The 121,701-nt window shown below is 41.4% G+C and overlaps 4 protein-coding genes across 10 annotated transcripts; 3 read left to right on the top strand and 1 right to left on the bottom strand.

The window, feature by feature from the left end:
• The first annotated feature begins 5,795 nt into the window (after positions 1 to 5,795).
• On the top strand, positions 5,796 to 27,182 carry LOC139452515 (transmembrane prolyl 4-hydroxylase-like). Its single transcript, XM_071234026.1, has 8 exons — positions 5,796 to 5,972; positions 8,853 to 8,934; positions 11,193 to 11,376; positions 18,002 to 18,059; positions 20,895 to 21,022; positions 23,157 to 23,250; positions 25,611 to 25,715; positions 26,855 to 27,182. The coding sequence occupies exons 1-8, from the start codon at positions 5,796 to 5,798 to the stop codon at positions 27,002 to 27,004; spliced, it is 978 nt and encodes a 325-aa protein (XP_071090127.1). The 3' UTR covers positions 27,005 to 27,182.
• An 8,556-nt stretch (positions 27,183 to 35,738) lies between these two features.
• Positions 35,739 to 61,789, top strand: LOC139454523 (transmembrane prolyl 4-hydroxylase-like). 2 transcript variants are annotated; one of them, XM_071236291.1, is made up of 9 exons: positions 35,739 to 35,890; positions 40,085 to 40,353; positions 42,135 to 42,216; positions 43,348 to 43,561; positions 45,693 to 45,750; positions 46,715 to 46,848; positions 50,286 to 50,376; positions 52,037 to 52,156; positions 57,540 to 61,789. In XM_071236291.1, the coding sequence occupies exons 2-9, from the start codon at positions 40,132 to 40,134 to the stop codon at positions 57,687 to 57,689; spliced, it is 1,071 nt and encodes a 356-aa protein (XP_071092392.1). In that variant the 5' UTR covers positions 35,739 to 35,890; positions 40,085 to 40,131; the 3' UTR covers positions 57,690 to 61,789. The 2 variants fall into 2 exon arrangements, with proteins under 2 accessions (XP_071092392.1, XP_071092393.1); XM_071236292.1 differs by lacking the exon at positions 35,739 to 35,890 and adding an exon at positions 35,914 to 36,004.
• Positions 61,790 to 69,158: 7,369 nt separating this feature from the next.
• Positions 69,159 to 92,700, bottom strand: LOC139454522 (plasmanylethanolamine desaturase 1-like). The gene is made up of 5 exons (XM_071236290.1): positions 92,510 to 92,700; positions 85,316 to 85,435; positions 84,329 to 84,420; positions 76,574 to 76,792; positions 69,159 to 75,408 (listed from the first exon to the last, which is right to left on the bottom strand). Exons 1-5 carry the CDS (start codon positions 92,658 to 92,660, stop codon positions 75,151 to 75,153), a joined length of 840 nt encoding a protein of 279 aa, XP_071092391.1. The 5' UTR covers positions 92,661 to 92,700; the 3' UTR covers positions 69,159 to 75,150.
• A 214-nt stretch (positions 92,701 to 92,914) lies between these two features.
• Positions 92,915 to 111,145, top strand: LOC139452480 (mitochondrial ribosome-associated GTPase 2-like). Of its 6 annotated transcripts, none has more exons than XM_071233999.1 (8): positions 92,915 to 93,022; positions 95,037 to 95,108; positions 96,380 to 96,511; positions 98,291 to 98,438; positions 101,309 to 101,424; positions 103,881 to 104,102; positions 105,856 to 105,994; positions 109,296 to 111,145. In XM_071233999.1, the coding sequence occupies exons 3-8, from the start codon at positions 96,380 to 96,382 to the stop codon at positions 109,670 to 109,672; spliced, it is 1,134 nt and encodes a 377-aa protein (XP_071090100.1). In that variant the 5' UTR covers positions 92,915 to 93,022; positions 95,037 to 95,108; the 3' UTR covers positions 109,673 to 111,145. The 6 variants fall into 6 exon arrangements, with proteins under 6 accessions (XP_071090100.1, XP_071090108.1, XP_071090076.1 ...); XM_071233990.1 differs by lacking the exon at positions 92,915 to 93,022 and adding an exon at positions 93,073 to 93,474; XM_071234015.1 differs by lacking the exon at positions 92,915 to 93,022 and adding an exon at positions 93,075 to 93,163 and having other exon boundaries at positions 96,392 to 96,511.
• Positions 111,146 to 121,701: the final 10,556 nt, after the last annotated feature.

The raw sequence follows: 121,701 nt of genomic DNA, 5'->3' as shown, positions 1-121,701 counted from the left end.
GCACGAGTCGCTATTTAGCTTGTCCCGGAATAACACGAGTTGGTCACGAATGGACAAGCATAGTCGAATCTAATGACAAGCATGGGTTGCTGAAGACCTATTCTCTGCCCGGATCTTCACGGGCCTCCACATTTGAATAGCAGAGAGTCGCGGGAAAGCCGAATACATAATTCTGCTGTTTGTGCCGTGAACGCCGTATCGATGGATTAACCGTGAATGCTTGCAATTGTGTGATATACTGAAAGGCATTAAAAACGCAAATCCATTATCATGCTAAAAGTCGGCGTTATCTGTGTCTGTGTGTCTAACAACTGACACGAAGTAAAGGGGTATACATAACAATGTCGAACATCAAATGTTTGAGTTGGAATCCCCACTGCCATGTCCGCAGTGGCTTGACGACTAAAACACAACCATGAAGGTGAAATGTGGGAAATCAGGAAGATCAGAAAAAAATCCCGATGCACGTGCAAAATGGGGACTTGGGCCCTTTTAAAAATACACAGTGCGGGCAGGGTATCATGCATAATCATGATGTCACGGTTAAGCAACGCACGGAGGAGCCAAGCCATAGGGATGTTGGGAACTGATCAGACGCCGAGAGAAGTTGCTGCGCACTTCAATACCCATCGGTCAACTGTTGTCCGACTGCAGCATCGACACAGGACATCTGGGAGTGTTGCCGACCGTCCTCGACCAGGAACACCGCCTGTGACGTCACGGAGGCAGGACCAACTCATCATTGTGAGTCACCTTAGGGATCCCTTCAGAACAGCACGACAGTCTGCCATTGGCATGATGGGAACAAGGCGACGACCAATCAGTGATCGCACAGTCCGACGTCGCCTTGTTGCACGAAACATCCGGTGTCGTCGACCCTATCGTGGCCAGATCTTGACTCACGCACACCGTCTTGCGCGTCAACGTTGTGCAGCTGCAGGTGGTCGTCTCGCTCCCAGGCAATGGAGAGATGTCATCTTTTCAGATGAATCACATTTCCACGTCAGTTTCACCAGATGGCCACATCCGTGTATACAGACGGAACCATGAACGTTTTGCTCGAAACTGCGTTATTGAACATGGTCGTTTTGGAGGTGGAGGTGTCATGGTGTGGAGTGCTATTAATGCCAACTGTCGCTCTGACTTGGTTGTGATTCGTGGAAGTCTCAACGCCCTGCGTTACATTGACACAGTGTTGCAATCAGCGCCCTTACCGTTGCTGAGAGGACGTCGACGTGGCGTTAACCAACCAGTAGTGCCCGACCTCATACAGCTTTCGTGACCCGGAATTTCTTGCAACAAAACAATGTCCAGGTTAAAAATGGCCCTCTCGATCGCCGGATTTGAATCCAATTGAACATTTGTGGGACGAGCTTGGCCATATAGGGTTCGACGTCAGTTGCTCTGCCGGTGCAATGGAGGGCCATATCAATACCTAACAGACTTCAGACATGCATTGTCACCCAAGGTGGGCATACACGTTATTGAACTCTCTATTTGAGATGCTCTCCAGTCATTGGTTTGCATTAAAATCTGAGAAAAACAACGTCATTTTGTCAACATTGATCTCCATTTCACGTTTTATGATCTTTTTATGCTATATCATGTGATATTATCACTGTCGCATGATTTTGCCTCTCAGTATACATAGAAAATACATTAGTTTAAAGACGTGCTATGATATACTAGTAAACGAGTTATTCAGAAATATTACAAATAATATAAATAAAATAAAAATATAACTTGCTGAATTGTAATGACACAGTAAAGATACATGCTAGAAATATAGACCTTCCAAATAGTGCAGTCCAACACCGAAATCCTCATCCTGAGATTAGACGGCGTTCCTTCTGCACCTCCGGCGCAAAAACGGTAGAACAACAAGGTCGATGATCTCGTCGCGGTAGCGCTGTTCAATGAGATTTCCCTCTACCACTATCAAACGGGTCCTCTGTCTTGCTGTTAATCCCACCCCATACCATAACGCTGCCGCCTCCGAACTGACCTTCTTCAACGACACAATGATTGACGTAACGTTCACCTCGACGTCGGTGCACTCGAGACTGTCCATCGCTGTGGCTGAGGTGAAAACGAGACTCGTCAGTGAATAGAACTTGTCCCCACTGCATGGCCGTCCAGCATAGACGCTGTCTGCACCACTGTGGACGTGCTTGACGGTGGTTTCCTGTCAAAATGGGACGTCTGGCTGGTCTTCTGGCGACAATCCCTGCACATCTGAGGCGACGACGTCCGGTTTGTGAAGATATTCGTCGAAGGCCAGGGATGCTTTTTGCAGCCACTATTGCTGGCTGGAATCGATTTCGTAGGTGTGTTGTTCGAATCCAGTTGTCTTGTCGATTATTGGTTACGCGTGGCCTGCCACCCCGAGGGTGGTCTCTGACTGCATTCGTCTGTTGCCAACGTTGCCATAAACACCAAATGGTGTTTCTGTGGACATTAAATTATCTTGCAACATCACGTTGACTCGATCCTGCTTCAAGCATACCAATGGCTCGCAGACGCTCATTTTCGGACAGGCATGGCATTTCGTAATGTTGAACAATTGCGAAATTTTGTTGTTTTTCTGAGTGGTTGTTGTCAGCACGATGCTAAACAATGCATATGGAATCCCGTTAACGCACAAGTTTTTATACCTATTCTTAGGTAGTGAAATGCATGGGGCTTGTATAAAAGTCAACTTTTACCTGGAATACATGCTTTTCTGTAGGAATTGCGTTTATGTGACTTGATTCCATACACGTACTACAATACTGAAAACCAAACTTTACTTGTTTGAAAAATACACTAAAATATTGGTGTCACAGGAACTTTTGTTGTTGAGTATATTTCACCTGGACTAAGCCCTAATATGTACATTTAACCTCAACATGCATGTCAGTTTCTATACATGAACTACGGTAATAAAATTAATGAGCGGTACTTCTTTGCTCTTGTTTTATTTGCCTGGTACCGGGAACGCCACATCTCGTGCCAATGACCCGTGTCTGACCTGAGACCTTACTGGTCCCTTAACATCAAATGTGGCGCTCCCAGACCCATATAACTCAAAGGAGGATAGCAGCAGATTCTTTAGCTTTTTTAAAGTAGTATACTTGGACTTAATCAAGTTGAAAGACGGGAGAGACTTAAAAACGTTTTACTTTCATGTAAGACCCGCTTTGTGGTTTCACTTTTGAACTATTTCAATTATTTCTCATCCAATGTTGATTTGGACCTGGTTAAAAGTCAAGATATTTTTAACATGACAATTCCATTACGTGAATCGAACCTGCAATCATAATATCATGTTTGGTATTGTCGCCTTGTGTTTTCCGAAGATTTGAGTTAAGTAGTTCCTTTAGAAGTACGCTCACGTAGATTACAGGCGGTAGTTTGATGCTCCGTGGGTGTGTTAGTACGCAATACGTCAAATGTCTCAAACGTCAGTAAGCAACTTTGAACATTCCTTTGTTGGAAAGTTCGGTGTAGAATGATAGTTAATAATTAACATTATGTCTGAGTGTTGATGTTAGCCGTCGTTTTACTAAGTGGTATACCCATCTCCACCTATTAATTATTGATAGTGTTTCAATGTAATACGACGACAGCCTGACTTAAACTTCATGTCAAATGTATATACATCGTCTTTCCTGTTGTTTTAAAGTTGACATCGTATATGTTTAAATGCCACCGTGTGAATGATTAAGCCCCCATGTTGAAACAGACAAAATCAACTATGAGTAAGGAATAATTTATTTCTTTTGTCTCGGAAGAAATATTTTTGGCGACATTTCAAAGATTGCTAACAATAAATTTCTAGATAAAAAGCAAAACCTTTTCACTTTGATTTTGTTGTCCACATATGGTTTTGTTAAGAAAACTAGAGTCATTTATCGATATTAAGGTGCTTGATATTTGCAGTGAGGATCCGGGTAGAGAATAGGTGTTCAGGAACCCATGCTTGTCGTAAGAGGCGACTAACGGGATCGGGTGGCCAGGCTCGCTGATTTGGTTGATGCATGTCATCGTATCCCAATTGCGTAGATCCATGCATGCTTATGATGTCAAGGTTATGATTTTACCACTAAGATTGTCCACCTGCCCACTATTACCTGGGGAAGATCACCCTTCCCCGGCGTAAGACGTATCAGTAAGTTCTGTCACCATGCTAAGACAGAAATCAAATATGCAGGTCTGAATGATTCGTTTACTCGCACCAGGAATTCAGAAGAATCGATGCTGATTGGCCGATAAGAATGGTCACCTGACACAACCATCCAAAACCGACAACAGAGGGGACCGGCCCAGGATTGGCGAGGGGGCACGGGTGGCCCAGTCGTCTAAGGCCCCGCGATTAGCTGTGCAGAGTTGCGTCCCTTGGGCGCGCCAGAAACCTATGATTGTGGTTTCGAATCCCGATTTGGCCCGATTATGTTTCCAGGTTTGTCAGCACCATACCCGTGCTCGTGGGTTTCGCGGAAGTGGTAAACGTCTGAGACCTGAATCACTTTGGGCTTTCCTCCCACATTAAGCTGACACGCCGCGATATAACTGGAATACTGGAATACTGCGGCGTTAAACACAACTCACACACACACACACACAGAGAAAAATTGCTGAGATTGCGACCTCCAACGGAGACGGTGCACACGTATCGCATCGGGGTAAAAGGTCTGGTTTGAATGAGAATGCACTTTTCGGTGTAGCGCCAGTGTGTGCAGTGGTTCGGTCATGTCATAGCTTGCACGACGTGGCACAGGTAATACAATTTCCCCTTCCCTTAAACCAGTGGGAATAATACTTAAAGTCCAACGATGGTGGCCAATCTCGGATCCTTTCGCTAAGGGACACAACTCTGTCACTCTCTTTAATTTCTTTGATACGCATAGGACACATACCTTTCACAGGATATTTCAATCTTATTCAATGCCTTAGAGACAAGCGCCAGTGCATACAATATTTAATTGAAAAGACTCATCAATCGGACAAGCTTATGATCTGTTCCTTTTGATATCTTGGTTGTCAATAATACATCTCTAATCAAAGAGATCAAAGGCCTCGGCAAAGATAAACAATAATCGAAAGTGACGTCATTAACCAAAACACTTGCATTTATTTTACATAAACAATAATACAAAAAACCCAAACCAAAACAACCTAACAGATATTGTAACTGAGAAAAATGTTTGTTGAACAAATAGCATATTTCACAAACACCACAACCTCAAGTGTTTTCCATTCTCAAACTCGTTTCCTTGCGGACATATTTTCACGCTTAATAATGTTTTATTGAATTTCTCATCGAGGCTCGGTAACAACAATCACAGTCACTTTACAGCTCATGTTTTTATAATGTCCCGCAGATAGGATGCGTGTAAACACGATTTACGAATATATAGCCTAGCAACAGATAGTACAAAGCATCTATTAAAGCACATTGATGAGGAATCTCACTCACACAGGTCAATATAAGTATATGCACATTGGCGGAAGTTTTCGTAAACGACTATTATAACAAATTCAATCGAAAATCTAATGAGAAATATTTGTTCTTTGTGGACCCCTGGTGAGAACATCGATATACCGGAATTAAATATAAACTTAAACCGGTTTTAGTTTCTATCAATATATGCATGGAAGAAAAACAGCCCTTTATGCTCCCGTTTGATGTGAAGCCAAGAGAGAAAGAGGTGATAGTGTTAAACGCGTGGAAGTAGGGAGTATTGATATAACCTTTATGATCACAAGAGGGCTGTCGGTAGGCTGGTTAGTTGTGGAGCTGCACGACGTCGGGGATGATGTCGAGTACGTTGCCGCTTACATGGGTGATGTTGTACATGTCGTCAGCGCACGTGCAAGGGAACGCTACCGTAAATACATGTGAGAAACATGTGCAATATTCCTTCCTATTCCGGCAGTGCAAATTACCGACAACCAGGGATTATGCTTTGCCTTGGATCGTGCCGGGAAAGGTTTGTACCGAACTGAATTCATAGTTAACTCTCATCATTATCAACAGTCGTTGTCTGGACTATTATCATTATTATACCCACCGATATTATTATTGTCCTATTTGCTACTAATAGCATACGGAGTTTGTTAGCGTATATTCCTTGTTACGTATGAACTGATTTAATTATTTATTAATAAAAATAATACAATATACAGTAAACTACGGTTATAACGAAATCAAAGGGACTACTTGTTTTAGTTCGTTACAACCGTAATTCGTTATAAGTATATATACAGTATAAATACAGCAAATAGTGTGGGCTAAAAAGTTAGTTCGTTATATCCGTTAGTTCGTTATAAGCGTGTTCGTTATAACCGTAGTTTACTGTAATTATAAGTTTTATAATAAATTTGAAAACTGTAGTATTCTAGAAGAAACGTTATGATCTCGATACCCAATGTGGAAACATCTGGTTCGTTCAGGGTGTGTGCAGCCGAGGCCACCATATATACAAGTATAAATCATTCTCTCTTTTATTTCGTCACCTAGAGGCCACACACCTTTGCATTGTTATTACAGTGCAGGGCGGTGGGATAGCCTAGTGGTTAAAGCGTTCGCTAACTCACGCCGAAGGCCTGGGTTCGATTCTCCACATGGGTGCTATGTGTGAAGTTTATATCTCGTGTCCCCCGTCTTGATATTGCTGGAATATTGCTAAAGGCGGCGTACAGCTATACTCACTCACTAATACAGTGCAAGATATTGATCAAATATATTTACATTTTTGGATACATGGTTTACAATATTTGATAGGGCCAAACAATTTTCGTCATCCTCATGGAAAATAAACTTGACAATGTTATTTTGGGGCTTCTTGACATCAATATTAAACGAAATGTTTGAATGTTGGGATTAATATAGACGTTGGTTTATAGTGCGACAACTCCTCTTTTTCACGCTGTATGTTTATCTTTAAATTAGGTTGGTTGGTTTGTTTGTTGTTTAATCCCGCACTAAGCAATATTCCAGGTATATGACGGCGGTTTGTAAATAATCGAGTCTGGACCAGACAATCCAGTCATTAATATCATGAGCAACGATTCACGCAATTGAGATCGATGATATGTATCTACCAAGTCAGCAAGCCTGACCACCCGATCCCGTTAGTCGCCTCTTACGACAAGCGTAGTCACCTTTCACGGCAAGCTAGTGTTGCTGAAGACCTTTTCTACCCCGGATGTTCACTAGAACTTGGGAGGAAATAGTGGTAAATCCAAAATATGCCTAACATTTAAAAATATATCTGAGAATTGCATTTTGAACTTGTGACAATCTTGTGGGGAATTTTCTTTAAACGTTGTGACAGAATGTGGAAAAAACATCGTTATAACATGTCTAAAACACCCATGCTCCATCAAATCCTAATCTAAACATAATATTTTTGAGCATACATGTGAATTTGATTGATGTTGATGATGCATACGGCGTATCACCACACGGAAAAGTGACGTCATTTCGCCAATGAAAAAACACATTAATATATGAATGTCAGAGATTGTAACACTAGTGTTGCTATAGTTACCGCAAGTTCATTCTTCACATTCAGGAGTGATTATATCGTGGAAAGTCAGGGTTATATATTTTTCATTGAGTCTGTATGTGTACAGTTTATGTTGCTGTGGAGAAGCACCAATACATACGGCAAAACAAAACATACATGTTCGAAACATTTATCTTTACTTGTAAGGCAACGCATTTTCGACTTGTGTAAATAACATATGTTATGTATCTTATACATTATCTTCCCGAGGCAAGGGAGTTAACTGACTATGAAAGTCAAATATCCATCCTTCCCGAACAGGGCTGGTATTATGGAGTTCTACTTTGGCTGGACTAACGAGTTTATGCATAGTCCAATCAAAATCGCGTATCAAAATCGAAATACGGTTCGTAAACTGTCGTGGAGATTTCGTTTGATTGCAGGATTTGCAAAACATGTGTACCGCCAACTCAGCGTCAACAGATAATTTCCAAATCTTTTCATTTTTTTTAATCAAGGTGCTCATGTCATTTGACGCATTTTGCAAGGTAAGACCTGTTTAATCACAATAAAGATCTTCATTATTGATCGTCTTGACTGGACGCCGCCATTTTGTTTGAAGCAAATGCAAGTGATATGAGAGGTGGAATCTGATTGGTCAATAGGGTGGGACATAGAATGGACCTAACTCTAATAGCCACTGGTGGGGCTACGATCGAGCCCAGAAATTCCAGCCTAGTTCGGCAAGGGTGGAAACTGGACTTTTATAGTCAGTTAACTCCTTTGCCTCGGGAAGATGATTGTGCATTAAATTCTCTGATCCTCTGTGAAAAAGAATGGACCTACGACCTACTCTACTTGATGAATAAAAAGACTGGTATGATACTCGTTCATTGTGTTGCGACACAACATCAATGTTTCACGTTAATGCTTTTCGTTTCCTACAAAAGGGTTTCTTAAAGATTTTTCACATGTGTTTTTTGAAAACACAAGGACACAAAAAATAACAACAGCATTTACACAATGAATATGAGCCCTCAGACATGCTGAACTTATTCCATCAGCCGGTTGTGATGGCGAGATGTCGACAGCAAACAGAAGATGGACAACGCTCCGTGCCACGGGCTCACTTGTACCTACAGTTCTGACATTAGCTACAGTAACTTTGATTATTTTAAATTACACACAATCTGGAATTTATAATATGAATGTGTTGACCCGATTGCTCGTTTGAATCGCTGTTTTAGAAGGTAAAATACTTTATTTAGTTATTCCGCGCTCTTAGCAAACATAGTTTGTATATTGTGCATTATTACGCTCTGTAAAAGCCGTTAGCCTTGTTTTCTATGTGTTTAATAGACCGGAAGTGAGGTGCGGATACAGTTACATCCGGGCATCACGCACTGGCGGAGAACCCTGGCACAGGATCCACCTGTCTTTGGTAAACTGACTTACATTTTAACACGTCCGTGAGGATTCCAGGTTATAAAATTGGCCCTAATGGAGTAACCAAAGTTTGTCACAAAAGTAAACAAGGCAAAATGTCCATGAAATGGATTTGCAAAGATCTGGCACATACACAAATGATAAGATGGTTTGTGTTTCGATTTTTCGAATCGACTATCGGAATGTGTTTCTCTCCCCAGCGAGTGCTCTGGAAGTCACATAAATGTTGATAAGAGTCAGAAATATTAGTAGTTATTGCCATATTGCACATGTAAACCAAAATCGAGTAGCTATCAGTGTGGACATGACGTCAACTAGGCTGCAATGTCATCGTCACTTACGTCATTATATACATCACGGCAACAATTATGTATTTTGAGGCAATTTATATGTCGAATAGAGGGAATGAGAATGGTGAGGTGAGGTGAAATGGGGTTTAACTTCGCGTCCAAGATTATCTGCAAACTCCTCGATTGTAAATGATCAATTAGAAGTTTACCATTCAAATAACAATAACCACCTCTGATCGGACCCGTGACGTTGCGGGTTAGAATAGGTCTTCAGCAACACATGCTTGCCGTAAAGGGTGGCTACGTTTGTCGTAAGAGGCGACTAACGGGATTGGTAGGTCAGGCTCGCTGACTTGGTTGATGCATGTCATCGTATCTCAGTTGTATGGATCGATGCTCATGATGTCAATCACTGGATTGTCTGGTCCAGACTCGATTATTTACAAACCGCCGTCATATAGCTGGAATATTGCTGAGTGCGGCGTTAAACAACAAACAAACAAAAAACCCTTTGATCGGTTGATTTGTCGGCCGCTTGAACGCTACGCGTTCGGTTCCAAATTCAATTTAACGCGTTTAAAAAATACAGGTAACCTAGCTTTGGTTTAAAAAAACCCACAGTATATTTATATCCTTAGTACGTCGTAGGGTCTTATATAATCGCTATATTGAACCATGTGAATAATACATTGCATTACAACGCTCTATACGGAGGCCTTTCGGTTTTAAGATACAAGAACATGAGCGAGTGATTGTGACCACAATCCAGTTTTTATGTTACCATGGCGACGGTTATTGTGAGAACCTCGTTATTTAAAAAAAAAATAATATAATTCTAGTTACCATAAATATTTTCAAGTTTATTCAATTGATTAACAGCAAAATGTAATTGTGCAGAATGGAGCTAAAAAGGCAATGGGGATATTAAGACTGTGATTAAATACGACCATTGTGCCAACGCTATTGACTTGACATCCAAATCGACGGTAATGGCTCATATTTCAAGCGATAACATCGATTCTTAATTAGCGTCTATTTTCACAAGATTACCTTTCAGGTATTATGCTCAGGTTTGATGCAGATAACAGGTCCAGAAATGGGCTGAAAGCAATTTGGTAAAAAACTTGTTGGTATGGAAATCAACTCCAGCTAAAGTATTGATAAACAGCTAAAAAATGTGTGAGAATAGAACGCACAGAGCCACGAAACACTGAGTTTGACATACAGCCCTTGAGTTGCTAGAAACCATGTGACTTGTCACGGAATAGAACACACAGGCCAATCGGCGAAACACTGAGTGAGTGAGTGAGTGAGTGTGTGGTCTTGACATATTGTGCCCATGCGGACAATCGAACCCGGGTCTCCGCCCTAACGAGCGAACGCTTTAACCACTGGGCTACCCCACCGCGCACCGCTGTGTGATTCGTACCTTAAAAGTTTCAGGATCCTATGATCGAAAACAAGATTACATTTAGTTTATCAGCACCATAACCGTATTCGTGGTTTCACCGAAAAGAACTGCATCACTTCAAGATTTCTAGGGGCGTTAGGGTAGCTTAGTGGTTAAAGTGTTCGCTCGTCATGCCGAAAACACGGGTTCGATTCCCGACATGGGTACAAAGTGTGAAGCCCATTTCTGGTCTCCCCCGCCGTGATATTGCTGGAATATTGCTAAAAGCGGCGTAAAACCATACTCACTCACATCTGGATTTCTGACCTCGGAGACGGTGTTTATCCTTTACAAGCTGGGGCGGTGGGGTAGCCTAGTGGTTTAAGCGTTCGCTCGTCACGCTGAAGACCCGGGTTCGATTCCCCACATGTGTACAATGTGTGAAGCCCATTTCTGGTGTCTCCCGCCGTGATATTGCTGGAATATTGCTAAAAACGGCGTTAAACCATACTCACTCACTCATTTCAAAACTCTCTCATTCAGGTGTTCGTTTACACAACTCTATTTTGTCAGAAATTCCTGGATTTCTGACGGCAAAAGAGTGTTCCCTGATCATCAGCCAGGCTAGATCACGGGGTCTGCGGGGGGCACGGCAGATGGGGGCCCAGGAGGCTAGGACCAGCAATGAAGCTTCGGGACGGGTAGCACAGACAGCCTTTGTCAGCGGAGGACGCCATCTTCTGTCCATACGGCACAGGTGGGAGTATAGACCGGGAATCTCTGTTATAAAAATGCACGACAGTACTTTGTAAAATAAATGCTACAAACTCTAAACATTTCCAGATGCTTTTAATGTATTTATTTTCGAAAATATTAAGTTTAATTATTACTCGAATGTGTAATTCATTATCTCGGAAATTGAGAGTGAGTGAGGTCAAGGTCACATGCAACAAATGTTATACATGTATTTGGAATAAATCTTTCTTAGTAAAGTACAGAGTCCCAGCTGGTATTCGAACCCACACTCCCAGAGTGAAGCACCTAATCGCCAGAACACAAAGTCAGCGATCTAACTCACTCAGCCACCGAGGCTTCCAGTGTGTATTCACAGGTCACGATCGTTATTACTTCGGCTAAGGCTATTTCCGCTGAAGTAACGATTACGTTGCATGATGGGAAGTAGTAGTTGCTGCTGTTCACAGTCCACTTGTCCCCCATGTACCAAGACATTCCGGAAGTTGGCCTTTGGGCAGGCGCAGTGTTCTGCTGTGTTGATGCACTTCCGGTTCTTCGTCCCTTGAGACGCGTGCCACAGAAGACAGTGCTGATGTGACTGTCATCGTAACACTTCAAATCCTTACAAGATTATAAAATAGAAAAGACGCCATGACCACCGAACAACCATCCACTTGCCTCGAACATTGACCTGTCAGATACCAACAGTGTTACCTTCTGTTGTTATCTTGTGGTTAACAGTTTTATGGAGTGAGTGAGTGAGTGAGTGAGTTGGGTTTAACGCCACTTTTAACAGTATTCCAGTTATGTCATGGTATGTCAGCTTAATGCGGGAGGAAAGCCCGAAGTAATTCAGTCTCAGACGTAATTGAGTGGAAGTGTGTGTGTGTATGGGTGAGTGAGTGTTTGTTTTGGTTATGTTTGTTATTTAACGCCGCTCTCAGCAATATTCCAGCTATATGACGGCGGCGAGTGAGTTGGGTTTAACGCCACTTTTAACAGTATTCCAGTTATATCACGGCGTGTCAGCTTAATACCGGAGGAAAGCCCGAAGTCATTCAGTCTCAGACGTGAGTGTGCGGGTGTATAGGTGTGTGGGTGTGTGGGTGTGTGGGTGTAAAGGTGTATGGGTGTGTGAGTGTGTGGGTGTGTGGGTGTATAGGTGTATAGGTGTATGGGTGTATGGGTGTAAAGGTGTATGGGTGTGTGAGTGTGTGGGTGTGTGGGTGTATAGGTGTATAGGTGTATGGGTGTATGGGTGTATGGGTGTATGGGTGTGTGGGTGTAAAGGTGTATGGGTGTGTGAGTGTGTGGATGTCTGGGTGTCTGGGTGTGTGGGTGTATAGGTGTATGGGTGTGTGGGTGTATAGGTGTATGGGTGTGTGGGTGTGTGGGTGTAAAGGTGTATGGGTGTGTGGGTGTGTGGGTGTGTGGGTGTATAGGTGTATGGGTGACTGGTCCATTGGTTACCACAAGTTTTATGGAAAGGAAATCATTAGTGGGCGCCACTGTACTCGAGGACAAGTAGGTCTTGATTCTCTACATAATGATTGAATGTAAATTCGGTGAAGCGTGTAGAATTGTCTCTACACATCATTAGACGAAGCAAACCAGTGACTGAAATGATGAACACCGATCACCGCCATCGGGTGCGATGACACACAAACAGCCTCAGGGCAAGCAGTGGATGCTGGAGCCCTCTCGGGTGTCCCTGTGTCCAAGTCCTATGTCAAGTACCCTGTCTGCCACCTGTATACGTCAAACCTCAACACATTCAGGAAAGAATATATCCACCTTGGCCCAACGATAAAAGCAACCTTTTTCCCAATTCCGTCCTGCCATCTTCCATCCAGCATTATCTCCCTTGTTTTCACTTAAACCAGGAATCAGTAACGAGCAAGGACAGTCCCTGACATGTATATATGTTTTACATGTTTGTTTATTTGTTGTTTAACGCTGCGCTCAGCAATATCTCAGCTATATGACGGCGAGTAATAATCGAGTATGGACCAAGACAATCCAGTGATTGAAATCATGAACATCGATCCACGCATTTGGAATACGATGACATGCATCAACCAAGTCAGCGAGCCTGACCACCCGATCCCGTTTGCCGCCTCTTACGACAAGCATACTCGCCTTTTACAGCAAGCAAGACCTTTTCTACCCCGGGTCTTCTCGGGTCCTGATATGTATGTAGAAATCATTTAAACATTGATGCTGACAACCACTTGTTTTCCCAGTTGATGATGTGATTGGGACAGTTGATGATATGGTCCGAGATGGCTGATTTGCTGTCGGATTTGGTGGTGGAGGTTTTATGCTCTTTGATTCTGGTGTTGATTGGGCGGGATGTTTCACCTACGTAAGATTGCCCACAGTTGCAGTCAATTTTGTAGACTACACCTTTAGCCTCTTGGGGTTTAGATGTGTTCCTGCCGTTGGCTCTTAGCAGGGTGTTGAGGGAGTTGGAGCTGGTGAAGTGAAGCTATTTCATCCCATCCGCCTACTATGAACTCATCAACCAATAATCACCTGTTTATTGGCTTCATGCCCCTATTGGCTTCTAGCTATGTGTTTTCTGCCCATCGTGTTGTGATAGCATAATCCCTTTGTTGTCACACCTACCTATGTTATCCCACTCATGTATGCCCTTGTTGTTACTGTTAATCCTCTATTGTTATCATCCACTTGCTATATATATTCTACACTATGTCCCTCATTCAATGGGGCTTCTCCCTAAACTCAGAAAAAACCACAGGAATAGTATTTAAACACAAAAATATGCAACCCGCCACCCTAAACCTCCAACTAAACAACAAACCAATCAAATTCCAAAAACAAACCAAATTCTTAGGATTAATCTTCGATGAACATCTCACCTGGGATGCTCACATTAAAAACCTTGTAACCAGATGCAGCAAAGACCTAAACACGTTAAGATGCCTAACCGGCTCCAACTGGGGGGCCTCTAAAAACACCCTCCTCTCACTCTATATATCACTAATTAGGTCCAAACTAGACTATGGCAGTGCCATTTACGACACCTTAAACAACTCTCTCATTAAAAAACTAGACTCAATCCAGTATCAGGCCCTAAAACTAATCACACGAACTCAACATGGCACCTCTTCCACCTCACTCCAGGCCTTAACAGGAGAAATGCCACTTAAACTACGTAGGGAACAACTTACCCTAAACTTCTGGGCCGCGTCCCAATCAAACCCACTAATCGAAAACTTAATAAAACAAAATAATAGCCCTAGAAACCAAGCCCTAGCCCGGAAACATCCACTACTTACTCCAATTTCCCAAAGAATAACCAATTACCTAAACGAACACAAAATAAATAATCTTAAACAAAACAATAAATCATCCAATATCTTCACTCCAAAACTTAAAATACCAAAAATAGACACAACACTAGCCGATACACTAAATAAACAGACCGATCCTAACATCGCTAAAACCACCACACTAGCATACATACATGAACATTGGCCAAATTGGTGTCACATATACACAGACGGATCCTCAGATCCGATCTCAAAACACACAGGTTTCGGAGTCCACATCGCACAACCAACCAAAGACACACAATCTTACCGACTCCCAAACAACCAATCCATATTCACGGCCGAACTAATGGGCATGGCCTCAGCACTACACAATCAGCAATCTAAAAAACACCAAAAAATCCTCATCCTAACCGACTCTCTCAGTGGACTACAAGCCCTCAAAAATAAAAACACTAAAAACCGCCCCAAACTAATAAATCAAATACTCAATAGCTCAAACAACTTAACTAAGGTAGGTAAACAAATAGAGTTCATTTGGATCCCCGCCCACGTAGGAATCTTTGGAAATGAAAAGGCAGATAAAGCAGCAAAATTATCCCTTAAACTCCCAGAAATAAGCTTAAACTTACCCAGCTCAAAATCAGAAATCAAAAGTGTCACTAAACAAAAAATTAACAAAAAATGGCAAAATATATACCAAAACTCAAATAGCCAAATCAGGAAAGTACTCAAAAAACCCCTAAATAAACCCAAAATACTACACCCATCCAAAAAAATCGACAGAATAATTACCAAACTACAAACAGGCCACACCAAACTAAATAATCACCGTAAAATAGCTAAACTACACACAACAGGAAACTGCCCACATTGCAAACAACAAGAAACACCAGAACACGTACTCATTCACTGCACACACTACCAAACACACCGAACAACACTACAGACCACCCTAAATCTTAAAACCGGACTTACACTAGAATCAATCCTAAATCCACAAAATAAATTAGAAAAATTCAAAGCCTTAGGCATATACCTAATAAAAACAGGACTAATTAGTCGCATTTAAACCCCAAATAAAATATTAAAACCAAAACTACCTTATTTGATAACCACCCAACACACACAGCTCCCTTAGTTCGTCCCCCACCCACTCTTGGCATTCTTTCCAAATCTCAAAATTTCAAAATTACTATATAAGTAACCCCTAAAGCCCCCTCCTGGGTTGCACAAACTCACTTTTCCCCTTTTTGGAAACACATTAAATGGCCTGGCCGGGCCCGTGTGCGACATACGCTTGCAGTCGGAAAGCGCACGTTAAATCTCCAATATAAGTAAGTAAGTAACCCTCATTCAGTCTTGCTTGACAACGGTATAAGGATCTATACCGAAACGTCGCCTTTTACAGTATTAAAGAAGTTGTTATCCATAAAAAATTGTGTCTATCTTGTCATCCGTCAACTTCTAAGTAATGCCTATCAAACAATTTACTATAGTGTATGTTTTCAAGTCAAAGCATTGTAGTGTAAAGTTGCATGGTACTGTTGTATTTGTTATAAATCGTGCTAAACGAACACGCTTATAACGAACTGACGGATATAACGAACTGATTGTTTTGTCCCGACTTATTGCTATAGTTATGCTGTATATATGCTTATAACGAACTACGGTTATAACAAACTAAAGTTAGTGGTCCCATCGAGTTCGTTATAACCGTAGTTTACTGTATTGCAGTTCGTGTGCACAGCTCGCAAAATAAATTATTCCTTGTCACGTGAGTAGTCGCTCGCTTTTACGTCAATAAAGGCAGATACAACAGTCGCGCTTGTGTTTCACACTTCTATCTATTTCAGCTAATGTTCCATGAACAAAGAAGGTAGTTCCTAGTAATTAAATAGTAACACGAATGCCATGTTTTGTTCTGACAATAGGCCACCAGTATCCTTGTGAACACCGCCACGCGATCGATGATGGAGCGTACCGAAGGCTCTTGATGACGGAACCAATAGCGCGATATACATAAGTGTTTTGAAACTAGACCGGGCTGTTTGCATAATATGTCTTTTCACCGTATAGTTATTGATATCTTTCAATAACTATCTTCCGGAAATGCTATTGATAACGATGACTATAGATGGATTCAGATAGTATGAAATACGGCGCAGTTGTATTTGATACAGATGACACAATATTCAGCGGCATGCCAGTAGACAGGTAACTACATTCTGTCCCTCTCGGCTCACCCTAGTCCCATGGATTATCTCGGTCAGCAAAGGTATGAATCCATATTGGAACGGGGTTTTACACGGTCACGTGACTACCGCATCACACGAGTGGGCAACAGTTATGCCACTTGTATCAACACTGCTCGATAATAAATTATAAACCTAAATTCTTTAAAAGTCAGATACATTTTTTTCTCAAACCCGCCGTCATGTTGTACAAACAATAGTGTTAAAAAGAAGTTAAAGAACACTATACACGGAGGTGGGTCTCGGCAGTAACATAATCTCCATCCGTCACCACTCGCCCCTTTCCGTAACCTGCAAGAAGACTCGTCCCCCTATCGATGAATGTTGTGTGCGGGTAGGTCGCGAATAACTCCTATGGGATCCGATGAGGGTGGTAACAAAGCATTGTAGGTCATTGTGCCCCAACGGCGTTGATCGTTGCTCATGATGTCAACCAAGGTTCTGCCCGTCCAGACTCGATCGTTTCCACGCAGCCGCCCTATAACTTAAAAATTAGTCTCAAACAACAGTAACTCACACATGCACTCACTGAAAATGTATCTGTCACCAACATATGCCACAGATATGCGCCCCCCCACCCCCCCCCCCCCCCCCCCCCCCCCCCGCGCGCAAAGTTTGGATCTTCCTCTCTTTAAGCTGTTACGCTTAATTAACTCACTCAATATGTTAAGGTCAAATCCAGCACACGGCGTTAAGCTACAGCGTTAAGCTACAACAGCGAAAGGTTTGACAACAACTCTTTTAGGTGTCTGTATGTTATTGAATATTGTTTTTCTGATGCTTGTGTTTGGACCAGGGATAGTTCAGCTATCTGCAAGAGCAGCAAAGTAAATTTAGGCGAAAATCTGTTTAGTTATAATGCATATTAATGTTCTGCTTGCGTTGTCCACCACTAAATGACGCTAAAGTGCTTCATTTTACAAATCTCTTTTCGGGATCAATAAAATTCAAATATGGGATAGTTATTATTCAATATTCAAAACCGTGTAGGTAATATTACTATGACAATTTCTACATTATCGTTCATGATATATAGTAAGTATATTTCACGTGTGTATCACTTCCTAGCACAAAGATGTGTTGTTTGATGTTTCAGGATTTCAGCTCTGACGGGAATTCCCCTCGACCTAGTTCTGGAGAGTGAACCTGTGCAGGTGAGGGATGAGGTAGTGAACCTGTGCAGGTGAGGGATGGGGTAGTGAACCTGTGCAGGTGACGGGGGTGGGGTAGTGAACCTATGCAGGTGAGGGATGAGGTAGTGAACCTGTGCAGGTGAGGGATGAGGTAGTGAACCTGTGCAGGTGAGGGATGGGGTAGTGAACCTGTGCAGGTGAGGGATGAGGTAGTGAACCTGTGCAGGTGACGGGGTGGGGTAGTGAACCTGTGCAGGTGACGGGGTAGGATAGTGAACCTGTGCAGGTGAGGGATGAGGTAGTGAACCTGTGCAGGTGAGGGGTGAGGTAGTGAACCTGTGCAGGTGAGGGATGAGGTAGTGAACCTGTGCAGGTGAGGGATGAGGTAGTGAACCTGTGCAGGTGAGGGATGAGGTAGTGAACCTGTGCAGGTGACGGGGTAGGGTAGTGAACCTGTGCAGGTGAGGGATGGGGTAGTGAACCTGTGCAGGTGAGGGATGAGGTAGTGAACCTGTGCAGGTGACGGGGTGGGGTATTGAACCTGTGCAGGTGACGGGGTGGGGTAGTGAACCTGTGCAGGTGAGGGATGAGGTAGTGAACCTGTGCAGGTGAGGGATGAGGTAGTGAACCTGTGCAGGTGACGGGGTGGGGTAGTGAACCTGTGCAGGTGACGGGTGACGTAGTGAACCTGTGCAGGTGACGGGGTAGGGTAGTGAACCTGTGCAGGTGAGGGATGAGGTAGTGAACCTGTGCAGGTGAGGGATGAGGTAGTGAACCTGTGCAGGTGAGGGATGAGGTAGTGAACCTGTGCAGGTGACGGGGTAGGGTAGTGAACCTGTGCAGGTGAGGGATGGGGTAGTGAACCTGTGCAGGTGAGGGATGAGGTAGTGAACCTGTGCAGGTGACGGGGTGGGGTATTGAACCTGTGCAGGTGACGGGGTGGGGTAGTGAACCTGTGCAGGTGAGGGATGAGGTAGTGAACCTGTGCAGGTGAGGGATGAGGTAGTGAACCTGTGCAGGTGACGGGGTGGGGTAGTGAACCTGTGCAGGTGACGGGTGACGTAGTGAACCTGTGCAGGTGACGGGGGTAGGGTAGTGAACCTGTGCAGGTGAGGGATGAGGTAGTGAACCTGTGCAGGTGAGGGATGAGGTAGTGAACCTGTGCAGGTGACGGGTGATGTAGTGAACCTGTGCAGGTGATGGGTGACGTAGTGAACCTGTGCAGGTGACGGGGGTAGGGTAGTGAACCTGTGCAGGTGACGGGTGACGTAGTGAACCTGTGCAGGTGACGTGTGACATAGTGAACCTGTGCAGGTGACGGGGTGGGGTAGTGAACCTGTGCAGGTGACGGGTGACGTATGGAACCTGTGCAGGTGACGGGTGACGTAGTGAACCTGTGCAGGTGACGGGGGTAGCGTATTGAACCTGTGCAGGTGACGGGATGAGGTAGTGAACCTGTGCAGGTGACGGGTGACGTAGTGAACCTGTGCAGGTGACGGGTGACGTAGTGAACCTGTGCAGGTGACGGCTGACATAGTGAACCTGTGCAGGTGAGGGATGAGGTAGTGAACCTGTGCAGGTGACGGGTGACGTAGTGAACCTGTGCAGGTGATGGGTGACGTAGTGAACCTGTGCAGGTGACGGGGTAGGGTAGTGAACCTGTGCAGGTGACGGGTGACGTAGTGAACCTGTGCAGGTGACGGGTGACGTAGTGAACCTGTGCAGGTGACGTGTGACATAGTGAACCTGTGCAGGTGACGGGGTGGGGTAGTGAACCTGTGCAGGTGACTGGTGACGTATGGAACCTGTGCAGGTGACGGGTGACGTAGTGAACCTGTGCAGGTGACGGGGTAGCGTATTGAACCTGTGCAGGTGACGGGATGAGGTAGTGAACCTGTGCAGGTGACGGGTGACGTAGTGAACCTGTGCAGGTGACGGGTGACGTAGTGAACCTGTGCAGGTGACGGGTGACATAGTGAACCTGTGCAGGTGAGGGATGAGGTAGTGAACCTGTGCAGGTGACGGGGTAGCGTAGTGAACCTGTGCAGCTGACGGGTGACGTATGGAACCTGTGCAGGTGATTGGTGACGTAGTGAACCTGTGCAGGTGACGGGATGAGGTAGTGAACCTGTGCAGGTGACGGGGTAGCGTAGTGAACCTGTGCAGGTGACGGGGTGGGGTGGTGAACCTGTGCAGGTGACGGGTGACGTATGGAACCTGTGCAGGTGACGGGTGACGTAGTGAACCTGTGCAGGTGACGGGGTAGGGTAGTGAACCTGTGCAGGTGGCGGGTGACTTAGTGAACCTGTGCAGGTGACGGGGTGGGGTAGTGAACCTGTGCAGGTGACGGGGTAGGGTAGTGAACCTGTGCAGGTGGCGGGTGACGTAGTGAACCTGTGCAGGTGACGGGGTAGGGTAGTGAACCTGTGCAGGTGACGAGTGACGTAGTGAACCTGTGCAAGTGACGGGGTATGGTAGTGAATCTGTGCAGGTGACGGGGTGGGATAGTGAACCTGTTTAGATGAGTTGTGGGATACTGATAGATGAGGGGTGGGGTACTGAATCTGTGGAACACAACCATTCCTAAAATATTTAATCATATTTTAGTAATGCAGATCCTGTTGGCCCTTATCATAGCATGTAGTCACAAAATACCTCCTTTTAGGAGTGGTTGCCCCGGGGGGATTCCGGTGCAGAATATATCCCCAGTACCCTAATCTTGTCGTGAGTCAGGTGAACACAATGTGCGACTTGTTTGATTGGGTGTCGTCATACCCTGACGCTTTGGATCTTGGCGCCTTTCTGCCTGGTAAGGAGTTGTAATAAACATGTAATATTGCTGTCTCCGACTTCCAGGTGGTGATGTACACGGATGGGGGATACTATCACAGCCACTACGACAGTTCCGGGGACGGAGGGGCGGGGAAACCATGCTGCCACCAGACATGGTTCCCCCACACCAAACACCGCTGCGTCTTGTGTAGGTAGGCAGACCCCATACCAAATGTGTTACATGCGCCTTGTGAAGGCAGACAGGGTGAGTGAATATGGTTTTACGCCGCTTTTAGCAATATTCCAGCAATATCACGGCGGAAGACACCAGAAATGGGTTTCGCACATTGTACCAATGTGAGGTATCGAACCCGGGCCTTCGGCGTGAAGTGCCAACGCTCAGATGTGTTACCGGTGGCTTGTGCAGATAGGCAGACGCTATACTAAACTGCCTGGCTATGGGGGGAAGATCCAAAATATCAAAATTCCCTCTCAAATGTGTGTGTTTGTGTGTATGAGGGGGATTGTCTACAACATGCTACTTTTGGTTTTCAAAAAAGGGGGTCGGGGGGTGGTCCGTTCCCCTTGGGCCACCTCTGGATCCGCCCATGTTTCATGTGTACATGGGAAGACATTGATTAACCCTTGTTCTATATGGTATCTTTAGCGTTAATAACTCACACATTTCCACATATAAACCTACAATGTCTATACGTACAACTCTATATTGTTGCTGTATTCAAATTATGACGTTGTTTCGTTTCTTTGTACATATAATATAATAATCTACTGACGAGTATATTTAGTACTTATATTCGTACATATCCTTCACTCCTGAAGTGCTCGCACGTGCGGAGCACCATGACGTGTGTTGATGGACACAACAGCTGTAGAGACTCCTGTCCCTTACGTCCCCAACATTTAATAGTCTTGGGGTAGGTTTGGATGGTTGGTTGGTTTGTTGTTGAACGCCGCACTCAGCAATATTTCAGCTGTATGACGGCGGTCTGTAAATAATCGAGTCGGGACCAGACAATCCATCATGAGCATCGATCCACGCTACTGGGATCGATGACATGCATCAACCAACTCAGCGAGTCTGACCACCCGATCCCGTTAGTCGCCTCTTACATCAAGCACAGTTGCTTTTTTGGGGAAGCATGGGTTTCTGAAGACCTACTCTACCCCGGATCTTCACGGGCCCTTGGGTCAGGCGGTGGGATGGGGATGTTGTATGTAGATTAGATATTTTTTCAGCTATAGCTGCAAAACCAGATGTTTGTTCAATTAACACTCTGAGTCTGAATATTATCTTTGAAAAAAACCACACACAATCGGTCAAAGGTAGGATTCGAGCCTGCAGCCTTTTCATTTGTAGTCGACCGCCTCTGTGGTCTAGTGGTAGAGCGTCCGCCCGGAGAGCGGAAGGTCCGGACCCCAGCCGCGTCATACCAAAAGACGTTAAAAGATGGTATTTGTTGTTACCCCTGTCTGGCGCTCGGCATTAAGGGGCTAAAACAAGGACTGGTCGGCTCGGAGTCAGTATACTGTGTCTGAGTGGGGTATTCATGTTAAACTGCGGCATGGTATCTCAGTGAGCTAGCACCATAAATCGGCATCAGTCCGGACTAGTACAAACAGCCACACACACACACACGTGCATGCACGTCGCTATATAAATCCAATAATCTTGGACGTGACGTTAAATCCAATTTCACCTCACCTCACCTTGTTTGTAGCCCGTCACGTTACCACCTGTGCTACAAGGACTGTTCTCGTAACTAGTGTCAATTTTGTATATATACCCTGAAGCCAAAGCTTCGTTCTTGAGAGGAGAAATTCTGCGGTGACCATTGGGATGGTGACCGCTACCAAACGAAAGTATGATAGCGAAAGGGTCTAGGACATTTATCACAATAAAACTGAGATAACAGACAGTGAGTGAGTGACTGAGTATGAATTTACGCCGCTTTTAGAAATATTTCCGCAATATCACGGCGGGGGGCACCAGAAAAAGGCTTCACACATTTTACCCCTGTCGGGAATCGAACCCGGGTCTTCGGCTTGACGAGCGAACGCTTTAACCACTAGGCTACCCCACCAGATAATATACAGTATAATGGAACTATTAATTCAATCATCCACAATGTATATGTTAGAGTCAATGTCTATAATGTGATTCACTTCGGCAGTTTATAAAATGCCTAAATATTTCAGTCATCTTAGAAATTGACTGAAACAAGTCTTCATTTATTTGCTTAATAACATCAAAATAGATTTATTGTGCAAACATTTTTACACATTTTACATATTGACTGATATTACAAGTCGCCGTCGTCGTTGTAGATACCTGACGGTGCTGGTGTACCTGAATGACGTCGAGGAGGGAGGAGAAACTGCATTCCCTGTCGCAGACCAGGATCACGATTTTAAAATATCGGTAACAGAAGTTTCTATATTATTACGCCAGACCACTGTTATGTTATGTTTACTCACAGAGAGTCAGAGTCGATTATGTGTATATATACACAAAGGAAGCCATGGAACCGCAGAAGAGACTTCGTCGCGTTATCGCATTGTCGCCCTTTCAAAAACACGCTAAAAGTGTTCAAAAAAATCAAAGAACGACAATGCGACATTTTGGCCATTTGTCACATTTTCCCGTTGAAAAGCTTCAAAAATATTATGATGGACACGTGGAGGACATTTCCATGTGTTCCCCTGATACACGTCGTAGACGTTCAGCACGTTGCTGCAAGAAACATGCTCAGGGCGAATCTGGGATTCGAACACACTGTGATGTTTCTGCCACGCCTAAAGGACGCCACTGTATGCCCCGAGACGTCTAGGCCACTCGTGCTACTTCTTCATTAGACCGTGAAGATCCGGGGTAGAATAGGTCTTCAGCAACCCATGCATGCCGTCAAAGGTGACTATGCTTGTCGTAAGAGGCGACTAACGGGATAGGGTGGTCAGGCTCGCTGACTTGGTTGATGCATATCATCGCGTCCTAATTGCCTGGATCGATGCTCATGATGTCAATCACTGGATTGTCTGGTCCAGACTCGACTATTTACAGACCGCCGTCATATAGCTGGAATATTGCCGAATGCGGCGTTAAACAAGAAACAACAACAACAACTTACCCTTCTTGATTACAGTCTACCATGGTTATAACGCCAACATTTGTCCAGGACGATTTCGGCGTTGTAACCAAGGAAGCCATTCTAAATCGTCAAAACCAAGTCATTCATGAATACACGTACATTTAATAACAATCAGTGTAGTGTAGAGAGATCTTTATTCGTTCAACAAGTCCATACATATGTAATAGAAAAAATCTAACATTCATATTATTTGTGCACTGAATGAATTAAACAACTCACTAACCTTTGCAAACTTACTGAATAGTCACCTAATCATAGCATCTGATGTCAGGAAGTTGACCACCTGGCTAAAGAGTACTGACGCTATAACCAGGGAATTGGAACAATTTGTTCTTTAGAGGTTGGCGGTGGCGTTATAACCAGTTTAGCATTATAGCCAGTGAATTTTAATGGTGGAAAACCCGTTCTGGCAACCACGGACATGATAACCAGGGGCATTATAACCAGGGGCATTATAACCAGGGGCATTATAACCAGGGACATTATAACCAGGGACGTTATAACCAGGGACATTATAACAAGGGGTGCATTATAACCAGGGGGTGTTATAACCAGGGACATTATAACAAGGGGTGCATTATAACCATGGGGTGTTATAATCAGGGACATTATAACACGGGGTGCATTATAACCAGGGACGTTATAACCAGGGACAATATACCCAGGGGCGCATTATGACCAGGGACATTATAACCAGGGACGTTATAACCAGGACGTTATAACCAGGGACAATATACCCAGGGGCGCATTATTGACCAGGGACATTATAACCAGGGGCATTATAACCAGGGACATTATAACCATGGGGTGTTATAACCAGGGGCGTATTATGACCAGGGACATTATAACCAGGGACATTATAACAAGGGGTGCATTATAACCAGGGGCATTATAACCAGGGACATTATAACCAGGGACATTATAACAAGGGGTGTATTATAACCAGGGGCATTATAACCAGGGACAGTATACCCAGGGGCGCATTATGACCAGGGACATTATAACCAGGGACATTATAACCATTGGGTGTTATAACCAGGGGCGTATTATGACCAGGGACATTATAACCAGGGACATTATAACAAGGGGTGCATTATAACCAGGGACATTATAACCAGGGACGTATTATGACCAGGGACATTATAACCAGGGACATTATAACAAGGGGTGCATTATAACCAGGGACATTATAACCAGGAACGTTATAACCAGGGACATTATAACCAGGGACATTATAACAAGGGGCGCATTATGATCAGAGACATTATAACCAGGAACATTATACCCAGGGGCATTACAGCGACGGGTATTATAATCAGGGGCCATATAACCAGGGGCGTTATAATAAGGGGCATTATAACGTGGGTAGACAGTACTTAGATTCGGTAACAACTGAACATTTTACGCGTAACATGATCATTTGAATAATTCAAGGCAAACCATTAATACCTCTCATATAACTTCTTTGAGAGGCACATTAGAAGTTGGAACTTGTATGAGATGAATACAGTATATTACTAACATAGAAAAGGGCAACATACACAGATATGGTATTCGCCAGAACATCAATCTTGAGATCTAACGTTCACTGACATGTCTGAACATTATACCTGGTTGTAAATCATCTTTACAGAAAGAACACACGAACCTGACTGAACACTGTCACCGGGCTCCTGTTGCCGTGACACCGGAGATGGGGAAGGCAGTCATGTGGTACAACCATCACATGGACGAGAAGGTCAGGGAACGAGGCACCTTACTTAATAATTGACACAGTAACACTACAGACAGGTTGGGACTAACTTCACTTTCCACGTACAAAGTCCGGATTTTAGCGCTGTGACTATTGTAGGTACTTCTCTAATGTAATGACGAATTAAATGAGTTCGTTATAGAACCAACATCCGACCGAAATCAAGTCCTGCTTGAGCAAAGCGATCCTAAGTACCGTATTTCCTCTATTAGGCGCCCGGGCTTCTATTTATTTCAGACAAGCCTTTGACCCGGCGTCAATTAGAGGCCCGGCGTCTATTTGGGCCCGGCTTCTATTAATACCCCCATTTCACTATGATCGGGAGAGAAAGGGAGTCCTCATTATGTCATTTAGGTCCATAAAAGGAACATTATCAACTGATCGACCCGGCGTCTATTAGAGGCCCGGCTTCTATTTATTACACTAAACAATTGACCCGGCTTCTATGAGAGGCCGGCGTCTATTAGAGGAAATACGGTATGCGCATTTGGAGTAATGGCACGCAATGCTTTTGCTACACATAGTCTTTTATGAAATAAAAATACTTTATTTCTTTGGTGGGTCGAACGTATCCGTTGAGGTATGAGAGGAGTTACGATGAAGGTGGCACGAATATTGCTTTGGGGAACTAAGCAAAAGACAACGATCGTATGTACCGTAAGTCTGTGTCGATTGTTGGTGTTCGGACGTGAGTTTAATTTGTTTATTTAAAACGTTGCTAGGCTCGAACGTATTTTCCCGACATGTTTTGTTTCATCATATTGTGTTCAAGTAATTTAGAACCGTCCTTCTGCCTGTCTGCTTATTCACATTGCATTTATTTAATGAGAAGCAAAATCTCTGTTTCGATCGTAACTCCCATCCGTTGGTATACTTACGACAGCCGTAGCGTTACAATCGCTTTGGATTCTAAATGGACGTTAGTCCTATTTTTAATCTACAAACACTGTCGGACAGGAATCGCATGTTGGGTGTAGAACAAACGTTTACACAGCGTAAAGACTCTGTATTTGACATTAGGGGAGATCAATGAAACCAAGTGGGGTTTTAATACACTTCCTGGTATGGACAATGCGTATTGACGCTGCGCCGTGTTCATGCGTGTCACGTGTTTGTGCTTGCAGACTGGTTGGATGGGGTCCTTGCACCGGCGGTCCCTTCATGGTGGATGCAATGTCAAACATGGGGAGAAGTGGATCGCCAATTTTTGGATCAATGCAGCTCGCTATGTGGATAAAGATAAACATAGTATATATACGGAACGCTGGGAGTAGCGCTGAATCAGAAATATTTACCCCCCATCAATATATCCCATGAATGGAATAGAAAAAAATTGTCTTTAAGGACAAACTGAACACTGGTTTGTCAAACTATTAATGTGTCTGCGATTCTATTTGTGCGGGTACGTGCGCATGGATACTTGGGTGTGTATGTTTTATGTTAAAAAAGATATTTGAGGGTCAATTTATTGGAGAAATTCATAACATCATATTGACCATCTAACGGAACATGTTCAAAGATCGTAATCTAGTTTCTTAGCTGTTTCGGTGCATTCGTCACCACTCGCCCCTTTCCGTAACCTGCGAGAAGATCCGTCTTGTCCCGGAATAACACGAGTTGGTCACGAATGTTTTCGGTGGTCGTTGGTGTAAGGCGAAGCGACTCGTTGTGAACAGTTGTGTCTGGGATTTCGTTTCGAGATTAGATATTTTGTCACCCACAGCTACAAATATACCACAGATATTAAAAAAAAATTAAAACTGAATTTAAAAAAAAAGAAAAACGCCCTGCAACAATGTAATTTTTGTGGGCATCGATTTCTTTCTTCTTTTTCAACAGTCTGAAGCATAATTATTTTTTCCAAGAATTCACGGGGACAATATATTTTTTTCGATAATATTGTAGTCCATTTTCATGCAGTTTAACTGAATGTTTGGTTCAAGTGTTAAAGTGTTCAGGTTCGATTCCCCACATGCGTACAATGTGCTGTCCCCCGTGCTGGAATATTGCTAAAAGCGGCGTCTAACCATACACACTCACTCACTCATGAATGTGCTGCATGCGCAAATGTTTTTGTCTGAACGAATAAGGTGGCATTCGGTTGAAAAATTTATTTTTTTCACTTTTCACATTTTTAGGATCGGTGGGATATGTAAACCAATTAGAAAAGTCTGACCTAAATGGAATCTAGACTCATTGCCATAACATAATTGACAATACATTTTCGATCAGGCTTTTTGTAATGAATATACCACAGGAAAGTACAAACGTTTGTAATGATTTCGTCCCATCATTGATCGCTTTCATTATAAAGCCATCATTGTAAAAGAATACATAGCACACATTAAAAGTTTAAGGGCTTTTGTTCAGTCAAGTATGGTTAATTAATTTCAGATGTAAGTAATTAATTCTAAAAGCCACGATTACTCATTGAATATGATACTGTTAATAATTATCTATCAAGACCTATAACATAGTCCTTGAGAAATCACTCAGTTCATGGGATTTAGATTTGTTTGTGGCATTAAAACAAAAAAAGTATGTACTCTTTAGGAAAATGCGAAAACAACTTAAATTGAGCAGAATCTTTAAAATGCTTTGCATACACCACAAGGTCTAGGTAGCTGAAAGTCAATATTCAGATTTGGTCATACAAATTGATTTGGTCATAATGAAATTCAGATATAATGATTGCATTTAAATTAAAATAAAAAAACCCTGCTGTACCAAAATACGTAGATAGTTTCCATTAATGATAACAATACGATGTTAATGATTTTTATTTTACTTTATAGTGAATGAGTATGATTTTACGCCGCTTTTAGCAATATTCCAGCAATATCACACGGAAAAGGGCTTCACACATTGTATCCGCGGCGTGACGGGAGAACGCTTTAACCACTAGGCTACCCGACCGCCCCATTTTTACATTGATATCATCTCATATAAAAAGACATTACAAATATACAGCCACAAAACCACTTCCGTAATTATAAAGAAAGTCCATTGTTCGAGACCGACGATATCATAAGCATGTGTTTATGAATCACTATCAAAATAGTGTTTGTTTGTTTGTTGTTAAACGCCGCACTAAGCAATATTCCAACTATATGACGGCGGTCTGTGGAAATAATCGAGTCTGGGCCAGACAATCCAGTGATTGACATCATGAGCATCGATCCACGCAGTTGGGATACGATGACATGCATCAACCAAGTCAGCAGCCTGACCACCCGATCCCGTTAGTCACCTCTTACACAGCATAGTCGGCTTTTACAGCAAGCATGGCTTGCTGAAGACCTATTCTAACCCGGATGTTCACGGCGATCTCCTTACTTGATGGCTCACACATTATAATATTCAGTACACTTTGAATGTACATGGTGAGCTACAGTGCCTTGGTGCTATATTCAAATACCGTCGTATATCAGGTTACTCCTGTGTGGCTTTAGGCAACAATCACTTACTTTTTTTAGTCAAATTGTGAGTGGCGGGTGCTACCGGTAGAGCGGGACACCAGGTGATTTTCAGTGATTCATTTATACAGTTTTCACAAATATTTTGCTTTTTACACCAAATGGAATATTTTCGGCAGTTAACCTAGATAGATTATTCTCTAGCGTTGTCGTTCTATTCTAACATTATTTTCAACTGCCTCTTCTCAATGTTTCCCAAGTTTTCATGGAACAAAACCTTTCACAGAACGTTTATTCGGGGGTTTACGGTTTTCACTTTCATCGGCAAAAAGGACATTGTGATGATAGGGAGAAACTTTAAACGATGTCTGTTTCTTTATCGCTAATTACAGCTGTTTGCCTTTGTTTGTTTACTGTTTAACGCCGCACTCCAATATTCGATCCAAGCAATTAGGAAACGATGACATTCATCAACCAAGTCAGAGAGCCTGACCACCCGATTCCGTTAGTCGACTCTTACGACAAGCATAGTCGCGCTTTATGGCAAGCATGGGTTGCTGAAGACCTATTCTACCCCGGATCTTGTTTGTCTTTGGTAAATGACTTTCTTTAGTCAGAGCTGATTTGACTGATTAAGCTTAATCTCCCAAGTGTGTCGGACCCGCGTAAGATATCAAATTATGAACATTATTACCTACATGCATATCCTCCTTTGACATTTATGCAAATCATTTTATAGTTGAAAAAATATAGAGAGAGACTCGTGACAAGTAATGTTGGTATAAGGTTTGCTATAGCTGCCTTTTCAAATATTGCCGAACATCGGCATTTAATTCGTAATACATCTAGTGATAACGTTAAACCATGTTGCCATATCTACGGAAAAGGTCTGTTGAACAGAGCCACGGGTTATATCAGTGCGATGACCACCGCTATCTTACTATTGACAAGGTCTCGGAGTATGATCTACAGAGAGTGAATACATTGCGGTCGCCATTGTTATTTTCTATATATAGCGAGTCACTGAAACTCCGGCTCTGTTGTATTTATCCCTCCCTCCGGGTGTTATGAAGAAATAATGACCCTATTTCTATAGTAACACTGTTTACTAGTCCATTATGATGACCCGTGAAGCCTTTTCCACACAACAAACATTGCCCATGCATGGAATTCAAAGTTGGTACAATCGAATTCAAAACGTCAGCGCCGGAGTGTATTCAGTGTCAATTTTCTACCGACGTAGATTCCATTGGGCTTTATTGTGACGGAATGAATATTAATGGATCACTGAAAATCAGTATTGATTGTGATAGAGTGTGGTTTTACGCCGCTTTTAGCAATATTCCAGCAATATCACGGCGGGGGACACCAGAAATGGGCTTCACACAATGTACCCATGTCGGGAGTCGAACCCGGGTCTTCGGCGTGACGAGCGAACGCTTTAACCACTAGGCTACCCGACCGCTCCTTGAAAATCAGTAATGACACCATGTGTTCGCGAATATAGTGACATCCAATGAGTGAGTGAGTGAGTGAGTGAGTGTGTGTGTGTGTGTGAGAGAGTGAGTGAGTGAGTGAGTGAGTGCAGAAGGTCGAACCCCGGATGAATGACCTCCACCACGCACATGCATGCAGTTTTGGACATTAAATGTGGTTTTCTATTAAATATGTGGGGGTCGTGATGACGTGCAGTTGTACATTTCTTGATTAACAATATTTGTAGTTGTGATGATATCAAGTGGATCTGATTAATATTTCATTTGAATTATGGAATAAGACCCGCATATTGAAGAAAACGTGTTGATCTTTTCTCTATGCAGATGTTAATGTCTCAGCGGCGGTCGAAGGCCAATGATGACCTATAATGATGTGAGTGATATATTGACCGTATATCGAATGCTCACTTCTTTGATTCTCTTGATTTGGAAGGCGAAGTGGACTGGTTTATCAATAGAAGTGGTTGTTATGTCCACTGAAGACAATGAACTCAAGATGTATAACGATTATATAGATCGGCGTGATCGTGTATATTGACTGTTGTATATAGATGTGAATATTGACTGTTTGAAATATTAAGCCCCATTGCCCTGTTGCTGGCCGGTTCATGGTAATATCAGACTATTGGTCAAACCTCGATCATATTACGGGGCATCGTGATGTAGCTTTAATACATACTGTGTTTGAAATCATCATACACTCACTCTCTCCACGACGAGGCCATTTCATTGTGCTTAACTTGTTACTATCAGTATATATACACGTGTTGACAAATCACAATGAATTGCAGTCGCGAGCAACTCGCACCAACAAACCAAACGTCTTACAGGTTACGGAAAGAGCCGAGTGGTGCGGAATGAATGAGTTGATGTGATGTCTCCGGAAGTTCCCGTGTGTGCCCACCTTGCCCCGACGATTTGGCAGCGGAGTTAGCTCCCTTCTCGAACAACTTGTAAATGGGGTTTCGCCAACGATTGATCCATGACTGCTCCATCATATTTTGATGCGATGTATACATTGTTGCGGCATAATAAATATTATTTTTTTATAATATATGTTTGTCGTATCGTTCTTTCAAAAGATATACGTGTATTTTGTATCATCTAGTGATCTTTCTAGTGACGTGGAATATGACTTTGTGTCCAAAAGAGTCTCGGGCGCATTCGTGACCAACTCGTGTTATTCCGGGACAAGCCGAATAACGACTCGTGCCCCTCTCGTGGCCATTTTTGCGACCGGATTCCGTCTTAGCGCAAACGGGCATACCTAAAACAATTGTCAACTCGTTGCGTAATGTTTCACATACATGTCCCCATATATTATATATATTTCAGATACAATTAAAAGCACATCGGGACATAAATTGTTTCTGAGGGATTCTTTGACGAAGAACTTGAAATCATACGCGCATTCTGATTGGTTTGTCGTATTTTCGCACATCACATTCATCAATAGGGGGACGAGTCTTCTTGCAGGTTACGGAAAGGGGCGAGTGGTGACGAATGTCTCGGGCGAACAGGATGAACCATTCGTCACCACTCGCCCCTTTCCGTAACCTGCAAGAAGACTCGTCCCCCTATCGATGAATGTGATGTGCGAAAATACGACAAACCAATCAGAATGCGCGTATGATTTCAAGTTCTTCGTCAAAGAATCCCTCAGAAACAATTTATGATTTTACATATGTCTTGCATCTAAAAATATACCCAAGACACAGTTAAATGTGGTCAATCATATTGTATAAATCCGTATGTCCCGATGTGCTTTTAATTGTATCTGAAATATATATAATATATGGGGACATGTATGTGAAACATTACGCAACGAGTTGACAATTGTTTTAGGTATGCCCGTTTGCGCTAAGACGGAATCCGGTCGCTAAAATGGCCACGAGTGGGACACGAGTCGTTATTCGGCTTGTCCCGGAATAACACGAGTTGGTCACGAATGAGGATGAACCAGCGAATTTGATTCAAGTTCCTCAACCACTGCTTGGGCTCACTTACACAAATCGGTCTTAGTGCTACGACTATTGTAAGCCAATGTTAAAGAATGTGAGTTTCGATCATCTTAGCGCTAAGATCGCTTTGTGCAAGTGGGCCCTGGAGTACCTGCTTAATTGTAAGATGAATATCAAGCTAACAGTGCCAGTGACACTGGTTATGTGATAGCTTCACGTGCAGCTTTGATGTATACTCCCCAGGGAGCCGAGAATGAAAATCGAGTGCACACTGATCCGTTGACAAAGGGTAATAATAATGTTGTGCAATGAGCATTTACTAGGAGTGGAACTTGGTGCGTCATAAATGGGCTTATTATAATATGTATTTATATATTTTTAATTTTCACAGTCAGGTTGGTTAGGCTCATCATCAGCTCAGGGCTCATGCCCCCTCTGCACGCAGCCCAGACAGCGAATGGGACTTCTCCCTGGAAGCACTGCCTTGTCAAATCCACCAAGAACTTTTCGTGGAATGTGAAGACTCCCCAACACTGTAGCTTTCTGCATTACCAATATTGTCAGAAGGGCTGTATTCCTGACAGCAAACCCGGGAGGTACCAAATCTTAGGCACCAAGAACGAAGGGGAGTCGGACCACTTGGTACTTGGGATGCAAGCATGACATTCGAAATATGATGATGATGATGATGATGATGAAGACGACGACGATGATGATGATGATGTCTAGAACGTTACAGAAAAGTCCCCCTTTAAAGACCTGTCTTCTCTAGATGCGTAAATAGCGGTTGCTATATACACCAAAGAAAAACACCCTCCCGAATCGGTAATAAAAACACTCAGCACCCTGTTTTCATCTACCCTTGGTCACATAGAGGAGCTATTGGGATTTCAAATCCAGGAATATCACGTATATCAAACATCCATGGGTAGAATAAACAAATACAGAGATGTACTGTCAAATACGCCACGCCTTGACGCAGCCAATCATTACTCCTGCATCGGATGTGCATTTAGCTTCAGAGGACTGTACAGATTATGATCTTCTTATACCCTGGGTATTTATTTATTCGAATCAATGAAATGTAGCTATATTGCATGCAAACACACGTATCTCTCCTCTGGTCCTAGGCTTGGGCTCCAGTTTGTCGTGAGAGTGAGTGAGTGAGTGAGTAAGCGAGCGAGCGAGCGAGTTTAGCTTTAGCGCCGCTTTGTACAGTATTTCAGTCATATTACTAGCTATCAGTATGATGTGGAAGAAAATCCCGAAGTGGAGCAGGTTTCAGACGTTCACCACTTTGATGAAAGCGACGGGCACGGGTATGGTGCTGACGATCCTAGAAACAGCGTATCATAGTACCCACAAGGGGTTGTACGGTGCTCATTATATCAACCGCATGTTTTACTGGCCAAGATTCAATTTGTGTCATACTGGGATATTGCTGACGGCAATCTTACGTCTTAATGCGTTGTCTTGGGGGCAAAGCACATAAGTTAAAACTTGACTCTTTTATAGGCTGTTTTGTTGGCATTTCATTTATAATATACAATCTCGGGACAGCTTTATGTTCTGACCCTGCTGGTTCTCCGGGGTTTCGTTGGATCGTTGTTCACGCTATCAATCTTTGATTTTGTTGGTCCGGACTTGACTTACAGCCGTGATAAACCTGCAACTTTCTATCTCCGACTTCAAACATCATTCATCACCTCATCCCAAATATACCATTCCACAGAGCAACCTTAATGATATACGGCCGGCATAAGTAACTCCAGAAACATGGGTAGATCCAGTTAGCAGTAAATACCTCCCTTACCTGTTAACTACGCGTCTAGCCTAACAATGTATAACCCAGAAGACTCCAGTAGAAATAAATGAAGCTCAAGGCCATTTTTCCCTCTTGTCAACTGTAAGCTTGCCTAAACAACGTAAACCTTTCTTGCACAGGATTTCAGGATAAATAGCTTTGAAATGGTCCTACGTTGGACATGCTGCAGAATATACAGGGAAAATTGAATGGTCGTACAATTGAAATTTTGGAGAATATGAAGACGAAATATAAATGAGAAATTGTACAATCGAAAACTGGATAATGTGAAGAAAGAAGAAATGTATGGAATATGGTTGTAAAATCGAAAACTGGAGAATAAGAAGACGAAATATATGGGAAATGGTCGTTAATTTAAAAACTTGGTACTATGAAGACGAAATAGGTGTGAAAGGTTTGTGCAATCGAAAACTGGATACCATGAAGACGACATATATGTTAAATGGTCGTACATTCGAAAACTGGATAATATGAAGAAGATAAACAGTAAAGTACGGTTATAACGAACTCAAAGGGACTACCGATATTAGTTCGTTATAACCGTAGTTCGTTATAAGCATTTATACAGCATAACTACAGCAAATAGTCGGGACCCAAAAAATGAGTTCGTTATATCCGTCAGTTCGTTATAAGCGTGTTCGTTATAACCGTAGTTTACTGTATATGTAAAATGGTCGTACATTCGAAAACTCAATAATATGAAGTCGAAACGGTCGTACAGAAATTACATGCCATCCAAAATATTTTCGACGTGAGAGATGAGCGAGCGCTTTAACCATATATTCCCCCGCCGCCCGGAGACACACTAAACTAGCCTGCTGATGTCTCACATCTTATTTAGTCGGGCTGTCACCAATCCAACATCTTTAATGAACCAGATAAGCAGAAAGAAAGCGCCCATACCGATAATGAATGAGAGATCATAGGCAGGGTTAGGATTTATCCTTCGTCTTCATAAATAGACCCATCAAACATCAATCATCTCAAATATAAATAAATATTAAACTTATTAAAATAGTTTTTACTGTGTATTTTTAATTTGAAATGGATTTCCTGCACTATTTACCAGATTTTACCGCCGCTTACTTTCTCAGTGACATTGTCAACAGCTGGACTGTCACAAACGAGAGTTATCTCCCTTTGTAAACAACGACACGTGTTGTCTTAAGCCCGCCGGTGACAGTTCAAGGTGGCTGCAGCATCACGGCTGTTACCCATCGCTCGACTCTAGACAGCCAGGGAAGGTTCAGCGGTATTCGGTAGAGTAATGTCACACTGACCCGCCTGTGCCGTGAGGCTATAATCGATAACATTCCCATTGCAGGGATCTGTAAACTTGGGCCAAATGCTTCCCGACATTGAAGTCGAGTGAAAGATCGAATCTCTGGTACACGTCGCACGTACACGTATGATGACGTCCCTGCTGTCACACTGACTCAGACACTTTCACGCGGTCGTTAAGGTTAGTGTTCAAGGTTTCATCGGCACTCGTCCTTACACCAGCAATATCAGCTGATATATATATATATATATATATATATATACAGAGACCTCTGATCTATAAGTGCGATTATTGGTGAGATTTTGATTCGATACTGGTGGTGAATCTTTTGCTATAATGAATTTATAATGAATTTTTAATGACCCGGTTGTATCAAACTTTAATGATGCATTAACATGTCATTAACCTTCATTAACTAATGTATCATTAGGGTTTAATGTAGCCATTAGTTAATGAGGCTTTGATACAACCGGGTCCTGATAATTGTCTGTGCGTCAAAGTTATTATTCTTGTTAAAAGGTAATGTGTCACAGACATGAGTCATAACATATAAACTATTCATGATGTATATGCATAGCTGTCATTTCTATTATTACGACGTACGATATATGTTCATGTTTGTTTGTTTGTTGTTTAACGCCAAGCTTGTCATTAAGATTTATTGCGAGAGGGTCTGTTCTCTTCTTGTTTCACTGACAGGATGTGTTCTGTTTAGTATCAGCGTCTGTATTCTTATTCTTAACTAAATGCAGGGGAGGTCTGGTAGCCTAGTGGTTAAAGCGTTGGCTTGTCACGCCGAGGGCCCAGGTTCGATTCCCGACATAGGTACAATGTGTGAAGCCCGTTTCTGGTGTCCCCCACCGTGATATTGCTTGAATATTGCTAAAAGCGGCATAAAACCATACCTACTCACTCTTTACTAAATGAGACTAAGTTGGTTACAGTTTGTGGCTTGGTTGTCATTGTTAGTCAAGGATTGGTGCTCATGCTGTCAACCATTAGTCCAGACTCAATTATTTACAAGTCGTTGTGATACATCTTGAATAATATAGACATGACGTTAAGCAACACTCTCTCATGATCAGTCACTATACCCAGGCAGCATTACACAATCGGGCCAATGCTGGCTGAGCGTTGCCAGTATCGCCAGTGCTGGCATCGCTCTCGCAGCACTGACCCATCAGCGGGCCAACGTGTGCCAGCCAGTACCAGATAACACCTCGGCTGGGTTCCACTCACACCCTCGCCAGGCGACAGTAGCCCCATACAGTGCCACGCTCTTATCAGTAATCTGCCCTGAACACTGAAAGTTGATATTAAATATCATCTTTTATAGGATGAAAAAAATATATATATATGTAAATCGTTTGGGCATGAGTACTGAAATAAGGAATTTATACCTCTGGTAATTATTTAGAGAACTCACATTATTATAATAAGGAACTGTTTGTGTATCACTTTACCGCGGATCACGCTAAAGGTCACATTCCATTCCACAAGTGGGTCATTCTTCCTGTTGACATCTTTGTCTCCGAATTTGCCCATTTCAGCAACAGTAAGTATGATTTTCATCAATCTACAGATTCCCCCAAACAGATAACCACTTTGGTGTAAAATAAGTATGATCTCCGTAATGATCTGAACGAAGAAAGAGCTATTAATGAGATAATTAATTTCATGAAATCTGATATACTGGCGCCACAGTAAAAACGTGTGGTCTGTACATTGGTCTACTTTTGTTCATGTAAAGATCTGTGAATGTAGTTTAAATGTAATAGTTTCTCATGTAATAGTTTCATATTTCTATACCTCAAGATATGCTTTGAACTCGAAATAGCTAGGCTATACTGCGAAATAATGTTATTTTCATGAAAACAAATATATTACTGATAACCAATATTAAACTTCATTCATAATCCGCAACAACACTTCATTGAAACCTAGATGTTCATTCGTTCGTGTTCTGTTATTATATCTATAAATTTTATGAAAGCTGTCTACATAATCCGAATATGTAATTGTAACTACGCAAAGCATGGTGTACATATACCATATTAAACATAATAAGCGCCCAGGGCAATCGCAAAATTAGAAATATGGGGGCTCTTATTATAATATAACTTTGGTGAAAAAAAACAGAGTTGAAAGATTGTAAATTTTGTGGTTTATGCTGACAGCCCAAAATGATACAAAAGAAAAGTCTGTGCGTATTTTACACGACAGATATATTTTTCCAGAATTTAATTGCCCATAAATAAGGGTGCATATAACACATGAGTATGTATAATACACAAATAAAAAAGTCTTGTGTACATTGATCGGAAGGGGTACTAATTGGGATTGTTCACTAGCCAATATATTAGCAAATTTTGCGGGTGGCGCTTATTAGAGAGGGGCTCTTATTACGTCAAAAACGGTAGGTCTCACAACTTATTGTCATCGGGGGTATGACCGCTGCAGTCACGGTGAGACGTTCTTAATTCGCCTCAATATGTTTCTTGATAATTGCTGAGACAAGAAACTGTCTTGAAACCAACATTTTTAGCCTTTCATTGTAAAACGTCTCAATTCTTGTACATTAACCAGCATTAATATGCATGGAACTGTTTGTGTGTAGGAATTAACACGATTTTAGTAGCTTCTATCTTGTCAAGTATGTTGCAGAAGCCACCCGAAAGAACCCACTGGCCCAAAAACCAACAATGAAATAGAAGACAATTTTAGAAGATGAAATTGTGGTTTCGCTGTGCCCCTGACAGGGATGGAGGCAGAAAAGAGGGGATCCTAAAGTCCTTACAAAAGAAGGCACCAGCTATTCCTGGTGGAGAGTAGCTTGCAGAACCAGACTAGGAATAATTTAAACTAGAGACATTTATTTTATAACTGTGTCAAATTCACATCATTAATGATCTATGAGGCATATTTATTCAAATATTAGCTATTTACATGTAAATAAACAAGGACATGGATAACCCGGTTGTTTGTTACATTTTTCTGACTATGCAGGACTTCCTGAATTGGATTTGCATTATACAGTTTTGTGGTAGACTGACCAATAATTTCTTTAGTTCATAGCTTTTGTTTTGATTGACCCGCTGCTCTTACATGTCTTAGACCTTTGATTCAGATTTCTTTTTTTTTAAACAAAATAGAAAAAACTGACAATCTACATTTAAAGTCACTGAAAAATAATTATTGATAATTCATATATAGCAAAATATGTAATAAATTCAGTTGTCATCTTAAATCTTAAATCTTAAATATCCATTCATTCACACCAGCATGATCAAATTTGTAGTTCAATTTGAAACACTGAGGTGACACTGCTAATGAGTTTCTTTGAAATCATTGTAAATTCTTCATGGATGCATGCATGACTGTGAACTACTGACCATAGTTTGAAATGACAGCAAGGTAATTTTAAACTTGCCAACATTGGACCAGCATTGGTCCAGCATTGGGCCAACATTGGGCCAACATTGGGCCAATGGTGGCTGACAAATGGCAACCAGTGATGGGCCAATGCTGCCCCATCGTTGATAAACAGCATTGGCCCATTGCCGGCAAACGACATTGGCGCATTGTTTAGTGCGGCATTGGCCCACTGTCGGCCCAATTGTGTAATGCTGCCTGGGTATATGATTTCATCCAATGAACTTCGAGAATGTGAAGATCCAGGTTAGAATAGGTCTCCAGCAACCCATGCTTACTGTAAAAGGCAACTATGCTTGTCATAAGAGGCGACTGACTTGGTTGATGCATGTCATCACATCCCAATTGCGTGGATCAATGCTCATGATGTTAAACACTGGATCGTCAGGTCCAGACTCGATTATTTACAAACTGCCGTCATACAACTGGAATATTGCTCAGTGCAGCGTTAAACAACAAACAAACAAATTTGTATCTCGGCCTCAGCCTGCTCACTGTCTAGACTGTGTAGTTACATAATTACAATGCAGTGCTTATTGGGAGCACCTGTCTCTGATTTCATGAAATTAAGCATTCAGCTTTTGCTGAGTTGAACTATATGATGTATATCATTCCTTATAATTTAGGAAAATATTGTTTTAATAACCAAGATAAGTTTATTAATCTGAATTCTGCCCAAGCCAATCTTCCAAGTGTTACAGGTATGCCAAGGGCTAGTACATTTAGTATATTTAATACATGTTTTTCTTATGTATTGTGTAATCTGGCTTGTAAGCTTTCTCAGTTAAGTTTCCCCATTATCTTCTACCCCACTTTTACCAAGTTTTTGAATGAAGCAGTAATATGTCATCGATAGTATATTTTCAATTCTCATTTCTGAAATATTGCTGTATTCTTAAATAAGTATTCAAGATATCTGTCTTACTGAAAGTATATATTTAGACGGGACAGAGAGGAGAGATTCAATGAAGCCGGAGACGTGAGCAGCGATGACTGTGAGGCAGTCTCTTGGCGTCCTCCTGCTGTGGACGACCTTCTGTTTCTGGTCTGCAGGAACCCACGCAGGAACCCCCATACAGGACAGCTCCTGTGGGGCTGAGAAGGACAATCCACAGGATTGGGGCAACTCCAAGATCAAAGATCATCAAAGCGATCAATGTTTGCACCGAGAATCTAGAACTGAGCAGCTTACAAGACTTGATCCAGTGAAGGTACTATATTCTTCTGCTTCTGTTGTTTGAGTAGGGTATCAACAAGCCAGGCTAAGAATGTGATATGTGCAACTTGTGTCATGGAACTGTCTGTCGTCTGTTATTCATCATCTTCCTGGGGCAAGGGAGTTAACTGACTATAAAAGTCCAGTTACCACCCTTGCCGAACTAGGCTGGCATTTTGTGGCTTCATAATAGCTCCAGCAGTGGATGTTACAAGTTATGTCCCTTCTATGTCCTTCCTATGTGGCAGTTCCAGCTAGTTTTTTTCCTCACATTCTATGTCTGCTAGTGCAAATTCAATCTCATTAAAATCAGATCTTAGTTCTTGCTATCGCTAAACAAAGATCTGAGGACATCCCATTACGGGTCACATCAGAACGACCTTTAATCCGACCAATCAAAGCTTCGCTTACCAGATCAGGAAAGTGACAGTCAGAATGTGTTTTCTAATCATGCAACCTCGAAAACGTTAACACGGGGTATTTCGAACGACAGTTACAAACGGAAAGGAGTGCTGTGAAGTTCGAGAAAGCTGCTTTCTAATTGGCTGATGTTGACTTCTTGTTAGTCGTTTCAGTGGTCGGTCAAAGTTTGCGAAAGGTCGTTCTGACGTGACCTGTAATGGGATGTCCTCAGATCTTTGTTTAGTGGCAGCGAGAACATAGATCTGATTTAAATGAGATTGATATAACAGATAAAATTTCAACCAATCTAAAAGTAAATGACTACCCTAACGACACCGAAACAGTGTCTCAGTTTTACACACTATACTGATTCCCATGTGTACAGTTAGGGAAAAACTAGGCCATGGAGCAGTGTACTTGATGGACTAGAGATATAGCATGCCCCATGCTTTTATCATCCAAAACTGGCTCCCACAGGAGATATCGCTTGGGTGAGATCAAGCGATATCTATACTGTAGATATCGCTGCAATGAAATTACATCACAATGCTTTGCAGACCATTGTGACGTCACTGGTTACCATGACGTCACAATCAAATGACATCACTAATGGCTCTGCTACTGAAGTTGTTTTCAGTACTTTTTACACTGAAGACACTGCTAATTACTGTCTACAAATTGAAAAAGTTGAAAGAATGATGTTGGTTGCAGTGTAGATATCGCTTGATCTCATACAATCGATATCTCCTGTGGGAGCCAGTTTTGGATGATAAAAGGTGGTTACAGTTTGTGGCTTGGTTGTCAGGGTGTCAAGGATGGCTGCTCATGCTGTCAACCTCTAGTCAAGACTCAATCATTCACAGGTCATTGTGATAGATCTTGAATAATATTGCTGGGACTTTAAACAACACTCTCTCAGTCATTTTCTGATTTCATGAAATGAATGAGTGCCATTGTCTCAACATGCTTCCTGTCCAGGCTACCTAATCAGAAAATTTCAGGGATGAAAATGTTTTTCTTTAAAAAAACCCCTGGATGTTGGTCAGGTCTGGGGGACTATATGATTCCCAAAAGTGACCCTTGACGTAATGAATTCAGCGGAAAAGTCTCATCCCTGATAATTACACTGTTGTACCAAATGCTATGAAGCATAGTACCCTCTGATATATTGTATTGTTATTGTCATCGAATCACTGATCAGTGCAGCACTCTCCATGTTATATACTACTCAAAAGAAGTTAAGGACCCCCCCACCCCGATTGTTTCATATTTATTACTGTAGTTAATCTGTCATGGCATGTGAAAGAATCAGCTGATCCCTAACTTCTACTGAGTTGTATATATGCTCATGTAGGTACTGGGTGTAATCTGCAGGTCGGCCATGTTGAATCGCTGAATCTGGTGGAGGGCAAGGTTCATGAAAGGATCACTCTGGCTTTGAATCCTCCAGTGTTTGGTATGTAACCATGGTAACATAAGTCCTGACAAAAATAATGTTGTTAAAGCTTGAATGAGCCAAAAGTTTGAAGTGAGATAAAAAACATAATTTTTCATCTTTGGAACGTCCTCACAAAACAAAATAACTGTGCAATTCCATGATCTGCAATCACAATTATCCAAATCTTCATGGTTACAATGTCAGAGATTTCATTTTAGTGAGTGAGTGAGTGAGTGAGTGAGTTGGGTTTAAGGTTGCTTTTAACAGTATTCCAGTCATATCACGGAGTGTCAGCTTAATGTGGGAGGAAAGCCCGAAGTGATGCAGGTCTCAGACGTTTATCACTTCGGTGAAACCCACGAGCACAGGTATGGTGCTGACAATCCTAGAAACATAATCGGGGTGAACCGGGATTCGAACCCACAATCATAGGTTTCTGGCGTGCCTAAGAGACGCAACTCTGCACAGTGAATTGCGGCGCCTTAGACGACTGGGCCATTGTGCCCCCTAGATTTCATTTTAAACAAGATCAGGTGATATATAGGCAGGAATGAAAAGAGAATTACTCATTATCATTTGGTCAGTTCACAGCATGGAATACAAACTTGCATAATTTCAATGAAACACTGCATTTTGTCTTTTACATTTGGAAAAATGTAGGGAGTTCTATAACAGATCCGGGGTAGAATAGGTCCTCAGCAACCCACGCTTGCCGTAATAGGCGACTATGCTTGTCATATTAAAGCGGCGACTAATGGGATCGGGTAGTCAGACTCGCTGACTTGGTTGATTCATGTCATCGATCCCAATTGCGTGGATCAATGCTCATGATATCCATCACTGGATTGTCTGGTCCAAACTTGATTATTTACAGACTGCCGTCATATAGCTGTAATATTGCTGAGTGCGGTGTTAAACAACAAAGAAACAAACAAAATATTCTAAAACAAGAAAATGTTTTTAACAGAACATGCAGAAGGAAAATAGGCCAAAGAAAAAAATATACCTGCTATTGCAAATTTGATCATTTGACTTTAAAATACAAAATATATAAACTTATGAGGCAACTGTGGTTTTAATTTTTATATAGGTAGAAGAGCTGTGATTTTGATCCTGCATCATATTTCAGAGTTATATCTACTTAAACAGAAATCCGAGACTTCCTGACCTCCTCGGAGTGCAGCTATATCCGACAAATAGCCATGAAGAATGGCCTCAAGACAAGCGGCCTCTTCACCTCTGCTGGACAAAATGCACCCGAGTCACACACCTCTGCCCGAGATCTGCGTGATTTTGCTCGAGTTAGTATGCAGACATACGTACATCTTGATCACGATCCAATCTTGAAGGGAATCAGAGAGAGGTAAAACTCACTAATTTATCGTTTAGGCCACACAAAAAATATGTGTGTTTCCCATTTCCTGGAGCCCCTGACCCTAACCCTTCTTTGGACACACAATGCCATTTAGAAAGTGGTCAAATGTAACAAATGTTACATTTAGGATAACACTTTCTCAATCACTCTGGCAGTGTGGGTTTGAATCGCGGATGGGACTCAAACCCCAAAAGTACTAGAATCTGTACTTTACTAAGAAAGTGTTATCCCAAACATTACATCTGTTACATTTGACCACTTTCTAAATGGCATTGTGTTTTCATAGCTTTCGACCATGGGAGCCGTGCCAATTTACACTTGTCAGAGGGGTACACAAAGTACGTGATCTAGACTACCAGTTGTCGGACTTTCATTTTTGTGGAAGCATCGGTGGCTGAGTGGGTTAGATCGCTGATTTTGTGTGCTTACGATTATGTGCTTCACTCTGGTAGTGTGGGTTCGAATCCTGGAAGGGACTCAACCCAAAAAAGTATGAGAATCTCTACTTTACTAAGAAATATAACATCTGTTACACCTTTGTCCGTTTTCACAAGTAGCACCATGGCTTATATCAACATCTCAGTATTGTCCATATTTCATGTCACTAAATTTGTTGTGCTTCACTGTAGATAAACCATAGATTATCTACGTTATAAGTTGGCATTTATTAACATACAGATACCGTTTTTTTTTAAAATATTAATAAAAAGTTTAAATCAAAAATCAAACCTGACCTACCAACCCTGTGTTTGGATGGTCTGAAATAGGAATTACATTATATATATGTTTTTTTGGCCTCAAAGGGAAACAACACTCCAACTCTCCGACTGGGTTTTAATTAGTCTATGTAATCACCAGACACCAATTAGTATCAGTGACCCAACAAATTGGGCTTTGGATCAGCGAGTGGGCAATTGGAGGACCTCATTGACTGCGAGGGGGAAATCCTGTGAATCCTCGCATTTGGTTGGATGATGCTTGCTATAACCTTTCACCTTGCACATTTGTCTGCAGTAGTGAGTGAGTTGGGTTTAACGCCGCTTTTAACAGTATTCCAGTCATACCACAGCGTGTCTGCTTAATGTGGGAGGAAAGCCTGAAGGGATGCAGGTCTCAGACGTTTACCACTTCGGTGAAACCCACGAACACGGGTATGGTGCTGACAAACCTAGAAACATCATCGGGGCGAACCGGGATTCGAACCCACAATCATAGGTTTCTGGCATGCCCAAGGGACGCAACTCTGCACAACAAATCGAGGCGCCTTAGACGACTGGGCCACCCGTGCACCCGTGTATGTGTCATTCACTTGATGCTCAGTTAATGACTTTATTACAGGTATGTAGTGGTAGAACCACCCAGATTGCTTGACAAAGACCATGCAAAATAACACAATAACGTTCACCCCTGCTTCTGAGTGAGTGAGTGAGGTAGGTTTAACACTGCTTTTAACAGTATTCCAGTTATATTGCGGCGTGTCAGCTTAATGTGGGAGGAAAGCCTGAAGTGATGCAGGTCTTAGATGTTTACCACTTTGGTGAAACCCACGAGCATATGGTGGGTATGGTGTGGTGCTGACAAACCTAGAAACATCATCGGTGCAAACTTGGATTTGAACCCACAATCAAAGGTTTCTGGCGTGCCCAAGGGACGCAGCACCTTAGATGACTGGGCCACCTGTGCAGTAGCAATCAGTTGTTCCAAAGTGCTACTATTATGGTTATTATTATTTACTGGTAGCTGCAACTAAAAGAACTTGATATTGGATTATATTATTCATGATAAAATAATATTTTTCGATACGATATATTCCGACCCTTGCAGCAAAATTCTTTAAAGTTATATTGTTGGGTATTTTCCAGCCGAATCACCAATGGATAAGCTGAAAATGTGCACACAGTTGATTGCTGTTTCCAGCTCAGTTCACAGCTCAGTTCACAAGAAAATATGCACAGTAATTTTTATTTCTGCATGTAAAAAAACAGCAGAACAGAAAATACAACTTGAATGGTAAATCATCTTGTCTAGTGATAATTTATCTCAAATTTTACATTTTAAATTTACCAAGTTTGTTATCACCTTTTCGTTTGAATTCTCTGAAGGCATTGTATGCTTGCAGGCTGTCAGCAGTCACACAACTTTCTCTTCAATTTTTTGATGACAGCGAAGGGTTACAGGTAAATATTGTCAATATTCAATTCATCAGGGCGCTGCAATTTGAGAACCCCCCTAAATTCATATTAAAGGGGTGCTATTCTTAAAGACTGAAAGTGGTCTTAATAATTTCAGTGGTGATTGAGGTAGACTGCAGATTACATATTTTATTACAACTGAGTGAGAAATCTCAAACATTTGTGTTATTGGAATTTTTTTTCTGATAAACTTTACGGTGATAACATTCTTCTAGAACCTTGTTTGACAATGACCCCACGAGTTCCAGTTGGCTGGTGTTGGCCCCAGATATATTGCAAGTGAGTCGATGGCATATTATTGACTTACCAAACAATTTTTGTGTGTTAATGTTCACAAAAACCGAAAAGGAATTAGGCCACGCCCTCTAGCAGTCTACTGTTTCCTGATTGGCCTATAACAGGGCTGGCAGGAATTGTGTTGCATTACTGCATGAAACAATGTCACTGATTTTGTATTGTTGTCTACAATTGTTTGCATTAATGATATAATTTGTTTGTATCTTTGTTTGTTGTGTAATGCCGCACTCAGCAGTATTCCAGCTATGTGACGACAGTCTGTAAATTATCGGGTCTGAACCAGACAATCCAGTGATTGACATCATGAGCATCGATCCACACAGTTGGGATACGATGACATGCATCAACCAAGTCAGCGAGTCTGACCACCTGATCCCATAAGTCGCCTCTTATAACCAGCATAGTTACCATTTATGGCAAGAATGGGTTACTTAAGACCTACTTTATCCCGGATCCTTTTGGTTCAAATGATTTAATGAGCAGTCTGTGAAGTTTTTTTGGTGACCTATGTTTCGAAGAAATGACTTCACTGAGGTTTAAAGGTAAAATCCAGTGTGCATACATTGTGTAAATCCGCTTTTACATTTATACCTCCATAAACTCAAAACATATTGAGGTCAACTGTTAAATGAAGAGTGTGTGTGTGTTTCAGGTGGTGAGGTACGGGGTGGGGGGGCACTACCACGCCCACATGGACTCGGGGCCGGAGATGGCGCATGGACTCCCGTGCTGTCACCAGAGTCGAGACTGCCACCCTGCCACTTCCCGGTGCTGCCAGCTGTGTCGGTGAGGTTACCATGGTTACGGGGGAGTTGAATGTATTGAATGAGGTTCACCCTGACACTCTCCTTAACATATAGTGTACAAGCATATGTCCAGGAATTTTAAAGAGGCAAGCTCCTCACAGTGATAGCCCGTTCGCGGAGCTCTCTATACTATCGCTGCCACCAGTCATAACTGTGATAGGTGGTCACAACCATGCTTGGAGTTGAACTCGCAACCGAATGACCATTATGTGTACAAACAAGTGACAACTGTCGTGACGCCGAATACACTTATCACTGCTAAATTACTTTGTTTGTCAAAATGATTTTCTGTTTCATTAAAACAGCCGTGTTATCAATAAGGTAAGAATGTTAGGGAGAAGTTGGTTGATTTTCCGTTAGTCTGCAATCTCGAACCAATCTGGTTATTAAAACAACAAAGTAAATTCATCTGGAAAACATGGTCATTCGTAAAAAAAATTCAAAATGAAATATGATGGCATTCCCAAAGACATAAACAAAAGTATAAATGTTACTACATTTGGGGTTAGTGGGCAAATTTCAAGATTCTTGTAATGGCCGCGCCCACACTGGTGGCAGCGATGTTACCGAGAGTGTAACGAAGGTGTCACGCGCTGGGAAGGAGCTTGTTGAAGAGGGTCAAATTTTAAATAGTAAAAAATTATGTCACATGGAAAATTCAATGATAGGTGTCTACAGTCGTGCCCCGCTTATACGGACTTCAGATATCCGGAAATCTCGGTTCCCAGACGATTTTCATTCAAAACAAAATAATTACTAGATAAATTTACCCGTATATCCGGAAATTCAGTTTCCGGAACCGGACGGTCATTTTCATACACAAAACACTGAAATGCACACAAAATTGTCTCACCTATCCGGACAATACACTGCCGCTGGTGGTAATCCTTTGATTCGTGAGAAGTCTATTAACCAAGTGACACTGAGTTACGTTTGAGACGAGCTTGTTTATTGTACATGTAATCCCCTTCGATAAATATGGCGTCTGTAGAGGTCAGAGGTCAAAGTTGTGTAAGTATGGCCTGTCAACCAGCGAAACGTAAGCGACACGCAGTTACAGCACGCGAAAACAGGGAAATTTGTCTGTTCAAAGAAAAACACCCGTTAGCAAGTTTAGAAACCATCAGTAAGCATTATGGCACTGAATTTGGACATACCATAGGAAAATCGACAATTGGTGACAGTTCAGACTTCCATGACAGACTTTTTGAAACATGTATGAATAAAGATTGAGTGGATGTATATGTTTGCTCTGTCATCTGTCATGAGTTGCATAATTGAAGGGAAGTAACTCTTCCAGTAAGAAGCTGGTTTCAGTTATACGGAAATTCGTCTATACGGACGAATTGTGAAATGACGCAAGTGTCTGTATAAACGAGGCATGACTGTAATATGTAATTTGAAAAATAAAATGTAGACGACCTCAAGATATTCAACTCCCAATCTTGTTTTGATGCATACATCCATATTTAAAACTGACAGTTGTCAGACTCCAGATTCCCCCAAAGTGAGATTTACTTCTATTTCACCTTGTGTGAAATGAACACTTGTAAAGAGCATTTTGATGGGATTTGTAAGTAGGCAGTTAGATTAGGGATATTTAGTCACTAGGCAGTTAGATTAGGGATGTTTACTCAGAAGGCAGTAAGATTAGGGATATTTAGTCAGAAGGCAGTTAGATTAGGGATGTTTACTCAGTAGGCAGTTAGATTAGGGATATTTAGTCAGTAGGCAGTTAGATTAGGGATATTTAGTCAGTAGGCAGTTAGATTAGGGATGTTTAGTCAGTAGGCAGTTAGATTAGGGATATTCAGTCAGTAGGCAGTTAGATAAGGGATATTCAGTCAGTAGGCAGTTAGATAAGGGATATTCAGTCAGTAGGCAGTTAGATTAGGGATGTTTAGTCAGTAGGCAGTTAGATAAGGGATGTTTTGCTAGTAGGCAGTTAGATTAGGGATGTTTAGCCAGTAGGCAGGTAGATTAGGGATGTTTAGTCAGTAGGCAGTTAGATAATGAATGTTAAGTCAGTAGGCAGTTAGATTAGGGATGTTTAGTCAGTAGGCAGTTAGATTGGGTATCTTTAGTCAGTAGGCAGTTACCATATTTTTTTTGAGTATAGTGCACACTTTTTTCCCAAAAAACACAGCTGTGTAGAAGGGGGTGGGCATTATACACGCAATAATGAGTTTTGATGTTTTTCCCCCAATGGAAAGACATTATAGTGAGCACGTAACACCGGAAATACCATGTCAACAAATCCATACTGAAGTACGCAAATTAGTCACATAATCACACTGTCTTGCTATAAAAAGTGTTCTTTGTATATCTTGACTTCTGTTTGTAACTTATTTTATTAATTTTATTCAAAATTCCTTTTAATATTGTTTTAATTTATTTCGGCGAAATCATGTGTGAAGCGATCGGAAGATCGCACAACTCACCATTATTAACAGCAACCACGGTCAGATTACCGCTATTGACGCCTTGAAACGAACTTTAGTTGACAGAGAATGGATACATATATCATAAATGCCATACTGTGTCAACACGTAATTCTCGCGATCACGCGATCACATGCACGGGAGCCTTGACAGTTCCTTGTATAAAATAATACCCGGCAATAGCGACCAGCTGCTTCGCTAAGGGTTATTATTATTTTAAATATGTTTAGTAAAAGCTGCATCTAAATTAACAAGATATTGGAATATATTATTCCTGATAAAAAAATAGTTTCAGATACAATTTTTGCCGATCCTTGCATTAAAATCCTGTAAAGTTATATCATTGGGTGTGTCTTGATCGAATCACTGGTAGATTCCAAGAAAACGTGTGTACAGGTGATTGCTGTGTCCGGCTTAGTTTACGAGAAAATACACAAGGTAATCTTAATGGATATAAAACAATGCCTAGCAGAACAAAAAATACAATATAAACGGTAAATCAACATGTCTGGTGATTTTTTATCTCAAATTCGAATTTGTACTGACCAAGTTTCTCATCACCCGTTCCTTTGCCAGACTTCACTAAAGGGGTATGGTGTAATTTTTTTTCTGCGCTTGGTATTCGAATTATTTTTTTCTCCAAAATATTGAATCCGCTAGAGGGTGATGCGCATCATACATGGGGGCGCACTATACTCAAGAAAATATGTTAGATTAGGGATTTTTAGTCAGTAGGCAGTTAGATTAGGGATTTTTAGTCAGTAGGCAGTTAGATTAGGGATTTTTAGTCAGTAGGCAGTTAGATTAGAGATGTTTAGTCAGTAGGCAGTTAGATTAGAGATAATTAGTCAGTAAGCAGTTAGATTAGGGATATTTAGTTTGTAGGCACACTTTTACTGTAAGAAGTAATTTCTTTATTTACGTCTTTAAGTAATATTTCATTGTTTTTTTAAATGACATTGTTTTTGAGTTGCAGGTATGTGACGGTGTTGTTGTACTTGAACCAAGTGGAGGAGGGGGGAGAGACAGCCTTCCCTATTGCAGACCAGGACACCGAAGCTTTAAGTGTCGGTACCGACAATAACACAGTCTTAAATACATTTGTAATACCAGACCACACTTTATTCCCAGATGAGGGGCAGTCGGGTAGCCTAGTGGTTAAAGCGTTCGCTCGTCACGCCAAAGACCCGGGTTCGAATCCTGACATCATATTATTTGTGTCTATCTTGACATGGTTACGATGTGTGAAGCCCATTTCTGGTGTTCCCCGCGTGATATTGCTGGAATATTGCTAAAGCGGCGTGAAACCATACTCACTCACTCACTCACTCACTATTCCCAGAAGAACCTGAAAAAGTAGCAAACTGTCGGGAAAACAATCGAAATGTTATATACTTTTAATAATAATGATAATAATAAGTGCATTTATAACGCGCCAGATGCCATTCACCAAGTGGATGCTCATAGGGCTACACTATTATTACCCCGGTCAATGGATCAGTGAGCACTCAATTTTCATTCTCAGCTCCCTGGGGAGTATACAACCCAAGCTGCCTGTGAGGCGCTTGAAGGATAACAGCCACATTACCATCTCATCCTACCGGGTACCCACTCACTGCTGGGGGAACAGAGGCACATTTCGAACAAAGTCACTTGCCAAAGGAGACACCACATGTGGTACATGTGCTACAGTGTGAGGCCTAGAAACTCTCATATAAGAAATATTTCCCACAGCATCAACCCCCTGCGGGACCTGGGGTAGAATGTGTCCCGAGCACTGGTCATAAGAAGCAACCCACTTGGGCACCAAGTGAAGTTAGAATTGGTCCTCAACAACCAATGCTTGTCAAAAGACAACAGGATTGGGTGGTGATGCTTGCCGACTTGGTTCACACATTCATCGTTTCCCAATTGTGTAGACCGATGCTCATGATGTCAATCACTTGATCGTCAGGTCCAGGCTTGATTGTTTACAGACCGCTGTCATATAGCTGGAATATTGGTGATTGCGGCAATAAACAACAAACAAACACAATATCAACATTATATACAGACTTTTTTCATTTCATCAGTAAGGCCCGAATTTTTGTTTAAATGGTTTGCGGTTTCGTGTCATTGCGTAAGGCGCCATGTGGTCAGTTAGCGCCCCCTCTGCGTGTAATATGGACTTCAGCACTCCAGGCTGAGCTGAAAGTCTACATCGCCCTTGAGGAGGGTGTTAACCTGTACATATGAACCATCATCCTCGCTGTCTTGGTTGATGCATGTCATCGATCCCAATTGCATGGATCACTGGTTTGTCTGGTCCAGACTCGATATTAGGTCTTCAGCAACCCATTCTTGCCATAAATGGCGACTATGCTGGTCATAAGAGGCGACTAACGGGACCAGGTGGTCAGACTCGCTGACTTGGTTGATGCATGTCACCGTATCCCAATTGTGTGGATCGATGCTCATGATATTAATCACTGGATTGTCTGGTCCAGACTAGATTATTTACAGACGGCCGTCATATCGCTGGAATATTGCTGAGTGCGGCGTTAAACAACAAACCAACCAACCAACCATGTGGGAGTGTTTGTGGTGCTTGTCTCGGGGTGTTTGTACACACAAGGATTTTGTGATGAACATGTAAGTTTTTGCTTTCGGACGAAAAATTGCGTGTGAGATAGAATTTCTTATTAAAGTGTAATTTATTGAGACAATTAGTGTTTTATTTCATTCCAGAATTTAATGTCCAAACGTGAAAACTTTAACCTGAGTCACAACTGCCATAATTCCTCAGTTGTCATCAAGCCACAAGAAGGGATGGCCGTCATGTGGTACAACAATCACTTGGACACAGAGGTAAGACAAGTTGTCAGGAGAGTACAATCACTTGGAGACAGAGGTAAGACAAGTTGTCAGGAGAGTACAATCACTTGGACACAGAGGTAAGACAAGTTGTCAGGAGAGAACAATCACTTGGACACAGAGGTGAGACAAGTTGTCAGGAGAGTACAATCACTTAGACACAGAGGTAAGACAAGTTGTCCGGAGAGTACACTCCCCTGGACACAGAGGTAAGACAAGTTGTCAGGAGAGTACAATCACTTGGACACAGAGGTAAGGCAAGTTGTCAGGAGAGTACAATCGCTTGGACTCAGAGGTAAGACAAGTTGTCAGGAGAGTACAATTACTTGGACACAGAGGATAGACAAGTTGTCAGGAGAGTACAATCACTTGGACACAGAGGTAAGACAAGTTGTCAGGAGAGTACAATCACTTGGACACAGTGGTAAGACAAGTTGTCAGGAGAGTACCATCACTTGGACACAGAGGTAAGACAAGTTGTCAGGAGAGTACAACCACTTGGACACAGAGGTAAGACAAGTTGTCAGGAGGGTACAATCAGGTCCTCAGTTGAACACAATGTGCTGGATCAAATATGAATATATACTTACCACCAATAGAAATGCAATCCATAGAAACATATAGAGAAGTATGTACGTTAAGAAGAGATGTTTCCAATGTGTACCACTTAATGACAAAACTAACTGTCAGTCAAGTGTTACCATAGTGTCTTTATTCTTATCAAGATATGCTGCACGTGATTTTCAAACTACCACACTAATCCTGCGCGCGACAAATGGTACGAGTACATAGATCTATGATGTCACATGTGTTGCATTCATGAGTGTCGGTTCACGTAATATCACAGTATATTCGTTTGTGCATCAAAATTAATCAAATATCTCTTGAATATGAGTAATTCGTCATATATCAACCGACATGTATGGTATTCACGTTTCTTTTGTCAGCGAGTATATTTATCTGATGTTGACCTGATTGATCTTGTGCACAGGGTATTTCTTCTTATATGGTTTAAGGTGATACTATCCAGATTTAATGCATTTTCTACATCTCCTCTGCAACCTGTGGGTTTATGAAGATGTGATATTGTGTATACGTCCCCATCATGGCTGTCATATTTGTTAAGTGTTGATTTAAGGATTGACTGTGTATTTTTTTCGGTTCATTGAGGTATGAATCGAAAAACCGATGTGCGGGAAAAAACAGGTGAGCGAGCCTGCACGTTTGCTGTTTCATTCCTTCTCGGCCTTCGGTCTCAAGGGTTGTTTAGACAATGAATATTCATGAAATTCGCTAAATATCCTGTGCATGACTATCGATACTCTTAAGCAGACAGGGAATTCCCTTGATTGTAATTTTTGCATTCCGTAGTAAAAAAAAGTAGTCCGCCCCGGTGGGCGTGGCTTAATATTTTACATTCATTGGGAAATGAATGCAATAACACGTGACCAATTCAGCTAATCAGAATACAGGAATATCAATGAACACAACAAAAATTAATTATTCCCAGATTAAAACAATTAGTTAACCCAGAAATCTGTATATAAAAGGATTTAGTGTAAAACCAACAAACAACCAACATATGGTGTACAATCAACAAATGTATTACAAAATTAACAACCCGTGAAGATCCGGGGTAGAATAGGTCTTCAGCAACCCATGCTTGCCGTAGAAGGTGACTATTCTTGTCGTAAGAGGCAACTGACGGGATCGGGTGGTCAGGCTCGCTGACTTGGTTGATGCATGTCATCGTATCCCAATAAGGTAGATCAATGCTCATGATGTCAATCACTGGATTGTCTGGTCCAGACTCGATTATTTACAGACCTCCGTCATATAGCTGGAATATTGCTGAGTGTGGCGTTAAACAACAAACAAACAAACGAACAAAGCAAAGTTAACTAGGTTTACAAATCAATACAAATTACTGCACAACAATTACAATGGCTGTAAACAATAGAATGCAAACACCCATGAGATAAGGGACCTAATGGGTAAAAATTCATGTTTTGACTTCTTATTATATACACATGGATATTAGTAAAGCAGCACCCGGATATTCTCAGACAGGGCAACTTTAATGAACTAGTGCATGAACTGTGTAAAAGATTTCCATACCAATTAAATTATATAGTGAAAAGAAAGGGTTGCAGAGGAACATATCCAAGATTACCATGAAATAATGTGGAGTTTTTTTTTAGATGTTACAGATTTGGAAAATGACTAAATTTACGTATGTCATTTTTGTTGCACCAACTTAACTGTCAGTGCCATCACACTTCTGGTTCACGGAATTGAAGACCAATGTCCTGCAAGTCCAAATATTGACTTTCCATCACTATCTTGTGTAACCTCCCTGAACCCGACCGAACAACTTCTTCAAGACGCCTCCTCATTCTTTGGATTTATCTCTGGATTTGATTCTACAAATCTACGATGCAATAATACAATTAATAAGCTTCAGGGCCCCATTCTACAAAGCAATCTTACCTCTATGGCTGTCGTAAGTCAGTGTTAAAGAATGGGAGTTACAATCACCTTAGCGCTAAGATCGCTTTGTGGAATGGGGCCCAGGTCATATATATTTTCTGCAAAGTTAAACTGTGTATGTAATGATGGCAGTTACTAGATATAATGTCTGATTATTTGAAAGTCGACATGTATGATAAAATGTTATGACATAACGAACTAACGAGAGAAAAAGAAGATTTTTGTAATCCGCACACATGTGATTTTTACGGAAGTAAGTTGACGTCAAGTGTCTTTCTTTATGACGTCACAGCACTATTGTATCCAAGCACCCATAATGCCCCCTTTCTCCTGGTGGGTCACATAGAGATGGCAGTGGTGATAGTAAAATCAGTGATGATGTATTTACCAAGCAGCAAATTAGCAGTGGTCAAGCTTCCACAATCGGCCAAGGCTTGGAATCCGGGGTGATATGCGATCTTCACATGAAAGCTGGTCTTGATGTAATGTCATATGAAACGTGAGATAAAATGTGAGATGGGACAGGCACGCCCCCACTCCACCTTTATAGTGTAACTAGCTCCCAGCACTTTCCACACAGTGCTTGACCAGTCCAGTGTCACTAGAACATCACAGAATATTTTCAGATACTTTTGTGTGTATCATTATTAAGTTTGATGTGCAAGAAGTATGAGGTATTCAGAATAACATATACTGCATTTTGGGCATAGTTTAATTTTTTTACTCTTCCTATGCCCTATCATGTTATTGTGACAAACTTCCATTATTTTGGTTTGCATTTTCTGCTCTAATTTTTACTATGATCTTTTAACCTAAAGTTGCCCCCGAAGGTGTGCAACAGTGCCTTTTGCCTCTGTTTTTTAAAGATTTTCTAAAGGAAACATTGTTCTTTATGTCAACAAACCCATCACATCATATATTGATAGGCAACATCACCTTCATTAATACCCGTAAAGATCTGGGTTAGAGTAGGTCTTCAGCAACCCATGCCATAAAAGGCGACTAAGCTTGTCGTAAGAGATGACTAACGGAATCGGGTGGTCACGCTCACTGACTTGGTTGATGCATGTCATTGTATCCGAACTACGTAGAACAATGCTCATGATGTCAATCACTAGATTGTCTGGTACAGACTAGATTATTTACAGACCTCCGTCATATAGCTAGAATATTGCTGAGTGCGGCGTTAAACAATAAACAAACAAACAAACATGCAAACCTTCATTTATTGGCAAGCACCACTGATAATGTACCACAGTATGTATGAGTGAGTGAGTGAGTGAGTGAGTATGGTTTTACGCTGCTTTTAGCAATATCCCAGCAATATCAGGGCGGGGGACACCAGAAATGGGCTTAACACATTGTACCCATGTCGGGAATCGAACCTGTGTCTTCAGCGTGACGAGCGAACGCATTAACCACTAGGCTACCCGACCGCCCCCACAGTATGTATGAACATCAATTCCTGGTCATTTATTGTAGGGAGGGTCAGAGGGAATCAGGAGGGTCACCGAAAAATATCACAATCTCTTGGGGAGGGTCATAAAAATAATACACATACATATATTCGGAAAGGGTAATAAAGAAATGGACATTATAAAAAAATAGAAAGTGCTTTTGTCTTTTCAGGGGGTGTCATGTAAAAAAGGTACAAGGACATAGGGAGGGTCATTCAAAAGTATGACAAGCGTTAGGGCAGGGACATTTTTTTCTGTGGGGCGTTCGGGTAGCCTAGTGGTTAAAGCGTTCGCTTGCATGCCGAAGACCCAGGTTTGATTCCCGACATGGGTACAATGTGTGAAGCCCATTTCTGCTGTCCCCCGCTGTGACATTGCTAAAAGTTGGGTCAAACCATACTCACTCACTCACTCACTCACAATATTTTCTGTAGGTTAGTGCATCAAAAACGTCCTCCATCCCTGTCGTGATCGGTCCCTAAAAACATTTTGATCTCTACTTAAAGCACGATGAATTCATTTGATTAAGTAGAATACACCTATTTGGACTGGAGGTCAAGTGTATATTCTGTAAATACTTATCATGGTCTACCCTATTGAGCTGGGGTAGGATAATGGTTAAGGCATTTGCTTTCCACATAGGTACGATATTCGATCTCATTAAAATCAGATCTTAGTTTTCGCTACCGCTAAACAAAGATCTGAGGACATCCCATTACGGGTCACGTCAGAATGACCTTTTGAGAATTTTGACAGACCAATGAAATGACTGACAAGAAATCGACATTAGCCAATCAGAAGGCAGCTTTCTCGAGCTTTTTAACACTAGTTTCAAACTGGCGACTACGCTTCGAAACATATTCTGACGTATTCTCGATTAAAAAAATTAAAACTAATAAGAAGAACATTCTGGAATGGCTTATAGATGGCCTAGATTGTATGGATATAATCGTAAAACACGTAACTGTCATTCCGAATACCCGGTGTTAAATATTTCGTGGTTGCATGATTAGGAAACACATTCCGACTGTCACTTTCATGATCTGGTAAGCGACGCTCTGATTGGTTGGATGAAAGGTCGTTCTGACGTGACCCGTAATTGGATGTCCTCAGATCTTTGTTTAGCGATAGCGAGAACTAAGATCTGATTTTATTGAGATTGGTACGATATTGGAAGCCCCTTTCTGGTGTCCTTGCGACATTGCTGAAATATTGCTAAAAATGACATCAAACCATTTTCTCTTATTCTAATGAATCTATCTTTAAACAACAACCATCTTGGGCTTGCCCTTCTGTGTGATATCGGATGTCTTCACAAACAGCAGATTAATATGTATCATGAATTTTGGGATGAAATAGAACTCAAAACGTAAAATTGTTAAAATCTGATCATGCGAGTTAATTAAACCAGTTTATTTGTGTGATTGCAGACTGGATGGATTGGTGACCTTGACCCCTTCTCGTATCATGGAGGATGTGACGTATTACGGGGGGAAAAGTGGATTGCCAACTGTTGGGTGTCAGCAAGTACGTTCTCTGACAAGCACAAACCAAGCATCTATGCCAGTCGCTGGAACTGAAGTCGAATGTTTCAGATCAGTTTTCACACCAGTAATATTTCCATTTATGTTTTGTTTTTGTTGTCATTACAAAAGGATTATCTTGAAGAATCATGTTTTGTAAAGTGCCAAAGTATTATGACATGATGGTAGTGTATTGTTAACTTCTATGATCTAGTCATGCGAGTAATATATCAGAATGAGTTGTCCAGGGCCCCGTTCCACAAAGCAATCATAGTGCTACAATCGTCGTAAGTAGAGTGTCCACATATGGGAGTTACGATCACCTCAGAGCTGCAACTGTCGTAAGTAGAGTATTCAAGTATGGAAGTTTAATCACCTTAATGCTACAACTTTCGTAATTAGAATGTTTAAGTATGGAAGTTACGATCACCTTAATGCTACGACTTCCATAATTAGAATGTTTAAGTATGGAAGTTACGTTCCCCTTAGCGCTTAGACTGTCGTAAGTTGAGTGTTCATGTATGGGAGTTACGATTACCTTAACACTAAGACTGTTGTAAGTAGAGTGTGTTTACGTATGGGAGTTATGATCAGCTTAGCAGTATGACAGTCGTAAGTAGAGTGTTCAGGTATGGGAGTTATGATCACCTTAATGCTAAGTCTGTCGTAAGTAGAGTGTCCACGTATGGGAGTTACAGTCACCTTAATGCTAAGTCTGTCGTAAGTAGAGTGTCCACGTATGGGAGTTACAGTCACCTTAATGCTAAGTCTGTCGTAAGTAGAGTGTCCACGTATGGGAGTTACAGTCACCTTAATGCTAAGTCTGTCGTAAGTAGAGTGTCCACGTATGGGAGTTACAGTCACCTTAATGCTAAGTCTGTCGTAAGTAGAGTGTCCACGTATGGGAGTTACAGTCACCTTAATGCTAAGTCTGTCGTAAGTAGAGTGTCCACGTATGGGAGTTACAGTCACCTTAATGCTAAGTCTGTCGTAAGTAGAGTGTCCACGTATGGGAGTTACAGTCACCTTAACTCAACGGCAGTCGTAAGTAGAGTGTTCATGTATGGGAGTTAGGATCACCTTAACGCTAAGACTGTCGTAAGTAGAATGTTCACGTATGGCATTTATGATCACCTGAGCTCTACGACAGTCGTAAGTAGAGTCTTCACTTATGGGAGTTACGATCACCTTAACGGCTATTCTGTCTTAAGTAGAATGTCCAAGAATGGGAGTTACGATCACCTTAGTGCTATGATGGCTTTGTGAAAAAGGGCCCAGAACTAATAGTTTACTAAAATCAGTTTGTCCCAACTGAAGATGTCACAGTGCTCTTTTGATAATCATTTCAAATTAAAAATGACATGGATACATTTCCAAATGTTTAAATTGTTCCCCAAATTTAGATATGGTCAGTTTTAAATGAATTGCTGCATGCTGTTAGAGGTTTATTGTCATTGCCTGATCATTGTTAAAGTTATCAGAATGAGTGTTACTAGAAGGGCCAAATTAAGTTGCTGTAATTTGGTAATGTCATTTTCATAGACTCTATTTTACCTAGAAAATATTTCACTTTATTTCACATATTTTTGAGACATTGCCACAAGCTTCTGAAACATTCTGTCATCTGCCATAATGTCCATATGTGTTCAGTAGGTTTCATGTGCTCCATATTTTAAATATTTACCTTTATTTACAAGAGACTGCTTCTGTTCAGCTTAACACAAAACCCGTAACTTGCGCTCCATGAATGTAACAATAGAAAGAAAAGATGAATGAGTGTTGTTCTCCAAGTCCCTCCGTGTATCTGGGCGCCGTCCCTGTGAAGATCCGGGTTAGAATTGGTCTTCAGCCCCCTTGCTGGTATTAGGAGGCAACTATAGGGCTTGATAAAATAAAAGAATTGGTTTTTAGGCAATGTTTTTTGAAAATATAGTGTGGGCGGGCGGTGCTTCTTTTTGGGGTGTGTGTGTGTTCAAACTAGTATGTAACCAAATAAACAGTTGTGTAACCAAATAAACAGTTGTGTAACCAAATAAACAGTTGTGTAACCAAATAAACAGTTGTGTAACCAAATAAACAGTTGTGTAACCAAATAAAAAGTTATGTACAATCAACCTGGGATAGGGCCACCTGAAATAAATGTATTCCTAGATGAGTAAAATTGTGGAATACAGAATTTGACTACTGTTGGATTTCGAATATTTAAGGATTTTTAGTTTTTAAAAAAAAATGGAAATAAAAACGAAACATGCGGCGGTCTCTGAGAACCAAGATTATTTTCTTTTTTAGCCTAACAGGATCGGGTTGTCAGTCTTGCTGACTTGGTTGATGCATGTCATTGTATCCAAATTGTGTAGATTGATGCGATGTCAATGACTGGATTGTCTGGCCCAGACCTGATTATTAACACACTGTTGTCATATAGCAGGAATATTGCTGAGTGCGGCGTTAAACAACAAACAAGCAAAAAAAACAAAAAATCTTATATACATTGATTGCTGGTTCAAATTCCAGATTTGCCTCCATTACGATCCTTGGTCTGGCAGCACAATATCTACACAATACCTGCACAATACCTACACAATACCTACACAATACCTGCACAATACCTACACAATACCTGCACAATACCTGCACAATACCTACACAATACCTGCACAATACCTACACAATACCTGCACAATACCTACACAATACCTGCACAATACCTGCACAATACCTACACAATACCTACACAATACCTGCACAATACCTACACAATACCTGCACAATACCTACACAATACCTACACAATACCTACACAATACCTGCACAATACCTACACAATACCTACACAATACCTGCACAATACCTGCACAATACCTACACAATACCTGCACAATACCTGCACAATACCTACACAATACCTGCACAATACCTACACAATATCTACACAATACCTGCACAATACCTACACAATACCTACACAATACCTGCACAATACCTGCACAATACCTGCACAATACCTGCACAATACCTACACAATACCTGCACAATACCTACACAATACCTGCACAATACCTACACTATACCTGCACAATACCTGCACAATACCTACACAATACCTGCACAATACCTGCACAATACCTACACAATACCTGCACAATACCTGCACAATACCTGCACCATACCTGCACAATACCTGCACTTTTAGGTTTCACCCAAGTTGTAACCATCGACAACCTGCACCACTTTGGGCTTTCCTCCCACGCCAGACTGGTGTGCCAGGAGATAAGTGTAGTCCCGGTATAAGCCAAACTTCTTATCTCAAATAGCATCTAGACCCAGGAACGGCCAAATAAATGTTTGGCTGACATGTAAACATTGTCACAACTGAAGAGAAAAGTAACATTTTATGTACCAAACAAACATCGTCAATTCTAGTTTTGTATGCAGTTTATTCCTCCAATACATTGTGTATACAAAACGTGCGAAGTACAGATGATGGCAGACAGATTCAGCACCAGGCTTGTCTTTAAAAATTCATCTGGATGATCATGTTGTTAATGCTTTCAACGCTAAGTCAAACAACAACAAATTATTGGCATCAGTGTAAAAACAGGGGCAATAAAACAGGGAACAAGATCTTCACATGAACATCGTCGGTCTTGGCTGGGAGAATCAATAAAACATGGGCCACATGCTATACACATTGTGCGTGTCAATCTGTACAAACATGAGCTGGTAGAAGGGCGGTAGAACTTGTTTATATCCTGATGATGTATAACGAGGTTATAGTTCCATGCCAAGTTTTGTTGTTCTTTTCAACAGTAGATAATTTCAGAAACATGTTGTTTTGAGTTTGAATAAGTGAGTGAGTGAGTGAGTGTGTCGTGTTTAACCCTGCTTTTAACAGTATTCCAGTTATATCACAGTTTGTCAGCTTAATGTGGGAGGAAAGCCCGAAGTGATGCAGGTCTTAGACGTTTACTACTTCGGTGAAACCCACGAGCACGGGTATGGTGCTGACAAACCTAGAAACATAATTGGGGCGAACCAGGATTCAAACCCACAATCATAGGTTTCTGGCGTGCCTAAGAGACGCAACTCTGCACAGCGAATCACGGCGCCTTAGATGACTGGGCCACTCGTGCCCCCCACACTGATAGGACTCAAGTTCTTAAATTGGATGCCAAGACAAATTACGTGGTATACCGGATGCCTAGATGCAAGGGGTTGGTACTTTCATTCAGCGTGTTTTTTGTTTCTTTAAAGTAACACTGAACTTTGAAACAATTAAAGTCTGTTTTGACTTAGTTGTGATGCTTTCTGTATCAGCGTGTTATGAATGGAATGTTATCAAGAATTGTATTGTTACATAAAATACTGACAGTATTGTTTTTCAGGGTGGTTATATTTTTAAGTGTTATACTGAAGTGACCATTATATTTTTCATCATGGATTTTATTTTGTTGAACTGATTGTTAAACTGTAGTCAAATGAAGTCTTCCAGGCTTGGACTGTGATAGTTATGGCCCGAGACTTATTGATGAGAAGAGTTGCGATGCAAGATGTTGATGTGTCATAATATTGTCCACGTCACGTTTTCCCTAACCTTGTACATCACACATTCTTAACAATGACGCCGCTAATAAAAATATTCAATGTAAAAGGTGTCTTTTGTATTTAAGTTTTGAGAAAGGTGATTGAATGAAAAAAATAGTCTTTGCAACATCACAGCTGACTGACATTCATGATTCAATGAGTAATTTGAATCTACTAAAGCCATTATTATTCATACAAAGTTTCAGCTTTCTACAAGGTTTGAAAACTTTTTGTGAAATTGGACTTCTTTATATACTCAACAACAAAAGTTCCTGTGACACCAATATTTTAGTGTTTTTTACAAAAAAATAAAGTTTGGTTTTCAATATAGTAGTACATGTATGGAATCAAGTCACAAAAACATAACTGCTACAGAAAAGCATGCATTCCATGCAAAAGTTGACTTTTATGCAAGCCCCATGCATTTCACTACCCAAGAATGGGTATAAAAACATGTGCATTAACGGGATTCCATATGTATTGTTTAGCATCGTGCTGACAACAACCACTCAGAAACACAACAAAATTACGCAATTATTCAACATTACGAAATGCCGCGCCTGTCCGAAAATGAGCGTCTGCGAGTCATTGGTATGCTTGAAGCATCAACGCGATGTTGCAAGACAATTTAATGTCCACAGAAACACCAGTTGGTGTTTTTTTATATCATCGTTGGCAACAGACGAATGCAGTCAGAGACCATCCTCGGAGTGGCAGGCCATGCGTAACCAATAATCGACAAGACAACTGGATTCGATGAACACACCTACGAAATCGATTCCAGCCAGCAATAGTGACTGCAAGAAGCATCCCTGGCCTTTGACGAATATCTTCACAAACCGTACGTCGTCGCCTCAGATGTGCAGGGATTGTCGCCAGAAGACCCGCCATACGTCCCATTTTGACAGGAAACCACCGTCAAGCACGTCTACAGTGGTGCAGACAGCGTCTATGCTGGACGGCCATGCAGTGGGGACAAGTTCTATTCACTGACGAGTCTCGTTTTCACCTCGGCCACAGCAATGGACAGATTTGAGTGTACTGACATCGAGGTGAACGTTACGTCTATCCTTGTGTCATTGAAGAACATCGGTTTGGGGGCGGCAGCGTTATGGTATGGGGTGGGATTACAGCAAGACAGAGGACCCGTTTGATAGTGGTAGAGGGAAATCTCAATGGACGGCGCTACCGCGACGAGATCATCGGCCCTGTTGTTTTACTGTTTTTGCGTTGTCATGGCCCGGGCTTTACCTTTCAACATGACAACGCCCGGCCTCATATTGCTCGACTTGTTCAGGATTCTCTTCAACAAAACAACGTAAATGATATCCCCTGGCCGGCTCGCTCCCCTGATCTCTAACCAATCGAGCACATGTGGGATGAGATGGATCAGCGTCTCTGATGTCAACCACATGTTCCAGACACTCCAAGAAGGTCGAAACATGCTCAAAGAGATATCGACAGATATCCCACAGGACTTTGTGCGACGCCTGGTCCATTCCATGAGCTTGCATCGCAACCAGAGGTGGACACACGCTATTGATTTGTAAATTGACATTTTGGCATGTTCATTTTTTTTATGAAATCCCACATTTTCTGAAGTCAGTGTGGCAAATTAAACCATTTGAACACGTACAGGAGTCTTTATATGTTGCAAACCGAAATTGTTTCAGAATTGGTAAAAAACATAACTTTGCATTAAATCTTATTCAGTCACAGGAACTTTTGTTGTTCAGTATATTTTACAAAATAACTTTCATAAAATTTGCAATGATATAAACAAAATAGAATGTGATCTTTAGAAGGAACTTGTATACTAAATTTCAACTTCATCAGTAGCTGCACAGACAATGCTTATAGGGCTGAGGGAATTTATAGGGAATGGCAAAAGTGTCATGGTCGAATCAAGGTAAAAATTCAAAATACTGTGAAAAAAATGGACATATATTTTAGGCCCACCTACAAACTATACATGTACATCAATACATATTGAAAATAAATGTCCCAAGAAGCTATTTCAATATGGCTGCCATGGTGGCCATTACATATTACATGTACTCATATTTGAGATCATTAAACGTGTGTAAAACAAGAAAGATGTACTTCGTCTTGCCTCATGCACAAGAATTCACTTCCAACAAAATGATGCCGTAAACAGTGATTATGCATGTCATAAGAGGCGACCAATGGGATCGGATGGTCAGACTCGCTGTCTTGGTTGAGTGAGTGAGTTTGGATTATCGCTGCTTTTAACAGTATTCCAGTTATATTGCGGCTTGTCAGCTTAATGTGGGAGGAAAGCCCAAAGTGATGCAGGTCTCAGACATTTACTACTTCGGTGATACCTACGAGCACGGGTATGGTTCTGACAAACCAAGGAACAAAATTTGGGCTAACCGGGATTCGAACCAACAATCATTGGTTTCTGGCGTGCCCAAGGGACGCAACTCTGCAAAGTGAATTGCGGCGCCTTAGATGACTGGGCCACCCGTGCCCCCCTGTCTTAGTTGTTGCATGTCATCATATTCCAGTTGTGTAGATCGATGCTGATGATGTCAATCACTTCATTGTCTGGTCCAGACTCGATTATTTACAGACCACTGTCATATGGCTGGAATATTGCTGAGTGCGGCCTTAAACAACAAAGAAACAAACACAAATTCAACAAAATGAACAAGACTCCTCCTCCAAACTTGTATACAAAGTTTATTGTTGACAAACATGTATGAACACTGCTGATCTCTCTACTACCAGTTCACAGAGTCTACCATAGTCAAACTTCAACCTGAGTAACGCTCAAATTCACTTTGTAATTTATCTGTTACATGATAAGTTAACGGAAACAGCTACTGGCCAGGACACATATTGCTTTAGGAAATGTTTGCATAACTTCAGATTGTGTAGAAGCAATCATATCCAAACAACCTAGTGGGAATGTCATACAAATAAAAAATGACTAATTTCTGTAAAATAACTTCTGTTTTCAGTAATGATTCTATGACAAGGAACAGGTGTCAGACATTGTACTTTAAATTTGGTGTCTATGGTAACTGAAATACATGTTTTACTACATGGATATGATTGGTACTGTACTACCGGTACATATTACCACAATATTACCAAGACTGGGATTATCTTGATTAAGTATTTGATCCATGAGTAGTGCTGGTCATGGCTCTGTGTATATGTTGATAATAGGAGCTCCCACATCGACCAATCATCAATTTTAATTGTTCACGTCTCATCATGAAAACATTATATTACACAACATTTCTGAAGTAAGTATGGCCGGAAGAGATGCTCATATGGCCGATATGAAGAAACACAGCCTAGCTAATTGAATCGCTAAATGTCAAGTTAAAACCACAATTTCACGACAGAACGTGGGTTACTGCTGCCATCATCTCGTTACGTTTATTGAAATTACATTACGAAAGAATAATATCCTATATTTTCAAATTGGTAAACATTATGTTTTGACTAGACATGATCGAACTGTCCGAATGAATTGTAACAGATTATTCGATAAACCACCCCAGCACTACTCGTGAGAGAGTAATTTTCCTATTTTGCATCAATGTATTTTGATTATATTCGGTGAAGAACTGAATGATTTGTTTGTCAAATTTGAGACCATTTGAAATGATTTATACACTGAAAAGAAAACTCGAAATTAGACTTCAGTCAGGTTGAAATAAAACCTTTGCACGTGTTTCAACAACATGGATATTGTTCTGTTGTATTGAAAGCAAAGCGAAAAAGAATGATCCTCACACAGCTAGATATGTATGATATCACTGCCTTTGTATCACAATACGAATCATATCACATACCCACATATCTTTACACTTCAAGTAGCTGTTGATGTTACACAATTCAGAGAATTCAGTCTCTCAAGGCCTTTTTTTCATAGTCTTGATTTCCATTAGTTACCACTAAGGGGCCGGCCATTTATAATAGAGTGGGGAGGGTCACCAAACAATAATAATACCATAAAAAAATAATACACATTTTGGGGAGGGGTCATGAAAAAATGAGCATTATAATAAATATAATTTTGTTGTTGAAAAAAACCCAGAGTTAAAAGATAGATTTCGTGGTTTATGCTGACAGCCTGAAATGTTTATATACCAGAGATATATTTTTCAAGAATTTAATTTCCCATAATTAAGGGTGCATATATCACACGAGTGCGTATTATACGCGAATAAATAAGTATTGTGTACATTGATCAATCAGAAAGGGTGCTAATTGGGATTGTTCACGAGCCAATATATTAGCAAATATCGCCGTGGGCACTTATTAGAGCGGGGCGCTTATTACGTCTAATACCGTATTTACGTTTACGTCGAAAATGGGCCTATGGCCACAACACAAATATTTTAGTTACCACATGTAAACAGATTGCCGGGAATATAAAATGACTTTGTTAATTACAACAAATCTAATGAAAACAAATGCCTAATAACATTGCAGAATTGCTACCTTCCCTGGCTGGGATGTACAGGGACTGTGTAGAGAGACCTAACACAACACTAGCAGCAGTTCGACACAACGCTGTTTTAACATGTTCTTACAAAGCATACAAATCATAGACATATATACAATATACAAGTTTCTCACTGGGAATCATAACTTCTGATTATGTCAACCTGTCACCACAAACTGTGAAGGCCCAATGTTCATCAAACCAAAAAAGGTCATAATTATTATAGATTCGTCAATTTAAAGAAAATGAAAAAAAACAAAAGAGTGACAGCAAAATCGGAAAACTGACTGTCACACCTAAAAACAATAGCAATTCTCTAAACATGAAAATTTATGAGTAATTTTGATGTACAGCATTTTATCTACAGTAACACAATGATCTAGGATGTTACAAAATGCGTACTGATCACAAAACTATTTGGCTAGGAACTGTTTCCTACAATATAACGACAACTACCGGTACATCACACATGACAAGATCAAAATTCAACAAGAGCTGACATGAATTGCACTCCTGGAAAGAAATCAGAGACTTAGCCAGACAAATCGCATTCCTGTTTTTCACATTACAAAGTCTACACACAGTGAAACCTCGGATTAACAATTTTCTGGCTTAACAAATCATGGGTACATAGTATTGTTTCTTTGGTAGTATACAAGCGTTCCCATCAGCATTGTCCAGAAGGTGGGGTGTCCAGATAAATGAGGTTTCTCTGTATGTCAAGGCGCAGGATGCTAACAAACTTGAATGATGGCCTATTATCTGGTTTGTTTACAGGCTGCCATTGTGTGACAGGAGTGCTGCTGCGAGGCATCAGGCAACAAACAAACATTTCAAAAGTACCCTTCTTCGCAAACACCTGGTGTCATCACTGATTTTCAGTGATCCATTCGCATAATGTTCACCAATGGAATCTGAAATTTTGCTCAATGACTTGAAATGCCGTTGATTACAGGACTTTTTGTCACACATTCAATTCCTTTCATAGAAGAGTGAGTGAGTGAGTGAGTATGGTTTTACGCCATTTTTAGCAATATTCCAGCAATATCACGGCGGGGGACACCAGAAATGGGCTTCACACATTGTACCCATGTCGGGAATCAAACTCGCGTCTTCCGCGTGACGAGCAAACGCTTTAACCACTGGGCTACCCAACCGCCCCCTTTCTTAGAAGAAGTACTGGAAGTATCAACAAGTTTGCAGTTCAATAAGTATATCTACAGTCAGATTATAGGCTGTTACATCACAGAACATGAAAACACATTTGTCTGGCTTCAGTACTAATTTGTTGCTTTTGTTCGGTAGAAATAAACCTTGATTGAAATGCTAATTAATTAACCCATAAGGAAATGAGGAAGTAATATATGCACATATTATATTATAGAATCATAGAGAAATCCTTAATTTGGTCAAAATCATGGTCACATATTTTTTTCAAAAATACAATATATAATAAACAATTGTTGACACTGACCGTTGAAGTGGACGACTCGTACAGGTCACTCACACTGTCAGTATATTCAGCATAAATATACAACTCAAAAGAAGTTAAATAACCTGATTTTTTTTAATATGACTATACATAGTTAGTCTGCCATGGCATGACTGATTACCTATAGACATACGAACAATAGCAGGTGTTGCTTAACTTCTTTTGAGTAGTATAGTTCAGGGAGGGCAAATTGGGGAAAGACTGAAACACCTAAAAACTCTCACCATATACTTTATAAAAATTATTGTGTACGAAATGTGTTTTTGACGGTGGAAATAGGTATTCTCCCTGAGAAAAAAAAGAAACTTGACAGATTTGTCTTTGAACGGTCTCTCACTGCTGAGTGAAGTTCCCTTTAAAAATCATCACAGGTGGCAACAAACATTTGTTCTTTACAACAATTCTATACTCAGACTCATGTACAAATACCAGCATCCATAACACATACCTAATTTATCAATTTTTTGAAAGATATAAATAATTATCTTCAGACAGATTATGCTTATGAAAACTATCACATCCAATGTCGTAACAATATTTACTTCTCTAAGAAATTATTGTGAAATTAAGTTTATCAATTGTGTTCAAATTAAGTTTATCAATTGTGTTTACAAATCTGATAAAGTTTTCTGAATTTCTAAAACATAGATCAGTTAACTGACACAATATCTGGAGGCCATAACCAGTGATGATCAAGCTTTATCTTCACCAAACTAAAACTGTTAACTTGAAAAACATCATAAATACTTCATTGGCTGGTTCACAATACATCAAAACTGACAGTAAATTGAAATTAAACCATAATATACACATGATTACAAAACACATCAGCTGACAATGTGAACTAAGGGACCAGTCATTTATTACAGGAGTGTTGGTCAGGTTTGTGTGTGTGTGTGTGTGTGTGTGTGTGTGTGTGTGTGTGTGTGTGTGTGTGTGTGTTTAGAGTTGAGTGGGGGGGGTCAGAGGTCTTGATGCACTAATGTACAGAAAACACTGACCCTCCCCATATGCTTGTGATATTTTTGGATGACCCTCCACATGTATTTGTACACTTTCTTTTTTTCACGACCCTCCCCGAAAAAACAAAAAGCAAAACCACTTGATATTTTATAAAAAAAAGTAAAAAACTTTTGCAGGACCCTTCCCAAAAATGTGTATTATTTTACATGACCCTCCCCTAGAGACCTCCCCTCCCCCTCATATCTTTGGGTGAACCACTTCTGATTCCCCTCACCTTCCCCCACAATAAATGACTGGTCCCTGAAGTTATACTAAAACAATACCAACACTAACCATATCCAGATACACTGTCGTCCATATCTGACAGTGACAGCAACCAGTCACATCGTGACAGCAACCAGTCACATCGTGACAGCAACCAGTCACATCGTGACAGCAACCAGTCACATCGTGACAGCAACCAGTCACATCGTGACTAACAACACTAACAGTAACAATACAACAACACAATAAGCAATCACTCACACTTTGATTTTTTCAGACATTTCATGACAAATATACATGGAAAGCTCCGCCTTCATAAACACTTTCCATGCAAAAAATTAGAAAACAGTTGCAATGTTAAAATATTGCTTTTACAAGGCACGTGTTTGATAACCTTCTTCATTAGGTAGTTAACTGTATGTTAAATAGAACTGTGCTGACAGCAATACACATGTGCCCTGATGGCATTACAACAGAGACAATGAACCTTCTGCCATATTGGTACAGAATTCAGTCTGCAGTTCTACTCTCATAATTGTTGGGTTAACCATGTCATCCTAATCTTAAATAAGATGGGAGGAGGCACAAACAAACTTCGCCAGGAACCAACATTATTTATAGAAATAATTTTCCCTGTATCATATTTGATTTACTCTTCACTATTAGAAACAAACGTTTAGTTGTCTCAGTATGGAGATATCAAATCCTACTGCTGTGACCTGTATTATCAAAGCTATATTCATGTTTAATTGAGCAAGCCTCCCAGTACCGACTAAGCACTGTACCCCTTAAAACAAAGTGACTTCAGAGAATAGAGCTTGGGTTCCAGCACAGCCTATTGGTCAACAATGATCACCATCGGCAACACCACCACCACATAATACTGTCACAGAAGCCGGAGGTCCGACATCACTTTAAGCTTGTCCAATACCATGACAAAACAAAGATACTTGCTGCAAAAACAATTAACAGCTTAACCTATTAACTCAGTATATATAGTTTTTCATTTCTTGACCTAATGTAACATATTCTATAAAATAAAATGTTTATACATATTATACATCATGCAAATGTTAGAAACTCTACAGCTTCATTATTACGAAAATATGTCTCACTCCGATTTATATAACTTATGTTCTTCATGGGTCTATGTTGTACATTCTGAAGACAATACATACCCATAGCCATGCCAATAGAAAGGGAACACATTTTTCTTCTATCAAGTGTCTGTATTACAGAGTGACAAATACCATAGAACATCACAGTGCTACAAACATCGCACATCAATACACAACTAACATCAGCTTCATCAACCAACGGAAAAGATGGCTGAACTGAAAATTCAAAGATGATAAATGGCGGACGTATTTGTAAGCACATCACTTAAGGTGACAGGTACCGAGGGAATATCAAACAGGACTTCTGAAAGCTCTTGGTTCAAAATCTACTCTGAACAGGACAAATAGCCATGTAGCCATGAACCTAGTTTGTTCGTAGTGCCTTTATTTGGTACATCCATAAACACGCACATGATTTCTGTAAGGAAACAGCATATAGAAGTCAGCAGCTGTATTGTATTATAAGACAGAGAGTATGATAGCAATGCAGTGTCAGGCGTTGCCTGTAGATGGACATATATCACATGCAATTTTCATGTTCTGACAACTTCTCCACGGGAGTAATATTTAGCTCAGCAAAGATGGGTCAAAGATAATAAACAAGACAACAGGTTTATCACCATTTACTAATGAAAATATGTCCATGGGAGTAATTTTAGTTTATTCATCGAAGGTGGTGCAGACATTGCTTCCTTGGAGTACCCAGATTCGGCCAAACGAAATTACCATTCGATGTTCTTCTGTATAACATGACTTTGAACACTTGGTTTTTAACTGGTTCAAAACATTTGATTTGCAATGCTATTCTTGTTAATCTATTACTATTAGTCACATCTGCAATTTAATATCATGATAATTTCTGTATACCCGTAGTCATGTCGTGACCTCTTTGAATATTGTGAATATTTGTTTTGTTCTCATCAAACCAACCGGATTGTACTACTCCTTTTTTTGAATTGATAAAACATGTCTGCAAATTAGCACTGATGCATTTCACCACCCTTGGCTGTTGTGAATATTGGTTAATTTCAGGTCAATTCTACTTTTGTGACACCTCGACTAACAATATCAGCTCGGTAGCATCATGACAACTGTCTGTATCGCGACACCCTCGGCTACTCCTACTGTATTAGTGCAGTCAGGCTGTGGGTCGTGTATGGATATTGATGATGTAGGGGTCGGTTCAACAAGCACCTTGACACTGGAGGGATCAAGACATTATACACGGCAGTCAGAACTCTCTCATAGTGTTGACTGAAAAATGTTCATAGTCAAATATTTATCATATTTCACTGTAATGATATGAAGCTTTTCGGAAATTAGAAACTGAGCTTGAAACAAGCGGATAAAATAAGTACAAAAGAAACCATTTCCTTACACAAGGAAGGAAGTGCTGTTTTATGTAATGGGTAATTTCAAAAATATAAATGTACAAAAAGAATTACCACAAGCATAATCTAAATTCAGCTGATAGTCATATTCTGCAATCTCCTTAAGTACAGAAAAGCCCATTTCCTTGTATGAACTGAGGTAATAACTGAACTATCTTATTGGTCAGTGACACTGATGAAACTACCAAAATAGGATTCAACACATCAGATCGATCCAGACTTATTGCCATTGAACTTAAAGCCGTTAATCAAGCATATATAGCAGCCATATTCTCATGAGGCATCAACACACAGTATGTTTGGAGACCACTGGGTCAAATGAGTACGATGTTGAAAGAAATAACCTACCTTATTTGACAGAATAAGCGCCCAGCACGCTCTCAAAATTAGAAATAGGGGGCTCTTATTAGAATAAAATTTTGGTGAAAAAAAGATTGTTGAAAGATTGTAAATTTCATGGTTTATGCTGACAGCCTGAAATGATAAAAAAGAAAAGTCTTTGTGTATTAAACACGACAGATATATTTTTCCAGAATTTAATTGTCCATAATTAAGGATGCATATAACACATGAGTGTGTATTATACGCGAATAAATAAGTCTAGTGGACATTGTGAACATTGATCAATCGGAAGGAATTGGAATTGTTCACTAGCCAATATATAAGCAAATATCGCCGTGGGCGCTTATTAGAGCGGGGCGCTTATTACGTCGAATACGGTAATTTGTGATTGGTCACAGTAATGCAGAGATTTCCGAATATTTCACACTCACATACAAGTGTTTGAAAGTTTCAGAGACATGATATCAAATATGAATTAAAACACACTGTATCACAATGTCAAGAAATAATAAGCAGACTCTGAAGAAAACACAAACCAAGATTACATTAGTATTATCCATCTAAAATGTTTTAAAATCCTTCCAAATAAAAACGACACAAAAAACCTCGAACATTTTAGGCTCAAGGAACACAAATCGCAACAGAGCAGAACATATTTTCCAATTTCCTTTGAAGATATGCATGATACAGACTACTAGATATGATTAAAACATTAGAAATATATACCAGTATGTTAAACATGGTAATCAACTCAAAGTCTACGTAAAACATGTATCTGAACCATAACAAAATTAAAATTGATGACCATAATGATATGAAAACATGTATTTTGAGTAAATAGCCTACATAATTTGCCTTTTCAAAACAATAAATGATTGGTCAGTATCTAATGAAATGACAAGGAAAGACGAAGAGTTACAGGTCGAGTAAATCTGTACAGCACGAATACCACATGCACAGTGCCCACCAACATTGTAGGTGGCTATGAGCAAGTGAGTGAGTCTGGTTTTACACCACTTTTAGCAATATTCCAGTAACACCACGCCAGTGGACATCATCAGACTGATCAGTTCTACATATATATTTCCTGCTGAGTCATGCTTCATTCATCTCAGAAATGTTATTCTGAAATAGCCTCTTGAATATATTCCAAAATTAATACTTACGACATGTATTTTAAAACAAGCTAAAGAAGCTGATATATTTCAAATTTGATTTTAGAATACACCTTAATTTTTGTGTAATCTTCAATACAATTCAAACTAATAAGCACGTATCTTGTTCACGAGTGGCATAAATATACATGCAAATAAATACCACTCTCACTAAAATCAGACTGTTTACTTTGATTTGATACCTCTCTGCATAAAGACCAAACAAACCCTCCATTAGGGAACTCATGTTGACCATGAGCAAACTCGGACTGCCCATACAAAATGAAAGGTAGAATAATTTAGCTTCATTTCATTCTTAAATAACATTGTCCGTTGTCAAATGTTGATCGACCATGAGGAAACTAACACAAAACAAAAATCTTCCCTCGATAGTCCCTCTTTTGGCTGCAGATGCCATGGTGCTCAGATAAAAAGACAAGGTGTTATTCTGTTTTGTTATATTCTGCATCTGGAACTGCCCTTTAACATTCACTTTTTGAAATCTGATGCACTGCTCTGATGCTTCGCTCTCTTGGACCGAAAAGGCGCAAGCCTCCATGCTGATTGGCTGGTAGAATGTTCACCTGGCAAGACCTCTTATCAGGGACATGGGGGTTAGTAATACCATGAAGAGCGGTACCAACTTGGAGTAAACATCTGATTTTTATAAAAATGGAATAAATATCTTATCAAATCAACAACTGACTAACAGTACCCAGACATAGAACTTAAATCGGAAGAGTCAGACAGAATAAACCAAGGGTTACAAAACAACAGGAGCGACCCTGGGCATCTGTATCAGCAGAACACTCCCAGATGACGATGAGAACCAAATGTCAAACTTGTTATCATAATCATGTTCCCCATATCAAAACAAACAAACCAATAAGTAGAGTTCTTGAAATAGAAACATAGCTTCTCAAAACAATTTAGCAACTGTGTAAGTCTACAAAATAGTATAGGCATTACAACAATCTAGAAGTAGGAATAAATTTTGGGCCCATCTCATATCTTCACATCTTACCATAGCCATGGTCGTAAGTCTGTGTTATGGCAGTGGAGTTATGACATAAATTGTCATAAAATTGCTTGATCATGTTTATGACACAAGCCCTGTTGGGTAAAAAAATAAATCAAGAGGTTAAATAGGCCAAACAAAAAGATAGAAGCAAAGTAAGTAGAATACACACTACAACCCTGTAGATGAATGTACAACTAATAATGACTTCTGAAAACGAAATACAACTAAAAAAAGATCAGATGGGAACCTTGTCAAACTTGTTCTCATAAATCCTGTTCCCTATATCAAACGATCAAACAATAAGTATTTACAGAAAAACGAAAGCTTTCTCAACGTAAATGTCACAAGTCTATCATTAAGTATAGAAATCATAAATTCTAGAATAGAAATAAACAATGATACATCTGGGATTCATTACCAAAGCGATTTTAGCGCTACAACTGTCGTAAGAGTACGTTGAAGTATACGACAATCATAGCACAAATGCTTGGAAACACAATATCTTGTACGGAAAATATCTATATCAAGCCACAAAAGCAAAGGAAGTCGATTTCATCTGTTGATTAACGAATAACTTACAATGACTTACTCCTGACGAATAATTACAACCCAGTTGTAGAACTTCACAGCACAGTCATGAAACATACATAAAAGATGAAGCTGATAGATGAGACATGAGTGCCAAGGACGTCATCGAATTTCAACTCTTGCTTGCCCACTTGAGGTCGTCATCCCGAGGCTTGTGGCCTGTGAGGGATTCGATGATGTTTTCTAGGGTGGTCCAGAAGCGGATTATTTCCAGAGGGTAGTTGAGCCATCCTGTGGTGATACAGAAGTAGGTCTCGTGAGGGGCTACGTGGTGGATACGATGGTGTTTCCTGGGCAGGATGATGTGCAGGTCCTGCAACAGGGTGATGTAGCGAGGCAGGCCGAAGTAGGTGTGCGACCATTTGTGGAACTGTAACAGACGGTAAGTTCTTCATGTTCATGAAATAGGAGCTGGTTTCATACATAGAGAAAATTATACGTGCATGTGTCACGATACGAGTGTCAGAATTCTTGTATTTCCTTAATCAGAGCGAGAGCTCCCCATTAGAATATGTGCCATCAGGAGGCGACATATCCCTCTGTCTGGTGCAATTTGGAAATTGAGTTTGGCTACTCATACCCGACTTTTAGTTCATTTCCATAAGACACCTTCAGTTTAGTGAAGAAACAAATATTCCCAAATTATCAAAAGGCATTAGTTCACCACCAGACTAATCTGTATAGCAAGTTTCATCAAGTAATATTCAACAGTTTTGAAGTTCTGCTGCGGAAACGGAAATCAGACGGTGTCGAACATGCTGATTGCTATATCATAGTATATCCCCCCGTTTTTCCAATCGGGGATAAATATGCACTGATCACGACTGCCGTCTTAAAAAACCACGATTGTCAAAAGACGTCAACAATCTTCAGCTATGAAGCTACTGTGATGTCTTTCCGATCTTACGTCACAATAAGATTAAAATGATGTCAACAATGCTGAAGCTTGAAGTGTTATTTGCACTAGTGCACATACGATTTTTATGAACTCAATTACTTTTAATGGTATGGGTAATAAAGATAATTATGTTACAGTCAAACAAGAAAACAGCGTTATCACTATCCCACGCCATGGGGCACTTTACAATTTACTTCAATGCTGATTTTCGAAAATTCGATTCAGGGAGTCATTATTTAAATGCGGGTAAATATTATTAAAGCTTGTACATTTTATCATCATCCCATTAGAGGATGTACATAATTTTGACATCTTATAAAAGAAATATACGACACATGGTCATTGTTTATCGTACAATAAAACACTGCAGGGAGAATAAACCACTGCGCTGTCATTGTTTATTCTCCTTACATTGTTTAATTGTATGATACACAACCACCATGAGTCATTTATTTCTTAAATGTGGGACAAAAGGCCAAAGTTTCACAGTTTGGCGTAGCTTTGGTACAAGCCACAAACAATCCTTGGGATTCTGGGGTTCAACCAATGATCTTGGGATCAGTTACAAGGGACACAACTCTGCCGTGAACTGCAGCACTGTAGACCACAAGGACTGCTTGTGATAGATATTACCCACCTGGTTCGTCAGGCTGACAAAAATGGCCAAAAGATAGACGAAGCACTCCCAGTTGTAGGTGGCGATGATCTCCTCTGGTGAGTAGGTCAGGAACTTGAATGCCATGTTGGCTAAGGCTGGAATAGTCACTGCAAAGTTGTCTCCGTTGGTCTCGATAAAATCATGGCGAGTTATGGACGTGGGATCGATGTGATGTTCCCGGAATGGACGAATAAATGCCTGCAGGACACAAGATTATTGGAGTGAGTGAGTTACTTTAAAAAGTGAATACAAATGATAACAAGTATTAAATATCACTCCTTTATTAACATGTCAGGTTTTAAGCACGAGGCATTTGGAGAATTCTTTTGTGACATTGTAGGCCAATTTAATGAAAATATGGTTTTCTGTGCCATAATAAGCAGTTTTAGAGCAATACAAGTGACATCCTGGACCATACAAACCAGTGTTAGAGAGTGTGAATGATAATCCACATTATTATATACCGTATTCGACGTAATAAGCGCCCAGGGCGCTCTCTAAATTAAAAATAGGGGGCTCTTATTAGAATATTATTTTGTCAAAAAAAAAACAGAGTTGAAAGATAAATTTCGTGGTTTATGCTGACAGCCTGAAATGTTTATATACGACAGATATATCTTTCCAGAATTTAATTGCCCATAATTAAGGGTGCATATAACACATGAGTGTGTATTATATGCAAATAAATGTCCTGTGTACATTGATAAATCGGAAGGGGTGCTATTTGAGATTGTTCACTGGACAATATCTTAGCAAATGTCGCCGTGGGCGCTTATTACGTCGAATACAGTATGCAAAGTCAAAGCCGAGTAGAAGTCACATGTCATTTGACAGAAATGCATATTGACTCTAAGTAATTTACAGTATTGACATGAGTTACTAAAAATAGAATGGGAATTCCCCAGATGTGGTATTCCCCAAACCTAAGCCAATCAGATGTCTCCATTTGTTCACACCTTACACTATCAGTCTGTGACTTTAGCCACTAGTCTGAAGCCCGAGTCAAGTACAATTCAGTGTAGTCCAGTAAGATCAACTTATAACAATCCATGTAAGAACACTAAAATGTACAAGAAAGGAGGTTTAAACTCAAAAGCTTTGGGCACAAACTTCACTTCTGTCACTTGATTGTAGCTGACATAGTTTGATATGTTCAATCTGCTTTTTTCTCTATCTTATAAAATAAAACAATTAAAGAATGAGTACGAAATCTGAGGTCAATATTGTTTTTTTCTGGTCCATACAATCAGGTTTGTTTGTTTGTTTGTTTAACACAATATGTTTAAGCTGAGTAATATTCAAGCTATATGACAGTGGTCTGGACCAGACAATCCAGTGATTGAAATAATGAGCATTGATCTATGCAATAAGGATATGATGACATCAACCAAGTCAGCGAGCCTGACCACCCGATCCTGTTAGTCACCTTTTACGACAAGCATAGTTGCCTAATACGGCAAGCATGGGTTGCTGAAGACCTATTCTACCCCGGATCTTCATGGGTCACAGGGGGCACGGGTAGCCCAGTCGTCTAAGGCGCCGCGATTCGCTGTGCAGAGGTGCGTCCCTTGGGCACGCCAGAAACCTATGATTGTGGGTTTGAATCACGGTTCGCCCCGATTATGTTTCTAGGTTTGTCAGCACCATACCCGTACTCGTGGGTTTCACCGAAGTGGTAAACGTCTGAAACCTGCATCACTTCGGGCTTTCCTCCCACATTAAGCTGACATGCCGTGATATAACTGGAATACTGTTAAAAGCGGCGTTAAACCCAACTCACTCACTCACGGGTCACAGGTTGCTGGGGGAAATCCCAAGGGGGTTGTCATAGCTGAGAGTTGATGTTCCAACTTCCCACCCAAATATCCTCACGCTATAAAGCTTAATAAAGGCTAAGCAATTTCTGACATCTGTGCATATCGATGTAGTAGCCATCAATTAGGCGTCTTCCTTTAGACACTAAAATAAGTATGTAAATGTTAAAAAAAAATTTGATAAGCATGATTAATATTTACGATATCTGATCTAGTCAAAATCTGCTATCCATGCTTTCCAGTGTAATCAGGTTCTTTGTCATTCACGTCCAAGAAGTAGCCAACAGGAACAGATAAACTTCAACTTAATAGAGATGGCTTTATTCAAACAGTTTTTTAATTCAGAACATCATGAACTAAACAAACATACTGTAAGCAACCTAAACTCTGTCCTCTGAACCTGCTAGTGTGTCCTGAAAACCGTTTCCCCTGACTGACGATATTCCCCAAACTATCTCACACCAAATCTAATGATTAATTAATTTGACATCTAAATAGTGACTGTTACATCAGCCCAGTCTAGTTCTGACCCTCTGACCCTACTTATTAAACCCACAATTGATTAAATAAACAACAATCTAGTGACTAATACATGGATTGGACCTCTTCTCCTTGATAATCCTATTTATCATGATTTATTAAGATTCGTTATCTTAACTCAGGTCTATTGGCTGTTACGTGGTTTGGCCTGTGTCTCTCTTACTTACTTACTTTGGAGATTTAACTTGCGCTTTCCGACTGATGCGTATTTCGCACACGGGAGTCTCTCTCTCTAATGTTACTTATTAAACTCTGAAAATTAAACTTATTAATCCCTCTTTAATCAGATTGGATGTTCTCACCCAAGATTTACCTACTTGTCCAATTACACTAGCCTCTGTTGCTCAGTTCAGAAAACCATTTAATTAAGGAGAATTGGCCGCTACCTACGCTCCCCATTTGACACACTTTACACATATATAGATACATACATACACAGATACATTCATATACATTCAAAATAGTGGTTTACACTTATAATTATATTCCATGTACAAAACATTTTCTATTAACTATTTATTAATAATACAATATCACAGGGAGTGTAGCTTCTGGTTACATTAGGAGTCCAAACCAGTTGCCTTTGGCAGGCCAATTGGGAGTGAGTGAGTGAGTATGGTTTTACGCCGCTTTTAGCAATATTCCAGCAATATCACAGCGGGGGACACCAGAAATGGGCTTTGCACATTGTACCCATGTCGGGAATCGACCCCAGGTCTTTGACGTGACGAGCGAACACTTTAACCACGAGGCTACCCGACCATCCCCATTGGGAAAAATCCTTACCCTGTACATTGTTCAAAATTTGATTGTTTGAATGTACTACTTTTCATAAATTCTGAGAAACTGGGAAATTTTAAATTCAAATTGGGAATTGTTACCATGGTTACTGATATTTGCTACAGACTCGGGGTCAACTATCAGCCTTTGACTAGGTCCAGAAAAGACCCTGTGCTACCCCCATGGTCACAATGGTAGTATGCCGAAATGGTTTCAGAGACGAGGTGAAATGTGAAAAAGTTGATCAAGACTATCTATGCAATGATTAGCAATGTAATCATCAGTGTAACAACTGGTTTGACTTATCCAAAGATCAGTGATAGAAACTAACACTTTTAGTCCACTAGTCCTTACAATGATAACACATAGCAAAGACCTTCATAATTTCTACTCGTCCTCATGTCATCTTGACTATTGGACTAAAAGTACTCACGGAAATGAAAAAAAACTTGTTTTTTTCGATCTCAGATTTTAAATAAATGCAGTTAATATACAAAATATATAAATATTCAAAGTACATTTTGTATTGAGCACAGAGATAAAACTAGCAAATCCAGACTAGTACTTTTCCAGTTGTTTTGTTATTTCGTATTTACATCTACGTAATGCTTTGTGTCGGTTATTAAATCCCACAAAACAGTTTTTTATCATTTCCATGAGTACTTTAGTGCCAATTTCTACCACTGAAGATATTATTTTAGTTAAAGCTTGATGATCATGAACTAATCATACATGTTTAGCACGTCAAGACAAGTGCTACAGGTCACACACACACACAATCCTGACATTCTACTCAGCATGCCCATGTGATAACAGTTGTGGACCACTGTGCTATGTGTGACACTCATCATGTCAGCATGACAGCCATCTCGATAACTTCACTGATACCGTGGAAGCCCTGATGACCTATACCCAGGTCATTCATGTCACTATCAACACCTATAAATTACACTGACCTTCAACTTGAACCAGACCAGTGCATGGTAGAAATATTTGAAATGAACAGTGTTTTGATATAAGGGCAGGTGTGTTTGGAGTGTGTGAAATTAAGAGGGGTCCTTTAGGTCTGCTCCTCCCTTGACAACCCGTGAAGATCTGGGTTAGAAATGGTCTTCAGCAACCCATGCTTTATCATTGTTTATGCAAGTAGTGACTAATGGGATTGGGTGGTCAGGCTTGCTGACTTGGTTGATGCATGTCATTATATCCCATTAAGGTAGATCAATGCTCATGATGTCAATCACTGGCTTGTCTGGTCCAGACTCAATTATTTACAGACCGCTGTCATGTAGCTGGAATATTGCTGAGTGCGGCGTTCAACAACAAACAAATAATCCTACCATGACAGTTTGACTAAATTTTGATCGATTGATCGATCAACAAGTAGAGGTCGAGAGAGTGTGAGAGAGTGTGTGTGTGTACAGGGAGGAGGAGGATGGCCTGGGCATCCTTCAAGTTTGCTCCTATAGTATTTATTTATAGAATCTAGAAACCCTCTAAATTATGAATAACATTGGCGATATCACAAGGACCCTTATCTTTCACGCTTAATTTTAAGGTTTGCACCAACAATATTTGTATCAAAATGACCTAGGGACCTCTTAAATGTTAAACCTTTAACATTAGGGTTCTGACAAGGATCCCTTGATGTTCAGGGTTAGTTTTGAGGTTTGTACCTATAGGATTTATTTCAATCTAGGGACCTGCAAACTTTAACAGAATCATGAAAAGGACCACTTGACTTTAACCATGTTCATGCTAATTATTAACTAGTCTGTTATAACAGTGATATAACAGCAACAGACTGGTTATAACAGGAAGTAGAAGGGGTGGTATTTATAGTTAAGACACTACTTTACATCACACAACCAATATGACACAAGGACAGGTGAGGTTACCACAGAGAGTTTTTGAAAACTCATTGTTAATGGGGCAATGATGATTAATTTTGCACATTTTATGCACCTACACAGCCTATCTGGAGCTATGGTCACTTCACCCTGGATACCATGGCCAGGCCAGACATGACAACTATCACATAGCAAGGTGACGAAGTGCACAAATCAGTGTGGTAAACATGACAGAGAGCAACTAGTCCAACTGGGTCATGACCCAGTGTTACTTTGGACTCTGAAATGTCGTAAAGAGAATGTAATGTGAGGACAGTGTAAAACTTCAAACAACTTTGTCAGGCTTCAAAATATTCATGTAAAGTATCATCTCTCTTTTGGAGTGAGTGAGTGAGTTTGATTTTACGCCACTTTTAGCAATATTACAGCAATATCACATTGAGGAAACCAGAAATGGGCTTCACAGATTGGACCCATGTTGGGAATCGAACCCCGGTCCTCGGCGCGACGAGCAAATGCTTTAACCACTAGGCTACAGGACAGCCCCTCCTCTCTTGGAAAATCATGAGAACTATATAAGATATTTTATTTTCGATAAAAAGCTTCAGCTCCATCAGTGCAATATTTTTAATGTATGATTTCCTTTCCAAATTAAAGGTAAAATTTGAACTCTTGAACTTAATTCCGAGAGTAATGCGTTTGTAGTGCTATATATACACTGAAAATATCAACTGGAACTTTTGGATTCTGAAATTCCACAATTTGAAGAATAATTTGTCAATTAAATATTATATAACTAAATCCTTCAATTCCATGTCAGTCATCAATACTTCCTGGAGTTTGTACACACTATGCTATTCTATTACATGTGAACACGTATGACCACTGTGTGATCGTGTTGCATGTCTCTGTCAGTGGGCCCTAACTCACAGTTGTATGGGCCCTATTCTGTGAAAGAACATTCTGTGAACCCTACTGCAGCAATATGTAAAGTAGAAAGCTGTAACCAATTGTGAGTGAGTGAGTGAGTGAGTGAGTGAGTGAGTGAGTGAGTGAGTGAGTGAGTTGGATTTAACACCGCTTTTAACAGTTTTAACAGTATTCCAGTTATATCACAGATTTGAACCCAGAATCATAGGTTTCTGGCGTGCCCAAGGGACGCAACTCTGCACAGCAAATCGCGGCGCCTTTGACGACTGGGCCACCTGTGCCCCCCGTAACCAATAGGGATAGGTGTTGGGCGTTTAAAGCATATCACAACATTTTGAAATGCAGAAGGCCGTATTGCGATTTGTATCACAATATATTGTATACCGTAATTCTAAATTTTTAATTCAGAAACAATCTGATACACTAAGGTATGAACTGAAGTTCATACATGGAACACAACAAGTTGCTGGTACAACATACTGTTGCTCACACCAGGGCAGCGAAGGCATTTGGCAAGTATATAACTTTAACACAGGATAAAAATCCCAATTTGAAATCACCTGATATATCGAACATGAAAAAAGACACTGTGATACGTATCGTGGAATGAATGAACTTCAATTTACCGATGTACTGGTAATACCTGACACCCCTAGTAACCAAGCTGTTGCTGGAGATGCTGGTTGAAATAGACACTACATTGCAAAGCTCCCATACGTATTCACTGGCAATGGAGGAGCATAGTTTATACAAAGCATTGGCGATGTTTGATGCAAGGAACAAATCGAAGTCAGATTACAGTCCTACATCTGTCCATAAAGTCTTGTGGTTCGTGGAAATTTAACCAATATTTCATTCATTTTTACAAATCTGAAACCCATTGTGTTGGTACACATCACATCAATGTCGCTTCTTCCTCGGACTTGTGGTATCTAAGGAAAGGATCTTTAATAATTATCACAGTTTGAATATATTTTCATTAACATCCCCCGACAAATCCCTTATTTGAATGTCAGGAACAAATCTGGGTCTAATAATAATACCGTATTTGAAGTAATAAGCACCCAGGGCGGTCTCAAAATTAGAAATGTGGGGCTCTTATTAGAATATTATTTTGGTGAAAAAAACCAAACAGAGTTGAAAAATCGTAAATTTCGTGGTTTATGCTGACAGCCTGAAATGTTTATATACGACAGATATATTTTTCAAGAATTTAATTGCCCATAATTAAGGGTGCATATAATACACGAGTGCGTATTACACACAAATAAATAAGTCTTGTGTACATTGATCCATCGGAAGGGTGCTTATCTGCTTATTGGGATTGTTCACTAGCCAATATATTAGCAAATATCGCCGCAGGTGCTTATTACAGCGGGGCACTTATGACATCGAATGTGGTACTTGAGATCCTCTTAATAAAGTTTCAGGTTCCTCCAGTGCATGACATAAGCTACTTGGACCTTTTGTCCTGATGAGCTGTAAATAAAGAATCCTTCCTGCATTTGGTATTGGAGTGAGTGTTAGTTGTGTTTTACGCTGCTTTTAACAGTATTCTGGTTATATCATGGCATGTCAGCTTAATGCAGGAGGAAAGCCCCAAGTGATGCAGGTCTTAGACGTTTACCACTTAGGTGAAACCCATGAGTAAGTATGGTGCTGACAATACCTAGAAACATAATCGGGCCGAACCGGGATTCGAACCCACAATCATAGGTTTCTTAGACAACTGGGCCACCTGTGCCCCCTTTGGCATTGGAATTACTAAGCATGATACACCACTAAACAAGTGGAGCTATAACATCAGGGGTTTGCCTTACCTTGCCAATAATTGGCAGGTCTACTGAGCCCCAGGAATCCGCTCCCCAATGTACCAGACCACTGAAAAAGTCTGCTGATAAAATTCCTAGAACTAGAAACAAAAGAAAATACAATTATAATATGCCATGCCATCCATTTATCTGTTAAATAAGATAGCTAAGCGATAAATCGCAAAGAACAATTAAGAATGAAGAATAGATTATTACATGATAAATCATTGTTCATTTCTGGAGATTCCAACATACGCTCGCAACTTTATGACTTTGTGAATTTGGAAAACATCTATTTTAGAGGGAAGTGTCTAGTGAGTTGTTCCCCATAGTGGGATCGCATCCAAAAGTGGAAGAGATATGACAATCGGTATTGGGAGAAAAAGTACAGATAATCGATGTGAGGATTGTGAGAATATGCGGGGAATACCAAACTTGACTTGTCAGACAGTTTCGAGTTCGAACTCTCTGAACATGCACTGATCACCATATTAATATGAATCCTAGTAGGAAATGGTTGTGTGTGCAGAGCACGGGTGAAAAAACCAGGTGAAATTAATCAAGTTTCGACCTTGAAGCACATATAACACACATGGTATCTCCTTGGGCAAGTGACATTGTTCAAACTATGTCTCTGTTCGCCCAGCAGTGAATTGGTACCCAGAAGGATGAGATGGTTATGTGACTGTTAACCTTCTAGCACCTCACACGCAGCGGGAGTGGTACCCTATGCAGGGAGTCGCATGAAAAATAGTGTGCACACTGATCCATTTACCAGGGTAACAGTAATGCAGCGCTTTGAGCATACACTGCGCATTGAGTATGGCGTTTGAGAATTTGCTAGTCTAGCTGAAGACCTGGGTTCAATTCTCCTCATTTGCATCCTGTCACGCCTGTTTGTTTTCCCCTTCAAACATGGCTAGAATATTTCTAGAAGTGGCACAAAATTTCACTCAGCCAAACTGAGTTACAGTACATAATCAAGTTTTTACTTACGTGCTGCAGGTAGTATGTAGTACCAGTTTTCAATTTCAAAGTAACGTACTAACTGTATACCATTGAAGGCCATCAGTATAACAGTCACGTAGAAACACGCCACTTCCTGGAGTCGCTTCCCTGAAACAATAAACTGGCTATCAGCATGGAGCAGAGAGAAAACATCCTGAACCAGTTAAACATCCTCAACATGCCGAGACCATAAAATTTATTTCGTTGTCTCTGACGCAAATAACAAGATGAAAGTACAATGCTAAAAAAAAATTTTTCAAGAAGATGTTATCATACCTAACGCTAAATCCATATCTATTATCCATAGCTTTTGGGGTGGGCTATCCGCTAACAAATGGTTTATTGTGTTCAATCTGATGTTAAAATGCACATCCATAATAAGATAGGGGTGTCACTGTATATCATGATATTGATGTATCAATAAATTTGTAATATGGATGCTTTATCCATACAAATTTATGAATATCCATTCTAAATAAATACTTCATTGCCACAGAAAGGGCAGAAATTCAACTTTAAGTATTAATGGATCCGCCTAGTTCATACTTAACATTAAATTTATTAAATGTAGATCTATATTGGTAATTTTGTACCTATAACACCATTAGAAATTGGCACTAGTCCTGTAGTCCTTGCAAAACTGCCCAATAGTAAAGATATCATAAGGACAAGTAGATATTTGCCATTTTAGGGGGTTTGCTATACGTTATCATTATAAGGACTAGTGGACTGAAACTGTTAGTTTCTCCCGCTGCTATAACCATACATGATACAATAGAATTAATGCTATTGATATATCGCAAAACTTTGGAGTCCATATACTGATACTAAAATTTCCAATTAATGACACCCCTTAAATACCAGACTTAAGGCCTGTGAGCATGTGCAGTGACACAGTAAAATTCTTGAAAATCAAACATCACATTGCCAGCCAATAGTCCCATGGGCCCAAAAATAGAGAGCTCCAGGAAAATGCATGTATAATGTACAGAGTAAATATGCCTCATGGCATGGAATCTTGGATTCTTTTGAGAGGCTAAATTTGTTTATGGATTTTCTAAAACTGAATAAAATGTAAAACGACACATGAAGTTAAAATTTAACATCGCATCAGCATTATTTCAGCCATATAGCAATGCAGACAGTGAGTAGAAAATATTGCCCTTTTGCATGGTTTGCAAAATGAATAATTTTTAGCCATCATCTAAGGAATAAGTTGTGCCCTAACCCTTATGACACGTTGAACAGTACTTCAGTAAATATCAAAGCATGTCAGCTTAAATGAGGGAAGAAAGTCTTTGGCGAAATATGAGCATGAGCATACTGTTGACTAGGGCTGTTACAATTCACTCGTATATTCGGTGAATCGAACCGTATCCATTCGTGAATTGAACTTGTTATTCATGGCCACTAGAATCGAATATTTATGAATATGCAATCGTGCATTTACATACCCTGTACCTAAAAATATCCATAAGAACATATTATTTGCATAGATGTCTTCAAAAGACGTAATTTGATAGTGTTGTTGTCACTGGTCATTGTCGCATTTGAGCAGACACCAGTTCCTTGATTAGTGCAGTATAGAAATGTATAATATTATTAATAATTAACAAACCATGTCAAATAATTTATGTTGTTATTGTTTCACTGAATATAACAAATAATACATCAACTGCTGACTTGTTATTGTATTCGTGAATAAATATTCGTATTCGTTACCCTATATTCGTGTTACGAATCGTATTTGTCTCATAGTGTATTCGTTGCAGCCCTACTGTTGACACATCCAGGATGCAACTCTGCTAAGTATATTGTAGCGCCTGAGATAACTGAGCCACCTGGCCCATTACCATCATACAGAGTAATGCACAGTCAGCATGGTCAGGGATCAACCTCTAGGCCAGCTGTTGGCCTTGTCTCCTCAGCATGCAAGGTGGTGCCACTTTTATTTTGCACTTGGACTGAATCGTGCATATGGCATATATATGCATGGCATGTCAATAGCTGTTTTCAACAAGGTGTGGATAATCGTGGAAATACTGACATTATGTCTGGCAACATGATACCCCAATGAACATTGTGAATTGTCAACACTAGCCAGCAGATCATTCATTCATTCAGCACACTGAACTGGAAACACACTGCATATGATCTTTAGCTCCAGTCCAGTAGACAGCTTCTCTGTAAACGACAAGCACTTTCAATGCTAACCCTCTGTGATCTGTTCCTGTATTAGCTTAACGGTCCCAGACGAAATTTGTGATACAATTATAAAATTTCTGCAGTAAAATGACGAAAATCCTGCAGCAAAAATTACAAAATTCTGCGGTAAAGAAAAAAATGTCCTCCTTCAAACATGATTTATTTCAGCCGTAAGAAACATGGTTTAACTTGCACCAGCTGCATGTTGATATGAAAAATCAATTGCATCAGACAAAACTAGGTTGAACCCTGGTTCCATAAATTTATCAAAGTTGAAACATAGGCTGGTCTGCTGCCTGTGTCACATAAATTAAAGAGGTATTGTTGGAACATGTGCACACAATCTTGAAGTACCCAAAGTTTGATGATGTCAAGCCCATGAAAGCATGACAAATTACACATGATGCAGAGATTAGAGATGTAGCATGTTAAATAAACCTTAGACTCACTTGGTGCATGTCGACATAAATATAAGGTTGCATTTTTCAATAATAGGTTGTTTTTTTCATATAGCTAAATGAGCACTGTAACATCAATGATACCAATGATATGGTGGACCAGTAAACATTATGTTAACAGCTGTCGATCATTCATGGTCATTAGGAGTGGGGAAAATTGGAAATAGAGCTCTGAATTCTCAACTGATATTTCACATCAGCTGTACAGCCTGTCGTCATTCAATAATCAATACGGTATTGACAGCTATTCCTGCTGACAAAGCTAGGACTTAGTGTTGGGTTAAACTCTGCAATAGACAGCATTAAGTTTCTTCATCATGATCAGCTTCATCTGGGAGGAAGGCGGAAAGTGATGCAAGCATTCATTACTTCGTTGAAATCCATGAACATGTGGTGTGTAAAATATGCCAAATCACCATTACCCAATTATTTTCCACTTTTTCACTTTGTGTACAAATATAAATCAACATTTTTTAAAAAAAAGCAGCAAAACAATATTTTGTGTAATAACCCCATGTATACTGTGTCCATGTATTTCTTTACAGATCTTTAAATAGTGATGGACTGCAGCATCAACTCGATTGCACTGAATAACCCATAACATAAATCTTGTTTACTGTAAAAATATTTAATAGGCAGAATTCAGGGGATTACAGATAGAGCGCTACAGATAAGCTGATTATTTGCGTAAAATCCCCTCCCCCCATAATCAAAACCAAATTTCTTTCATTTAACTTGCGTACAGAAATGCATGCATTAAATGAAAAACTCAAATGTATAAAAACAGCATGCGTAAAAGCCAATGAAGCTTTTTCAACATGTGTACAACAGAGCTAATTTCCAAAACGAGCTAATTTACTTTCTAAGTCAAGTATATCTTTAAAATCTTTATATGCATCTAAAACATTATTTCGTTCCTTTTGAAATCTCAAAATGTTCACCCAATCGAGTGATGAATAGATGAGTAAAAAATATATTGGTAAACCAATGAAAAATGTAATAACCCAATTAAAATAGAAACCAAGTAAAATCTCAACTACTCGAAAGGTAATCTGGAGCTCTGCAGATACATTGCATGCCCAAAGAAAACAACAACAGCCAACGTGAACAATAACTTGTGAGTAAATACTTAACATAGCTGAATGACTCAATACATTATCTAGAAGCCCTGATAATTAGGGTGAATCTGGCACTGGGACCCAATATCATAGAACTCTGCATGCCCAAGGGCTGTCCATCTTATGTCCCATGCAGTAGACATGGCAGAGATGTCGAACTTCTCCATGAACTGCAGGTGACCTAACGCTATTCACAGATGCTGCCAACACTATACTCTTTCAGCATGCTAAGTATTACTGAACATGCTGCGGAGCTGGCAGTAGCAGATGAAGGCCAAACAAAGGTGACATGCTTTGACCGAGTTTACTACATGTCTGCTGTTCACTTGCAGCTTGCCATTGTTAATTGCAGCTGACTGACTCAACCAACAGCCATAATATCATGAATATAGAGTAGAATGGATTTCAAGAAATGGATGCTATCAAGTCTGTTGATCAATATTTGTTATGATTTTATGGTTAAATCTTATGATAATGTGATCAAATTAACATTCAATAATAAATAGTGCTGGTTATCCTTACTAATCAATCTAGTCGGATCTCATTATATTATTAATATATTATAATGGAGTTATTTTTTCCTAGACAAATATACATATTCAACATACTTCACCTGAAGCGATGAGGTAATGGAACAATGATTGTAATCACTTATAGACCTTGCTTTATGTTCACAGAAAGTATCGTTGACAAGGGGAATTAACACCATAGGGATTCTCAAAAACACAAAGGATTTGCTTGACTTTTTACATTCTCAGAAAAGAGCTAAGTTCAATTGGGTCAAAACATTTGATTTTTCAACTATGTACACCACTATCCCACATGAGAAACTTAAGGAAAAACTTCACTCCTTGGTCCATGGAGCTTTTGTTACAAAACATACTGATGATAGATATAGTTACATATCTATCTTCAGGTTCAGGACAATTTGTCAAAAATGAAAGCAATTGCCATCTGAAGTTTACTGAGAAAACAATATGTATGTAAAACTTGGGGGTAAGACATTCATGCAGGAAGTAGCCAACCCAATGGGCACTAATTGTGCCCCTAATTGTGCCTCCTTCTTCATGTTCTTGCTGATCTGTTTTTTTATGCATAACAAATTCCTGATCTGGTTGGCAAAGTTAAAACAAGGTAATCTGGCCTAGAAGTTTAACTTAAGCTTCAGTTGCATCGATGATCTGATATCATTCAATAACCATCAAATAGCCAATTTCATTTCACTGACTTACCCACCTCAACCAGAAATAAAGGAGACCAGTGAGACAGCCTCATCTGTTTCATATTTATATCCATACATAAACATGATAAAGATTCAGTGACAAAACAATCTCCACATGACTGTATGACAAGAGGGAGGACTTCAACTTTCCAAAAGTCAACCTTCCCTTCATGTAAATTTGCCCTTTGCTGTGTCCATTCTTTCACCTATCAGTGCTAATTACCCCGGCCTCCCCATTTGCCCAATGTCCATGACCAATTACTTATCTATGATAACTTAAGTATGGGCTTCCTTTGTCTATTGCCAATCACCTATCAGCACCAATCATCTGTTGGCTTCCTTAGTTAGCTTCTACCCTTTGTTATCTTATTAATTTTGTTGTCCTTACATGTACATATGTATGCTCTCTGCCTCATGGCATTCATTCACCTGATGAAGGAGTAAGCATATACTCTGAAACTTTGTGTTCCTCATTATAATGAAGTTGACATCCATCTATTCTCTTCCTTATGTGTATCACTTCTAAATGCCTTTCAAAGACCTTGTAACACATGTTCCCGTGTTTTTTTTCAGGTGAACAATTGACTTGCCAATGCATGTGTTTGTGATGGGTGCCACGTGTGGGGCAGGATACGCTCCCCTTTTTGCGAATACCTGGTATCATAACCATTTAATAGTGATTCCTAAACACATGCTCATGATGTAGTTGGAATCGTACAATTGACTCCGTTTTTGACAGAGTTCTCATGAATATGGAAAGGGTTTTTGTTGATTTTATTATAGAAAAATATCAACTGCATAACAGGATATAGAGAGTTACTGCTTCAGGGTTAGAAATTGGCACTAGTCCTATAGTCCTTGCCAAACTGCCCAAAAGTAAAGGTATCCTAAGAACTAGTAGAATTTTGCCATTTTTAAAGGTTTTGCTATATGCTATCATTATAAGGACTAGTGGACTGAAACTGTTAGTTTCTACCGCTGTCAGCTTCATCAGCCTTTCACATCATCAGATTATTTTGTAAACTGTTAAACAATGGAACAACAATTCTATTAAATACATCACATCGTCAGAATAAATGAATATCAGATTGATTGGAAATAGACAAAGTTGTATTAATACCACATTATGATATACACAACTGTTAATAATATCTCCTGCTCCAATGATGAAGACATAACAACATCAACATACTATTTCAATATCCAGGTCAGGTGTTCCTAGTTATGTGAATATCTTATTGGAAGTCTTTGCTACTGAAGTTATATGCAGGTGCATACAAATTTGACCTTCAAAGTCAACCAAGTAAAAATAACAATAAATAACATAAGCTCATATTGTTGATGTGAGATTAAAACCAAGTGGACAAAAACAAATTGTAAATTGTTTTTTAATAACGTCATTATTAAATTTTGACATACACTTATGAAAGTGTTTTTGAAACATTTTGTGCTGGTCAGTTAAACCCATCAAAATAATCCTGATGATTAGATACTGTTTTAATGCTTTCATCAGAAGCTGATTGATGCACAATGGTATTTCAAAGTAGAATGTCTTGAAAGACAAGGTTGTGATGTACTTGATGCCATGATACAACAAGAACAATATGGTAGATGTTGTAGATGTTGCACATGTTGTATGTAAATGTTGCATAGTAAAAAACATATGTGCAAGTCTAAACATGAATTTATACAATTCTGACATAAATAAGACGGGGACAACACACAGATAAAGACACAAAGTCAAAGCATACACGTGTACGCATAGGGCTGTCTGTATTTGTTTCTGTGTATATCTCCCATGAAACAATAAAAAATTCTTATCTCAGCCGATACATAATTATCAGTGCATACGATTGTTCTTATGCAAACATGATGATTCAACCCATTAATAACGGTTGTGATTCAACCGACCAACAGCTGATAGAAATCACCAAAATGTGCATATTATATAACTTCGTATTAGATATCCAGGAAGAGAACAGATTTTTTTCCTTTTCGGCGATTTGAAATTTTGTAAGGTACAGTGTTTAATGTATGGATAATTGGGTCGGGAATATAACATTACATGTATAATATTATCATCTATATTGCATGCAATAACGTACTTGGCGTTCTTTCACCACAACATGCATTATTTGCAGGTTGCCAAGCAAGTTCTGACACTTGACAGCTGACCTACCTGCTGTATACTGGCTCGCCAATTCCTTTGCTCCGGCGTGCCGGGGGCCCCATCTTGTTTGTTTCGCCGCTTTATTGAATTGAATGTTACTGTTTGGGTCATCCTCCGTCATGGAATTATGTAAAATTTCGTCCTCTGACTTGAGACCCATGATTTGTGTTACTGGCCGCCGTCTGATTTCACACCGGAAGTCTGACCTCGCCTGATTTCCTGTACAGCAGCAAATGTAGAGCGCTGAAGTTGTTTGTTGAAATTGATATTAAAATATATTTGCCTCAGTTCAATGCCATTACGACGTACAATTATTCAGCACGTGTCTCTATTTATTTCATATTATTTATGAATGGCAGTGAGTCTATTTTAGCATACTGCAGTTAACGTCTTTTTGACCTTTGACCTCAACCTTCAAATGTGCGGTCACTTGTCAGTAAGCTCGCATGTTACGTAAACGTGACAAGTTTCACGCGTACATATCGACTACACAAGACTGTGAATCGATCACCAAATAAAAAGGTGTATATCGATCTGTCTTAGCATAGTCGTAGATGATATCGTATGAACAAGAAGAAGACATTAACCACTTCCACTACTAGGCCAAACGATGTTGCCAACTTCGTAGCTAATGTCATTCCAGATACCATATGCGCATCTCTGGTAATTCGTATTGGATTAGAGCCGTTATAAAAAGCTAGTTGAATTGATTAAAATGATTCTTTTTGAGACGTATGTGTTATTAATCATCTCAGTTTTGTATGAATGAACACTACTGAAATCCAAGCCTACAGGTGTTAACTATAAAAAGAGAATTTGTTTAGGGACGTCGAGATTTTAATGACATCGTGGTCAGGTGGAATTGAGATGAAATATGGCATCACCATGCTGTGCAGAGGTACAAGTGCAATCAGCCATGGTTGAGGTTGGCACAAAAGGGGAATTAGCTATACTCTTATGCTATCACTTTACTGGTACTGATATTATTTATTGGGATATTTATCATTTTATTATTATATATTTATTTTTCACATATAGAGATTGACTCACATAGGCCTGTTTCCCTTTTCACCACTCACTCATAAATGATTATCTAGTAATTTCAATTTATTATAGTAATTTTAGGTCTTGGGCCTATGTGTACAAGTACAGGCGGAATTACAGTTAACCATACAATTCTTTCCATATGTGCAAAGTTCAAATATTTTACTAAATTTGTAATGATGTTAGAGTTTGGCCATGACTTCATATTGTTAAATTTATGTATGTTAGGATGAAGATATGATTTTATGAACTCAGTGTATTTAACTATGAAAGTTGCTTGCCCTAAAAGGTGACTATGCCGTAGGAGGCGACTAACGGGATCTGGTGGTCAGGCTCGCTGACTTGGGCGATGCATGTAATTGATCCCAATTGCAGGGATCGATGCTCATGTTGTCAATCACTGGATTGTCTGGTCCAGATTGATTATTTACAGACCGCCGTCATATAGCTGGAATATTGCTGAGTGTGGCGTTAAACAAATGAACAAACAAACAAAACTATGAACGTATATACAGAAAGATGTTGACATGTCAGCTGTTGTGAACCTGCACATAATTAGACATCTAACTGAACAGAGCTCGCCGCGAGAGGACTTCACTTGACAAAGACTGTAACGAGAGATTAAGTGACCAGTGACCAGTGACCCTATAACACCCTTCAGGGTATGAGGGCACAGGGAGGTTAAACCATAATAGGCTAATGACAGAGAATGAATGAAGTTACTGTATTCAACGTAATAAGCGCCCTGCACTAATAAGCGCCCACGGCGATATTTGCTGATATATTGGCTAGTGAATAATCCTAATTAGCACCCCTTCGGATTGATCAATGTACACAAGACTTATTTATTCACGTATATGCACACTCGTGTGTTATATGCACCCTTAATTATGGGCAATTAAATTCTGGAAAAATATATCTGGTGTACATTAACATTTCAGGCTGGCACCATAAACCACTAAATTTATCTTTCAACTCTGTTTTTTTTTCCACCAAAATACTATTCTAATAAGAGCCCCCTTTTTCTATTTTTGAGAGCTCCCTGGGCGCTTATTACGTCGAATACGGTATTACAGTTTTTCATTTGGTAACCAATATTTTTTTACTCATCTATTCATCACTCAATTGGGTAAACATTTTGAGATTTCAAAAATGTTTTAGATGCATATAAAGATTTTAAATATATACTTGACTTGGAAAGTAAATTAGCTCGTTTTGGAAATTAGCTCTGTTGTACACATGTTGAAAGAGCTTCACTGGCTTTTACGCATGCTGTTTTTATACATTTGAGATTTTCATTTAATGCATGCATTTCTTTACGCAAGTTAAATAAAAAAAGTTCCCTGGGCATTTATTACGTCAAATACGGTAACTTACAAGTGGACCCTAATTAGCTGATGATTCCAGCAAGGATGTATAATAATAATGATTGTGAGTCTGTTATCTCTGCAATGAATATTCCATGTCAAATCATGTTTATTTCGACTTTTAGGCCATCAGTACATCTGAATCACTTATACGAAGAGAGAAGCACACATTCTACATAAAAACCATGCAGTGACAGGTGATAATAATGATTGCCTATAGTTTAAGTCTTCCTTAACATATCGTGAACAATTTTCTAATCGTGATTTACAATTGCAGTTTAATACCTTTGAATATTTCACAACGTTTGAACCATTTAGGCAAATACATAACTTGTAATGAATGTTATGCTTTACATTCAAACATCGTGGCTGTATCTGCTGTCACATATTTTACATATACATGTACCACTTAATCATACAAGATCTCATCTGCCCGAGGCAAGAGAGTTAACTGACTTTAAAAGTCCAGTTTCCATCCTTGCCGAACTAGGCTGGAATTACTGGGCTCGATCGTAGCTATTGCCAGTTACGTACCTTGTAGCCTCTCCTATGGACCAATCAGATTCATCACTTGCGTTTGCTTCACACAAAATGGTGGCGCCCATTTAGGACGATCTGATCGATAATCAAGATCTATGTTGTTATAAAACGGGCCTTACATCGCGAAATGCATCAAATCACGTAAGCACCTTGACTAAAAACATGAAAAGATTTGGAAAATATCCGCTGACAACGAGTTGGCGGTGCATATGCTTTGCAAATCCTTTGAAATCTGCACGACAGTTTATGAACCGGATTTCGATTTCGGTGCGCAATTTTGATTGGACTATGCATAGACTAGTTAGTCCATCCCAAATCTAACTCCATAATACCAGCCTAGTTCGGCAAGGGTGGAAACTGGACTTTTATCGTCAGTTAACTCTCTTGCCTCGGGAAGATGACAAGATTTTTACTTTTGTGATTACGTCGCAATGGTACAGTCTTTAGTGACAGTCTAAGAAGACAAACATGTATATATCCTCTGATCTCTTAACATGAATGTTTTCCACATAATATTAACATCTGACAGCGTCTTAATCTGTTTATAATGCACGAAATGTCGAGAATCCATAATCTCCTCGAACATTGTTTATTACAATCCACAAGTCTTTGCTTGAAAATAGAAGTATACAATACATGAATACTAAAACTGGATTAGAAAAAATTATGCGGCCTTTGATCAGGTTGTTTTATACTAATACCTATCAAGAAATATGCCATGAAATATAACTTGTTATTTGATGCTGTAGAATATACAGATGCTGAAATCAATAAGTACAACATGAGTAGTGTTAGCAAGTCTTCTTGACTTGTTTACCAATCCAGTTTCATTGAATAAAAATTTGTTTAAATCATACAATATGAGTGATTGAAAATCTCCTGTAACTACATAGTGATATTGTAACCAAGGTAATTTAATCTATTTCAGATGTCATTGCAGATGGAGAGGTCATCGCTGCTGTTGTCGACAGCAATTAGACAGCTGGTGCGACTTTCACAAACACGTCATCTCGCAGCCAAGCCTCTAAAACCAAGCAAAGCTAAAGGGAAGGAATCCCAGGTATTTTGTGTCAGCTCAATTCACTCATTGAGGGAGCAGAGTTAAGTCCCTTTTTTCTTTAGAGTGAGTGAGTTTGGTTTTACGCCGCTTTTAGCAATATTCCAGCAATATCACGGCGGGGGGACACCAGAAATGGGCTTCACACACTGTACCCATGTCGGGAATCGAACCCGGGTCTTCGGCGTGACGAGCGAACGCTTTAACCACTAGGCTACCCGACCGCCCCCTTCTCTTTAGACATATTAGGAGTTGCTGGTGATGGGTCCAACCCCAAGACTTGCCCCAATTAGGATCCAGTGATGTTGCTAGAGACAAATGGCACTAGGACTTTTGCATGCGGTGTCTGAAACTCCGCAGAGTAAACTGAGAGTCTTACAAGCCAGCACATTTCAAAAACTGTAGGCTCAGTGGAAAAACTGTAGGCTCAGTGGAAAAACTGTAGGCGCAAACATTTAGCTGAAGCAGGGAGGCATACTCTTGTAATATAAATTACAAAACATAACCAGTCAACCAGAAGCTTTTACTGCCACGGATTTGGTGGTGGTGGTGATAGATGAAGCCTACATTTATCAGAAAATTATCACCTTGTGAAACTGTAGCAGGGCATAGAGTCATCCCACAGATGATATCCTTACCTTGTCAGCTTGCTGACAGGGTTAACCTCTTTGGTCATGTGGACAAGGCGCTCGACTTCTGATCAGAAGGTCCGTGGTTCGAATCCCATCAATTGACTCTGAAATGTTATGGCCGCTACATTGGCGCCCAACGTGGGGCTGAGCACGTTCATATTCAATTTGAGCAAAATAAGCCTCAGTACCCTACTATGCGGCCCGGGACGTGCCTTCTGTTGACAGGGGAGTATGTAGCAGGGCATGGAGTCATCCCACAGATGACATCCTTACCTTGTCAGCTTGTTGACGGGGTTAACCTCTTTGGTCATGTGGACAAGGCGTCCGACTTCTGATCAGAAGGCCGTGGTTCGAAACCCATCAATGGACTCAGAAATTTTATGTCCACTGCAAAACATCTTTGCGAGTACATGTCATACACCATTTGAAAGGTCTAATCCTGCTGTTTATGCATATGAAAGTTTTGTTTATCACATTACATAAATAATGCTTAATAAATAATTCCTTAAGTAAATTATCAATTTAAATTTAAAACTATCAGATCTGTCAGACTCGGGCCTACAGGTCAATGTCTATTTCGACCACTGTTTACATGATTGATAAACTTTTGAAAGTAGATTCTGCTGTTTCTTTAACAAATACGAAATAAGACATTTGGAACTTTGGATGATCTAAGTAGCTATGGACCCTGCGATTGTCATGGTGGTTAATGTCTAAGACCTGAGTCACCTTGGACATGCCTTTGAAATTAGCAAATTTCATTTCCAGGACAGCTGCTTTGTTAAAAATTAAGTTTTAAATTTATCTTTTTTATTTTTAATTATTATAATGCTCAGTTTACGATTACTTTTTACTTAGTGTGTGATTGTGATTGATACTACTATCGAGGAGTAAAAAAATCACGAACCACGGATACATCTAGAGATTATGCACCTTTACTTACAATGGAAAAGGTAACTTGTTTGATAGGCATTACTTAGAAGTTGATGGATGACAAGATAGACACAAGATGTTGTTATCCATAAAAACTGTGTCTATCTTGTCGATGGGAAAGGTGTATCTGCCAATACAGCTATTGTTATAACAATGGAAACCATGGCAACATGACAGGAAGTGGGGAATAATGAAGGCGTTTTTTTGTTGTTTCCAGGTCAAGCATTTTGTGGACTTCAGGAGGGTTGAGGTGATTGGTGGTGGTGGAGGTCATGGCTGCATGGCCTTAACAAGTCTCCATCGTAAAGAGTGGGCGGGACCAGATGGTGGAAATGGTGGCAATGGCGGCCATGTTGTGTTCAAAGGTGAAGGTTGTTGTTGTTACAGTGTATATATTCAGTTAATGTGATCCTTCAAATTATGAGACAAGGCAGGTGCCTTGTATCTTGTACATTCTGTATGTTTTAAGTTATGCATAACTTTTTCGACAACTGCTGTCGTTCTTTTTCAAGAACACAATGGTAATCTCCGTCATCTTGTTTCAAGTAGCCATCTTGAATATCTTACGTGGCTACGTGGTTGATGAACGTGGTTCATGTGCTATATTCTTCTTGCCTGGTACTTCATTATTGTCGTACCCTTGCAAGTGTATTGTTTGTCTTTGAATGTCATCATACGTTTTCGTAATCTTGTTTTCATGAACCCAGGAAGTTGGGAAAACAAATAATAGCATCCATAATCGGGCGGGGATGCATTGTGATTTGTGCCATCCTGTTCCAAGTGCCGGCATAATATCTTGGCGTGGGATCCCCACCCCTTGTGCTTAAATTGTACATCACCATGCCTCCAGTCTCCTCGATGTAAAGACTGTCTCCCGCTGGACATCAGGACCTATATCTACATGTCCCAATCCATCCCAACGACCGGAAATTCCTCCGCTTCATCTTTATGGGAGTCCATTACCAATGGGCGGTCCTCTGGAATGGAATCTCTTTGGCCCCGTGGCTATTCACATGCCTTACCGAACTGATGGCCTCGTACCTCCATCTCCGGGACTTTCAGTTCGAGGCCTACATAGACGACCGCCTCCTGAATCATTGGGACACAGTCACAGGGTCTTTAACCTCCGTATCCACCACCTTGGTTGAAAGATCAATTTCAGGAAGTCAGAGTTGACGCCCTCATTCCACCTTCAGTTCATCGGGGGTCTTTTTGAGACCAACCTCGACCTCCTCTCTGTACCCAGGGACCGGTGGGAACACATACAATTACACTTTGTCTTAGATCTCCACCAGCCACAAACGCTGTGTCAGTGGCAAGTTCTCCTGGACCTCGTTACAGCCGCCCGTGTCACTGAGCTACATGTCCTGGACGTCACGTGTGTTCGCATTGAGCATCTAATGCATGGAGCTGTTCATCTCAGACTGGGACTTTATTGCCAAGAACCAGCTTCCATTACAGCCCGATAGATTGTTTGTCATTCCCCTATCATTGATTGTGGGCACGGAAGACAAACAAGAGCTCCTCCTGTGCCCGGTTAGAGCATTCATTGTTACATCCTTTGGTCCAAGGAACGCCGCAGACAACAACACTGCCTCTTCATACCAGTATCAGCGACCTCGTAAGCAGGAGTCAGCCGCAACATGATTGCTCTCTGGTTGTGAGCCATCATTATCCTTGCCTACTAAGCCACGGAACATGATCGCTCTCTGGCTGCGAGCCATCATTCTCCCCTCCTACGAAGCCACGGAACATGATCGCTCTCTGGCTGCGAGCCATCATTCTCCCCTCCTACGAAGCCACGGAACATGATCGCTCTCTGGCTGCGAGCCATCATTCTCCCCTCCTACGAAGCCACGGAACATGATCGCTCTCTGGCTGCGAGCCATCATTCTCCCCTCCTACGAAGCCACGGAACATGATCGCTCTCTGGCTGCGAGCCATCATTCTCCCCTCCTACGAAGCCACGGAACATGATCGCTCTCTGGCTGCAAGCCATCATTCTCCAGGCCTGCGAAGCCACGGATTTGGACCAGCAACCTGCGTGAGATCCGGGCGGTGGCCTCCACCATGGCGCTACACAGTAACTGTTCCATATGTGCCATCATGGAGGGGTGTTTTCTGACACAGTCTTCGCCAGTCACTACCTTTGAGATGTCGCTTTGGAGGACGTGCAAGGCATGCATAGTTTTGGTCCGTTAGTAGGGGCCCAACAGGTCACCACTACTAGGCACCACTGACCTCGCCTCCACTCCAGAACCGGTCTCTCAACCTCTGCAGCTAAATTGCCCTGGAATAGAAGGTTAATGCTCCAAGCATACAGCTCTGTACGTCAGTTTACAACTTTAACTTAATTGGTAATCGTCTGAGCTACGTTGTACCTGGACACTCCGCATACCTTACTCTTGGTTCCCATCTACAGATTAGTCACTTGCTGACGGCCACAGCTGATGATTAGCTGAGGGTTTTGAGATGAAAGTCCACATCTGAAGGTATGCCCTCCACCGTTTCCATCGGATAAAAATGCATTAAGGAGTAATGCAGGATAAGTAAAAAAAATCAATTTTTGTATTTGTTTACTTATCCTGCATTACTGCATCTAAAGAGACCCACCCGTCGCAGAGTTGCCTCCCCACGATGCCTTCCGATGTTCCGGACTCCAGAGTAATGTGAGGATCCGTGATGTCACTTCCCCGGGTCACGTGGGAGCTATGTGATAGGGTTGGCCTCTCAGATGGTTGAAAAAACTTCCTCAAGCAACATCTTCACACAGCTCTTTTCTCTGTCAAGAACAAGCAGTAATATGCATTAAGCAGTAATGCAGGATATGTAAACAAATATGAAAATATTTAGTTGATTTTACTAGAATTGGAATCAAAGATTTCCCAATGTAATATAGTTCCAACTATTGTGATAGCTTAGCCAATTGATTGTATTGAATGCCAAGTTACATTCCAATGTTAAAATGCCTCTGAAATTCAGAAAATAAGACATTTTTAGAAAAAATAATAATTTTGAACAAAATAACAATAATTTCCTTATTTGGAATGTAATCCCTTGTGTTTTTAAAATATTGAAGTATTTCAAAATTTGAAAACTGCTTACTTAGGGGCATGAAATATTCTATTACACGCAAATCTTAAAATGTTTTTCCCCCATATTCAGGCTAATCTTGTGGTTGTATGACTATGATACGTATGCGCATGCCTGGAGATATTTTAAATGTCTGTTGCAGCATCTGTAAACAGGAAGTCCCTGTCTGACCTTGACCCTGTGATTAGAGCAGACAGTGGTGGGAAAGGTCATGCCAGAAACTGCCATGGCAAGAACGCAGAACACTTGATGGTAGAGGTGGGTATTGATGAATAGCAAGGTCAATTTGAAGTCAGGTATTATATTCAACTGCTGGGGAATTGCACGACCCTGCTTGTGTTTCACAACATCCATGTTCCCTCTGTTTTTACACTTTCTCTCTGTATTTCGATACCAAACAGAATATGATACATGGAAAGATGAAACTTGTTTTTATGAGGAGGTGTATTCTGTTGGGCCAGTGAACACAGATCAATTTTTGATGACCTTTTTTGAGAACTGACTGGGTATGCATGGTGAATGTAATACTATTGTATAAGGATAAGGTGTGCTGGTATTGTTGTGTTCACTGCAGAACACATGCTGGACTCAAGTGGGGCTTGGTAGAATATGTCCCCAGCAACTCAGTGCCAGTCGTAAGGGGGACTGAATTGGGAATTCAGGGGGCCCTATGCTCCCATACCGACCCCCACACCGACACCCACACCGACTCCCACACCGACTCCCACACCGGCTCCAACACCGACTCTCACACCGGCTCCAACACCGGCTCCCACACCGGCTCCCACACCGGCTCCAACACCGACCCCCACACCGGCTCCCACACCGACTCCCACACCGACCCCCACACCGGCTCCAACACCGGCTCCCACACCGGCTCCCACACCGACTCCCACACCGACTCCAACACCGGCTCCCACACCGGCTCCCACACCGGCTCCCACACCAGCTCCAACACCGTCCCCCACACCGGCTCCCACACCGACTCCCACACTGACTCCCACACCGGCTCCAACACCAACCCCCACACCGGCTCCCACACTGACTCCTACACCGACCCCCACACCGGCTCCAACACCGGCTCCCACACCGACTCCCACACCGGCTCCCACACTGACTCCCACACTGACTCCCACACCGACCCCCACACCGGCTCCCACACCGACTCCCACACCGGCTCCCACACCGGCTCCCACACTGACTCCCACACCGGCTCCAACACCTACCCCCACACCGGCTCCCACACCGACTCCCACACTGACTCCTACACCGACCCCCACACCGGCTCCAACACCGGCTCCCACACCGACTCCCACACCGGCTCCCACACTGACTCCCACACCGACCCCCACACCGGCTCCCACACCGACTCCCACACCGGCTCCCACACCGACTACCACACCGACTCCCACACAGACTCCCACACCGACTCCCACACCGACTCCCATACTGACTCCCATACTGGCTCCCACACTGGCTCCCACACCGACTCCCACACCGACTACCACACCGACTCCCACACTGGCTCCCACACCGACTCCCACACCGACTCCCATACTGACTCCCATACTGGCTCCCACACTGGCTCCCACACTGACTCCCACACCGACTCCCACACCGACTCCCATACTGGCTCCCACACCGACTGCCACACCGACTCCCACACCGACTCCCACACCGGCTCCCACACCGGCTCCCACACCGACTCCCATACTGGCTCCCACACCGACTCCCACACCGACTCCCACACCGACTCCCACCGACTCCCACACCGACTCCCACCAACTCCCACACCGACTCCCACACCGGCTCCCACACCGACTCCCACCGACTCCCACACTGACTCCCACACCAGCTCCCACACTGACTCCCACACCAACTCCCACACTGACTCCCACACCGACTCCCACCGACTCCCACACCGACTCCCACACCAACTCCCACCGACTCCCACACTGACTCCCATACTGGCTCCCACACCGACTCCCACCGACTCACACACCGACTCCCACACTGACTCCCCTACTGGCTCCTACACTGACTCCCACACCGACTCCCACCGACTCCCATACTGGCTCCCACACCGACTACCACACCGACTCCCGCACTGACTCCCACACTGACTCCCAAACCGACTCCCACACTGACTCCCACACCGGCTCCCACACTGGCTCCCACACCGACTCCCACACCGACTCCCATACTGGCTCCCACACCGACTCCCACACTGATTCCGACACCAACTCCCACACGGCTCCCACACAGACTCCCACACCGACTCCCACACCGACTCCCATACTGGCTCCCACACCGACTGCCACATCGGCTCCCACACCGGCTCCCACACCGACTCCCACACCGGCTCCCACACCGACTCCCACACCGGCTCCCACACCGGCTCCCACACCGACTCCCACACCGGCTCCCATAATGTATCGCGCTGTTGGCACTCAGACAAACAGACTCGCTGTAAAAGGCGACTGTGCTTGTCGAAAGAGGCGACAAACGGGATCAGGTAGTCAGGCTCACTGACTTGGTTGATGCATGTTATCGTTTCCAAGTTGCATGGATTGATGCTCATAATATCAATCATTGGACTGACTCGATTATTTACAGACCTTCGTCATATAGCCGAAATATTGCTGAATGCGGCATTAAACAACAAACAAGCAAACAAGATTCTATTTTTCCTACAATGTAACACCAATTTCCAGGTCCCGGTTGGCACTGTTGTGAAAGACGAGGATGGGAAGACTCTGTCCAGTCTGGAGGCTAGTGGGGAGTACTTTGTGGCTGCTCGGGGAGGTGCAGGTGGTCATGGTAACCACTTCTTCCTGTCCAATGAGAATCGTGCACCAGCGTATGCAGAAGCTGGCGCCGAGGGTCAGAGACGGGCTCTGCTTGTAGAGCTGAAGACAATGGCGCATGCTGGGCTGGTGAGTGACTGTAATCACTAAGAGGATGATTTTTTTTTATGCACATGCCTGGAGATATTTTAAATGTCTGTTGCAGCATCTTGTGAAGAAATAAAGAAATTGAATTGACCCACCAGTTAAATTTGTGATTTAGAGTTTATTCTCTGACCGACCGTGAAGATCTGGTTTAGAATAGGCCTTCAGCAACCCATGCTTGCCGTAAAAGGCGACTATGCTTGTAGTAAGAGGATCAGGTGGTCAGACTTCCCTGATGCATGTCATCATTTCCAAATTGTGTAGATCGATGCTCATGATATCAATCACTGGATTGTCTGGTCCAGACTCGATCATTTACAGACCTCCGTCATATAGGTTATGTGTTCGATTCCCAGAATCAGTTCGTTTGTGATCCTTCAGTCTGATTAATGGCTGATACTGGGAGATAGACATGGCAAGTGACCTCGGAAACAAGGATCTTCCACTACAAATGAATGTCCACAACAAACATACAGTGGAGATTAGAAGATCACTGTTTATGTTCCGAAGTTTTCTAAAGGCCACAACAAATTACAGTCAAGTCTCGTTAATCCATCATGGTTGGTTGCACATGATTATGTCAGATTGAGTATGTCGGATAAATGAAATGAAATTGTAATTAGATCACGATTCAAACACGTTGTAATAAAAAAATGAAAAATGAAATATTCATATTGCTATGTTACGTTGTTAGCGGAATATGTTTTCGAATCATGCAACCTCTAAAGCTTAACACAAAACTACTGTTGACTGATTCAAAATACTTTTGAAAGAACAGTCTGGAATAGAAGCCGCCAGTTTGAAACTAGTGCCATACAGCTCAAGCAAGCTGCTTTCTTAGTGGCTAATATCAACTTCCTGTTAGTCATTGCGAAAGGTCGGTCTGACGTGACCTGCAATGGGATGTCCTCAGCGGTAGCGAGAACTTGTATCTGATTTTTTAGAGATTGAGGTAATCTAAAGCAAGTGATTTTCTAAAATCCTGTTTTGTTTATTTAAAGCATTAATTGTTAATTGTTAAGCAAGCTAAGCAGCCATTGTAATATGCAGCTACCAGACGACTCGTCTCGCATCAAAACATGGGCTGTGTACTCGCGGGCAGATGACCACGGAGTACGCTGATCACTGTGTCTGATTAACGAGACTGATTATTTAGCGATTTCAGTAATTTGTTGCAACTTAGGTGTGTCGGAGTCAGAGTGCGAGACTGTTGGAGTAACAGGTCTAAATAGCGATGATTTAATCGGTTCCCATCAATAGTGTAGGATAAGGCTGATGGATGGATTAAAGAATGTCTGATTAATGAGACTTGACTGTAATTATATATTAATAGTTTTAAAAAATATGAGGTGGAATGCAACATATTTTTTTATATTTTATTTAACAAACTTTTCAAGGCACCAGGGTTAGGGATGGACTTCAGCAACCGATGCTTGTCGTAAGAGGTGATTAACGGGAAGTGGAATAGACTTCGTTGATGCATGTCATCGTATCCCACATCCCATATATCGATGATCATGATGTCAATCACTGGATTTTCTGGTCCAGACTGAGTTATTTACAGGTGGCCATCAAATAGCTGGAATTTTGCTGATTGTGGTGTTAAACAAACCAACACATAAAAAAAACAACAACACAAACAAACAAAGAATTGCTGTCAACGGATGAGATTCGCATGATGCATGATTGTTTGGCATGTATGCTCGAATTCTTGGAAGACAAATATTTTTTATTTTAGATAGGATTCCCGAATGCTGGGAAGTCTACCCTTCTACGCGCAATCTCTCGCGCCCGGCCGAAGGTGGCGTCGTACCCATTCACCACTCTCAACCCTCATATTGGCATGGTGATGTATGATGACTTCGAACAGATCGCCGGTGAGGAGAATGTTGAATTTGATATAATTTCAGGATACGCAGACAACATTTCTAAACCAAACACATACGTGTATACCTATCTACATGAGTTTGATAAAAGGCCGCTTTAAACAGTATTCCAGCTATATCATGGCGTGCCAGTTTGATATAGGAAGAAAGCTTGAATTGATGCAGGTCTCAGACGTTTAGCACTTTTGTGAAACCAACAAGACAGGGCTCCTGATATTATTCTAATAAAGAATGATAGAAACACTTGAACAATCTGTTTGATAAATGTGAAAGAGTCTTTGGTAATTTTATTTTTGCATTTGTCTGGTATTTAGGGACAGGCCATTTATTACCAGGGGTGTCAGAAGTTTTTGATGCACTGATGTGTGGAAAATAATTACCCTCCCCAAATGCTTTTCATATTTTTTCATGACCCTCCCTGAAAAGACAAAATTAAAAAAACACTCTATATTTTATATATGAAATGCTCATTTTTTAATAACCCTCCCCAAGTATGTGTATTATTTGTTTTGACCCTCGCCTATATTTTGGTGACCCTCCCCTGATACCCTCTGACCCACCCACGGCTACAATAAATGACCGCTCCCTTGTGTCTGAAGGAGAAACTTGTGAGCCTGTGAATATTCTAAGAACTGGAAGTGACCAAGTATACAATTCACATGCCACAGAATCTGATTGAAATATAAAGCATCCATTTACCCCTGGGGTATTTTCGTGGGTATATTTGTCCTTCAGGGTAATTTGGGTTAAATAAACACAAAATGTCCCCAGTGGTAAATTTGCCCTACCTCCGGACTTAGGGCAAATTTTCTTACCCTCACTTCAGATTAAATGTCGATCTAATTGTCCGTGTGTTGTGTATGTTCTCCTTCAATTTTGGTCCCTGCAAAACTGAACACTTGACCCGTGAAGACCCGGGGTAGAATAGGTCTTCAGCAACCCGTGCTTGCCGTAAAAGGTGATTGGGTGGTCAGACTCTCTGACTTGGTTGATGCATGTCATCGATCCCAATTGGGTGGATAGATGCTCATGATATCAATCACTGGATTGTCTGGTCCAGACTCGATTATTTACAGACCACCTTCATATAGCTGGAATATTGCTGAGTGTGGCGTCAAACAACAAACCAACCAACCAACCAAACCATGCACCTTGGAAGTTGGTGCCACCTGCATGTAAGATTTCAGATCCCTATGTTGTCTGTAGATCCTGGTTGGACTATGTATCTTGGACTGCAGCATGGCAGTCTGGTAGGTAGGGCTTATCTTTGTTTTCACACAGGCTGCGTAGTGCAGCATCTTCAGCAACAAGCGTTGATACAAAATTGACGTCAACGTCAGCCATCTTAAGGAAACGTCTCAATCTCCCTTTGAATCATCCGAATGTGTTCTCAATCGTTACATGTGAACTGTGTGGGTGGTAGTTGAAGTACGACTGTTGTGCTGTGAGCTGTCCTCTGTTTGTGAATGTTTTCAGGAGCCAGGAGGTCAATGGGTAGGCTGTGAATCAGTATACTCCCTGCATAATGATGAAGCACCACTCTTTTCCGTTGGTAAAGCCAGCATGGCAATAGTTGGGAGCAATCATGGGAACATGTGTCATATCTATTGCTCCTGCACATTTTGGAAGGTTCCTTTTGTCTTTATTACCTTCAAAAACCTCCATGTAGGAATCTGACCAGTTTCTTTGAACATTGTCGGATATACGGCTTCACAGACGTCATGGATGCAGAGGGGCGGTCGGGTAGCCTAGCGGTTAAAGCGTTCGCTCGTCACGCCGAAGACCCGGGTTCGATTCCTGACATGGGTACAATGTGTGAAGCCCATTTCTGGTGTCCCCCGCCGTGCTATTGCTGGAATATTGCTAAAAGCGGCGTAAAACCATACTCAGTCAGTCATGGATGCAGATACACACTGTTGACCTGGCTATTCTTTACAAGTTACCGATAAACAATGGAGATAGCTCTATGGACATACAACTTCTTTATTACAATGAATGTGACATTTCAGTGTATATACCAACACTGTTCTCAAGCAAATGATGTACAGAAATGAGGAGTAGGCATGTTATAGATATGTGGATAATTGATGTTTATACAAGGTTGAATGATGATAGATTGATGTTTACACAACAGATGAGGTTGAAGTATAAAGCCTATTGATGTACATATCATAATATATAGGATTAACAAGGCATGATTGAGTAAAACATTCTCAAAGCCAATGGCAGACCTTACCCACATGCATGTAACCTTCCTTCTTCACATTTCTGCACATCATTTGCTTCAGTAATTAGGGATGGTCTCCAGGCAGATGCTCTATCCAATAGACCATGGAGACGTTCTATGGTAGTGAGGTGAGGTGAAATGGGGTTTAACGTCGCGTCCAAGAATATTGCGCTTACATAGTGACGTGTGTGTGTATGTGTGTGAGTGTGTTGCGTGTGCGTGCGTCTGCTAGTCTGGACTGATGGCATTTATATTGCTAGCCCACTGAGATAGTATGCCGCAGTTTAAAAGGATACCCCACTCAGACACAGTATATTGACTCCGAGCTGACCAGTCCTTGTTTTTGCCCCTTAATGCCAAGCGCCAAACAGGGTAACAACAAGTACCACCTTTTAACGTCTTTTGGTATGACGTGGCTGGGGATTGAACCCCAGACCTTCCGCTCCCTGGGCAGACGCTCTACCACTAAACCACGGAAGCGGTCTGTTCTATTGTAACTAAGACATAGAACAATGGTGGGATCTGATGCGACATTGGACACAATTAGGGCAGGACATAAACAGATGCAAAGTCAAAGTGACCTGAAACAACATATTCTGCAAAATTATTTTAAAATATTTGCAACATTCACTCCTTTGTTTAATAATACCCAAAAGACTGGCTCCAAAGGAATAAACATATATCAAATACCTCAATAAAAATACCCAGATGATAATGTTTGTATGTGCGCAAATACTCAATGGCTCAGAGTTTCTGGGTCATTGTCTGTCAGCAGGCAACTTCTGGGATTCACCAGACATCATGATCCTGACGAGTATTAAGCTCACAAGCTGCAATGGGGTGCTATTGATGTAAGGGAGATAACTCTCTTCTGAAAGTGCTTATTCTATATTTACACATGAATCAGATTAATGTTATTGTCAGGTGTAAGTTTAGCATTGTTGAGTGTGGTTGCTATGTGGTGTTGTGATGAGAATGATATGTGTCAGTTGTATTTGAATATTTGCTTGAGTTTTCTGAAGTCTATCAGCCCACTCCTTCACTCGCCCATGCTTTTGTTCACAGTTGCTGACATTCCGGGACTCATCTCAGGCGCACATCTCAATAGAGGTCTCGGAATCTCATTTCTACGACACATCCAACGATGTACATGTCTTCTATACGTCCTTGACCTTTCTGTTGATGACCCCTGGACACAACTACATGACCTCCAATTTGAACTAGATCAGTACGAGGAGGGCCTCTCGCAGAGACCATGCGCCATTGTGGCCAACAAGATCGACCTTCCTCAAGCTGATGAGAACCTCCGAGCTCTCCAAGATCATGTGACACTGCCGGTATTCCCTGTGTCAGCTCGAGAGCGAGTTGGTATCCAACAATTACTGGTACATCTCCGGGAGCTTTATGATACATATGCAGAGAAGAAAGGAACTGGGTGGTAAAGAATATTCACGTCGCCTTATGTATTGATATAAAATCTAAATTCAATTTTATACAAGGATTCCATGAACAGTTTGTTATTTTTCCAATGTTTTTATTCATTTCAGAGTGAGTGAGTTTGGTTTAACGCAGCTTTTCACAGTATTACAGTTATTAATTTTTTAGGCAAGCCCGAAGTGATGCAGGTGTCAGACGTTTACCACCTTGGTGAAACCCACAAGCATGGATATGGTGCTGACAAAACCAGAAAAATAATTGGGTCGAAAGGGGATTCAAACCCATAATTATAGGTTTCTGGCGTGTCCAAGGGACGCAACTCTCCACAGCCAATCACGGCGCCTTTGAAGACTGGGCCACCCGTGACCCGATTTATGTCAGATGTAACAGTCCCAAATGTTAGGCATACTCGTTATCACATACATTTAATGTCGGGGTGTAATTCATTGATTTCTTTGATGAAAATTTCTAACATTAGAATTAGGTATATATCATCAATAAATCTAACGTACAGTTTTGGGTTATCAGTGGGTTTTTTTAGGAGTTTTTATTCTCCTTATTCTCCCATAAATATGTTACCGTTTGGTGCCGATAGCTGTACCTCCTATTTGTACATAGTGTTCATTATTAAAAAGGGGTGATGGGGTAGCCTAGTGGTTAAAACGTTTGCTCGTCGAAGAAACGGGTTCACTTCCCCACATTGGTTCAATGTGTGAGGCCCATTTCTGGCGTCCCCACCGTGATATTTCAGGAATATTGCTAAAAGCGGCGTAATACCATACTCACTCACTCACTCACACATCAAAAACAAGTTTATTTTGTCAAGGACAAGTCGTAGTGTAGAAAGTAAACTTGTGGGACTTATAGACCAATTTGGTTTGAATCGTCTAATAGCCGGGCTACTCATCAAAGGCCTTCCCTGTTTGGTATGGTAGTGTAAAAGCATGATGTGGCTATTAGGCCGAAATTTTCTAAAATCTGGATAAATTGAACTACAAAGAAACACCAGAAGCTCCATAGCTCTATCAGGCTGATTTGTACAATATGCCAAAAGGCATACAAACGTCGAGATTATTTTAAGAACCACCTGAAACGTCACGAGCATTCAAGCGTGGTAACACTAACTTCTACCACCGCCAGTTGCACATTCAACATGACAGAAGTCCTGTCCACTTCCAACACAAGGATGTGGCAGGGTCCAAACTCATATCCCTAGCAGAGTATGTATATCTTACACCATCTGTAAACGGATCACCTACGCCAAGCAGAGGTGTCAACTCATCACCCATATCACCCCCCTCCACCCGCCCGCTTAGTACGACCCCCACCATTTGAAAGATGGGTGAACTATTTTGAAGACCCTAATGTAGACTTAGACACGGAACACTGGTCTGTTTACAGACAACAAAATAGGGAGGATATTTCAAAGCCATCCACTCCCAGGCACCAAAAAAGTCATCATGCGGTCCACAGGACACCCTTTGGGGTCATAAATAAATTCCTTTTGATCTCATCCCTGTGGTTTGTCTTTTTATCAGGTCCTCTGACCTAAGGTAGACTCCTCAATCCCAGCCGGAGAACACCCTGCTCCAGCAATATACACTTACGCTCACTAGTGCACCACAATGCACACGGCTGAACTGTAACACAACGTAAAAGACATAGATTTATTGAAGCAGTCATAAAATCACGACACTACTGACACTGACATAAGGGGTAGAAAAAGTTGTTTAACAAACTCGCATGTAATTTTTGATGGTTTAATGCCAGTTGTTACAAGGGGGTCTGCGCAATAAGCATAACAGCTTAAGGATATCGCGGAACACAGGGATAGTCTCAAAACATGTATTCTCCCTGTAGTCTTAGTCTTTGTCTGTGACCGACCTCTTGTGTGTGATATGTCATGGGACTCGCGCCATTGCTGTGTCTGCGGCGGTGTCCTGGTTTTCATTTCCAAACAGACCATGAGGAGTGTTGTAGTTACATCAGATTTCAACAAATAGCATTTTGTATCGTTTGTTTGTTATTTAACTCATCACTCAGCACTATTCCAGCTGTATGACACCAGTCTGTAAATAATTGAGTCAGAACCTGAAAATCAAATGATTGACGTCATGAACATCGATTTACACAATTGGGACACGAAGAATTGCATCAACCATGTCCGCGATCTTGGCCACCCGATCCTGTCCGTCGCCTCTCCACAAGCATGGGCTGAGCTGGCATAGGTACCTGTGCATATACAGGGTAGTATAGAGTGAGTTGGGTTTAACGCCGCTTTTACCATTATTCCATTTATATCACAGTGTGTCAGCTTATTGTGTGAAGAAAGCCCGAAGTGATGCAGGTCTCCGACGTTTACCACTTGAAACACGCTAAACCGGTCGTACCCTTTCACAACTCTTAACCCTCATATTGGCTTGGTGACGTGGGATGACTTCGAACAGTGAGTGAGTGAGTGAGAGTATGGTTTTACGCCGCTTTTAGCAATATTCCAGCAATATCGGGGGACACCAGAAATGGGCTTCACACATTGTACCGACTTCGAACAGATCGCAAGTGAGGAGAATGTTGAATTTGATAAAATTTCAAGATACCTCAGACAACATTTCTAAACCAAACACATACGTGTATATCTATCTACATGAGTTAGATAAAACGCCGCCCAAACCAGTTATATCATGGCGTGCCAGCTGAAACCTGAATTGATGCAGACCACAGACTTTTAGCACTACGGTGAAACCCACTTGCCACCGTATACTGCTGCCAAACCTAGAAACATAAGCAGAGCGAAGGGGAATTCGAACCCACGATCATAGGTTTCCGGCGTGCTCAAAGGTTGACACTCTGCAAAGCGAATTGCGCCTTAAAATAGAAGTAAGTAAGAATCGTTAGAAGGCATTAAACAGAAACTATAGGAAAGATCAGTGTTGCCTATATTTATAATGTTAGGAAATGAACGTGTGATCCGTGGTCAGTGTGACAAACGTTTAAAATCGAAGTATCATTTGGATGCCACATTTGCACATATGAACGGGGGTCTTGAAACAATATAATATTCAAATCACTATGAGTGAGTATGGTTTTACTCCGCTTTTAGCAATATTATAGCAACATCACATCACTGCAGGGGACACCAGGAATACGGCTTCTCGCATCGAACCGGATCTTCGGCGTGACGAGCGAACGCTTCAATCTCTAGGCTACCCCCCACCGACATCTGTCTAAGGTCCAGGACAATTTGTTAAAAATGAAAGGATATATCATCTGAAGTTTACTGAGAAACAATATGCTGGTCTTCATCATATTTGACATCAATGTGAAATTTGGGGACCGGATATTTAGGCATGAAGTAGGCATTCCCATTGCTGCCAATTAAGCAATAATGCTCACATTGCCAATTCCCTTCCACTGATTTACCCACCTAAGCCAGAAATAAGAGACCAGTGAAACCCTTTCATATTTAGATCTAGAATCAGAGTTAAAACAAATATTCACAATGAAGTAAGACGAGTTCTATGGATGAACAACTTCTTTATTACAATTAGTGCGACGTTTCGGTGTAGATCCTAACACCTTTATCAAGCAATTGATGGATAGGGCTAAACAACATAGGTATATATACACTTATTGACATCTAAGTTGTTACAGTAACTAGTTGATGGTCCCCTGTGTTACCTCTAATATGCTCTGCTGTGCGTCTGACTCGTGGGCCTGATAAAGTTCCCACCAAATCTGTTCTTCTTACATTTACTGGCCAGTCTTTACCGGATCATGTTGTCATTTTCTTCCAGAGATTTCAAATCCGGATGTATGTTCCTCCTGCTCTGCGATGCTTCAAGTGTCAGTCCTTTGGGCATGTCTCTGCTAAGTGTAGGGGCACTCATCATGTGTGCGCTAAATGTGGAGGGAAGCACAAATACGAGGAGTGCAATGAAAGTTCCCTTAAATGTAAGAACTGTGGTGGTGCACACCCTGCGGCATATAAAGGTTGCATTAAATACCAGGAAGCTGTCCAGATTCAGAAAGTCCGAGTTGAGGGTAAGTTGTCTAATTCTCAGGCTGTTCGACAGGTGCGTGGAGATTTAGATGTCGCTCAGGTTCCAGCAGTCCCTAAACCACCTTCTGCAGCTAAACCACTGTATCAGGTTGTTACAATTTCTGATGTTGTGTCTTCTCCAGTCATGGTGACTGCTAGTACTCAGACTGAGACCCTGGAAGTTGAATGTCAGACTGATCCTGTTGTTGACATCATGCCTGAATCATCTTGCAAACCTCTATTTAACAATGTCTCTCCTGTTGATTTTCTCAACATTGTTATTTGTATAGTTGCTAATCTTGGCACTACTCGTGCATTCAAGTCTGATGGTCTCCAGACGATAGCGTCAGCTGCCCAGTCCCTCTTGGGGTTAAAATTGTCCCCTGATGATCTGACGAGCATGATTAAGGGTCAACAATGGAAGTCTTAATCCATCCTTCTTATGGATCTCTTGACGCTAGATCACACAGTGCTAACGGTCGAGGATTTAAAGTTTGTATTAAGTCTTGACCCAAAGCCAGATGTTTTGTCTTCGGGAGACATTCTTAACTCCTAACCAGCAATTCCGTTGAGAAGGTTATGTCTACCTACGTAAAGATCGTCAGTTTGGTTTTACAGGTGGTAGTGCTAAACTCACTCACTCACTGTCGTTTAGTGAAATAAGGTTCCACCATCCCAATTACAAGGGAATGAAGTCATTATTCATTTGAAGGATAAAAAATCAGTTTCCATTTTTAATGTCTATAATAATGCTACTGCTATCTATGATGACCATAGGTCTCTGTTGAATATGTCAGCCAATCTTAAAGTAGTGTGTGAAGCTATTAAAGCGTGTGGCAGTTTCACTACTCTATGAACTATCCAGGTACTTAGCAAACCTTTATTATGGGCAAGGTGTACATGGGCCTAGTTGCCCGAACACCTATAAAACTTTCTAAAAATCAATCAATCAAGGACTGATTACGCCATGCATTTACTAATACTTCAGAAAAATATATATAATGTATTAAAGAACGACACACGTTCCCTTGGGCGTTCTCTCCCGACTTGATGAGAATGAGCAGAAACCTCATATTGATATTAATCAAACACTTGATCACACACAATACAAAGTTAAAATGCATACCAAAGCACGGACAGTTTTGCAGTGGGGCTCAACACTAATGGTCCGTTTTTCGCGATATTTTAAATATAGACCGTTTTTCCTAAATTCTCTCAAAATGCATTTCCTCGCACTATAAACACGATATCCTCAGAAACCGCTGAACCATTGAAGCTAAAACATGCTTGTTCCCGCAATGATCGCACCTGATTTGTTTGAATCCAATTTTTTCAATATGGCCGCCAGGTCAGAGACACTGAAAAAAGCTATTTATGGCCATTACTCAGTCATTCGTGCTCCAAATGTACGTACATGCTCCAAATTATCTCAAAATGCATGTTTTGCTCTATACACATCTTCTCCTCTGAAATTACCCGACTGAGCGCCCTGAACTTACACAGAAAATATTTGAATGTTGACAGCAACTGTTGCAAAGTGTCTGTCTTTACTGACCAGTCTAACTGTTGACTAAACTTTTGTTACAAATGTTATACTTGGGATAACACCTTCTGAGTAAAGTACAGAATCTCATACTTTTGGGGTTGAGTCCCGTCCGGGATTCGAACCCACACAGCCAGAGTGAGGCACCTGATCACCAGCACACAAAGTCAGCGATCTAACCCACTCAGCCCCCGAGGCTTCCAGAAAAATGAAAGTCCGCCAACTGGTAGTCTAGATCACATACTTTATGTACCCCTCTGACAAGTGTAAACTTGCAGGCTCCCATGGCCGAAAGCTATGAACACACAATGCCATTAAGAAAGTAATCAAATGTAACAAATACTATAAATGTTTTACTTTACTCAGAAAGTGTTATCCAAATATAACATTTGTTACATTTGACCACTTTCTAAATGGCCTTGGGGGGCCCAGTCGTCTAAGGCGCCGCGATTCGCTGTGCAGAGTTGCGTCCCTTGGGCACGCCAGAAACCTGTGATTGTGGGTTCGAATCCCGGTTCGCCCCGATTATGTTTTTAGGTTTGTCAGCACCATACCCGTGCTCGTGGGTTTCAGCGAAGTGGTAAACGTCTGAAACCTGCATCACTTCGGGCTTTCCTCCCACGTTAAGCTGACACGCCGCGATATAACTGGAATACTGTTAAAAGTGGCGTTAAACCCAACTCACTCACTCACTCACTAAATGGCCTTGTGTGTTCATATACTTTTGTTATCCGGATATTACCATTTCCAGTTGAGCCACAGTGCCGTGGCGCTGTTTGCCATACTTATATGATCAGTTCTTAGTATTTGTGTACAGTTTGTCCCATCCGACAACATGGGCTTTCTCACAGCTTAAGGATTAAGTTTTCATCCTATACATTGAACTGCCGAGCTGCTCCCTCAAAGACACGTGTACCCCAGTACAGTAAACTACGGTTATAACGAACTCAAAGGCACCAATAATGTAGTTCGTAATAACCGTAGTTCGTTATAAGCTTATATACAGCATATATACAACAAAAAGCCGGGCCTAAAAAATAAGTTCGTTATATTGGTCAGTTCGTTATGAGCGTGTTTGTTATAAACGTACTTAACAGTATATATATTGGTTAGGTTTTCTTAAAAATTAACAGAATATCGTTTTTGTATATCTGGGTGGGTTGTATGAGTGTATGTCTCCTAGTCCCAGGACGTGTGGAGGGTGGCCTGGGGGTGGGTTGTATGAGTGTATATCCCCTAGTCCCAGGACGTGGGGAGGGTGGCAAGGGGTAGGGTTGTATGAGCGTATGTCTCCTAGTCCCAGGACGTGTGGAGGGTGGCAAGGGGGTGGGTTGTATGAGTGTATGTCTCCTAGTTCCAGGACGTGTGAGGGTGGCAAGGGGGTGGGTTGTATGAGTGTATGTCTCCTAGTCCCAGGACGTGTGGAGGGTGGCCTGGGGGTGGGTTGTATGAGTGTATGTCTCCTAGTCCCAGGACGTGGGGAGGGTGGCAAGGGGACAGGTTGTATGAGTGTATGTCTCCTAGTCCCAGGACGTGTGGAGGGTGGGAAGGGGGTGGGTTGTATGAGTGTATGTCTCCTAGTCCCAGGACGTGGGGAGGGTGGCAAGGGGATAGGTTGTATGAGTGTATGTCTCCTAGTCCCAGGACGTGTGGAGGGTGGCCTGGGGGTGGGTTGTATGAGTGTATGTCTCCTAGTCCCAGGACGTGTGGAGGGTGGCAAGGGGGTGGGTTGTATGAGTGTATGTCTCCTAGTCCCAGGACGTGGGGAGGGTGGTAAGGGGGTGGGTTGTATGAGTGTATGTGTCCTAGTCCCAGAACGTGGGGAGGGTGGCAAGGGGGTGGGTTGTATGAGTGTATGTCTCCTAGTCCCAGGACGTGAGAGGGTGGGAAGGGGGTGGGTTGTATGAGTGTATGTCTCCTAGTCCCAGAACGTGGGGAGGGTGGCAAGGGGGTGGGTTGTATGAGTGTATGTCTCCTAGTCCCAGGACGTGAGAGGGTGGGAAGGGGGTGGGTTGTATGAGTGTATGTCTCCTAGTCCCAGGACGTGAGAGGGTGGGAAGGGGGTGGGTTGTATGAGTGTATGTCTCCTAGTCCCAGGATGTGGGGAGGGTGGGAAGGGGTAGGGTTGTATGAGTGTATGTCTCCTAGTCCCAGGACGTGAGAGGGTGGGAAGGGGGTGGGTTGTATGAGTGTATGTCTCCTAGTCCCAGGATGTGGGGAGGGTGGCAAGGGGTAGGGTTGTATGAGTGTATGTCTCCTAGTTCCAGGACGTGTGAGGGTGGCAAGGGGGTGGGTTGTATGAATGTATGTCTCCTAGTCCCAGGACGTGGGAGGGTGGCAAGGGGGTGGGTTGTATTAATGTATGTCTCCTAGTCAAAGGACGTGGGGAGGGTGGTAAGGGGGTGGGTTGTATGAGTGTATGTGTCCTAGTCCCAGAACGTGGGGAGGGTGGCAAGGGTGTGGGTTGTATGAGTGTATGTCTCCTAGTCCCAAGATGTGGGGAGGGTCGCAAGGGGGTGGGTTGTATGAGTGTATGTCTCCTAGTCCCAGAACGTGGGGAGGGTGGCAAGGGGGTGGGTTGTATGAGTGTATGTCTCCTAGTCCCAGGACGTGTGGAGGGTGGCCTGGGGGTGGGTTGTATGAGTGTATGTCTCCTAGTCCCAGGACGTGGGGAGGGTGGCAAGGGGATAGGTTGTATGAGTGTATGTCTCCTAGTCCCAGGACGTGTGGAGGGTGGCCTGGGGGTGGGTTGTATGAGTGTATATCCCCTAGTCCCAGGACGTGTGGAGGGTGGCAAGGGGGTGGGTTGTATGAGTGTATGTCTCCTAGTCCCAGGACGTGGGGAGGGTGGTAAGGGGGTGGGTTGTATGAGTGTATGTGTCCTAGTCCCAGAACGTGTGGAGGGTGGCAAGGGGGGTGGGTTGTATGAGTGTATGTCTCCTAGTCCCAGGACGTGAGAGGGTGGCAAGGGGGGTGGGTTGTATGAGTGTATGTCTCCTAGTCCCAGAACGTGGGGAGGGTGGCAAGGGGGGTGGGTTGTATGAGTGTATGTCTCCTAGTCCCAGGACGTGAGAGGGTGGGAAGGGGGTGGGTTGTATGAGTGTATGTCTCCTAGTCCCAGGATGTGGGGAGGGTGGGAAGGGGTAGGGTTGTATGAGTGTATGTCTCCTAGTCCCAGGACGTGAGAGGGTGGGAAGGGGGTGGGTTGTATGAGTGTATGTCTCCTAGTCCCAGGATGTGGGGAGGGTGGCAAGGGGTAGGGTTGTATGAGTGTATGTCTCCTAGTTCCAGGACGTGTGAGGGTGGCAAGGGGGTGGGTTGTATGAATGTATGTCTCCTAGTCCCAGGACGTGGGAGGGTGGCAAGGGGGTGGGTTGTATTAATGTATGTCTCCTAGTCAAAGGACGTGGGGAGGGTGGTAAGGGGGTGGGTTGTATGAGTGTATGTGTCCTAGTCCCAGAACGTGGGGAGGGTGGCAAGGGTGTGGGTTGAATGAGTGTATGTCTCCTAGTCCCAAGATGTGGGGAGGGTCGCAAGGGGGTGGGTTGTATGAGTGTATGTCTCCTAGTCCCAGGACGTATGGAGGATGGCAAGGGGGAGGTGAGGTGAGTGTGTGTCTCCTAGTCCCAGGACGTGTGTACACCTTGGGAGGGTGGCAAGGGTGAGGTGTGAGGTGTGTATGAGGTGTGCTGACCTTCTGGTTATCATGAAGATCAAGCCTCATTTCATTACACTCACCCCAAATCTGACATGATGCTAGACGTTGACCCTCGCACGACGTCTGTCAGGACGCCACCACACACGCCCACGCCTGTCCAGACTGACACTGGTCTCATCTGGAGTCTGGCAAGAATGTGCCAATTTGTTAACAGTGATACAACACGTGGTCGCCGGGCATGCAGGCGATTTCTAATTGTCTGGTCAAGAACTTGAACTCCGACGGCCTGGCAGAGTGAAGAACGTTTTGATTGGCTGTTTGGGCTTGATTACGTAAAGCCTGGTGTGTGTGTGTGTGCGTGCGTGCGTGCGTGCGTGCGTGTGTTGTTATATAGCAGCCCACTGAGATACCACGTTGCAATGTAACATGAATACCCCACTCTGACACAGTAGACTGACTCCGAGCCGGCCAATCTTTGTTTTAGCCCCTTAACATCAAGTACCGTCTTTTGGTATGACGCGGCCGGGGATGGGGTCCTCGACTTTCCGCTCCCAGGCAGATACTCTACCACTAGACCACGGAGGCGGTCTGAAGCAAGAGTTGAGAGCCTGCGTGTAAATGTATAATGAAAATCAACAATACTAGCCCAGAACTGAGATCGCGTTCGTCTCAAGCTTTCTCGTCCTTAAAGTAAGAATAATGCAGATACAAAAGACAAAAAGCAACTTGTGCGTTATGTGATATATGTGATACCTATATAGATAATGATAAGTTGTACACAGATGGAATAATACAGTATTGCAGCTATTAATAACATACATAGGTTTAAGTACATGGAACATGTCTGCAGAGATTACATATACAACAACATATAAACGAAGCAACTACAAGTATCTGGCGTCACCAGTAGCAAGAATCCCACATTTACAACAAAAAATCAAATGTTATTTAGGTAACAGCACGTGAAAGGAGCTTACCTCACAGAATTGCGAAAAGGAAGGGGTCCAAATTATCAAAATCCTGTCTCAGTGTAGAGTTTACTGCCTGCAACATACTACCCCTTGGACAACGCTCTCCCCCCCACCAACCTCATGGGCTTCACACATTGTGCCCATGTGGGGAATCGAACCCAGCTCTTCAGCGTGACGAGCAAACGCTTTAACCACTAGGCTACCCCCCCCCCCCCCCCCCCCCCCCAAATTTATAACAGAGGCAGAGTGATTTGGATGACTCTGCCCTGCGGTTACATTAACCAAACTTTTGACGTGGTAGAGTGAGTGAGTATGGTTTTACGCCGCTTTTAGCAATATCACGGCGGGGGGACACCAGAAATGGGCTTCATACATTGTACAAAGAAACATAAGGGCATTGCGCCACCGGTTATTCTAATTTTGGTGCCCATTTGCTTAAGTAATGAAATCCGTTAGACCCTAGTGACATGACATGACATGACATGACATGACATGAGACATGAGACATGTCATGACATGACATGACATGACATGACTGTAAGCAACCCATGCTTGTTGTAAGAGCCGACTGACGGGATCTGGTGGTCAGGCTCGCTGATTTGGTTGAGGCATGTCATCGTATTCCGATGATTCGATGCTCATGATATCGACCGCTGGATTGATTGGCCCAGACTCGATTATTTACAGACCAAATATGTTAAGCATAATTACATATGGTATTTTATGAAATATCACATCCTCAAGGAATACTCGAGCAAATGGCGCACTATAACAGAGCAATTTGACAGCCTTTCATTCAACTGTCAAAATTGCCATTCACGTGCACGGGGTAATTGCAAGGTCCAATTGTGATGGCTCGGGTGTGTTCGGGCGTTAGGTCTTGGTGCCGAAACTATTCTGTCTCTGGCAGTTATTTTTCAAAGCTGATCTTTCTTCATAACGTTCATATTTCAGGATCCCCGACCGGAGAATATGTCGACTCCTGATGTGAAGTTGTTGGACGTAGTCTGTTTGCATACACTGAACAAGAAAATCCCGAGATTCTTAAAAGAAGTTGCAAAACATTGAGCGACAGGTGTGTTTGGGCGAACTGTCCCAAAACAAACCGGGAACAACAATTTTAGTCATTACGTGACATGATGCCACCATTCCCTAAATAAATAGCTCTAATCCCAATGATCACAATAAGGTGAAATACAATCAAGTTGTCTCTGAAGATAAAAAAAATAGAATAAGAAAATGTAACATCATCATCATCATCATACTAAATATACCTTCAATTGCCCCAGTAACAAAAATGTCATGACTAAATGGAGCATACAACCCATCAAAATTCGAGTAAACCCATGCTTGTCGTTCGAGGCGGTGATCAGGCTCGCTGATTTGGTTGATGCATGTAATCGTATCCCAATTGCCTGGACTAATGCTTATGATATCAATCATTGGATTGTCAGGGTACAGACCGCCGTCATATAGCTTGAATATAGCGTTAAACAACAAACAAACAACATGCAGCATACCCACCATTTACAAATTCAGTGTAAAGAAACAAAACAGAATAGAGCTCAAAATACACCCTCAGCGTACTCTGAAAGAAGTTGCAAAAAAGGGTGCTGTTACACTAAACACATCCTTGACGGTTCCATACATTTGTTTTAGAACATTGAATACCATGATATCCCTTATTTAAAAAAAAGTGAAACTTTCTCCGTTTAAAAATCTATGAAAGCTAAAAAATACGCCATTTAAATTTAATGTAATATTGTTATATGATAGTGAGTGAGTGATTATGGTTTTGCGCCGCTTTTAGCAAATATTCCAGC

This window comes from Haliotis cracherodii, unplaced genomic scaffold (genome assembly GCF_022045235.1).
Source record: "Haliotis cracherodii isolate W230 unplaced genomic scaffold, xgHalCrac1.p SCAF_10, whole genome shotgun sequence".
Classification (NCBI taxonomy): domain Eukaryota; kingdom Metazoa; phylum Mollusca; class Gastropoda; order Lepetellida; family Haliotidae; genus Haliotis; species Haliotis cracherodii.
The sequence above is the reverse complement of the archived record's forward strand: the minus strand, read 5'-3'. Positions and strand labels throughout refer to the sequence as shown.

Coding starts and splice junctions, on each gene's coding strand:
- LOC139454522 (XM_071236290.1), bottom strand. CDS start 92,660: ATGGGTCTCAAGTCAGAGGACGAAATTTTACATAATTCCATGACGGAG. Junction 85,436..92,509: donor GGCGAGCCAGTATACAGCAG/GTAGGTCAGCTG, acceptor TTATTGTTTCAG/GGAAGCGACTCCAGGAAGTG. Junction 76,793..84,328: donor ACCTGCCAATTATTGGCAAG/GTAAGGCAAACC, acceptor TGTGTCCTGCAG/GCATTTATTCGTCCATTCCG.
- LOC139452480 (XM_071233975.1), top strand. CDS start 93,065: ATGAACAAGAAGAAGACATTAACCACTTCCACTACTAGGCCAAACGAT. Junction 101,425..103,880: donor CAGAACACTTGATGGTAGAG/GTGGGTATTGAT, acceptor ACCAATTTCCAG/GTCCCGGTTGGCACTGTTGT. Junction 105,995..109,295: donor TGACTTCGAACAGATCGCCG/GTGAGGAGAATG, acceptor TTTTGTTCACAG/TTGCTGACATTCCGGGACTC.
- LOC139454523 (XM_071236291.1), top strand. CDS start 40,132: ATGACTGTGAGGCAGTCTCTTGGCGTCCTCCTGCTGTGGACGACCTTC. Junction 40,354..42,134: donor CAAGACTTGATCCAGTGAAG/GTACTATATTCT, acceptor TGTAATCTGCAG/GTCGGCCATGTTGAATCGCT. Junction 46,849..50,285: donor CGGTGCTGCCAGCTGTGTCG/GTGAGGTTACCA, acceptor TTTGAGTTGCAG/GTATGTGACGGTGTTGTTGT.
- LOC139452515 (XM_071234026.1), top strand. CDS start 5,796: ATGATGTCGAGTACGTTGCCGCTTACATGGGTGATGTTGTACATGTCG. Junction 18,060..20,894: donor TGGAGAGTGAACCTGTGCAG/GTGAGGGATGAG, acceptor TCCGACTTCCAG/GTGGTGATGTACACGGATGG. Junction 23,251..25,610: donor ATCACGATTTTAAAATATCG/GTAACAGAAGTT, acceptor TCATCTTTACAG/AAAGAACACACGAACCTGAC.